At 47.3% G+C, this 103,268-nt stretch overlaps 5 protein-coding genes and 2 long non-coding RNA genes across 13 annotated transcripts; 2 read left to right on the top strand and 5 right to left on the bottom strand.

Moving 5' to 3' along the window:
* Positions 1 to 6,743: 6,743 nt before the first annotated feature.
* Positions 6,744 to 7,985, bottom strand: LOC309522352. Its single transcript, XR_014215063.1, has 2 exons — positions 7,873 to 7,985; positions 6,744 to 7,376 (listed from the first exon to the last, which is right to left on the bottom strand). It is a non-coding gene; the product is annotated as an uncharacterized lncRNA (long non-coding RNA).
* Positions 7,986 to 8,183: 198 nt separating this feature from the next.
* Positions 8,184 to 13,063, bottom strand: LOC309522325 (leydig cell tumor 10 kDa protein homolog). The gene is made up of 3 exons (XM_082205590.1): positions 12,856 to 13,063; positions 10,421 to 10,476; positions 8,184 to 9,013 (listed from the first exon to the last, which is right to left on the bottom strand). The coding sequence occupies exons 1-3, from the start codon at positions 12,950 to 12,952 to the stop codon at positions 8,873 to 8,875; spliced, it is 294 nt and encodes a 97-aa protein (XP_082061716.1). The 5' UTR covers positions 12,953 to 13,063; the 3' UTR covers positions 8,184 to 8,872.
* Positions 13,064 to 15,414: 2,351 nt separating this feature from the next.
* On the bottom strand, positions 15,415 to 25,381 carry YJU2B (YJU2 splicing factor homolog B). Of its 5 annotated transcripts, none has more exons than XM_082205609.1 (10): positions 25,234 to 25,381; positions 23,665 to 23,701; positions 21,968 to 22,021; positions 21,045 to 21,127; positions 20,749 to 20,804; positions 19,835 to 19,895; positions 18,774 to 18,916; positions 18,510 to 18,682; positions 17,571 to 17,709; positions 15,415 to 16,091 (listed from the first exon to the last, which is right to left on the bottom strand). In XM_082205609.1, the coding sequence occupies exons 2-10, from the start codon at positions 23,665 to 23,667 to the stop codon at positions 15,682 to 15,684; spliced, it is 1,122 nt and encodes a 373-aa protein (XP_082061735.1). In that variant the 5' UTR covers positions 23,668 to 23,701; positions 25,234 to 25,381; the 3' UTR covers positions 15,415 to 15,681. The 5 variants fall into 5 exon arrangements, with proteins under 5 accessions (XP_082061735.1, XP_082061737.1, XP_082061733.1 ...); XM_082205611.1 differs by lacking the exon at positions 25,234 to 25,381 and adding an exon at positions 25,046 to 25,064; XM_082205607.1 differs by lacking the exon at positions 25,234 to 25,381 and adding an exon at positions 24,895 to 25,009.
* A 3,086-nt stretch (positions 25,382 to 28,467) lies between these two features.
* Positions 28,468 to 53,235, bottom strand: LOC309522380 (surfeit locus protein 4-like). Of its 2 annotated transcripts, none has more exons than XM_082205612.1 (6): positions 52,936 to 53,235; positions 42,866 to 43,052; positions 41,977 to 42,053; positions 39,530 to 39,573; positions 30,837 to 31,023; positions 28,468 to 30,292 (listed from the first exon to the last, which is right to left on the bottom strand). In XM_082205612.1, exons 1-6 carry the CDS (start codon positions 52,984 to 52,986, stop codon positions 30,026 to 30,028), a joined length of 813 nt encoding a protein of 270 aa, XP_082061738.1. In that variant the 5' UTR covers positions 52,987 to 53,235; the 3' UTR covers positions 28,468 to 30,025. The 2 variants fall into 2 exon arrangements, with proteins under 2 accessions (XP_082061738.1, XP_082061739.1); XM_082205613.1 differs by lacking the exon at positions 52,936 to 53,235 and adding an exon at positions 44,601 to 45,002.
* On the bottom strand, positions 50,228 to 52,093 carry LOC309522381. Its single transcript, XR_014215082.1, has 2 exons — positions 51,694 to 52,093; positions 50,228 to 51,648 (listed from the first exon to the last, which is right to left on the bottom strand). It is a non-coding gene; the product is annotated as an uncharacterized lncRNA (long non-coding RNA).
* A 13,284-nt stretch (positions 53,236 to 66,519) lies between the features above and the next one.
* On the top strand, positions 66,520 to 73,090 carry LOC309522389 (uncharacterized protein). The gene is made up of 2 exons (XM_082205622.1): positions 66,520 to 66,744; positions 71,850 to 73,090. The coding sequence occupies exon 2, from the start codon at positions 71,861 to 71,863 to the stop codon at positions 72,944 to 72,946; it is 1,086 nt and encodes a 361-aa protein (XP_082061748.1). The 5' UTR covers positions 66,520 to 66,744; positions 71,850 to 71,860; the 3' UTR covers positions 72,947 to 73,090.
* Positions 73,091 to 88,286: 15,196 nt separating this feature from the next.
* On the top strand, positions 88,287 to 100,926 carry LOC309522269 (uncharacterized protein). 2 transcript variants are annotated; one of them, XM_082205493.1, is made up of 2 exons: positions 88,287 to 88,518; positions 98,507 to 100,926. In XM_082205493.1, the coding sequence occupies exon 2, from the start codon at positions 99,001 to 99,003 to the stop codon at positions 100,357 to 100,359; it is 1,359 nt and encodes a 452-aa protein (XP_082061619.1). In that variant the 5' UTR covers positions 88,287 to 88,518; positions 98,507 to 99,000; the 3' UTR covers positions 100,360 to 100,926. The 2 variants fall into 2 exon arrangements, with proteins under 2 accessions (XP_082061619.1, XP_082061620.1); XM_082205494.1 differs by lacking the exon at positions 88,287 to 88,518 and adding an exon at positions 92,362 to 92,491.
* Positions 100,927 to 103,268: the final 2,342 nt, after the last annotated feature.

Raw genomic sequence — 103,268 nt, 5'->3', positions numbered from 1 at the left:
CAACATTAATGGTCCTGTCACCTGCTCATCTCATTGGGATTCCATCTTCTGCCAGCGATGCCATTCCGCCATCTACAAGGGACAAACAGACCGGTCTGTGCAAAAGAATAATGGACACAAATCTGACATCAAAGGGGGCAATATTTAACAACCAGCGGGAGAACAATTCAACCTCCTACAATACTCTTTTACAGACCTTTGTCCTTCTTGGACAAAAGGACTTCAAAGGGAATCCTCAGTGTGAAACTGATGAGTTGCAACTTAACAAGAAGTTAGCTTCTATCACCTGTGGTCTGAATCAACATAACGGGTTTTTAACCTCACTACAGGTGTCAATTAGCTTACAAATGCCAGGATGCTTGCTATCTTCAACACTGCTTTGTGAATGGTTGCTGTAATTATCAGTGTTCCCCCCCCAATTTGTTTTTGCATTTCATTTCCCCCTGAATTCATTTTTTGTGTGTGTGTGTGTGTGTGTGTATTTCTCTACATCCATATACTTGCCAACACTTCATGCATATGATAAAATAGACTTTAGTCCATAAAGGTTGATGCCATAATAAATTTGTTTAACCTTCAAATTGCCACAAGACTCCTTCATGTTTTGGAGCTTTAAATGCATGTACTTTAAATGCATGGTATGTTCTAGCATCCTGTCTCCCAGTAGCCTACTAGATGTCTTTGGGAATGCTACAAGCAGGACATGAGAGCACTAATATTCAGAGGCACAATGTGTCCCTGATATTGGTGTACTATATAACCCTCATTTAATTCTAACAGACTCACAGAGAACAGGATATTATCACCTATGATTCAGCTACCATAGTCCTGTCAGTGAAGGGAGAAGCTTCTATTGATGCTTCTGTGCTGCTACATAAACAAAGTTCTCTAGGCAAGAGTACACTGAAATACAAAATAAACAATAAAAATGCAATTGCAATAAAAAAAATTATTGCAGTATAGATCACGCGATAAAATTAACTGCAGGCAGGTCTTAAAACTTTATAAAGCCATTCCTCCTAACAGAAGCCATCTCAAGATCAGGACATGGCATGCATGCCTGGTGGTGTGAGGGAAATGCAGCTTTCAATGACCGTGTGACTCATTCAAGTTCTGAGAACATGGTTATAAGTCTGGAAAATATACAATAAATACTTAGCACTTTATGTCAAAGGTGAAATTTGAACCAGAGACCACCTTGTTCACAGCACACATAGAAAAGCCTAAGAGATCATAATGCAACCATGCAGAGATCCCAACTTTGCAAAGGCAATAATAGTTAGGACTGCCCAGAATTTATACCAATACCAGTCCCCTCAAGTCAGGGACCTTGCAACACAACCTTCACAAGATTCCTGATGTATGTTTCTCCTCCATTCTCCTACCCTCCTTTGAGGGGATAGGGCAGGACTTCCCAGACTTGAGTCCCCAGCTGTTGTTGGGCTACAACTCCCAGCATCCCTAGCTAGCAGGACCAGTGGTCAGGGATGATGGGGATTGTAGCCTAAAAACAGCTGGAGACCCAAGTTTAGGAATCCCTGGTCTAGGGGCTCCAGGTTGTTCCTGTCCTGCAAATTGAAAACAGATTATTGATATCAGGAAGAATGTAATAAATTTAATGATTATTTAGTTAAATTTGTTAAGTTAAATTTACTGGAAATAGCTTGCAGATACTTAATGGGTTTAGGATTTTATTTATGTTAAGTGATTAAGTAATATGTTTAATTCTATATGGTGAAGATTTAAGGATGTTCATGTTTAAGTTAAATTTCATAAAAATTGGGATTTGGAAAACCATTAAAAGGACATGCAACGAAATTCAACTAAGGGGAAGCGAGGAAGTCACTTAACAAAGTTAATAACTGTAATTTTCAATAAGGCTATGATTTATGTTTGTTTTGTTTGTTTGTCTTGTGTGTTTGTTTGGTTTTTATAATATTGTGAAAACCAATAAAATTTTTGGGGAACAAGTAAAAAAAAGAAAAGAAAAGAAAACAGATTATTGCACTAGAGGTTTCTCATCCAAAACCTCTTCCCCTAAACTCTTGAACTTTATATGCATTTATTTACACAGCTTGAATGTATACAAACACCAGCAATGATGAAGCAACATGGCGCTGCACACTGAATTTGATAACTTCATAATTTATAGTGCAGACTGAGAAGTTAAGTCCAACTGGGAGTTTGACCTGTCTGGTATGTTAGGATTGCAGCCTAAGGCAACTAGTCTCCTGCTCATTAATAATCAGAACGTTCTCCTTAGTGAAATGAGAGGGAAACTGCGCAAGAGCTCCTGTCCTTTTCTGCAGGGCTTGCCCAGGAAAACTTCCTGATGGATTGTGCCCCGTGGGTCAGACAGGTACGCCTTCCGCCCTCTACCAGCCTTCACAGTACCCTTGGCTTGCATCTGGTGTAATCAAGCCTGTTCTACAGAAACCAAGCATGATGAAGACCAAAGCATTTCAGCACATGGGCAGTGGGAAAGCTGGCTTCCAGGAACATTCCTGCTAGTCATAAGATGGATTGCAGCATGGAAACCCAATAGGGCTCATTCCTCCAAAGACAACCCAATGAAGTAATCAGGGTTGGCTCTGTGTCATCAGGCCGGGCTGATACTATTCTGCCTCGTTTGAAATAGACTGCAACTCTGGCAAGAATGCCCTGAAGGTTTCTTTCCTCACAGAAGCAAAATGGTTTGGGGTGAGCAACTTCATAGAGATCTGACATGCACCACACTAGGAACCAAGCCGCATATGAGGGCATGGAAGTCTGTGCTGTCATCATTCCAGTTACTGGAAAGGAAATAACATCCCAACAAAAAGGGAATGGTTAAGTAAACTATGTGAGTATCTGGAGTTAGCAAAATTGATGGATAGAATAAGGCATAAATCTACAGAAACAATGGGAATGCTTAAATGAATATGAATGCTTAAATTAATATTTACACAAACAGGGATCAAACACAAAAGTTTGGCTGTGCTTAGACAAACCTTGAGAATACAAAGATTAGATGGACTACGAAAGAATTTAAGGAAAGAAGTGACTGAAGAACAGGTGTAAAGGTGAATCAGATAGCCAAGAGACGTGTGGTGAATGCGGTGGAAGTCTTTTATAATATTTTAACTAGGATTTAAATATTGTAATGTTTGAAGTATGAATTTGGAATAATTGATTATGAAAAGTATTTTTACTCTTCATTATTTTTCTTGTTTCTTTCTTTTATCTTTTGTCTTTCTTCTTTTCTAGTCTGCATTCTGGAAAATTGTGTAGACAAAATGTTTTTATGTATGGTTATGTATTGTTTCTATTTCTTTTTTTCTATTCATTTTTTGTAACATTTAATAAAACTTAAAAAAAATTTAAAAAGGAAATGTGGGGTACCAATGTAAGAAAAAGTACACACAAATATACATTATTTAATAATAAATGTAAAAAAACAACAATGTGGATAATAAATGAGTTGCGTGCTTCAAATATAATAACAGGGGGATAATCTGATCAAAGTTATACACTTTCAGTTGCAGATAACATTTGATTTCAGTGATAGAGGTGAGCACTTAAATATCTTCCACAAAAACAAATGGGATTTGGAAGTCCTTAGATTGGGCTGGGTCGTACCCTAAGGTTAGAGACACAAGGTTTTGTAGGACTTCATATTTTCAGTATATTTTAGTTATGACTGAGTGAGCAGAATGTTCAACTAAAATGTTAACTGAACAAACAGAGGGGCCAAATCTTTATCAGGGAGAGTAAAGCTCACTGGAAGGACAGATCGTGAAGCTGAGGCTCCAATACTTTGGCCACCTCATGAGAAGAGAAGACTCCCTGGAAAAGACCCTGATGTTGGGAAAGATGGAGGGCACAAGGAGAAGGGGACAACAGAGGACAAGATGGTTGGACAGTGTTCTCGAAGCTACCAGCATGAGTTTGACCAAACTGCGGGAGGCAGTGGAAGACAGGAGTGCCTGGCGTGCTCTGGTCCATGGGGTCACAAAGAGTTGGACACGACTAAACAACTAAACAACAACAAAGCTCAGTCAGTTGGGTTATGAGCAAAAGATACACTTGATTATCTTTTCGAATCTGCTTTGGTTCCAATATGCTGCATTGATTACATGGAAGATGGAGCAAAGATTGTGTTGATGAACACTTTTATTGTGTAAATAATGTTGTCTTGTCTTGTCTTTTCCTCTTTTGGTTTTTTTTACTCCGTATCTTTGTTATTTCTTTATTTTTCATTCCTTTATAAATTTTCTATTCTCTACATAATTTCCTTTTTCTTCATATGTAAAGAGATAGCATACAACAGGCTTCCTCAAACTCGGCCCTCCAGATGTTTTCGGCCTACAACTCCCATGATCCCTAGCTAGCAGGACCAGTGGTCAGGGATGATGGGAATTGTAGTCTCAAAACATCTGGAGGGCCGAGGCTGAGGAAGCCTGGTATACAATGTGTGTATAGATATGTAAATTTTTAATCAATAAAGAATAATATATTTTAATTTTATTTTATTTTTAAAAAGGAAGATGGAGCAAGCTTGTTTTTGGCTGCTCCAGAGAGTACGACCCGAACCAATGGATTCAAATTATAAGAAAGGAGATTCAGGGAAAACATTCTGACATTAGGAAGAACTTTCTGACAGTAGGAGTTGTTTGACAGTGGAATGGATTCCTTCAGGAGGTGGTGGACTCTCCTTCATTGGAGGTTTTTAAACAGAGGTTGGACGGACATCTGTCAGGGATTCTTTAGCTGTGATTTCTGCATTGCCAGAGCTTGGACCAGATGACCGCTGGGTCCCTTCCAGTTCTGCAATTCTATGATCTTTGTAAACTACTATTCTGACTGCAACAGTGACCTCTCCTGGTCACCATAGAGGAAAACCTCCCAATTGTCAGTCACAGCTAAAGGGGAGTAATTTCCAAACTGTGTGCCACATGATCACACAGGAACGCAAGAAGAGAGAAAACAGACTCAAAGCCCCTGTGAGCCAAAGTAGCCATTCACAGATGAGGCTGCCCACTGTGACACTGGATGACACAGTGCTCTGACCTTGGCTCCTTCCACTGAGCCCATGCTCAAGATGGGCAATTCTGCCCGGTCTCTGCATACACACCACTAGAGAAATTTCTTAATTACCTGCGTTCAGAGAAGGTTCCCTGTTCTGCCTCTGTCCAATCAGGGATAGGAGGGAATATCCCAAACAGTGACTCATGAAGAAGCACATCAGGTGAGGTTTATGAGAAACAATTAATTCTTACTCCTCCTGAACTCCTGCACTTGTGTGACGCATTATAGCTGTGGGAGTGTAAATGCTTTGCCTGCAGGTTCCATGCTCAGTTCCTCTCTCTCTCTCTCTCATTAAATTTTCTGTTTTACATTTTAGAATGTTCATTTAAATAATCTTAAAATATCAATGACTTCCCTTCTTCACTTTCCATGGATCATTTTGTATAACATAAATCCCTGCATATTTTACATAAACTAAACCATTCAATTTATGTTTATGCTCAATTTAAACTAAACCATTCAGTAGGGACGCGGGTGGCGCTGTGGGTTAAACCACAGAGCCTAGGACTTGCCAATCAGAAGGTCGGTGGTTCGAATCCCCGCAACGGGGTGAGCTCCCGTTGCTCAGTCCCTACTCCTGCCAACCTAGCAGTTCGAAAGCACGTCAAAGTGCAAGTAGATAAATAGGTACCGCTCCGGCGGGAAGGTAAACAGCATTTCCGTGCGCTGCTCTGGTTCACCAGAAGTGGCTTAATCATGCTGGCCACATGACCTGGAAGCTGTCTGCAGACAAACGCCGGCTCCCTCAGCCAATAAAGCGAGATGAGCACCGCAACCCCAAAGTCAGCATGTGGACTATGTCTCTATAAAAGCTGGCTTTTGTTGCGTGGCATTTCCTCCCTCGTTCAGTAATCCCCTCCTCTGTCTTGTTAATGTTCTTTTAGTCATTACATGTGGTGATTGTGCCTTAATTGAACAGGAGTACAGATAATCCAAAAGGGGCAGGTGGCGCTGTGGTCTAAACCACTGAGCCTAGGGCTTGCCGATCAGAAGGTCGGCGGTTCAAATCCCCGCAACGGGGTGAGCTCTCGTTGTTTGGTCCCAGCTCCTGCCCACCTAGCAGGTCAGGGGAACCTTTACCTTTACCGATAATCCACTGGATGGGGTGTTAGGTGCACTTCCTGACAATCTCAACATGACTGCCAATATATTTAGAGTGCATAATCCTGCCCCTCAACAGGATTCTCTGGGCAGCTAACAATGGAACACATAATAAAAAATAAATATCTTTCAAAGTAAGCAAGCAATACCTGCAGGAATCTCAGAAGCCCAAAGAATATGCTATGTCAAATTTCTACTGGCTGGGAGTGGGGTTTAAGTTAGGGCTGCCATACGTCCAGATTTTCCTGGACGTTACTGGGATTTGAAAGGCAGAATTGACATCTGGGGGGATTTTCTGAAATGTGGCGTCTTTTCCTGGATCTTAGGCAAGTCAGGTTTGTTTCTGTTTTTGTAAATGCTCAACAACTTTCGGGTTTGCCTAAGAAAAGCTCAACAATTTTGAGTCCTTCTAAAAAACGCTCAACAACTTTCAGGGTGTCCTGGTTTTTACTTTTTGAAATATGGCAACCCTAGTTTAAGTGCCCTGCACAGTTCCTTGTCTATCCTAAAAGACCCGCACAACCAGAATAAATTATGCAAAAACTGCAAAATAAAGTATTCAAAATAAGAGAAAATTTGCTTAGTAGGCATAATTTATACATGTTGCAGAATCCAGCTTCTCTTGTTATACACTTCAGAATTCCCAATTGTTTTCTGATTAGATCTTTTAAATATGCATTTTACATTTTAGCACATTTAATAAAGCAAGTTGCCATAAGGAGTCCACACATTTTGCCTGGTCTAGGTGGCAAATCTTAAAATTTGTGGTTGCAAGTAGCCTGCCCCTCACCCAAAGAACAGTGCCTGCTCCCAGATTGTGGGCTGCATCTCCAAAAGGCTCCCCGGAGACCTTGGGCCAGTCACTGCCTTGCAGCCTAACCTACCACACAGGGCTGCTGTGGCAATGAAACGAGGAGGGGAAGCACCATGTACACCTTCGTGAGCTCATTGGAGGAAAAGGAGGGATATATAAATGCAATAAATAAGGATAAAATGGTTGTGTTTAGCCAGATCGTGCTCTCTGTGTTCACTAACTTCTCGCCTCCACTCCAGGACATTTCCAAGTACAGTGGTACCTCGGGTTAAGAACTTAATTCGTTCTGGAGGTCCATTCTTAACATGAAACTGTTCTTAACCTGAGGCACCACTTTAGCTAATGGGGCCTCCTGCTGCCGCTGCGCCGCCGGAGCACGATTTCTCTTCTCATCCTGAAGCAAAGTTCTTAACCCGAGGTACTTGTCAGGGAACTGCCATCGGAGCTAGAGGTGGAGGGAAGGCTCCAGAGGGTTGGCGGAGAGGGTCCCAGTAGGGAGAGAGGCAGCCCGTCCGCTGGGGAAGGAAATCAACGTAACACCAGTAGAGAAGGGGGGGCAGATGGGGGAATCGGAGAGGAGGCTCCAAGACTCCTCGCCGGAGACCAGCGGAGAGAGTACGGGTCCTCCGCTGCCCACACCCTCCCTGCGCAGAAGGCTTCCGCGCAGGGAGTCTAGGCGGAGACTAGGCGTCAAGGAACTTTTGTGCTGGAAGAAGTTTAAGAAACGCCCACTGACGGATTCTGCCAGCGACTGAGACAGTCACGATGCTGGAGGCTGTTCAGTCAGAAAGGGTTTAACCAGGTAACCTCGCCAGGAGTGGCGGCAACTTACGCACGAGCAACCCCTAAACCCATTACAGTACTATTTCTGGGTTAGCGGAGTCTGTAACCTGAAGCATATGTAACCCGAGGTACCACTGTAAATCTTTTAGACCTGTTCAACTGACAAAACTGCAAGATGAAATGCTCTGAGTTAAGAATGCACTTTTTAGATAATATATTTATTAAATGTGGTGGAGATACTATAGTGATAAACAAACATTTGCAGCAGTTACAGGAACAGGGATTTCAACTTTTAAAATTACAAAAGCAATAAACAAAGATTATTTCAGAAGCTTTGCAAAAGGGAGAAGGTTGAAATAGGCAGCAAAATAGAACTAGTGTGTTATATGGACCCTCAGAAGGCAGCAGAAAGGGGACAGATGACAGAAGGGATCCTTTTTACTCAAACCACAAAACACACGTGAGTAAATCACACTTGTTTCCAGGAACAGCTAAAAACCTCAAAACTCAGTTGGGAATTTCTGCTTCTTCATGCAGACATTGAAGCCCTATAGAAAATAGTGGGTTGAGATTCATCCTAGCCTGCTGGTTCCTGCCCAACATTCACACACTGGACTCCCATGTTTGCAAAGACACCCACATGTGTAAATACCAATGTGATATAGGTGTCACACATGCCATGTCTGTAGACCCACATGAACACATGAAGTCCGTGTCTGATTCTGATAACTTGATGCTGCTGAAACACCAATGGGCAACAGCTCCAGTCGCTCCTACAAACTCTACCCAGTCCAGGCTAGCTTTGAAAGAATGGCTTCCACTGAAGATGTTAACGAGAAGACAAGTCCAAATGTAAAACAGGGAAAATGCTGGGACTTGAACCAATATTACATACAACAGAGCTGAAAAACAAAGCCCATCTCTTCACCTAGGCACAGAACAGCCCACCCGGTTTCTCGTGTGAAGGGAAGTTTTCGCCACCAACTGAAATGTTGCTACGTTATTAATCTGTAGGCCCTTCCAACACTACAAGGCGGGTGTCATGGGTACAGTCATCCAGCCGTATGTGGCTGCTCTCCGCCACCCACTCAGGTACACAGGTCATAGCTAAGACTTGCTGGAGTGGCCTGGCTCTTTTGTGGTGTCCGCTTTGGGGGCCTTCAGCACACTCAGTTTCTTGGGTAGTTTAGCGCTGGCCTTCATCACCACTTCGTGCTCAATCTTCTTACGGATGCCCACCTCCAGGTTCTGCAGAGAAAGAAGTTTATATGACAACTAAGCAGCTATGCACCTGAAATGTCCCAATGTTATGGTGTGCCACTGAAGTTTGCTTATGGGGAGTGGTATAAGGTATTTCTGGTTTTTTAGCGGGTGGTGCTGTGGTCTAAACCACTGAGCCTCTTGTGCTTGCTGATCGGAAGGTCAGCAGTTCGAATCCCTGCAATGGTGTGAGCTCCCGTTGCTCGGTCCCAGCTCCTGCCAACCTAGCAGTTCAAAAGCACATCAAAGTGCAAGTAGATAAATAGGTACCACTCCGGAGGGAAGGTAAACGGTGTTTCCGTGCGCTGCTCTGGTTTCGCCAGAAGCGGCTTAGTCATGCTGGCCACATGACCCAGAAAAACTGTCTGCGGACAAACGTCGACTCCCTTGGCAAGTAAAGCAAGATGAGCGCCGTAACCCCAAAGCTGTTTGCGACTGGACTTACGGTAGCTGTCAGGGGTCCTTTACCTTTACATACTACCCTTGATCAGATATGACCCCAGGCTGGTTTACAATAAAAGCAAACAATACAATCCACATGAAACAATGATCAAAAACATCCTAATGAAAAGAACAGTAGGGGAGTTCGAACATATGTAGAAGGCCTAGGAGAATAAAAAAAAACAAAGTTTTTGGCTGGAGTCTAAAACATAAAGCTCTCCCCATGGTCACCACCAACCTCACTAATGACAGAAAGTATTGGTAGATGAGGGTCAATGTGGGCCTTAAAAGTCAGTGCTTGTGCCTTCAATTAGGCTCAGAAACAAATAATAATAATAATAATAATAATAATAATAATAATAATAATAATAATAATTTATACCCCACCCATCTGGCTGAGTTTTCCCATCCACTCTGGGCCGCTCCCAATCGAGTATTAAAAACAATACAGCATTAAATATTAAAAACTTCCCTAAACAGATGCCTTCAGATGTCTTTTAAAAATAGGATAGTTGCTTATTTCCTTGACATCTGATGGGAAGGCGTTTCACAGGGCGGGCGCCACTACTGAGAAGGCCCTCTATCTGAGAACCAGAGAAGTTTGTTAAATTCAGATGAGCCATCTAAGCTAAAAGCACAGCAGCTGAATCTGTACTAGCTATAGTTTCAAAACTGTCTCCAAGCACAACACCAAATGCAATGCACTGCAGGAGTCTAACCGAGAAGCTACTTGAGCATAGCGCATGGTGGCCAGGCTACCGCTGTCCAGAAGCAGCTACACATCATGTCTTAGGCTAAGCTGGTGGAAAAGTGCTCCGTGCCACTGAAGACAATTGATGATTGGCGCGTGGGTTGAAAACATGCGCCCACATAGCACAAGCCTCAAAAGGTGGTCTCTGCCGTTGCTGCTTCCAGAGTGTCAGTTTGGCAAGGAGGAGAGTGGGAGCATCTCACCTTTTTCAGTTTCTGCTGCTGGATGACCCGAGCTTTCTTGGGAGCAATTATGCGACCTAGGAGAGGAACCCAACACAAAGGAAATAAATTATCTTTCGCTTCCACGCTGCTACATCTAGGCAGAAGCTGTGCAGGATATACAGATATGCAGAAAAGAATTTCCCTACCAAATATCATTGTTTCTTACTAGATGGGCAACCTTCTCTTGGGCTAGATTTGTATGTAACCCACTGTCACTACTCAAAACATTTAAAGTACATAATTTGTAAAATAAAATATAATAATAATAATAAAGCAGAAGCTGTTTCAGGAGAGTTACAAAGATCATGCATAGCTGCTGCACTGGACAGTGCGTTTGTTGCTCTACTCTGGAGACTCACCTGGAAATTGCCACAGGCACAGAATGCTGCAGCCAGAGAGTCTGGCCATTCACACATTATAGTACACCTATATGGAGAGAAGGGGACGCAGGTGGCGCTGTGGGTTAAACCACAGAGCCTAGGACTTGCCGATCAAAAGGTCGGCGGTTTGAATCCCCGTGACAGGGTGAGCTCCCATTGCTCGGTTCCAACATTGGCAGGAGTTGGAAGAATATGCAGTTTTAAATGTTTAATATGTGACCCCATTGCAGAGGGGAGTTGTGAGATCCGGAGGAATCTCCGTATATGGATTTATGTTTGGATTTTTATAACTTTGTATGCTGGTGGTGATGTGGGACAGAGCCTAGGGCTTACCAATCAGAAGGCCGGCGGTTCAAATCCCCGCGACGGGGTGAGCTCCTGTTGCTCGGTTCCTGCTCCTGCCAACCTAGCAGGTCAAAAGCACGTCAAAGTGCAAGTAGATAAATAGGTACCGCTCCGGTGGGAAGGTAAATGGTGGTTCCGTGCGCTGCTCTGGTTCGCCAGAAGCGGCTTAGTCATGCTGGCCACATGACCCGGAAGCTGTACGCCGGCTCCCTCGGCCAATAAAGCCAGATGAGCACTGCAACCCCAGAGTTGGTCACGACTTGACCTAATGGACAGGGGTCCCCTTTACCCTTTATATTGAGAGAACTTCACTGACCACCAAGTAGCCACTGAGTTGAGCTCAAGGTTTTATTCTTAACATATAGAGCCCTGAACATTTGGGACCAAGGTGCCTAAACGATTCTTTTTCCCCTGCATAGGTCTTGGTTTAAATATTCAGCAGAGGCCTTGTCAACAGAGCGATGGCATGCCGAGTGTCACCTGATGGCAGGGTCTTCTCAGTGGTGGAGAATGCTCTCCTCGCTGTCATTTGTAGGGTGTTTCCAACATTTGTTAAAAACAACACCTCTTTATTGAGGCTTTCCCTGTCAAATGTATTTCTTACATCTGCAGCAGTTGCTTTTTAAATAATATGATTTTAATGTATCTTGCTATGTTGCAAACTGTGTTGGAATTTTTTAAAAAATAGCAAACAGTTTAGAAATGTATTGAAATAAATACAGTGGTACCTCGGGTTAAGTACTTGATTCGTTCCGGAGGTCCGTTCTTAACCTGAAACTGTTCTTAACCTGAAGCACCACTTTAGCTAATGGGGCCTCCTGCTGCCGCCGCACTGCCGGAGCACAATTTCTGTTCTCATCCTGAAGCAAAGTTCTTAACCTGAGTTAGCGGAGTTCTGTATTTCTGGGTTAGCGGAGTCTGTAACCTGAAGCGTATATAATCTGAAGTGTATGTAACCCGAGGTACCACTGTAAATCCCCACTCAGCCTTATTTGCCCATCCAATTTATTTCATTTATACCCCACCTTTCCTCCGGAGAGCTCCAGGCGCTCTACATGATCCCCTCTTTCTTTGCACACATCCTTTCTGCCTCACAATCTGTGCCGTGGAGAGGCAGCGCAAGGTCAGCGGCTGAGTTCTTATGGCTGTGAGAATTCGAACCTGGGTCTCCTTAGTCAAAGTCCAGCGCCCTTAATAGCTATGACTGCGAACCCACCATCCAGTCAAGTCAATATGGCTCTCTCTTCCCCCCCCCCACATCGCAAAGAATCCAAGGGAACTGTAGTTCGCTAAAGTTTCTTTCCATTGTAGCCCTGAGAGGCAAAGCACAGTACTCAGGATTCTTTGCGGGAAGCGACCTGCTTTTTACGCATGGCGCGCGCGTAAAATGGGAACATGGAGGGCGCTCTGGCACCGGCTTCGTGGATCACGAATAAAGAAAATAAGGGGAGGAAAAGAAACCTCCTAATTTGGTCTTAAGTCGCTTGGATTGCCTTGGGCAAGAGAAAGCGACTAAATTTTTAAAATAACTAATAATAATTATTCCTCATCGCGCGCTTGGAGAGGAGGGGTTCTTTTTTCGCGCACCCGGAATTCTTCCGAGCGCGCACCAAAGTCTCCGGAACCGGAGGCAAAGTTGCGAGCAAAGCCGACGCCCGGGCGGCCTCTGTGTCCGTCCCTCGGCCCTACCTCCTTTGCGAGGCCCCCGGGCCGCCGCCGCCACCTTCGCTTTCTTCCCCGCAGAGGCCGCCTTGCGCGCCTGGAACTTGCGCTTCCCCTGAGCCATCGCTCTCGGCCGCCTTGCCTTGGCTGCCCGGCTCACTTCCGCGCGCCCTGGCGGACGGAGGGAGGGAGGACTCGAACCCGGAACTGCAGGCGCAGCTGCCGGGATGCGAAAGGGCACGAGCGGCGCGCGACCCGGAAAAGGCCTGCAGGGCGCGCGCCTCCTCGTGCGCAGGCAGCGAGGGGAAGGCGGCTGACGCAGGCTGCTCTTTTCATGAAAATAGGCCAGCTTTTTGGCAGGATCCTGGCTCAAGCCACAAACGATTTATTATTATTATTATTATTATTATTATTATTATTATTATTATTATTATTATTATTATTATTATTTCATAAAGTGAAAATCCGGAGCTTTTTTTTCTTCTTGTCACAAGCCTGGCAAACCTTGATATCCTATGCTTGATCTGATCACATTGATAGCCTTTACTTGGACTTTGTTTTTAACCCATGTGCAGCTGCACTCATTCTACGTCCCTGTTTCATAGTTTTGTTGTTATAATTGTTCTGTTTTATATACATTATAAAATGGAATAACAAAATTCGTTACCAAAAAAACATGCACGAGTTACTTTACCAACTTTAAAGAGACTGGAATTAAGCCACTAGAGGTTGGGGGAGGTTCTAATGTTGTTTTAATTGGTTTAATTCAATTTTGAGAAATGCTATGCTTAATAAATTGATTTGGTCTTTTCTTCTGTTGTGCTGTACCCCAAAGTTGAAGATAGGGTAGGGGGGGGGGAATCCACTTGATTCCATCCTGTTAACTATTCCCTATCTTTAATAAATACCTTTAATGTGGTTTTTGACTCTGCCTCAAATAGCAGTCACTTTGTATTAATGGTAGATTTTGATCCAGAACACCATGGCTCTTCAATTTTAAACAAAGCAAAAGGTACATGTTTCTGACCTCCAAGATTAGGAATTTAAATCAGAAGAGTTTTGTGCTGACATCAGGCCATGCCTCTGCTCACATTCCTATGTGTGGAAGCACATATTTTAACCTTGGGTATATTCACATTGCTACTTCCTGTTTTATGTATGAAACAACAGCCACCCTAGCCCAGAGATGGAAAGAAGACAAGAGAGGAATGGCAAACCAAGCTGAGGGACTACGCTGAAATGACAAAACTGACTGGAAAACTCAGAAACCAAGAGGACAAAAACTTCATAAAAGAATGGGGGGGGGGGAATTGTAAGTTATTTAGGAGACCACTGAAAGCAGATGGAAACAGTGGCAGGATTCTAATTTCACTTGTAGTTTAATAATTACCATGGATAATATGGATTGATATAATAGTTACAATTTGGAAGAATATGCAGTTTTAAAAGTTGTGAGACTCGGAGGAATCTCTATATGGATTTATATTTGGATTTTTATAACTTTGTACTTGTGAAATCAATTAAAAATTATTTCACATTGCTACTTCCTCCGCGTCCAGTGCACTCCCATTACTTATTTTTGAAGCCGCATTCACACGACGCTAGTAGCCACAATCCACATTGATTAGGTTTCTTGACAAATACAGATGTTTGAGGTGTTTTTCTCTCAAACCAGCTTCAATTAGAAAGCTGGGTTGTGGAGTTAACAGATACCTGTAAACACGGAAGTGCAGATGACAGCATAACGAACAGGAGTTCCAGGAGGGATGCAAGGATGGGGAAACAGAAAAGGCGATGGTGCATGTTGCAAAGACATTCCCACCCCTCTCTTATGTGAATAACTCCACACAAATGCGGCTTGAAAAGAAGCAGGGGGAAATCGCCTTGCTGCATTTCAAGCCAATAATGTGAACATAACCTTTGTGGGCAGATTGGGGTTCATACAAGTGTGGACAAGGGGTTTGGATTTTGACCCATTTCACCAGGTGCCCATCTCTGGCACAGCTATGGGAGCCCATGCTCTTCCCAACAGCAAATATCTATCCCAGTTTCAAAATACGGGTCTAAGGGAGGACTCCCTGATCTTTTGGGGCCTGGGGCATATTTGGAAAATCAGGCACCCCAAAATACCCATTTGACAGAAAAGCTGACAATGTTCAACACCCCCCCCCCAATAGCAGAAAGGCAACCCCTCTGAAGAGCAAAAGAAAAGAAACCCATCATTCAAACAAAAATGGGAGGTGTCTGGGAGTGCCACAAAGCCTACAGGTGCCACGTGTGGAATCCCAGTTTTAGAAATAGATGATTTCAAAAGGCTTTAATGCTTTACGTGTATACATACAAAGATGCCTGCTTTCAGCTTCTTTCCTTTTCACTGCAAACCCAGGTTGGTGGGTTCAGCTATGGATAGCTGAGTCAGTAGAGCACGAGATTCTTAATCTCAGGGTCATGCGTTCAAACCCCAAGTTGGGCAAAAGATTCCTGCACTGCAGGGGGGTTGGACTAGATGACCCTCGCGGTCCCTTCCAATTCTATGACTATGTGTGTGCAGCTGTCAAGACTTTGGTCAGGACAAAAGAGGCAGGGTTATAGGGAGAGCTGTGTTTATTTTGTGGTATGTGGGACAAAACAAGGAAGGGGTCATGCTTAAATAACCAGGGGCACAGGTGCAAATAGCTCAAGGAAAGGCAACAAAATGGAACGCCCATGGGTGGGTGGGCGGACACACACACCCCTATTCAGACATTCAACTGATAGGCATAACAACTGCACAGTCTTTTGTTGGTTTGGGAGGGGGGTGACAATTTGTACATCAGATCCAGTCATGTTCTATCCAGAGCCACAAAGCTCTGTTCACAGTTCAGCTTCAGGATCAGATGCAGAGTCAGAATAATCTGCAACAAGAGAGGTAGCAAAATGGGATAGAGGGCTTCCTTCAGCCTTTTGGGAACCCGCTTCAGCCCCCGTGAGAGAGTCAAGGGACACTTTCTTCACTGCACTGTCCTGGTCCTGCGTGTTAACGCATGATGTGGGATCTGACGCCTCACTCTCCTCTTCGGCCGAAGCTCGTTCCCTATCCCTGGATTTCCGACGCACAACACCCAGGTCGTTCATCACTACGAGTGGCTTTCCAGCTGGGGATTTTCCTGAGAGTGCCAGCTTTTTCAGGGTGTCATTGGCTTTGGGGCTTGAGACCTGGGCAGATGAGAACCATGGGCGGTCAACGATCTCACTGCGTTTTTGCTTCTGTTTGTCTTCATAAGCTGGATGGAGAGAGAACAGGTTATCATTAGCATTTTTGTTTTTATTTCAAATTATATTTTATTAATTTATTAATATATTATTATTAATATATTAATATAATATATTAATATTATTAAAATTTACAGAAGAACATGTTAAAAATGGGTGTGGAATTAGTACAAAGTAAGGCACCTCATTGCAAAAAAGCAAGCAAAAAACAAGATACATATAACCAACTGAATTGCATGCTGCATAACAACGATGTCATGGATGCTTTAGCTGCGATTCCTGCATTTCAGGGGGTTGGACTAGATGACCCTTGGTGTTCCTTGCAACTCTACAACTCTATGATTCTATGAATAATTTGCCCTCTGAGTAAGCCAGCCTCTCCTTTGAGAAACCTGTTGACTGGGGAAAGAACAAACTGGCAAAGTCCCATTTATGTACAATAGAAAAGGGAACCAGCAGTCAAAATTGTCTCTCTGGGACAATTTGCATCAACCTCTCAGATAAAGCCACATTGCACACTGTCAAACCAACATTTCAACATCAAATCACCTGCCGTTTTCCACTGAAAAGCAATTTCCATGCAAGCTGCTGCCAACAGGAATATTATAAGGGGACTATTACATAAGTGGAAATGGTACTGTGTGCACTGCAACAGGAATATCGGAAGCTCTGTTACACCAAATCAGATTACTGGTCCATCTAGCTGACGACAAGTCTTTCCCACCAACTGCAACTTGATCCTGTTTTTTAACTAAGAGATGCTGGGGGCGGGGAAACGAACCTTGGACCTCTTGCACATTGAGCATGTGCTCTACCACTGAGCTATAGATCGCTGGCACCTCAGCATCCTCTCCAATGCTACAGGGGATTTTGAAGCATAAAATAATCTGGTGCAGCTATAATGTCTTGAGACCGGTCTGTCTGACAGCCCAGTGCCTGCACCGTTATGAGTATCTTTGTATTGTGGCCCAAGTTCAGCGGTTCTCCAACCAGGATCTAGGAGTCACCAGAAAGCAGGGGAAGGATTGGTTTCTGACAACTACAGCAGTTGTGGGGAGATGGCAGGTGAGACAAAGTCTGCACATGTGAAAAACAAACGTAAATTATACAATGCACATGACATCACTGTCTCTTGTTTTAGTACATAACGAATACTGTAGCCTAGCAACCTAGCTTGATTGTGAGGGTTTGCCAGTCGTTTCTTTTGAAACCTTAGTCAAAGAATCCATCAGGAAAGGAGTCGGATGCTTTGTGCGGCAAGACCTGGCACTCTAAGGGCTTTGTGGGGGAAGGGGTGTGCAAGGATATGAGTGGGGCAGCAATGTGAGCCTTCTCCTTGAATCCCGATTTCAACAGAAGGTCATCTGTTTTGTGCTGCCAACAATGGTGTTGGGCCTTTGCACAGCACACTTCAGGCTGCAGAAGCCCTATCCTTCCTCCTTGTATCTTCCAGCCCTCCAAAAAACCCTAGCAGCTAAGGCTTCACGTACAGCCAAGGCTCTGGTACTTGAGCAGCGCCGCCAGATGGCGGTCTTCGTCAGACTCTCTCACAAGCGGGATGCTCAGGCATGCTTTTGACTGCAGGGCGAGATCTTTCTTCTCCTCCTCTTGCAGGACTTTCTTTTCTTCCTATGCGTAGGAAAGGGAGAAACAGAGACAAAAATAGAGAAATCCACATCAGAAAGGAGGTTGGGGAGGGGAAAAATTAAAACACAGGCCAAGGACTAGCAAGACAGGAATAAACATTTTTAAATCCACTGCATCCAGTTGTCTTGGAGGAGCTTAGTTAATAAATAAAATAAAAATAGGGATACAAACTTGAATCCAGCCATATAAATATCCTCCTGCCTGGTTGTCAGTAATCAATAAAAAAATAACTCCAGGATACCAGACAAGGAAGCTTTATGGAAGTTCATTCTACAATACAAATTGCATTTCTCCATTAAATAATTCTTGTTCTGTCTATGCTTATTGGATTTGGTATCACTTACATTAAAAATAATTTTAAAAAGAAACCCGAATGTCCATAAAGATAGCACACTAAAATGCAAATGACTAAGATAAGCATGCAAGTATGCAAGCTATTAAATTTTTTTACAGATTAATTCTATACATGTCTACTCAGAAGTAAGTCCCACCCAGTTCAATGGAGCTTACTCCTGAGTAAGTGGGTGTTGCATCACAGGTTGAATCCATTCATCTTTTCGTGGGACTTTTTATTATGAAACAACATGCACTTTTATTTAAATTAAATAAATTGATTAGTTGAAAGGCACGTGGTTAAACTTCTAAGAGTGGCTGACAGTCTTAGGTAAATATATTACTAGGAACACAGTTGAAATCTCACCCTGCCTTCATTCGTTCAGGGCCACGGAGAAATTTGTTCTAGGGCCACGAAGAGGAACCCTCCCACCTCAACATCTGCTTACCCTGAATTTCCGGCGAAGGCGGCTGTTGAGTGCAAAGTCATCTTTCCAGGCGCTCTGAGCCTCTTGGATGTTCTGCAGGGTGGGGAGGGCTCGCTGTAGCTTGCTCTGATCCTTTGAGCCATGCTCCAACCGGTACATGGCATCGGTCTCCAGCTTCTGCTTCTCCTCATGGGCTGAGAGGCAGATACAAACATTAGGCCTGGCGAGGCCAGCTGAATCTTTAAACACCCCAACAGCAGGATGGGCATAGCTCCCTAGGCTCACCTGTGGCCACTATCTGCTCATTCGCTTCCACATCCCAGCGCTCTTCCTTGCGCCGGGCACCACTGACGATGACATAATCACAGTTGGCTGGGTCCGTCTGCATCTCAATGTGGTTGGGGCAAAGGTGACATTTCATACGGAACCTACAAGGCAAGTTCAGCCAGATGGGATGGTAAGGGGGATACCAGATGTTGTGGCCATGAATGGAAGACGTTCAGAAAAAAAGGCCTCTTATTGTCACACAGAACCCTGTACTGACCTTCCACCTTTTCTCCTACAATCTTTGTGTCCCTGTAGGGGGACATGTTCTGTATGGTGGTTGGTCCCTGCAACACATGAGGCAACTCCGCTTTCTGGTTCTGAAGGTTTTAGAGGATGAAAAGCATGCCTCTTTCCAAATCCCAATGGCTGCTGAGCAGAGCTAAGCTGCTGATTCTATTGTGTCTGATTATGATTATTAAATTTATTTTTATTGTCTGTGGGTTTTTGGGAAGCCATGGTACAATTAAGGAAGTCTCTTGCTGTGGTTGTGTTTATTTTTTTCATGGCTACAGGCAGGAAGCAGAAGACGACTGAGCAGGGCACCCAGCTAAACGGATCGTGCCACAGAGCTTCTGGTCTCGCCCCATGGCTAGCAGACTTGGACCAATCAGAATGGGTGCAGAGGAGGGGAACAAGGACGAACAGCATTATGGGAAAGAAGTCCACATGAAGAAAGGTTGATGCAGTGGTAGTGGACTCTGCCTCACTTGGATGTTTTCTAACAAGACAACCACTCTAGATTTCATCCACCAACAGGGGGTTGGACCTACAGGAAAGGCCCCTCCACTCTACGATTCACAAGCAAGCATGTGGACTTACACAGACAGTTCGCACAGCATGCTGTTTTTCTTGATCTTCCACTGGAAGTGGAGGTGGGAAACGTGGGTACAGATTACCTAAACACCAGCCAGTTGCCTCTTCCCTTTGCCAGACCTGAACTTGCACTTGATGCACACACTGCCCAACTCGTCCTGGCTAAGAGCACAAGTAAAGACACCAAGAGCCCTCACAGCACCCACCTGTAGATGGGGGTTGTGTAGTAGTTGCCAACCTTCTTCTTCTCAGCATTGTAGCGAACACCTGCAGTCAGCAGAGGGAAGAGTAGAATTTGTACATTCCTGCCTCCGATTTCCTGATCACTCAACCCCACCCTGGAATCTTATCATTACCAACAATGACTGATTTATTCATTTTAAACATTTATGCCACACCCTTTGAAAAACCTTTAACTTAATTACCAAAATAGCAGGACAATGAAAGTGTCCCAGATGTTTTGACTTCCATAATCCCTAACCCCCGTTTTATTTACTAGACTAGGAGCTGAGAGCTTGTGGCACTCCAAATGTCCAACTCTCATCATAATTGACCATCGGCCATGCTGGCTGAGGCTGATGGCAGTCTAGTCATAGTCTAACGACACATAGGTCACAGGTTCTCCATCCCTGATCTATGTGTAAGCTGTAGAGGCATATAATCAGAATGCAGCTTCTGTTCCAGCTTCCAGGACTTTTAACTCCTTCTTTTATCTATTAGACCCATCACTCCCATCTTCTCAGTGGTGAGAACAGACCTCAAGAGATATAAAATCCCATTTCTCTTATTCTAACTAGCAACAGTTGACCTTATGACTCCTACTGGCCTCCTGGTATACAACCCTTCCTTCTCAGGTTTCTTCCTGACCTACCCTGAAGCACCAGTCCCCAATAGGTGAGAAGTACTCAGTCACATCTAGCAGCAAAAAAGCAAGACAAAACAGGAGGCTTTCAGAAATACCAAATGGAGATCCAACAAACAAGGTTCCTCTTTGCTGTACATAGCTCCTGCCGCAAAATTCCACTACCTTCAAACAAGCCCCTCTCACCACATTCAAGCTCCTATTAGCTGTCTATGTATCTAAGGGATGGCCTCAACACCAGCCACCTTCCACACTTACCCATGCCAATGTGGTTCTGGCAGCCGTCACACCAGATATTATAAGGCATCTCAAACCTAGGAAAGAACAGCCAAGGGACATTCACTATAGGCAGCAGAGGCATCCGACTGCTTCATATAGAAGGAAAGCAAGCCCTGTTTGATGTCCACATGCAACTTGGCTAGCATAGAGCTGGTCCTCCCCTAATGTGCAGGCCCCAGACCGTTTCCTATGCCCCCCTACAAAGAGCACCACGTAATAAGGACTCAACTCCAAGGTGCCCTGGCATGCTAAGGACTGCATCTAAGTGTCCTTACCTGATGATGAGGATACCCTGGGAGAGTTTACGGGCTCTTTCCCGTAGCGGATGGCTGTTGCGGTATTTATTAAGGGAGCCATGCTGCAAAAAATGAGAAGAGAAGATGCTCAACTTGTTATATACAAAGTCCAGTGTCAGTCATGACTCTACGGCCTTTGTCCGATGACAATTTATGTACCCCTATGACACCGTCCATTCTAGGAAAAACCAGGATTTTTTAGACTGACCTGCACTTAGGCAGGAATAACCAGATGCACAAATATAAGATGTGAAAAGGATATAGGGGTCTTAGCAGACCACAAGCTTAACATGAGTCAACAGTGTAATGCAGCAGCAAAAAAATAAAAAATGGGCCTGTTCTAGGATTAATTATCACTTTCGTATGGTCTTTTATCACATTTTATTTTTATCCTTTGTTCTTATTCAAGTTTTCCATTTGTCAACAGAAAAATAATTCTGCAGAAATCTAAGTGCTTTTTTAGAAATACATTCTTCATTTTACACTGAACGTATTACTACCATCTGAATGCTTATTTATGAAGCAGGCAAGTGCAGTAAATTACATTGGGTTGTATCATACCTAGAGTAGACCTGGTGTGGGGAACAGGATCACCAGTGAGGCCAGATCTCCCAAACATGTGAGATCCTTAACCACTCTCACATGCGGGCAAGACCACTCAATGGAGGCATGTCCACTCAGTGAAGACAGCACCCAGAAAATCTGGCTTGCAGACTTGTGCCTGTTTCAGCTCAGTAAAAACCTTCCAGGCAATTCAAAAACTGATTCCTTGCTATAACCACTAGGTACACAAACCCCCTCCCCATGAAACTTATCTTGCAATACAGAAAACAAAAATGCACACAGTCAGCACACAACCTGAAACCCTGAACTTCCCTTGGAACCCTCAATTGCTCTCTTACCTTGGCTGGATCAAAATCAGGTGGGTAATACTTATTGACTCCTTTTCTTTCCCCCTATAAGTAACCAAAGACAGCATTAGAATCCTGTTGCTCAACAACACCTCAAGCAATTAAATGTGTATGAAAACTCTGCAAATACAAGGAGGTTTTTTTGGCAGCGGCAGGAGCCAGGGATGCAGATGTTTTGAAGTGGACCCTGTATACTGTACTAGTTTTGCCTGCTTGCTTCCTCCTAGCCCAGAGCACAGGTCCCCTTCTGCTCAGCTCAAAGGGTCACTTATGGGAAGGTGGACATCAGGTAAGAGTCACAGCATGGCCAAAGTTCCAATAAGCAAAGCAGTTGGCTCATTTCTTCCCAACATTGCAGAAGAACACAAAGAGAACCCTCTCCTTTGTCGGACTCAAAGTCTCTTTGGACCAGCACCCTGCTGACCAACCAGATGACTATGGGGATGCATGGGGTTCTGCAAGTCATGAATAAAGTTAACAGATTTACCACATTGTCTTCCTGCCCCCCAGCAACTGGAATACAGAGTTGTCCCATCTACTAACATGGAGGTTCCATTTAGCTATCATAATAGCTAAGCCACGCTTTCAGCAAACCCCCACCGCCCCCGCCCCATTTCAGTGGCCTTATCCAAGCAGTCACGTTGTTCAAGCAACAGCTGTTGGTTCAGGCCAATTCTCACTTGATGACAGTCCACACATAGGCACCTTGGGAATGTCAGGAGCCATCTAAGCCAGGCCAACACCAACTGTTCCATCAGCATGCCTGCAGGAGGTGTGTTTGTGTGTGTAGGCATACACAGGGGTGCCATTGTGTCCAAATACTCAAACTAACAGCAGCTCCATAGAAACACAGCCTTATGCAGTCCCAAGGTGCTAGCAGGGAAGTTGCAGCCAAATGTGAACCAGCCCCCATTGGTAATTATTGCATTTAAACTTCTGTTTTGTTGACCAAAAGACCAGTGTATGGAGAGCAACCACAGGACATAAGCTTCAAGTTACCCTTGCAGGTTAAGGACCAGTTCACATTTAACAGCAGCACCTGTGGGGTCGGGGAGAAGCAAGCAAGGCAACAGCATCATGTCAGAATGGGACGGCGGCAAGAAGAAAGGAACCCTTGAAACAGCCCAAGAAGCAAGTAAAGGAAATGGATGAGGGAGACAAAGCGTTCAAGCAAAAACAAAAGTAGGAGCAAAAGAAAGTCGTTGAGTTGAAGGCAAAAGCAGCTGGCAAGGGACCACTTACTGGAGGTGGGATTAAGAAATCTGGTAAGAAGTAGCAGATTGATGAGACTACAGGGCAAGAAATCATTCACTCTCATTGGATGCTTGGCAGGAGGATGGATTTCCAGGCTGATGTTGTGGGAAACATTAATGTGAGCATCTTTGTATATTTTGTTCAAACAAAATAATTGGCCTTTTTTTGGGTTAAAAACCAACCAAACAAACAAACACAGCAGCATCCATCCCAGGAGCACACATGGCCACACATAAGTTTGTAGTCAGGTCAGCCTCCTCCAGAAGCGTGTTTTTGTGAGCTGGTGTCTCTATGGGAGGCTAGATACATGCTGCTGAAAAACACACAACTCCAGCATCTCATGAAAGTGCTGTGCTTACCCTGTTGAAGTTCAAGCACTGTGTTTGTGGGGAAACAACCTTGTGGATGTGCTACAAAGCACCCCATGTACTCACCATGATGAAAGAAGTCTAGCTGAACAGCTGGAATGGCCTAAGAGAAGAGCAGGAGAAAGTTATTCCTAGGATATTCCCAGAGAGGAGAAGCACAAGCAGCATCACTCTTTGGAGTGCCCAAAGCAGCAGCCACCTACTCTCAAGCTCCAGAACCTGCTTTTGATGCTAGAACTTCAGCCATATAATGTGCAGAAATAACAGAAAGTCACAGCCTCTGAAAGCAGGGCTAGAGAAACCTGGCTTCTGTCAAAGGGCACATTTCCTCCTGGCTACTATTGGGGGCACATGCCAGCATGGAGTGGGGCCAGATCCCAAAGTGGGCAGGGTACCCTCTTTGTTCTCTCTAACACCCCATTTCCTCCATGCCCAGTAGTAACAGTGTGCCTCTGAGTGTGTGCAAAGTGCCTTTCTCTGTTAAGCACTTCTAGGCCACATTCTTCTTGCCAAGGCTGATTGCTTTTTCAGAAATAAACCACTGGCTATAAAGTAGGCTATATGTGGGCACACACCACCAAAGAGTCCTGCCATGGTATTACAACACGCCTCTCTCTCTTTTTCTTAAGAAAGTGCTTATAAATATTTCTTAACCATGGACTGCTGCCGCCTGGGCCTGGCAAAGTGCTGAAACACTGAAATACATCTTGAGCTGGCATATTATGCTGCTTCGAGGGTGGCCGGGATTCCCCTTTCTCCTTTTTCTAAACCATCAAGCTGTATATAAAACGTTAGGAAATAAACCCACGCAGTGACATGCCAGAGATACAGGTCTTGAGGCGACCACAAAAGGGTGCCCCCTTCCCTGCCAGGGAAGAAGGGGCAAGGGAAGATCTCTATTGGGGGAAACAATTGGAAATAAAGATCTCCATCGGGGATCTGCCGCCCCTGGGGATCCTGCCGCCTGAGGCCGTCGCCTCACCTTGCCTCAGGGGTGGGCCGGCTCTGCCAGGACCTCCCTTAAAGGGCCTGCCAACTGGTGAGGGGGGTCCCCCACTTACACCCACACGCACGTTTCTGTGCCAAGTATGCTTTTAATCTGGTCTTATGTACAAGCCGCCTCGAGTCCCAGTCAGAAAAAAGGCGGGGAATAATAATAATAATAATAATAATAATAATAATAATAATAATAATAATAATAATAATGGTATCTTCCGCCCCGTGCCCGGCCCTTCTCCGGCGCTTCCTGAGGCTCTAGGGCGCCGGGGGCAGCGGGCGGCCGAAGCCCCCACCGACCTCGCCGCCGCTCCGGCTTCCTTCTCCCGCCGCCTGCTCCGCCTCCTCCGGGCTGCCTCATCAGCGCGCGCCCGGCGCCGGATCCTGCCCTCTTTCCCGGGGAGGAGCCTGCCTGCCTGCCTGGCCGGCTGCCTTTCCCCTCCCCAAGTACCGGAGCCTGAGGGCGAGAGGCCGGCCTGGGGACGAGAGGGGGCTCTCCTTCCGAGCGGGCCGCCCGCTGCCCGCTCTCCTGCGCTAGCCTCGGCCTCCTCCTCCGCCGCCGAAGCCCCCCGGCGAGCCGCCCGCCTTGGAACTGTCCGCGTTGGGAAATGCAAAATCCGTTTTCCCTCCAGTTCTTACTTGGGAATGGATTCCAGGAAGCTCTTCTCTCTCCGGCCGCCGGGAGAGATTTGAGGCGAGCCGAGGGGCTTGTTCGAGGTGCTGCCAGCTTCTCCGGCTGCCAGCACTGAGACAAAAGACACTCCTCTTCGTGCTGCAGATTTCGCTGCAAATGCACCTTTTCTTCCGCCTTTTCCTGGTTTTTTTTTTTGGGGGGGGGGTTGTTGCTTGCTACATTTCTCTGCAAAACAGACGTTCTGCAAATGCAGACCACTAGGTTTCATAGGTAGTGCTCACAAACAGCATTTTGTGCTTATAGTATCTGAAGGAGTGCAGAAGCCAAGAAACTTTCTCGTGGGATTATCTGTGTTTCTATAGACCAGCCTGGAAACTAGTGCCTTTGCTTGAATCCAAGGATATTGGTTCTCTCGTCTCCAAAATAAAAATGATGCTGTTTTTAAATCAGAGTTCCTCAAGTGCCAGAATTGGTCCTCCTGACACCAGCTTATGGCTCAGCTCCAGACATGCTCAGAATTATCAGAGTGGCTTGGCAGCCGATCCTTCTTCCCAGGGAATTCCGGAAATTGTAGCTCTAGGTTTCCTAACAACTCCCCACCCTGAACAAACTACAGTTCACAGGTTGCTTTGGGAGAAGCCATGCCTGTTCAAAGTGGTGTGTGTTACTGCTTTACATATTTTGGGCAGGAGGGACCTCACTTTAATTTGTACTATTAATTCAAAACATTTTTATCCCAAATATCCCTCTGCAGCAAAAAAAAAAGCTGGAGTGACTTTTAAATAAAATTTGATCTTTCAAGGCTATCTCCTGGTATGGTTTGCACTTTGCCCTATACTGTTTGGCTCTAGGAAACACAAAATGAAGATATTAGCTCATGGCCTTCTCTAGGGGATGTGTTGCAAGAGTACATCAAACCAGTCTGACTGCTCCAGTGACAATGATGTGCAAGACTGCTGGTGGCAGTGGTGTGTGAACATGTTATGATAAACTTGACAGGAGAGATTAGCAGTACTGGGAAAGCTTTCTGATTGTTAGAGGACCCTGAGTTGCTCAACTCTCTTCTCTCAGGAACAATCTGCTTTCGTAACTCGAGACGCAACAGGTCTTGAGTTGCAGCTCAACAGATTTAAGTCACAAATGTAGGCGTGAGCTAACCGAGGGAGCTTGTTTGAATAAGCTGAATCTGCATTCCAAGTAGAACTGTAGATGTGGCATTGGAACAAATGGGGTGTTCCCTTCCCAAATGCAAAGTGCAAGTGTAGGGCTCCCAGTTCAGTTTGGAACTTCAGCTGGGGAAGGGAAATAAAGGGATTAAATCTCCCATAACCCCCATATCAGGGTCCTCATCTGGATTGGGTCCTCCCATCCACTGCTGCAACTGCAGTTTCCCTGCTGGCTTTGGTCTGTGGAGAACAAAAAGTGCCTTCCTGCACAGTCCATGTGGGAACTAAGGAACAAGGTGGAGCCAAGGAGAATTGATCCTGCAGTCCGGATGGGAATCCTCTGAGGACTGCACCCAGCCTATGGATTGCTGTTCAGTCTTCCCCACTCTCCACACACACACACACACACCATAGATCAGGCTTCCTCAACCTCGGCCCTCCAGATGTTTTTGGCCTACAACTCCCATGATGACTAGCTAGCAGCTCCAGTGGTCAGGGATGATGGGAATTGTAGTCCCAAAACATATAGAGGGCTGAGGTTGAGGAAGCCCGCCAAAGGACCATCTTCTCTCACATGTTCCTGTCCATGCAACACAAGTCTACATCCAAGGTCCCACTCTGGGTGGCTGTAGGAATGGCATTTTCCTTCTGTTACGGTCTGCCCTTTACAGGGGAGCCCCCAACAGGCCCATCACTGTGTGTATTCTAACACCTCAGCTTCTCAGGCCTTTGAGGATGGCTGGTATTTTTTTTACTGCGCTGCCAGGCAGGTCCCTTTTATATTGTGTAAATTCCTGCTGAATTATTGCTATAGGATGCAAGCAAAAGCAGACCTTCATATCATCCCAAAGGCTTGTGGTCCCAAAGCATATAAGGCTTTAAAGGCTAAAACTACCACCTTAACAGCCTGGGAACAGCTACCTTTGTTCAACAAGGTAAATACAAGCACATCCTCACCTGATCACTACAAGAAACAAGCAAAGGTTTTAAAAACTAAAATAAATACACCCTTTCTTCTCCACTTTGAATTGTAGTAAGGTTTCAGGCAAGTTAATAAAAGTCCAGGTTACATCCGTTTCAGCCGTCCCCAACCTGCTAACAACTTGATGAGTGCTGCTCTCCTTTATTGTAGCAGCAGTAACTGAAGATCAGTAGTAGCTGCCTATTTAAACCTTTGCCCCTGAAGAGCATGATTTGCGTTGGCAGATCTTCAGGGCTGGTTTCAGATTTTGCAAGCAGCAAAGAGTATGTGGGAAAGCTTGTGTCATAAGTCCAAGAAAAGAAAACTATTGGCCCTGGGAGCAGGCCAGCCCACTCAAGAGGAACGAGAGGAAAGGCTGAAGATCCAAGCATGTTGGGTCTAAAAGAGGTGGTACAGGAAGGGTCAGGCATCCAAAGGGGTGTTCAGTGTTGACTGAGAGGCAAGTTCAAGTGACAGCCCACCAGGCTTCCTTGCATCTTAAGAAATGCTCTCTCTAGTGCTTTCTGGTTGAACTTAGTACCTCAGTCTCTCAGCAAACACTCCCATTATGCAGGAATTGCTGCCTATTCCACTGAGACAAAAAAATATAAAGAGTTCATCTGAGGTACTGTCATTACCGTACTTCAGAGGAAGTTGTCAGAACAGCTACTTTTACAGCAGTCCAAAGGAAATAAAGAGGAAATGCCCTTCAAAGCCAATGCAAAGTCCCACAGCTCTCTAATTAAGGAAATGATGGGACTGCAGAGGCAGGAGCAGACAAAAAGGTAAGTCTGGGATCTTCTAGTAGATCTCAAGGTGGTTTGCAGTAGACCAGCAGTATTATTAACAAGTTAACAACAAAATGATTTCATCTGAGACAGTTAACATAGTTGGTTTTCCTCAAGGCTTATTGGTGCTTTTTAAACTATTTATGTGTATGATTTATATACTGAACATTAAAAAACTACGTTTTTCTTTATGTCACTGGGTAAAGCAATATGCATATTAATAATGCTACTGCATACAGCAATAATTAGGAGAAAATATAAATCCTGGCAATGGTTAGCAGGGAACACCTACTGCAGGATATGAACAAAATGTTGAAAAGAGACTTGACTAATCAGTTTATTTCAATATTAAAATGCACCAACAGATATCGAGTGCAATAGTTCCTTCTTCCGCAAGCAAATCTGCTGCAGGAAGTAAGAAAAACTTCAGTCACATGAAGATCGAACACTTATAATATAAAGGCTTTTGCATTTTCCTCCCTCTTCAAAACAGGAAAATGCATTAGCAAAGCTCTAACTTCTTTCCTTGCAATTATGTGTCTATGCATTTTGCATTTGAGGCTGAATACCTGTAAGGCAGCTTTTCATTCAGTGTGTACTGACAGTTGCATTCTTCTGCTGTGATTATCAAGTTCTTTTTGCCTTTCACACTTGCAGGACCTTTTTTAAAATACAAACTTTGTCCCAAAAGAAATCTAGGAAATGGGAAGTGAACCTTGAGTGGAGTTACTGAGACTTAAATACATGTCTCTTTTCTCATGAGAAATAACTTTTATTGAGTGTGTATAGCTCTGGACTTGCCCACTACCAGAATGCAGCCCTTGAGGGCTTTCGACTGGGTTAATGCCTCAGCCCCAAACAGGTTCCTCACCTTGGTTTAAATCCATTGCTTCTCCTATTCCTCCCCTAAGTTGGACACTTTGTCTTGAAGAACATCCTGAAAGGCACTCTTGGTCCTCAGAGCAGGTGTAGGGAACCTATGGCCCTTCCGACGCTGCTGAACTATACCTCCCAGCAGCCTCAAGCTAACATGACAAGTAGCCATGGATACTGGGAGGTGTAGTTCAGCAACATGTGGAGGAGCCAAATGTTCCCCACACCTACCTTAGAGCAGCCTTTCCCTTCCAGATTCTTCCAACATTCAGGCTCATGTCTAGGTGTTGGGAAGTTCTGCCACTGTGTTACTTCCAGGGCAATTCAGGCTTCCTCTGTTCCAGTAAGTCCCAGCTCTAAGGGAAGGATGCTTGGTAGATAGAGAGAGGCAAAAACAGCACCATGTGTACACCCTGAGTCCTACTAAGAGGTGTCCAGGCAGGGTGTGTGTGTAGAGGTTAGAGGAGAAAAGAGGCGGAAATACTTTATGATCACAAACACTTGTGGACCTTAGAAACCCAGCATAGGCTTTGATTTCTAGACATTAGGCAGAGCAAATCTGGCGATGGGACTGCCTCATTAGCACAGCACAGGAGCGAAAATACAAGCTGGCCCTGCCTCCTCCTGAGGGAATGGGCAATGCCAAAGGATCTAGAATGCCCCTGCATACTCTACCAGAAAACCACTTTTTAATCCTGGCCTCTCACAAGGCAATACGTCACAGTGCCCCAGAAAACCATGGGGTCTCAAAGGGTAAGTATAAAAGTTCAGTAAATCAATATACATACATACATATATATAATTTGACTTTAATTTACATGTCTCAAACAGGATAGAAGGCAAAGGCTTTTCTACCCTGATAAGGCAACCGTGAACTATGATAAACCACAAGAGAATCAATCAAGGGAGAAGAAAATTCTACACAGGTTTGTAAAAGCTGTACTTTGTCCCCTTCCCTCCCTCCCCTCCCTCTCCCGCCCACACACTGAGCTCTGTTTAGAGTCCATCTTTACCACTTTTTCTTGTGTTCATCCATGGAAACCCCCCCAGGTCCCAACGCCACAACAAGCAGCAGGCCACCTATGACAGACATGGTCTGGAAAAAGTCATATTTGAGAAAATCGTGGAGAGGCCTGTAAGTGGGGACGCTCCAGAAGGCATTCTGGATCAGGTTGATGATGAAAAGCCAGATGACTAGGGTAAGAGCAGCAAGCTTGGTCTTGAAGCCAATGGCTACCAAAATGATAAGCGCCATGCCAAAGATGTCCTGGAAAATCTAGGGAGGAAGACAAATACCACGCTTCAGTTTAATGCATTCTTTGCTTCAATGGCTGGTGTCCCCAACTTGTTATCAACAACAGAGATGAGGCATGCACCCAAGTAAAACAAATGTTGTGACCTCCTCAATACATTATGAAAATGTGTACGTATTTTCTTATTTGACTTAATTTGTTCTAGCTCTGTGATTGCTAAGAACAGGCAAGGTGTTATGTAAGGTGATGCAACAGCACTCTCTGAACATTTGCTGGCTTATTCAGCCCAGTGGTGTTTGAAAAAGACCCCAGAGTAGAAGAGAAGTCTAGTCTAGCAGATTCTCCATCCCCAGGTAAGTGACAAGGCTGCAGCAAAAGCCAAACTGAGTAGTTTCCTTTATTAGTCAGGATAATGTCTTAAATTTCAAGGGCTTGGTCTATTTACTATCCAGTGGTGAGGTAGCACACAATTGCCCAACTGAGTTTGTGCTTATTTCCATAGAATACCAGCCAATTTTGCAGACAGAGAAAACCCAACCAAGTCTTGTAATAGTGGATGCCACTCACAGTGAAGGCGCCAAGTTCGAAGTGCAGGAGTGTCATGAACATGAGAACCAGGAGCAAGCGCCCACCAAGCTGCATGTACTGCCGTGGTGAGATATCGTCCATGGTAGGGACTCCAGCAAACATGGACTTCCCCTCAGAACGAGATTCTGCAAGTAGCAGGAGCAGCCCACCTCCGAGAGCCAAATTCCTAAGAGGGAGAAAAAACATAAGGGGCTCAGACAATTTGGAACTGGGATCTGCAATGGAGGAATCAAACAGCATATTCTGTAACACAGTAGCACTCATCACCTGGACCTTCTCATGATTCTGCTGCTTCCCTAACCCCACAATTTTTGCCTTCCTAACTGCTGGGATGCACCTGGTGCTCTTTTTCCACACCTCTAAATGACATCTATAGCAACTCTGGCCTGCTTGACTTAATTACTACCACTTAAAACCCCCTTCTGAGAGTCAGCAAACCTAGTTTACCTTACTTGATACAGGTATTTTTCTGTAACCTAGATTACAATATCTTTCTAGTAGATGGCTGCCAATTCACTCAGTGTTCTAAGATAACCCTGGCCAGATAACCCAAGGAGGTGAGGATTGGATATTCTTCCTGCAACCACTTCTGTGATTTAGCATAGACAATGAGAAAGTTCTCCATACTGGGCTCCTCCTCCAGTTTAATTTTTAAAGCCTTGCCTCTTAACTTTTGCCAGGACGTGGCTCCTGCCTTGCCTTCGGCTTTTATGGTTGGAAAGAGGCTGCTGGGTTCTTTATGGGGAGAGGGATCCTGCTTCTTCTGTGTTTTATTTGTTTGGGGTTACACGTTTTGCCTTTGGGGGGAGCATTCTGAGCTTTACTAAGTTTTCTTTTTTGAGATGGTGTCAGGGGTTCAGGAGCAGAGGCGAGGGCAAGGGAGGAAACAGAGAGCGAGGGGGAGGAGGCAGAAGAAAAGATGAGTGATGACGACGACCCGAGATCTCCGAGTCTTTCCAGTGAATCAGAAGATTCACAAAAAGGAGCACCAGTGGCCAGGGCAAGGGGGGAGACTAGGGGGACACCCCAAGAAGATAGAGCCAGAGGGGACTCAGAGGGGAGCAGTTGGAAATCGGGACCAGCGTCACCGCCAGAGAGCAGGGAAGAGGAAGGGCGCCAGGGATCAAGCGCTGGCAGCTCACAACAGGAGGGAGGGCACGAGTCAGGAGTGGCCACACCTCCATCGGGGAGCGAAGAGACGGTTAGACGGAAGGTGGAAGGTTGGGCGCGCGCGCCAAGTTCAAATGCACAGGAAGGTGGCGCAGTAGGCAGCCCGGAAAGGGAGCCAGGTCCTAAAGCCCGGCGCAAGGAGACAGGAGGGTCCGGGGGGTCAGCGTCAGAAGAATCCCGGAAGGAAGAGACCCCGGGGGGCAGAGGGACCCAGAGGAGAACTGTCAGGCGGAAAAGGTGGAGCAGGGCTAGGATATTAAGTTGGTGCACAAGGGGCGGAGACTCAGACGGAGCTGCGCCGATCTAAGCATAAGACGTAGAGTTGCACGCAGCAGCTTGAGAATGGAGACTGTAACTCAATAAAGACTTTTATTTAATGATCGCTGGCTGGCGTGATCCTCTGTGAGCTAGGATCTGGAAGCAACCCTGACAGTAAGCTCCGTCTCTTCAAATTGTGGGCATCCACGGCCTCGCGGAGAGGAGAGAAAGCGGGTGCCTACTAGCGAGCTCACGAACGGCAGACAATATGACGGCCGAACAGCAAATAGCGGAACTGAGAGAAGCAGTGTCACGACTGAATGCCGAGGCGCTGGCATCCAGGAAGAGAGAGGAGGACGCAGCTGCCGCCTACAGGGATCTCCAGGTCAGGTTGGATGTGCTTACGAAGCAAGGGCAACAGACACCCAAACCAAAGGGGATTGGGTTGGGGAGACGCACAGGCGGTCTGGTCTCTCACTTCGATGGGAATTTGCAACAGTACCCCAACTTTAGAGCAGACGTAATGTGTGCACTGCAACTGCTGCACAAAGACTTTAGAGATGAACAAGAGAAGGTGGGGTTCATTATGTCCCATTTGCATGGAGACGCTAAAGCATGGCTGCGCAATTTGTGGAGAGATAAGGATCCTGCGCTCCAAAATGCGGACGCCTTTATTAAAGCGATGGATGGGTGTTTTTTATCAAGCATTGACGTGGATCTTGCCCGGAAGGAGGTGCATGGACTAAGGCAAGGGAGGGCCAGCGTAAGGCAGTACCATGCCCGCTTTTTCGCTTTGGTCAGTGCCCTGGAATGGGACAGAGATTCGGCCCCTGTCAGAGACCTGTTTTGGGAGGGCTTGCACAGCTCGATTAAAGATGAGATTGCGAGGGGGGAGAGACCCCGGACCACGCAGGAGGTCGTTCAGAGGGCGCTGGCGGTGGGGGTGCGGCTGGAAGAACGCCCATGGAGCAGGGACGAAGGGCGTGGAGGGCGCGAACCACCCAGGGGCTCCTCCTTCCTTCCCAGAGAAGCAGCGCGTGCGCAATCCACGCCTCCGCCCGGAGGAGGGGCAGAACCTATGGAGGTGGGAGGTGCAAGGGCTCAGTCAGCAACCAGAGCCCTAACACCGGCAACAGTGAAAGCGAAGCCTCCTAGAGGGAACAGGAAGTGTTACATCTGTGAGGAGCCAGGGCATATGGCGAAAGAGTGTCCCCGGAGGCTCCACAAGCACACTGCAGCCTCAGCAATGGTAACTGGAGCAACGCAGCAAGGAGAACCACAGCAGGGAAACGACGCAGTCTGGCTGGAGGAAGAGGCACTGGGGCCCAGCCAGACGTCTCAGTGAAGCAGTCCCCAGAGATTTTACAGCCCATGGACCCCCTCCCGCCCAAGCCAGTGGTAAGGCTCACCGCATCTCTCCAGCTGCCCAATGGAATCACCATGGACGTGCCAATCACCATCGACTCCGGAAGCAATGCGGACTTTATAGGGCAGGAATTTGTCGACCGGCACGCTATACAGTTGCTGCCTGCCACGCTGCCCCTGCAGGTTGTCACGGTGGATGGCAGAGAGCTGCTGGGGGGGCAAGTGGTGAGGCAGACGCCGCCAATGGTGATGCGACTTGGGAATCACAGGGAAGTCATCAGCTTCAACGTCACTCAACTATCGGACACGCCCATTGTATTGGGTATGAGTTGGCTGGACAAGCACAGCCCGACGCTGGCTTGGTACCAGAGGCAGCTGACCTTCGGCTCTTCCTTTTGCGCTGAACACTGCATCGTGCCCCGGCAGGAAGGGGAGGAAGAGGAGTCACAGCTGCAGCTCGCTCGGCACGCTGCAAGCGGTTCCCCACAAGTACGCAGAATTTTTGGAGGTTTTCTGCGAGAAGGAGGCAGACAGGCTACCCCCCCACAGACCATATGACTGCAAAATTGACCTGCTGCCGGGGGCGGCGCTGCCCAAAGGGAAGCTGTATTCCATGTCTGAGGACGAACTGCAGGAACTCAAAGAGTTCATAGATCATAATTTGGAGCGCGGTTTCATCCGAGAGTCCAGGGCAGCGGGGGGCAGTCCGGTATTCTTTGTTAAGAAGCGAGACACGCCCCAAAAAAGACTCGTAGTGGACTACCGCATTTTGAACAGTGTGACCAAGCCATCGGACTTCCCCATGCCCCGAATCGACGACCTCCTCGCAAAAGTACGCAAGGGCAGCGTGTTCACTAAGTTGGACCTGCGAGGGGCGTACAACCTCATTCGCATGCGGGAAGGAGATGAGTGGAAGACAGCCATGTTCACGCCCCTGGGCACCTACGAATATAGAGTTATGCCTTTTGGATTGCAAAATGGCTCCCACGTTTTTCAAGCTTTCATGCATCACGTGTTGGCGGGGCTCCTCTACAAGACGTGCGTCTGTTTCTTGGATGACATCCTGATCTTTTCGGAATCGCAGCAGGAGCATGACAGACACGTCAGGGAAGTGCTGAGCAGGCTGCAGCAACATAGGCTTTACGCCAAGCTGGAGAAGTGCCAATTCGACGTAACGGAGGTGGATTTCCTGGGCTACAAGTTGTCTGACAAGGGGCTCGCCATGGACAGCGCCAAGGTTCGAGCGGTGTTGGATTGGAAAAGCCCACGCAACCGGAAGGAGGTCCAACGGTTTGTCGGCTTCGCGAACTTCTATCGCAAGTTTATCAAAGGCTTTGCTATGCAGACAGCGGCCATCACGGACACGCTCAGCTCCAAGAAAAAGAAGTTCATCTGGACAGCGCAGGCGGAGCAGTCCTTTCAGGCACTCAAGCATCTCTTCGCGTCGGAAGAACAGCTGCTTCATGTCAACCCCAGCAGGCCGATGAGGGTTGAAACAGACGCCTCAGACAGGGCCATCGGAGCCGTCCTGCTGCAGAAGGACCCGCAGGGGGTTTGGAGGCCGGGAGCGTTTTACTCCAGGAAACTCAGCAAGTCCGAACAGAACTACACCATCTGGGACAGGGAGTTGCTGGCTATTCATGCAGCATTCAAAGCATGGAGGCACTTCCTGATCGGAGCCAAGCACACGGTGCAGGTCTGCATAGACCACAAGAATCTGGAGCACTGGCGCACGGCACAGTTCCTGAACCAGAGGCAAATACGTTGGGCTGAGTTCTTTGCGAACTTCGACTTCCGAATAGAGTATGTCCTGGGGGACACCAACGTCATGGCGGATGCGCTCTCCCGGAAGCCACAGTATCTGGAGGAGGCAACGCCAGCGACCGCCATGCACATCTTCGCACCGACAGTGTGGGCGTGCGCTGCGGCGACAGTTGACCTGGAGGCGGTGCGACGAGCGTTGCAGGATGACTCTTTCGCGCAAGCTAAGATGGCAGACGTGCACAGGGGCACGGCAGCGACCGACGAGTTCCAACTGCGAGATGGATTGCTCCTCCATAAAGGGGCCATCTATGTGCCGGGAGACGAACTTCGTGCCAAGGTACTGCAGCAGCTGCACGACGCGCCCACTGCCGGGCACTTTGGCAAGGAGAAGACAGTGGAATTAGTCGCCAGAGACTTCTGGTGGCCCGGAATGAGAGGGGAAGTCGCGGACTACGTGGCGAGGTGTGACACCTGCCAGAGGGCCAAACCAGTACACAAACCGCCGGCCGGACTGCTGGAACCGCTGCAAACTCCGTGCGAACCATGGGAGAGAGTGGCCCTAGACTTTGTCACGGATCTGCCCAGTTCGAGGGGCAAGACGGCTGTGCTGGTGGTGGTGGACTTGTTCTCCAAGATGGCACATTTCATTCCGTGTGCCAAGGTGGCCACGGCGGAACAAACCGCCAAACTGTTCATAGATCACGTGTTCAAGGTTCACGGTCTGCCGCGGTCTATTCTGTCCGACCGAGGGCGGCAGTTCATCTCGAACTTCTGGCAGAAGCTGATGGGCTTCCTCAACGTCAAGATCAACCTGGCGTCGGCTAGACACCCGCAGACCAACGGGCAAGCGGAGCGGGTCAATGCCATCATGCAGCAGTACCTGAGATGCTATGCAAATCAACAGCCGGCGACGTGGGTGGATTACCTGCCTCTCGCCGAGTTCGCCTACAACAACACGAAGCACGTGTCCACGGGGGTCACGCCGTTCTTCGCCAACAACGGGAGGCACCCCAGAACCTTCCCGGGACTGGAAAGACGGGGGGAGGGGGAGCCGCAGACAGCAGATGCGTTCGCGTCGGAGTTGCAGGAGATCCACGATCAGCTGCGGCGGCACCTGGAGCTGGCTAAACACGCATACAAGGTACAGGCGGACAAACACAGAAGGGTTGGCGAAGAGATCCAGGTGGGAGACTGGGTCTGGTTAGCAGCCCAAGCAGTGCCGGCCAGGTCGTTGGCGAAGAAGAAACTAGGGCATAAACAACTGGGGCCCTACCAAGTCGACGAGCAGGTCAACCCGGTGGCTTTCAGGCTGGCGCTTCCGGAAGGTTCCAGGATGCATCCGGTGTTCCACAGATCGGTGCTCACTCCCTACAAGGCACCGCACAGGTTTCAAGAACCAGGAACGGTGCCGAGTCCGCTCCGAGAGGAAACCGGGCAAAGGGGAGTGGCACAGGAGGTGCGCATCAACGAAGTCACTGAGATTTTGGACTCCAGATGGGGGGAAGAGGGGGTAGAATACCTTCTCGCTAAGGAGGGCACCCCGGCCAGTGCCAACAGCTGGGTGCCGGGCTACGCTTTAGACGAACCTCTGCTCAAGGAAGAGTTTCATGCCCTCTTCCCACATAGGCCAATGCCAGCGGACTTTTTCGACGACTGGCTTTTCACCCCCACGCTTTCAGCCAGCACGTTCCGGGGGTTCGACTCGGATGAGGAACCGACACGAGACGCCCGTTCCCCGGAGGGGTCACCCTCGGGATCTGCTTCAGAACCCTCGTATTGGTGGGATGATCGACCAGAGGAGCAGTGGCGCAGAAAGTGGCTGGAGGGTCCAGGACGAGCAACGTCTCCAGAAGGAAGCGAGGGAGAGACGGACATGGACGTTTTCGGGGATGACCCGGGTTTCGAGCACGGCGGCACAGAGATGGAAGCAGAGGTGACCGTCGTCGACGAGAGCAGGGAGGAAGAACCGGAAGAATTCAGATGGAGGCCCGCCACGGGAAGCGAACTGTACCCGACATTCGTCCCCTTGACACGGCAGCACCCAGCTCCCGCACCGGAAGGAGGGGAGGGGGGAAGAGGGGGCTTCGAGGGGGGGATGGATGTCAGGGGTTCAGGAGCAGAGGCGAGGGCAAGGGAGGAAACAGAGAGCGAGGGGGAGGAGGCAGAAGAAAAGATGAGTGATGACGACGACCCGAGATCTCCGAGTCTTTCCAGTGAATCAGAAGATTCACAAAAAGGAGCACCAGTGGCCAGGGCAAGGGGGGAGACTAGGGGGACACCCCAGGAAGATAGAGCCAGAGGGGACTCAGAGGGGAGCAGTTGGAAATCGGGACCAGCGTCACCGCCAGAGAGCAGGGAAGAGGAAGGGCGCCAGGGATCAAGCGCTGGCAGCTCACAACAGGAGGGAGGGCACGAGTCAGGAGTGGCCACACCTCCATCGGGGAGCGAAGAGACGGTTAGACGGAAGGTGGAAGGTTGGGCGCGCGCGCCAAGTTCAAATGCACAGGAAGGTGGCGCAGTAGGCAGCCCGGAAAGGGAGCCAGGTCCTAAAGCCCGGCGCAAGGAGACAGGAGGGTCCGGGGGGTCAGCGTCAGAAGAATCCCGGAAGGAAGAGACCCCGGGGGGCAGAGGGACCCAGAGGAGAACTGTCAGGCGGAAAAGGTGGAGCAGGACTAGGATATTAAGTTGGTGCACAAGGGGCGGAGACTCAGACGGAGCTGCGCCGATCTAAGCATAAGACGTAGAGTTGCACGCAGCAGCTTGAGAATGGAGACTGTAACTCAATAAAGACTTTTATTTAATGATCGCTGGCTGGCGTGATCCTCTGTGAGCTAGGATCTGGAAGCAACCCTGACAGATGGGTATTTTTGGTGCCTGTAAGTTTTATATTTCTAGATGTGCCACCTGGCTTATAACATTGAGAAGCCCCACTCTAGGACTTGTAAAATACTGAATAGTCCACAGCCCAAAGGGCTGAGTCATCCTTTCCCCAAGGCTGGCAGTTTTCCTCTATCGTAAGACTCTAATTTTCCCCAAGAGATTAGAGAGCCTGTTGTTTTGTCTCCCGACATGTGCTTGGAGACAGTAAGCAAAGACTCAGTGTCTGCCCCCCTAGGTCATGAATATAATTGGAAATGGACCTTTGATTCCAAGAACCCCTGAAAATAGGGCAAGTGTGAACCCTATCCTCATAGGGGTACAGAAATGTTTATAAAGATATTTTATTTTAGATTTTGGATTCTCAGAACCCCGTTTCCTAAGAAGAAGTGTATTTACTATCTATTGAACTAATCTGCGTCGAGTTGAAGCTTTTGTGAGCCTAAGCAGTTATGTTTTGTTTTTATAAATTACTGTTTTGGCTTTATCAGAGAAGCTGGGGCACCTCCAAATGCCTAGAAAATGAGAATTGTGTGTATTAATTATTATAAATAAGTTACCATTTGGACTAGTGGAAGCAACTATCTGAGAGTGCGAAACAGAGGTTTATAAAAAAAAAACCCTGCTTGGCTTTTGGCACAATCAAGACAGCATCTTTATGCAATAAGGAACAAGGACCTCCCTTTGGATTATTTTTTTTATGAAGAGAAACCTCTTCCAGCCTGCCAAGCATTTAAGGAGGGGCAGCTAGAGGAGGCCACTTGCAGACCCTGTAAGCTTTTTGTCTTTATACAAGAATTAGTATGGTCACTTTTTCAATCTACAGGGACTGGTGACAACACTGTGGGAGTTCTGAGTGAAAGGAGCTTGAGTCAGCGCACAGTTGTATGCTCATGAAAGAGATTGCCTATAATGCGGGTGGTCACCATGACATTATCAAGTTGCACTATGTTGCTGAGCATAGCATCACTGGCCGGTAATCTTAGAGGTGGGATTATGTGCAATACTGCTTCCTTTCTCCCTTTATAAGCAACTTGTTTCCACCATCAAACTAGCAACCAGCCTCTTCTTAGGCACACGAGTCAACCCTCTCTAACTTGTATAAGCATACATGAAGGTATGTGGGTGTGAGAGAATGAGAGAAACATTTCCCATACAAAAGGTGAAGAACATCAAAATACCCCATCATGAATCCTCTGTGGAGTTACAACACAACATGCCTTCTGGTTTTAACTCACCTCATCAAGAACTTGAGGTCCCATAAAATACTGTAGGCAATTGTCTGAAAAACAAGAAAGCAGTAGGTAGTGATGAGGACACCATCATTAGTTTAGCTCAAGGGCTCTACATAATCTCCAGATTTCCTGGGATAGGAATGATTTCCTTGGCAGCAGCCATGAACAGTTGTTGAGAGTTCCTAGAAAACAGCTTTGGGGGTAGGAGCTGCCTTTCATTGGGAGCTGGTGTGTGAGACTAATGTACACTTAGTTTTCAGGAAGATTCTCAAGAGTGTGTGAATAGGCATTAAAATGAGGAATGCAATTTAATGTAAGCAAGTGAAAAATGATGCACACTGGGGCAAACAAAATAATTCTAAATTTCACATATTGGGGAAATCCAATGTTGGAAGATTTGGGAGAGACAAAAGAAGTTGTTTCTTCACACAGTGCAGTTAAACTAAACCCCCCCACCCCACCCAAGGTAGTGATGGCCATCAATTTGGAGTGCTTTAAAAGAGGATTTTTTGGGGATGCGGGTGGTGCTGTGGGTAAAACCTCAGTGCCTAGAACTTGCTGATCGTATGGTCGGCGGTTCAAATCCCTGCGGCGGGGTGAGCTCCCGTCTTTCGGTCCCAGCTCCTGCCCACCTAGCAGTTCGAAAGCACTCTTAAGTGCAAGTAGATAAATAGGTACCGCTTTATAGTGGGAAGGTAAATGGCGTTTCCGTGTGCTGCGCTGGTGCAGGCTCGCCAGAGCAGCGATGTCACGCTGGCCACGTGGCCCGGAAGTGTCTCCGGACAGCGCTGGCCCCTGGCCTCTTAAGTGAGATGGGCGCACAACCCTAGAGTCGGACACGACTGGCCCGTACGGGCAGGAGTACCTTTAAAAGAGGATTTTACAAATTCATGGAGTATAAGGCTATCACTGGTGACTAGCCACAATGTCCATGTTCTGCCTCCACTGTCAGTCCGTGTGCCTCTGAATACTGGATCCTGGGAATCACAGGTGGGCAGAGTGCTGCTATGCTCAGGTTCTGCTTCTGCACTGTGAGAACAAGATGATGGACCAGATGGACCCTTCCCTGATCCAGCAGGGCTCTTCTTACATTCTTAGTGTAGTACAATAAATTATCACTAATGTACAATGAGAGTGGTAGCTGAGTGTTTGTCTGCTGAAACAACGAAGAGTCTTCAGACGCCTTAAAGACGGGGATTTATTGGCGCAGAAGCTTTTGTGGCCTATTGCTCATTTTATCAGAAGTATGAAGAGTCCTGCACCAGATGTGTACACACACAGGTACAGAGATAAGAGGTTTGCAAACACTGAGGCCAGGGAATAACTGAATGCAAGAAATAGCAGAAGACATTTCCCTGTTCCAGGCATAGCTCAAATGTGTACAAGCTAAGAAGAGAGTAGTCCATTCACAATGACAATTAATACTATCTTTCTAGTCTATGGTTGCTGTTGTGACTAGATCAGTCTCTTCTTATCTTGTAAACTAGGGGAGACTAACCTGTGACTCTCCAAATGTTGCTGGACAACAACCCCTATCACCCAGACTACGGGAAAAGTTGGCTGTGGCTAATGGGAGTTTGAAGTCCATCAACATTCGAAGTGCTGCAGGTCAGCTACCCCTATTCTATGCAACTGAACTTTGCAAAGAAATACTGGACAATTACTGCTGTCCTTTTGTTTATATTTATTTTTTTCTTTTTGCATATTATATCAAGTAGGATAACACTTTAGGCATCTAATGAAGTAGACTATACTCCAGGAAAGTATGTATCACAATCAATCTCCTAGACTTGGCACACCTACTTTGCTGAAAACAACCAGAAAGTAGAATAATACTTTTGAACAACTTGCTCACGAACTCAAGACTTGCCAAATGCTGCACTGGACTCATGGAATTCTGTATTTTGCCTTAAAGATGAAAAAAATGTTTTGCAAAGAGAAGCCATCGAGGAAGAATATTGGGTCAAAAATGTTTGATAATTTAAGACTAAAAATATAGTTAATAAGCATCGTTTTTATAGTTAATGAACATTGTTTTATTGAAGCTTATTGGCAATAAGCATTGAATTGTTACCATCCGAAGTCTTTTACAATTGATATTCGGCAATAAATACAGAACTTCATATACCGGTAATTTCAGTATACCTTAAACCTTAACATTTTATTCCTATATGGCTCCATCACTACTTCTGTTTTGGAGGGTAGATACAACTTTTCTGTTTAATCAAACCTCCTGCTTTTAGACTGCTGTGAATTTTACTGCTTTCTATTTTGTTTATATTTTATAGTGTTTGTTGTTTGTTGATCTGAACTTTAGGAAGGAATAGAAGCATGTAAATAACTGTAAAGAAATGAAAACATGATCCTCCTACCCTAAAGCAGCTTGACTGGATCCAAGCATATCTTTTCACTCTGGGATCTAGATCTTGTTCCTTACACTTTCAACTCACCTGCATGAAAACGATTCCAAACAGGCCAAAGCATGCGTAAGGGACAAACTTTCTGGCGAGAACAAGCACACACCCAGCTAAAAGAACAAGAGAGAAGGTGCTTCAGGGACAACAGAAGAATTGCAACAAGGAAACAAAATACAGAAAGTGTTTTCCACATGCCCATTTCCTACACTTGTCCTGAAGCAACTTTAAATGAAGAATATGCTTCCCTCTTTGGTCCGTCTGGTGCCAATGTCAAGTCTCATTCTGGTTCCAGGTTAAGACCTGGTAATTTTCTCAGGCGTTTATAAACTGTTAATTTTCCAAGTTACTATTATAGGGGTTGGCTGCTCTGTGTTTCAAGATTACAGTTATTTACTGTTCACGTAAGTAAGGAAGCCATGAACCACCTTATTCTGCATGAGCATGCCCAAATATTAAGATCTTCTTTGGAGGACAATTCCTGAATTCCTGTCTTCTGAAGTGAGGCAGATGGAGAATGCTACTCTGCTGTGGTGCCTGGGTTGGAATACTTTCCACAAGGAAGCGTCTCTGGCACTGGGTGGATCTTTATATTTGCTCAGCCTTTTTAGTTTAAACTGTTAGGTTTTATTTTTTTTATTCTGGAGCTGTAAACATTTGAGGTTACTATACTATCTTAGTGTGTCTAGTTTCAAAGATCAGGGCTTTGACAAATTTTATGAAAACTAATGCTGTTTGATGTAAACATGAAACCTAGTCCCTAGTCTGCGTTCTAAATTTGGCCCTCAAGACAAATCACTCCCTGAAAGTTCTAGAAAGAATGCTAACATGTACTTGTGTCCCACCTTTGGCAGCAAGACCTATGGAGGATACCAGATCTGTGCCAGTCATTCTCCACCCAGTCGCCAAAGGAAGAAGCCCTTACCTAGCTGCCCACACATGTTGATTAATACAAAAAGTGTGGCTAAGAGTGCACCACTTCCCCACGACATGTTGATGTAGTCTCGTTGCTCATTCCACTGGAACCACATCCTGATGCCATCCTCCAAGAAGGTGCTAATCAGGCAGAGGTGAGCCAGATGAGGTAGGTAGTGCTTTGTCACACGCAAGAACTGGAGTGAAAGAAATGCAACATGAGAGACAGGACAGTGCCCCTAAATGGCTGCAGAAATGAAGGTCAGCCTTGCCTCCACTTAATACCAACTTTGTCCAAATGATCTCTGGGTTCTTCTGCTCCACAAGGTGGCAAATATATACTACATATGTTCAACATCTGGAAGGCCAATTTATACATGCAAAAACAAGCTACTGATGTTATAACTTGGTGTACTGGTCAAGTGTAGGTCACTCCAAACACTTTCGATTTCAGACCTGCTCCTGAAACATGTAGAGAAGTGAAACTAATCTCTTACAGAGTCTGAGTCTGGTACTACTTATTATTTCCCCTCATATCAGGAGACAAAACAACAATATAGATTCTGCTGCTCACGGTAAATCCAAATGCTAAATCTATCTGTTTGAAGATGTAGTGGCTCCCGACTTATTTATTTTCTCTGCTCCCCACCTCACCTCTCACACACAAAATTCCTCTCAAGCAGCAGTCTGTAAACTTTTTCTTTTGCAAAGATAACTTAAAATGGCTAGTGGCCTTGATGGACTACTTAATAAACTTTCCCCCCTTCATCACCAGCAACAGCAAAACCAGTTTCTGTTGATGTTGGCATCCATCTGTCTTAATTGACAAAGGAGTGTCTCATATATAATGAAAATCATGGGACCTAGACCAGGGCCTTGTTAACCTGTTCAGCCTCGAATCAAAATGGCCTTTGGCTATGTTATTGGGGGGCAGGGGAGGAAATCTAATGCAGGGCAAATACAGATATCCCCAACTGTTCTGCATTATTCCACAGACTGCCTGCATCAGGAGAGCCATCTATAGGGGGCTGTGGGGCCGGCCAGCCCCCAATATTTTCAAGGTGACAGCCCACCATCCCCCATTCCACAGCAATCCTTAAAAGGACGCACCAGGACAAAATGCTTGGCCATGCCACGTCCTTCTGGGGGTTGCCAGGGAAGCGTCAGGGCGAAACTTCGCCCCACATGCCCCTTTCACAAAGGTAAGGTGGCTGGTTGAGGATGGGGGGTGGCAGGCCGAGTCAGCATGACCGGGTTGGGGGCATTGTGCGTGTGATATTATGCACGTGTGATGGGCTCCCCAGTATTGGGCGCAACTCAGCCCGAATGTACCTTTCAGGGAAGTTTGAAACTTCTTCTCTAGAGAACCTTTATGTTCCTTTCTAGACTATGATTGGGATAATTAATTATCAGACCACTTAATGTTCACTTTCCACACTATTTCCCCAGCTCAATGCTTTCTGGCTGAATAGAAGAAGTGTGCTTGTCTAATCTGTGCTAAAAAAACCCAGGCCCATATTATTCTCATAAACATGGCCTATCTTGTCTGTCCCCTTGTAGAAAAGCCAATAGATTATTGTTTCCCAATCCAGCCAATGAACCACATACTGTTTTCCCAGTGTTAGAAATTCTCCTCCAAGAAAGCCAAAGAAAACTCATGCGCACAAAACAGAAATATTTTTGGAGATCCCTAACATGGAATAAAACTCTACAATCAATTAATTATACATGTAAATTCCAAGCACCTTCATTCTGCTTTGGCTACTTCTTGGGTGCTGTTGCTCGCTCTGTGATTCCTCTCTGCATTAAGATCTCACTATCTTTACAGGCCTAGAAAGCAAACAATGTATTCCCATGTCATGGGAGGCTCATTTGACCATAATAAAACTAGGTGGTAAATTTGAAACTAATATTTATCTCTTCCTAACTTCCCACATAGGGTTGTTGTGAGGGTAAATAATAAATGTAAACTGAGAAGCACCATGGAGATTGTGAACAACGACTACAGCAACAAGCTGGTAGCATAACTGTTGTCTGCAGGGTACCATGACCCTCATAATTTCCTCCAAAGAGTAGCAGAACCCTGCAGAAAAGATTTTGAGGTGCCCCAAGAGGAGAGGAGAGGGAAGATTTGCTGTGTGAACTGAACTTTGCATCCACAACACTGATTACACCCGGTGTCATTCAAAATTGTGAGCCCTAAAGGGATATAATAATAATAATAATGATCTGTCGAGTTGCAGCTCGGCATCCAAAGAAAAATCAGTCTCACACCAAGATAGGTTCCGAAATATGGCTGCTCATAGGGCTAATGCAGCACAGCTTTTATTGTGTGAAATCAGAAAGATACAAAATACAAGCCAAGCAATTTGTTTCTAGCCAGCAGATAAGGACCTTCATGCGAGCATCAGGCCATGCTACGTTAACCAATCATATAGGACAGCACGAGCTGTTCACGCGCTGTTCATGCTCCAAGGATGCTTCTAGCTATGAAATCACCCTGCAACAATAAGAACTTTGCTCATGCTTTCATGTACAAGCAATCATTTTCCCACATGTCCCCTTTTCTTGTTTATATTATTAGAGGAAAAGAGGGACCATCATTCCAAATCGTACACTTCATTGCCTAAGCGTCTACACTTTGCAACATAAACTCCTCTTGTAACCCCTGTGGTGGGCCGTGGTCGGTACCACCATGCAGTGCATTGGGAAATCAAAGAGGGTATGCATTGAATGCAACAACACACCATAATGAAGCCAGCAATACATGCAATTACAATCAATAATATTTTTCTTAACCATAATCCATTAGGTAACCATCAGGGCTGCTACCCAGTCCCAGCTCACATAGGACCACGCTACCAGCGTTCACGTTATACAGGTTCCATTTTCAAACTGCAATGTGCAGCCCTACGTCTCTGAGTTTCCGCCTCTAGCACACCAGCTTAATACCCTAGCCTTGCTCCATCTCCTGCGCCTTTCCTTAACGTCTCTGGGTCCTTCTGCCTGGGGTTTCCCCCTGCTCTCCCCCCTTGCTCTGACCGCTGGCGCTCCCTTCTGGGAATCCCCGGACTCACTGGACAGGCTCGGGGATCTCGGGTCGTCATCCCCACTCATCCCTCCTTCGTATTCCTCCCCCTCGCTCTCTGTTTCCTCCCTTCTCTGCGTCTCTGCTCCTGAACCCCTGACAGCAACCAAGAAAATAAGCAATCCCATGGATCAAAACCTTCAGGTGGATTCAAAGGATTATGGGCTATCATTTGTTCCATATGATCAATAGTAGCAGAGATATTGGTCGATTGATCAGTTATATACATGCAACAATGAGAATGAATTAAGGCACAAATTCCACCTTTAGAAGCAAGGATCACATCTAAAGCATAATGATGTTGAAGAACTACATTTCTTATTTCTGATATTTCTTTGTTAATAGCTTTTTTAAAATCATTTTTCTCAGCAGCTAAAAGGCACTAGCCAAGCATATTTTTTTCGCTTCAAGCATATTCCACTTGCTGTAACCAAAAAGATTGCAACAAGGTCGAGAACAGAGCCCATTGTCGCAGGCCTTGCTAAAGAACCATATTGCAACTTTCTGTCCGGGAACCATGCCAAAGCACAAAAATGAAACAAACTGGAACACACTGAAATTCCCTCACCCCCTCCCTTGCCAAGAGTCCACAATAGTTCCAAGACAGCCCTCTGTACATGCTCAGGGGAACACATCATAGGGCAGGACTCCTGAGGGAGGAGAAAAAAAAAATATCTGGGGGGGTAAAATCCAAGTGATGTCAATAAGGATGAGAATGGTAAATTAGTCCAATGGCTGTTTCTGAGCAACCTGCGTGATATTTCGTAGCTCGATTATTGGCATGTAAAAACCACAATCCAGAAGAAGTCACACAACCATTTCTGCAGATACAGGAGCCCATTTGCTGTAAATAGGTCTGATGTATTGCTCCTTGTACTGCTGAGTCAAAAGTCCAAGCCCAATGAAGCGTGATGACACAGATGGGATGGTTGCTATTAGGAGGCAGCAAAACTGTAATGATGTTTGGTGGTTGAAGTGGCTTCCCAGGGAAAAGGGGGGCCAATGCAGTAGGGGTGAAGATGGCCTTTCAGCGTGCCAGAAAACACTGGAACAGCTGTGGAAGATCCTCTTCCATTGCAGAGGTGATTGTGATCTCGTCCGCTGGATCCTTATGTCCTTTAAGGGCAGAAAATAGTGGAGACAAAGTGGAGGTGGGCAGGTCCAAATAACTCTTTATCCGATTCAGCTGTCCAAGAATTTGTTGTAAATCCACCAGTTTAAGATGACCAGGAAACTGTAGTTGAGGCGTAACTGGAATGGCTGCAGATGCTGTCAGCTTGTGTCCCAGGTACGTAATGCGTAAAGTCCGCTGGATTTTTTCCTTAGCCACTGTCAATCCAACAGGTTGTAGCCTTTGCAGGATTTTGGGACACGGCGGAGGACAAGGCCGTGGCTAGCAGGCTGTGGCTAGCAGTGCCCACTGACTGGCAGGCTTTAAGCATATCAGCAATGGCTATATTTGATGTTGCCATTAGAAGGCGCAGCTCTTGCTTACAGTGCTCATTTGAATTATCAAACACAAGCTGGCGTACAATCGGTTCTTGTGCTGCCAGGTCCTGAACTTGCCGCTTGAAGGTATTATACAAGCGATCAACAAATTGTCCATAGAGCTTTGCAGGGCCTTGTCTAACGCTCCCCCATCGGCCACCGCGCTCAGTTTTGTCATCAGGGACAGAAGCTAAAGCCTCCTGAAATGAGGCTGTGGTGGCTGCCCAATACATAGGATCAAGGGCCAACTGTTGGGCAATAGGAAGAAAATTTCCTCCTCCCGTCAGCCCATCGAGAACATCGGTTTGGGTCAGCATGACGGGGGCTGGGGGTGCAGGAGCAATCACAGGAAAGAGATTTGGAGTATCAGAATCAAAAGGCAGCAACGGAGCGGTGGCACAGAGAGATCTTTGAAGAGGAATTGTAGGAGCGGTGCCAAATGCCTTGGGCGGAGGAGGTGGGAGAGCTGGGGGTGCTGCAGAATTTGGAGAATGCAGGGGAGTGACAGGAGGAGCCGAAGGGAAAATGTCCGGCGGTTTAGGAGGTAGGTTTGAGGCAGGCAAAGCAGGAGCGGGGAGGGCGGGCGAAGAAGTTGTGGCAGCAGCCAGAAGAATGTTTGAAGGAGTTAAGCACGACATAGCTTTGTAGACGTTACTCCAGGCATGCAAAACCTTGACATCAATCTGAGGATGATTTTGAAAGAAGTGTCCAATTTTTTTCCAATCGTCTAACTCCCAATTTCCGTCCTGGGGGAACCAGGGGCAGTGAGTGTCCAGGGCTTTTATAAGGGACTTAAGGTCAGCTTTCCGAACAGCAAGGTTGTTACTGGCCAAAAGGAATTTAAGGTCTTTAAAAATTTTTTTCTGTGGTGCAGAGAGAGACTTTCCCATGATTGCAAGAGTTGCAAAAAGAGCAGGGAGCACTTACCGGAGGGATCCTTAGAAGGATGAGGGAGGCGCCTTTTTGCCCTGTCCGGGCGGAAGTAAGTGCTGATAGGTCCGTAACGTAGTCCAGAATCACATTCACACGGGAGCTCTCACCAGGGATCCACTACGTGGATGAACGACGCGTCTGCAGCCCTTGCCAGGCGAGGTGAGGCTGAACGTTGTTTAACAGCATGAAATCCAAAAGAAATCACACGGGAGCACTCACCAGGGATCCACTACGTGGATGAACGACGTATTGGTGAGTGCTGAATAATGAAAAACAACGTGAAGTCCGAAGGCAGTCACACGGGGCACCAATTGTCGAGTTGCAGCTCGGCATCCAAAGAAAAATCAGTCTCACACCAAGATAGGTTCCGAAATATGGCTGCTCATAGGGCTAATGCAGCACAGCTTTTATTGTGTGAAATCAGAAAGATACAAAATACAAGCCAAGCAATTTGTTTCTAGCCAGCAGATAAGGACCTTCATGCGAGCATCAGGCCATGCTACGTTAACCAATCATATAGGACAGCACGAGCTGTTCACGCGCTGTTCATGCTCCAAGGATGCTTCTAGCTATGAAATCACCCTGCAACAATAAGAACTTTGCTCATGCTTTCATGTACAAGCAATCATTTTCCCACAATGATCCATGCAACTTTACAGTGGAAGCAATAGTGGATGCAGAAAAAGTGTATCCAAGCCCAATTCCTACTTTTTTCTTTCAGTGGTAAAGCAGCAGCTCCCTTCACTGTCCACAAATGATCCTTGCATGGTAGAGGGCCGAGATCAGAGAACATGCTTCACATGATTTTGTTCTACAAATCCAATCTACTACCACCCTTGGATCTTTTGTGTGAGGAAAAGAACTGCCTCTTCAACAGTTGATGAGCCCCTATTTTTCACTCAAGTCCTTAATAAAAACGGTGCATGGTAGGCACCACTTTAGAAGAGGCATCTCTCACATAAGAAGGAATGCTTTTCCTAAGATGGAACCAGACAGGACACAAATAGACTAATTTATCAACTAAGTAACCTTCCCTTCCCATTCTCGAACTTTTGTTTGTTCAAATGCAGATGTGCAGATTTAACTGATTTAATAAAACACCATATGATTGGCGAATACTTCTTTTAATTAAAAATTATGGTTAATTGATGAAGTTTTCTTTTCATTACCAGTTCTAAGTGATATAAAATTCACAGTCTTAAGAGCAACTTCTGGTGTTGCTTTATGTGGAGAACAAGAAGTGCAAGTCACTTCATATTCCTCAGGCAACTTGTAACTTCAAGAAGTTGCCCTCAATGAGGCCCACCCATTCTGCCTTGGTACACGTCACAACATTTATGCTTACCATTCCAATTACATGCAACTGAGTTTACAAACTTGAGTTCAAAAACTCAGTGTTTGTAAACCTCCAGTTTACAAATTATGTTGACGTTTACAAGTAGATAAAACTCATGATCAGAATGGGCCGCAAGGCTGCAATCCTATGAATTTGTCCAGGAATATGCTATACTGAACATGGGAACAACTTTCAATTACAAATACACAGGACACTGATAAACCTGTTTTTCACCAATATAATGTTGTCTGCATTATATACCTAAATGTATCATGCAAAAATTAAATCCACTTATCCAAAATGCCCTGACTGCCAGAAAGATAATCAAGGCACAAAGATAACCAAGGCAACTAAAATAAAAAACGTTTTGTTCATTTCGGCTGACTAATGGACCTGCATTGCATACCATGTGACTGGTTGAAATTGCCAAAAAGGTTAAGAAAAAAACAGGTATTATGTTATAACCTGTAGATGTACAAGGAAGCTCTTTAATAATATATTTTTAAAATGCACTTGATGGCAAAGAGTTGATAAATCCCATTTAATGCAAGAGTGCACACACATAATCACACCTTTTCTTTCCAGATTAACCTGGAAGAATTGTCTTCACTTTGCATAGCTCAATGGACACAATCATTGACACAAATCAGAAACCCATTCTAAGCCTACATATGCATTGTTTTACTCTCCAGTACTTATTTTAATTGCAGCTGTGGACAAAGTACAATGGCCAACTTTATGTAGGTATATTATGCACAATTATTTGATGTATGAAAATAACCACAACACTTAAGTGTTGTTCCTGGTGGCCAAATCAGTGCGGAAATCACTTCCACCTAGTTGGATTCCACACCAGTAATGTCAATATAGTTAAATGTGGAACTTGTGGCTTTTCCTATGTTGTTGGACCACAAGCTTAACATGAGTCAATGTTGTGATACATCAAAAGTAGTATAGTGTCCAGAACAAGGGAAGTAATAGCACTGCTCTATTCTGCCTTGGTTAGACCACAGCTGAAGTACTGTTTCCAGTATCTAAATTTCTCCATGTGTGTTTTGCTACTGGTGCAGTTCCAATTGAAACCACAATGAGATTTCTGGGCACCATTTTGGCAAGTGACATCTCCATCAAGCCAGCTGATTCACACACAGTCCTCCATCATCACATCAAATAAACTAAGTGCAAGACTGAATACTGATATATTTGACTGTGTTGCAGACTTTCCACAGGCCACCTAAATGGAACTCATGAACTACAGTTTAAAAACCTTACTCCATTGTTAATACTATTTCCATTTCAACTGTGTCTCCTTGCATACTGGGCAAATGAATAAGAGCAAACTACATATAGTTGAGATGATAGAATTAAAGAATTGTAGCATTGGAAGGGATCTGAGAGACATCTTGTCCAACCCCCCTGGGCAAACATACATTCCACTGTGGTGGCCGTAACCTAGGTTTAAGGTGCCATTTGGCTCTTAGCTTTTATTAAGTTTCTAACACTGACTGTGCCCAGTTCTGGGCACAATTTAAGGTTGACAAGCTGGAACGTGTGCAGAGAAGGGCAACCAATATGATATGGAATCCAAGTCTGATTAGGAATGTTTAAGGGAATTGGTAAAGAGGAGATTCAGAGGAGGTAAAACAGCCATCTTCAAATACCTAAATGGCTAGGATAGAGCAAACTTGTTTTCTCATGTTCCAGAAGCTAGGACCTGGACCAATCACTTCAAGTTACAAGAAAGTAGATTCTGACTAAACATCAGGAAGAACTTTGTGACAGTAAGACCTGTTTCAACACTGGAATGGACTCCCTAGGGAGGTGGTGGACTCTCCTTCCTAGGAGGTTTTTAAGCAGAGGTTGGGTAGCCATCTGTCTGGTTAGATTTAGCTGAGATTCCTGCATTGCAGGGAGTTGGACTAAATGACCTTTGGGGTCCCTTCCAGCTCTACAATTCTGTGATTCTACGAACTCCTACCCTTTGGAACTGCACCCTTTTCACTGTGATTCTACGAACTCCTACCACCCCTCACCACGCTGGCTGTGACCAAAAGTGGTTGGAATTCAACAACATCTGGGAGGATTAGATTCCACATCCTTGATAAATAAAAACCATGTCACACAGGGCTGGTGCAGCATGAAGCCAACTTTGCACCAGCTCTTGGTACTTCCAGGAGGCTGGGGGAACGATTGTCCACCATGGCCCTTCCCAGCATCGGCCTTTTGCTGCTGCCAGCCTCCTCTGGAGTAAGGATATGGGGGCCAGTTGTATGTCACCTAGCCTGAAGAGAGGACCCTTTTCACTGTAAACTGCATTTTAAGCCAGGCTCCTTGAGGACAAGAAGACCAGTACCAGAAACTTCGCTTTCGCGGTCTCGTTTCACTTTGTCTTTAAGCCTCACTTGTGGTTATCTTCTGTTGTCATTTCTGAATAACTGGCATGCTCTTTATTTGGCAAGTTTTTGGAATGTTTGCGCAGCTCTTTGTGGGGGAAAAGTGGCATATAAGTAAACTCAACCAACCAATCCAATCCTTTTAGTTTTCCCACCCAGAGTCAATTCGCCCATCCGCTCCCTCATGCCTTAGGCTCCAGATCATGCCCGGCGGGATACCTTTTGGCACGTCTGAGGCAAGACCGGCAACACGAGCTTCTCACACACACCCCAGATGCAGGCCCAGATCACCTCACTCGTGCGTGGGCCATGCTAGGGCAGCAAGCTAACTAAGGGGCTGCAGGGCAGGCCCCTAGGCAGGCTTTCCAGCCGCTTTCCACCCCTCGGAATTTGCCGTCTGAGGCAGCTGCTTCGCGCTGCCTCACGGCAGGGCAGGACCAGCGAGGAGAAGCGAAAGCGGCCGTGCCTGAGGAGAAAAGTTCCTCCCGAAAAAGGAGGCAAGCGGCTCACAGGGCTGCCGGCCTCCTTCTCTCAGGAGGACGCCCCTCCCTCGGGCTGAAGCGCCGCCGCTCTGCCCTGGCCTCCGAAGGACCCGGCCTCTGCCCTCCGCGCCCCTCGCCAGCAGAGCGGGCCTTCCACAGAGGACGCTTCTCCCCCTCACCGCCGCCATCTCCCCGCCCGCGAAAGGCAGCGAACGGGAAGGGAATAAAGAAGCGAGGGAAATGGTACCTTCCTCCAGCTCGCCCTCCCCTCCTCTCAGGCAAAGATGGTACAGCCCCCAGCACGCGGCTCATTCGGCCGGCCGCGGAATTCCATCCCAGGAAGGGAGGGGAGGAACTCACCTGATCGGCCAGGTCTTCGGCCGCCCCCATTACATCGCCGCTGGGCGCCATGGTCCGCTGAAGCGAGGCTCGGCCACGCGCGCGCGCCTTCTCTTTCTCCCTGCCTCCCTCCCCCTCCCCCCCCCGCACCTTCCTGAGGGGCTCCACGAGTAAGTGGGCGGAGCCTGAGCTCAACCAACCGCAGGCCGAGCCAGCTCCTTTCCCAACCCCTCCTCCAGATCGCCGTGCGGTTTAAGGCCGCGATTGCTACGGTGGCCGACGAGGCGCTGGTGGCAATCAGAGCTCCGGCATTTACAGCAGCCGACTTTTCCCGCCCTCGCCTCCAGGGTCAAAGGTCGGGGTAACGTCCCTCTGCGTCCACTTGACGCGACTGTCAATCCCAGCTCTCGGCTCTCAGTGGAGGCTCAAGCTGTCTGTCACTCCTACTTTCCCGCCCCCCGGCTCAATGGGTCAGCTCGGCTTCCGCCGTGACAGCGTCTCACCCGCCGCCGGCTGCTTGTTGCCGTGGCAACTTCACTTATGCGCCGACTGGCGAGTCAGGCTAATGCTTGAGTGCCACGTATATACAAGGCCCGCTTTCCCTTCAGATGAAGTAATAAAATAGCTGCCTTTAAAGCACATGCGAAGCGTATTTTGCCTCTCAAAAAACGCACTGTCTCTCCTCAGAAAGTTGCAACTCCCAGCATTTTCATGAAATCAAAATCGAAAACTGACGTGGAAATGCGAGGAACTGAATTTAAGACTGGGAAACAAAAACTAAAATAAATCGAAACGGGCTCGTATCCTTTGACCTGGCAAAATACAGGACAGGAGGGCGGCAGGCAGGCAGGCGGAGGCGATGGCAGGGGGGTTGGGGGACGACCCCCCCCCCACTGGTGCTGAAATAACTTCAAAGCAACCCATTACAGTCTACTGCAGCCGAACCGGATGGCCCCTCTGGGATTTGCCACACCATGCATTTATAGATCTGTCTGTGCTTTGCTACCCAGAGCTGAAATACATGACCCTTCGCACACAGGCAGTATTGTACAGCAATACATGCAGGCCAGGGCAAAAAAATAGGGGGACATCTTCTGATGAGGGGGCAAGCTTTGTTAAATTTCTGAAAGAAAAAAATATTAGGGGGCATAGGTACTATGGGGGGGCACCCAGCCTCCACCACATGCCCCATGAAGGGGCCGGGCACCCACAAATTTTCATGCTGCAACCATGCACATGGCAGGGACGTGCACGTCTGATGTCAGCATGCCCACTGGCACAAGAATTTGACATCAGCAGGGGCCAGGATAGAAGGCTGTGACATCCCACATGCCATGCTTTTTCAGGAAGATGACAGACCCTCTAAGCAGCCCTATTTTCCAGGGACGCAGTGGCGTAGCGTGGGAGGTGCCAGGGGTGCCGGCCGCACCGGGCGCAACATCTGGGGGGGGCGCGCTCGCTGCCTCCGGAGTCGCCGAAGAGCCTCGGGCGCAGGCTGTAGCGGAGCCGCATGTCTCGCGGAACCGATGAGCTGTGCGCGCGTCCGGGCTGAAGGCGCCCGGCAGGCAGCGGCTCTCAGCGCTCGCTGCGGAGGACGCGCCAGGCAGCCCCTCCTCACAGCCCCGCCTCCGCCGGTGCTGCTGCAGCTGCTGGGCCGTTGCATTTTCCTCGCGTCTCTGCCCCCCCCTCCTCCGGGCAAGCGGCGTTGTTTGGGGGGCAGCGGGGGCGCAAATTACTTGCCCCGGGTTAGGGGGCGCAAATTACTTGCGTTGCCCCGGGTGCTGACAACTCACGCTACGCCGCTGCAGGGACGTCCCTGAATTAGAGAAGCTGTCCCAGTTTCTGAGATGATCCCGGAATCTCCCACTTTTCCTTAAGATGTCCCTATTTTCATTGGCGAAATGTTGGAGGGTATGGAATTATCCGCCCCCCGAGCCGCCTGAAGGGAAACCTGTATAGGGAAGTTTTTAAAAATGTTTAATGTTTTATTATGTTTTTATACAGTATATGTTGGAAGCTGCCCAGAGTGGCTGGGCAACCCAGTAAGATGTGTGGGGTATATATAAATAGCAAAATATTCTTATGTAATGGGATGTCCCTATTTTCATCGGAGGAGTGTTGGAGGATATGTGATGAGGAACTCTTTGGTGGACAGCATTTACCCACCTCAAAAAAATGTCAAAGATTGTAGACAGGAGGCTCTGAGATTACATAGAATCATAGAATTGTAGAACCTCGAGGGTCATCTTGTGTCCAACTCCCTGCAATGCAGGGATCTCAACGAAAGCTTCCATGACAGATGGGTGCAAGCTCCCTTTGTTCCTTGGGCGCAGCTCATCAGGCCCTCAGTATTTGAATTCATTTAAAGTACTGTAGCTTGGTGTTCCCTTACCACCTTTTTTCCTGTCTTGAGCTGCATCTCCCTGCTTGGGGGAAATAGGCTAATATTAGAGACAATTTAAGTGGAAGCATTTCACATAAATACAGACTCGGGTAATTGCCATAGCTGTCAACATTTCCCTATTTTTAAGGGAAATTCCCTTATTCTGAATAGGATTCCTCGCAAGAAAAGGGAAAAGTTGACAGCTATGGTCATTGCTATTCACGTCTATGGAAGAAAGAAAAAGCAGCATTGTGTGCATGCCCTCTAGAGGTTGAGACAGTACAGCACTGGAATGATTACCGGTACACAACTTTACAAAGGAAGGAAGGAAGGGGGGAGGAGAGGGGAAGGAAGGGAATAGAAGAGAGGAAAACCACCCTGAAAAGGCCCATTAAAAAAGAAATGAACAACTGGTGGGGGGCAGGCAAGGAGCATTGGTGGGCTGGGTGCCCCAGGGGCTGTCTGCTCATATGCTATTCTGAGGCCTCCAGATTTACATGAAATTTAACAGCTATATAAGGACCATCTTTGGGGTGGCCAAACCAGTAAGGGAATCTCCCAATTTCCTCTACACTACTATACCTGCCACTGCTCCAGCCGCCTAATTAAAGTAGGGAAGAGGTGAAGGGGATGCTGTAGGTTAGATGGGGAGGCCTCAGGTTAGTCCTGCATTCTGCCTCTATCACACTAAAGGTGACAGAAATACACTTGTATTAGATAAGATGCTGAATATGATGGGGGAGGAAACTGGGTAGAAAGAAGGCAAGGATCTGCAGAGGAGGGACATAATATATTACTGTATGGTGTCATTCCCCAGGTCTCACTGGGGTATACAGTGGTGAGGGGCATGATGACAGCTGCAGAACATGAGCTGACCCCGTGACAACAGAGATAGTACCTGAGTAAAATAATCTATCCCAAGGCCTAAACAAGACATGGTAAAGGAAATGCATAAGTGGGATTTTCCACATTTTTTAAAAGAGTCAATAGCAAGGGAGATATTTAGATTGGGATTGCACACCTAAGGAAGAGGGGTTTGACCCTTTTCCCTGTGCCAATTTTCTATGTATCCATCCAAAGCTACTATATATTCCTTGAAAGGAGGAGGAGGTACAATACAGTACACCGAGGTCATAATGATACACAGTATGCTATGCTAGATTCCAAAAGGTGGTGCTAGGGGATTTCTATTCAGCCCATGATTGTGGCTTTTCCTTGTGCTGTTTGACATCTATAGGAAACCACTGTCTGAGATTGTAAGGGGATGTGGGCTGAGATGTGGTTAATACAATGTTGGCACCTGGCTCTGCTCCTTTTCATCTGACTCAAACAGATTGGCCTTGGGGCTCAATCAGTGCCTGGGAGCTGTGAAGAGATTTATGTGGTTAAATTATAACTATAAAATGTAGTTTTATAATTAAAAATTGCAGCATTGATGATGTGCAGATCTTGTAGATTTGAGGTGTTTCTACATGCCCCTTAAGAACAGGTCTTAAGGGTACCACATTCCTAAAAGGAAACACAAACTGTGGAGGAGCACAAGGAACCCCTGGAATTTTGCACTGCTCAGAGATTGGGGTGGCATGTGACAGTGCAGTGGTGGAGCGTATGCTAATGCTGCCTGGGGCAGGCATGTGGGACGTGCCCCCGACAGAGGCAGGGCACAGAGTGAGCCCGCTGTGGCTTGCCTCACAGCATAGGGGACACACTTGCGTGCTTTGGCCCAGGCAAGGAGAGGGGCAGGGAAGCTGCTGCCAGCTCTCCTCTCTCTGTACCCGGCTCAGGTTTGACCCAAGGGTGGAGCTGCGGCTGGTGGCATTGGGTCATCACACAAGGAAGCTGTCTGTGCAGCTCCCTCACACACTAAAGCAAGGCTCCAGTGAGGAAGCCTGTTATGGGGTACCAGTTTGTGCCCCCTCAAAATATGTGCCCAGGGTGCCAGAGAGTCAAGATGACTAGATGGAAAATAGTCATACCATGGGCAAAATTTCCTTATTTGTATAACTTATTTCCCTATTTGTATAACTTAGTACCGTAATTCCAAAATATAGACGCGCTTTTACTCCTGCAAGATTGAATACTGCCTTTGGCTGTACTCGAGGGATGATTCCAAAAAAATTCCACTCGAAAAATGGTTATGTGCCTGTAGAGATGGTAGTACTGAATCAGTGGCTCATGTCCTTCTGGCTTGCACTCTATATAAAGATTTGAGGAGTGAGCTTATTACCCCTCTATTATTGTCCATTCCGGGTCGCCCAACCACTGTTACAGCAAGATGTGCAGGTGACAGCAAAGGTTGCAAAGTTTTTAACCCGGGCAATTAGAGTAAGATCTGTTATTTGACTATTGATCCAAATCCCCAAAATGTATTTTATATAATTGACTTTACCTTTATCCTCTGTATACTGCATTCTGCTTGTTTTATTGCTGTTATGGCTGGTGGCTGATGTAAATAAAGATTCATTCATTCTATATGTCCCCAGGGCCACAGCGCCCCCCCCCCCACTACACCACTGCAATGGTATGTTTCTTCATCCTTGGAGCAGTCTTATGTGCCACCTGAAACCTGCGTAGCATCTAATAAGGCAACTGTCTGTTGCCTCTCACATTCAGTCTTCAGACCATGCCCAAAGGCTCCCTGTCTTCAACATGAGACAGCTTTCCCCCTCTACACTGAGCCTAGTGAAGAGTTCTGGAGAACCCGAAGGATGGCTCCCTAGTTTGTGACATTTTAATTTGCCTAATAAAGATACTGCCCAACTACAGATTTTGGAATTTCAGTTATACAAGGCATGGAACCCTGTGTCTATATAAATGTGCCAAAATTATCTCTTTTGTGCTGCATAAACCACTAAATCCTTCCCAAACTTGCAACTAGAACCTGGGATCCAGAGTCCCCCTCTTTTCCCAGCTGTGTTGGCCATGAGCAACTGATTCCAGCAGAGGGAAGAGGGGGCAGGCCGTGAGCAGTGGCAACAAGCGCTATAAATAACCATCTGGGAACATTGAGTGCTGTGCTGACGCATGTTACACAACTAATACGCAGCGACCCCGGCCCAGCACACACACACACACACACACACACACACACACACCTTGCACTTTAATTCCCTCTCACTTTGTGCTTTTATGCCTCCTTGCTCTCCTTCCTTATCTGTGTGCTGCTTCCTTTCAACTTCTCTTTCCAAAACTGATCTATGACATATGATGCCTGAGGCAGAAGACAGAACCAGCAGTCGCCTTGCACATGCAAGGAAGCTATTGTGCTGAAATGATCTTCATTTCAATGGGCCTTGTGCTGGGAGCATTTCCTGGTTTATATGTGTGAAAAAAGGGGGGTCAGACTGGTCTGGCTCCTTGCTCAGTATGAGGCCCCAAAGCTGCCAAATTTGTCTCTTCTACTACCTGTCTACCTCCCCCCCCCATCCAAAACATTATGCACTGACTCCTTGCTGCAATTCAAAACAGGGCTCCTCTTCCTGCCTTCCAGATTAGTGGCAGGTTCAGTTTAAGGATTTACAGAAAGGGTTATTCCCATCTCACACATATTTCCTTAGCTGTGGAGTAGTCACCAAAGATAAAGCTGTGAATCCATAGGGGGTTTCCTAGAATGAGCTAAGGCTACCACATTCACACAGAGCCGGAGGAAATGAAGGGTCAAATCAGAGGACAATAGGAGGTGTGAGTTCTGTGCTCCAGAGAAACCAAGGCCCTTGGAGCAGCCACAGAACCATCTTCCCACTGCCCCACCTGATGCTTTGCCCAAACAAAGGTACTACACATGCACTAGCTCCGTCCTATCTGGTTGCTCTCCACCTTATTGTCCTTGCTGGGTTTGTTGATCCTGCCTGGCTGGCGTAAGAGGGATCTGGGCTGAGCACCAAGATAGCCTGGCTTGATGCCAGCCCCTTACATAACAGCAGTGAGTGGCTTGTGTAATCTGAAATGTGTAGTGTGTGTATGGATAAAGAACATTGGGTGCTGGGAAAGAGGGAGGCTATGTCAAGTGCACCTGCAACCTGCTTCATAGTACTTCCCACCTGGCAAAACCTTGCTTTGTCTCACCGTACATAGGGTTCATATAATTGTGATAAGATAAGACAGCAGAATCAACATCTTCAGTGCAATTCTGAAACGGAGCTTCACAGGAACACTACCAAAACAAATACAAACTTGGGCATGTTAGGATAGAAATATATACAGTAGTGGTCTTGGAGAAGGGTGGAGATGCATTTGCTCTACACACACACACAATTTCAGTCCACGTACTCTCAAATTCATTCTTTGTCAAAGCATTTGTCACTCTGGATTACAAAAGGAAGGATATTATCTTCTTTTTGAGGCACCACCACCAAATTGATGGCACAGCAAGGTACCATCAGGTTGTGCCCAGGAAGAGGAAATGAATCCCTAGCCAGAATTAAGATCGCCGGAAGAAATATCAACAACCTCAGATATGCAGATGACACAACATTGATGGCAGAAAGTGAGGAGGAATTAAACAACCTTTTAATGAGGGAGAAAAGGAGAGCGCAAAATATGGTTTGAAGCTCAACATCAAAAAAACAAAGATCATGGCCACTGGTCCCATTACCTCCTGGCAAATAGAAGGGGAAGAAATGGAGGCAGTGAAAGATTTTACTTTCTTGGGCTCCATGATCACTGCAGATGGTGACAGCAGCCACGAAATTAAAAGACGCCTGCTTCTTGGGAGAAAAGCAATGACAAACCTAGACAGCATCTTAAAAAGCAGAGACATCACCTTGCTAACAAAGGTCCGTATAGTTAAAGCTATGGTTTTCCCAGTAGTGATGTATGGAAGTGAGAGCTGGACCATAAAGCAGGCTGATCGCCAAAGAATGGATGCTTTTGAATTATGGTGCTAGAGGAGACTCTTGAGAGTCCCATGGACTGCAAGAAGATCAAACCTATCCATTCTGAAGGAAATCAGCCCTGAGTGCTCACTGGAAGGACAGATCCTGAAGCTGAGGCTCCAATACTTTGGCCACCTCATGAGAAGACTCCCTGGAAAAGACCCTGATGTTGGGAAAGATGGAGGGCACAAGGAGAAGGGGACGACAGAGGACGAGATGGTTGGACAGTGTTCTCGAAGCTACCAGCATGAGTTTGACCAAACTGCGGGAGGCAGTGGAAGACAGGAGTGCCTGGCGTGCTCTGGTCCAGGGGGTCACGAAGAGTCAGACACAACTAAACGACTAAACAACAAAATGTGTGATTACTGTACTGAATTTGCAATAACAGCATGCCCTTACTTAAGGCAAGCTTTTGTGGGCCAGAGTTTTTGAACAAGGACACAGTGGGCGCTTAGAAGTGCCTCACTTTGGCTGCATCATGCCCCAGGCTAGAGGGGAAAAGATTTAAACAAAACGAAGGTTTATTGCTGTTTATTGCACTACCAGTGTGGTGTAGTGGTTAAGAGCGGTAGTCTCGTAATCTGGTGAACCGGGTTCGCGTCTCCGCTCCTCCACATGCAGCTGCTGGGTGACCTTGGGCCAGTCACACTTCTCTGAAGTCTCTCAGCCTTACTCACCTCACAGAGTGTTTGTTGTGGGGGAGGAAGGGAAAGGAGAATGTTAGCCGCTTTGAGACTCCTTAAAGGGAGTGAAAGGCGGGATATCAAATCCAAACTCTTCTTCTTCTTCTTCTTCTTCTTCTTCTGGAGAAAGTGAATCAGCCATATAAGATGCCCTGACGTGCCCCCAAGGCCACCTGAGGTGAGCAGCAGTAACTTCAGCGCTGCCCTAGACCTGCCCCATCTTGTTTTGCCTCCCTCACTGCACTTTGCTCGCACATGTGCTTGTCTGTTACAACCATTTCCTAGAAGGTCAGAGTAAATTATTACCTCACAGGAACGCTGCCAGCTGACCAAGGGGAGGAGGCGAAGCAACAGTACAGGAAAAGGAGAAGGCCGAGGTAACGCTACCAGAGAGCAAGTCAAAGTTGGGAGAGAATCAAAAGCAGGCTTGCCAACCGGTAGAGCAGTCCCAAGCCCAGAGCCCGAAATAGTTATAGGCTTCAAAACTTCTGCAGAAAAGAACACATTTAACACAAAACAACAACAACAACATAGCTCTTGCTTGCGTTGCTGGGTTTTCACTGGGTTTGAAGGAAGATCGGAAGGCAAAAAGTCTTTCTCTAATTGGTCTTTCTCCAAAATAAGTGGGACTAAGACTGCAGCCTTAAACTAAATATGGCCCTGTCAATGGTCGCTGAGCATGCTATGCTGAACTGAAGGTGGAATCTGAGCAAACATCCTGATTTACTTCCAGGAGGCAGCTCAATTTTCTGGGGCCTTCTCATTAATCACCATTCCTGTTTGCCTCCTACTTTACATTTGGGCTAATTTTAGAGAGGGTGTTTTGTATTTGTTCGTGTAAGTTGATGGAGTTCCTGCAGCTTTCAGCCGCCTCCACTGAGTTTCCAGAGATCAATTTTCTGACAGTGCAACTCAGAAGTATACGCCCTGTTGAGTTCAGTGAGACTCACTCCTAGGTAAGCTGGTACAGGATGGCATATTGAGTGCAGGACAGTTGCATCTTCACTCTAGGAGTCTGTGAATCAAGGCAGTGGCGGACCATGAGGTCTCAAATTTCAGCAGCAATTCTCGCGCTCCGTTCTAAATAATAGTTGCAGTGCCCCCAAGGCTCTGTGCCCAGTGTGACCAAACCAGTGTGACCAAACCGGTCACACTTCCCCAAATCCTCTGCTCAAGAGAAGGTCACTCCTCTAATCTCATGCAGGCGGAGGGAGCCCAAAGAGAAAGGGGGTAGGATGGCAAAAGGGAATGGATGGAGCGATAGGAAGAGTGCCTGATTCCCTCAGTAAGCAATCAGTTCAGTCTGCTGGCAAAAGCAATCTTTCCCTTCCTCCATGTGGGGAGGAAAAGCGACAGAGAAAAGTCCCAGTCCCATGGGGGCTCTGGCCCCACCAAATGCATGATACCTTAGCATCCATGAGAATGCATTGACAAGAGAGACGTCTCTGTCCCTGCCTGCCCCTTGAAGAATGACAAGCCTTTTAAAAATGATTTTCAATTTTATACATTTCAATCATTTTAACGTTTCAAAACTTGACTTCCTTCCCCCTCTTTCTGTGGTTCCTTAGATATGTTTTTAATATTTTCTACATATCCAAATTAACTTAATTTGCTCATTTGTTCATCTGCTTTGAATATATTCTCTTATAAAACTGCAGGTTATTACAATAATCCTGCAAATGTTCTTATCTGTTTACAGTTTCTTTGTAAATATTCAATAAACCACTTCCATTCTTTTATAAAAAGTTTATCTTTATTTCTTATTTTCCTTGTAAGTTTTGCCAGACTAGAGTTACAGACTAGAGTTACAGTGGTACCTTGGTTCTCAAACTTAATACGTTCTGGAAGTCTGTTCCAAAACCAAAGTGTTCCAAAACCATGGTGCACTTTCCTATATAAAGTAATGACAGAGGGCCTTCTTGGTAGTGGCACCCGCCCTGTGGAACACCCTCCCATCAGATGTGAAGGAAATAAGCAGCTATCTTATCTTTAAAAGACATCTGAAGGCAGCCCTGTTTAGGGAAGTTTTTAATATTTAATGCTGTATTGTTTTTAACACTCGATTGGGAGCCACCCAGAGTTTATTATTATTATTATAATGCAAAATAGATTAATCCATTCCAGACTTTTAAAAACAACCCCTAAAACAGCAATTTAACATGAATTTTACTCTCTAACGAGGCCATTGATCCATAAAATGAAAGCAATAAACAATGTATTCTGCGGTCACACAATCAATGAAACAGTAGCTGAACTGGGTTCCACACATTCACAAAAACAAAAAGAGAGCTTCAGAAACAAAACAAAAATAAATAAATAGCAAAAACTGACAGACCTCAGTGTAACACTCAAAACAGAAGTGTGGCACTAAAATTGGGAGCGTAACACTCAAAACGGAGCACGTTTGGCTTCCAAAAAATGGTTCACAAACCAGAACACTTACTTCCAGGTTTGCAGTGTTTGGCTTCCAGGTTGTTTAAGTACCAAGGCGTTTAAAAACCAAGGTACCACTGTATAGGGAGAAAGTCTCAGCTGTTGTGAAATAAGAGCCCTGTTAAATGAAACCAGGTTTCATTGCCAAGCCCTGCCACAGATTAAGATCTGTTTGTCCCTTCCTTTATGGATTCAGAGGTGTTGGGGTTTTTTGTGGGTTTTTTTGGCAATAGAGGTTTTTCAACACAGGTTGGATAGCCACCTGTCAAGGATTCTTTAACTATCGTAGGGGGTTGGACTAGATGACCCTTCCATCCCTACAATTCTGTTTCTATTATTCTTTCCACCCACTCCTTTTAATACAAAGATAATACATTGGCAAAAAACACAAGCGTTATTGGTAGATATTTGTTACTGTGCTGATCAGAGAGAGAAAATAAGAAAACAGATATGATGATACAGGTGGTTAGAGCATGGTGCTGATAACTTTAACTGGGCCAAGTTTTGTTACACAAACCTCTTCATAAAACAATTATGGAAAGCAAGTGAGTCATAGCTATATGCAGACCAATATTATCTTCTAGTGACTTAAGGTAAGAAGACTCTTGATCCTTGGCCTTAACGTAGCAGCTTTAAAAGATACACTTGGAAATTAAAACGTATAATCTTTGATTACATGAGTCAATGAGCCGACTAGAGTTCATGGCCTCCGGGGCAATTACAACAATCTATAACCATTGCTGGTTCAGGAGCAGGTGATGTGTGTAATCTTATACACTCTTATTTGACAGTATGCTCTACAAAATTAATTTAAACTTGCTTTCTGGTAAGTGTGCATAGATTTGGGAGACATAGTTGGCCTCCGAGCATATGATGACCTCCCCTTATTTGCTGTGGTGGCGCTGTGGGTTAAACCACAGAGCCTAGGACTTGCCGATCAGAAGGTCAGCGGTTCGAATCCCCGCGACAGGGTGAGCTCCCGTTAATCTGTCCCTGCTCCTGCCAACCTAGCAGTTCAAAAGCACATCAAAGTGCAAGTAGATAAATAGGTACCACTCCGGCGGGAAGGTAAACAGCGTTTCCATGCGCTGCTCTGGTTTGCCAGAAGCGGCTTAGTCATGCTGGCCACATGACCCGGAAGCTGTACGCCGGCTTCCTCGGCCAATAAAGCGAGATGAGCGCCGCAACCCCAGAGTCGGCAACAACTGGACCTAATGGTCAGGGGTCCCTTTACCTTTACAGGCCATCCCGAGCCGTGCACAGGATTCCAGGGGTCTTGGCCCTCAACCAGGATCTGTGCTCCTTTGGAGAATTGAAAACCCTGCAGGGACTGTTGTAGCTTTAAGAAATATTATTTATTCACATATTTATACTTGTATTTAGATGGAGGGAGTCCAGATCTTACAGCATGGCCAAGAAGGGCTTGTTCCCCGTGGTAGTGCAGCACTGCAGTCTGAGGCATCTCTCCATCTGCCTTCAGCCAGCCAAGATCTTTCTGCCCTTTTCTTAGCTATTCGAAGCCTCCTACCAAAGGCCCCCAACTCTTCCTGTGACATCACACCCAGTTACCCTGGCAACCTTCCAAATCCCCAGTCTTTGCTCACACCTCAGGGCAAGGGGGAAGGACAACTCTCTTGCCTTGCCAATAGCCCTGCATTGTTTCTTCATGATGCAAGCTCAGCCACCTTTGGCATAGGCTAGCCTAGAAATTCGTCTGCAGTTTGTATCTTTCCCAGTTAATCAAAATCCTACCATTTATTAATTTCTAGGATTTAGAGGGGATCCTCCCCCCAAACCTATAACAGGACCAAGGATGCTATAATCTCAGCATCAAATCCAAGTTTAGATATGGAAATGCTAGATAGCTCTGGACAAATCATTCTCTCTCTCTCCCAACTGCAGTTTTTTCATATATAAAATGGAAATAACGGTGATGTGCCTTGAAGAGTTATGCATATGGATTGTGACTTTCTTTGCTGTGAAATAGGCAATAATTCTTGGAGACCATCAAGTGTTTTTCTTTCAACAAATGTCCCTCATCTGAAAGGCTCCAGGCAGGTAACAATATACTAGGAATGTGTAACTTAACAGTTAGAATAATATATATATAACAACATGGGCCTTAAACGATCATCTGTTTGGCCACCCCAGGCCAGTAATTTCAGAGAGTCTTCAGTGGAAGAATATTCCACTGTTGAGGGGTTTTGTTTTTGCTGCAGCTGGTTCCTGTCTTCTCTTCTGCTTTGATGGGAGCAATTCTTTATACACACTCTTGCCTCTCTTGTGCCTTATTTATCACAATCTTTCCAAGAGTTTTGTACAGAGCCTAAATGTACTAGTAAGGGCCAAACTGGACATGACAGCAGTACTTCAATCCTGTTTTAAAGCACTGCCCAGATGATGGCTGGCCATCCTTTGCTATTCTGACGGCTTGCCCAGGATGACTGGCTGTGATTTTAGCAATGGGCTTTAGTGATAGGTGAGTTTACCTTGATAGCTGAGGATCTCTCTCTAGTTTTCAGAATGAAATACCTAGCAGAGTTTGCAAAAGCAACACCCTCTGTCCGGGGAGATGGCAGGGAAATAGTTTTCACCCAGTTTGCCATGTATCAGACAAAACACCAGAGCTGTGGATTGCCTGAATCTGAATCATCCTTATAGTGCCAAGTTGCTCTCCTGGATAACTTGTCGCTGCACTATCTTGTTGAAGGGGTCTGTTAGCCTCTGCTTGGGATGATCTGCTTGTATATTTGAAAAGAAGGCCAATTCTGACGGGTACCGCACGTCACTCATCCAAAGGGAGTCAAACCATTTTAGTGCCTTCTCGCTGGATGTGTGCGCGACACACCTCTCGCTCCGATTAGGAGACCGCGCAAGAACGGGACGAAGCGATACGTCCTACAATGCAAGACAGGCAGCGGCACGAGGGGGCCAACTTTGGCCGGCAGCCCACCTGCAAGACTGGCCGCCGCGCTCCTGCCCAGGCAAGGGGCGCAAAGCCCCAAGGGCGCGCCAGGCCGGAGCGCCAGGCAGGCCGAGCAGCGCGCAAGACGCGCACCCTCGCAGGCCCGGCTGCCTGGCGCCAGCTCGGCTCTTCGGGGCCCTTCTGGTTCTCCGAGAGCGCAGAGCAGCGATGCCTCGGCGGGCCTGACGGCGGCCCCGTCCCGCTTCCCTTGGCGGCCGGGGTGAAGCCAGGCGAGGCGGCGTCCTCGGCTGACCCGGGTTCGGGCGAGGGCGGCTCTGGCGCGCCGAGGGGAGGCGCCTCGCCAGGACCGGAGCTGCTGCCGCGGCCGCCGCTGCTCCAGACGCCGGCGCGGGACGCTCCCTCCAGCGCACCAGCAGAAGCCAGCAGGCCCGGCGAGGTCCGGCGCAAGGCGAAGGCCCCAGGGGGACGTGGTTCCTGCACCGCGCCCCGCTTGCGCGCACCTCTCCGCCCGACCCTCCCGGCTGCGTCGAGGTGAGGCTGGGGGGGGGCTGCGGGGGAGGCTTGGCAGGCTCAATACATTGAGACAAAGGGGATGGCCGGGCGGGGGGGGGGCGTCCTGGGCTTGTGCGAGAGACGCCCCCCACCCCGGCTGCACCAATTCATTATCCCAGCTCTTTTTCACTCGCGTTCACGCGAAGGTGGCTTCTTGCGGGGCGTCTCTCCGCGCAGGGCCTCAGCCGCTCTCATTGGTGGTTTTAGGTGCCAGCATGGAGAGCCTCTGAGCGCGTGCAGAGTGTACTTCGCGCCCGCCTCCCTGAACGATCAGCTACTCCCACCTGTAATCTGCGAGGAAGAAAGGGTTTCCCAGGTCAGGAGAGGCGAGGGCTTGCACGCAGACTTGAGATCAGCCATCACACATGCTCTGTATTTCATGCACACATTTTTTTCCCCTTTAAAAAATGGAATTTTTTATCTATGCAGGGTACACAATGAATATTTCTGAAACTGTACGTAAGATCGTTGTAATAATGTTGGGCTTTGGAGGGTCCACCCTCAATGTAAACATTCATAGTGTGTGCTTCTTGCGGCTGCACAAGCAATATTGTATTTGGGTACATTATTATTATTATTATTATTATTATTATTATTAATTATTTGCCTGTCCGACTGGGCTGTCCCAGACACTCTGGGCAGCTCCCAACAGAATATTAAAAACACAGTAAAACACCAAACATTAAAAACTTCCCTTCAGATGGGCTCTAAATAGCAGGCCATGCAAGCTGTAGTGCAACAGGTGTTGCCAATGGGCAGCTGCCGCCAGGACAGGTCTGTGGGGCAGGACTGAACAGAGTGAACAGGGGAGGGGCCTCCCTCACCACATTTTGAAGTAAGTGAAGCAATGTACATTTCCATCTAAAGGGTATGCGCATGCAAGACAATTACAGTCCTGAGTCTAAACTTGCCTACTTGCCCCACTGGGTGCTCCCCAACCTCCCACATGACATGGCAAGGGATTCTGGGGCACATCTTGAATTATGTGGGGCAGCAAAATCTCCACGGTTGGCCTTCACAGTGTTGTGTTTGGATACCTTTGGAGTGCTGCGCCTACATACATGGGTGAGATTGTCAGCACAATCCTAACCATGTCTGCTCAGAAATAAGTCCTGCTGAGTTCATTGGGGCTTACTCCCAGGTAGGCGAGGTTAGAATTGTCACCCATGGATGTGCAAGGCTTTGAGGAAGGCTGGCAGTAAGTATAGTTGCTCTGCTTCTTCCACGTAACGGACCTAATATAGGGGGATGTAAGAAATATCTTTCTGTTTGCTCCTCAGTTACGGTATATTCCTGACCTTGCACAGAACTCAGTGTAGTTCAAAAGCTTGCATACTTCCTGTATCTCCAAAAGATATGAAGTTTCAGAGCCACCTGTTACAGAAACCGGCAATTTGTAAAGATAAAGAGAGCCGTGCGAATTCTTGCATTAATTATTTAATTAAACTGACACATGACTTTAAACAGCGCTATTCCCCCAATAACTATGGCACAGCTAGCTTGGCTTCTTTCTTTCCCTTTCATCTGACTCAAAACTGCTTCTTTTCTTTAACGTGCTTAGACAAAATTCTGGTTTCAGCCTCACCTCGACAAGGAAGTGTTGACACCTCCCAGCGATTTGGCTTGGCGGTGGTGAGCGGCTGTCATTCAAAGCAACCTTTTACCTGTCAAAACAAAGACCTAGAAAGAGAGGCGTATCTTACATAACCCAAAAGTGTGCTTTTTGCGCTCCTCATATAGTAGTTGTGTAGTAGATGTGGGTGGGTGTTTTTTGTTGTTGGAGTTTTCCTGGTTGGTTGTTTTTTTTCTTGGAACAAACTGCGCGTTCTTCCCAGCCTTCCTCCTTTGGCAGGACGGCACATGCAGTCCTGACCGTGGACTGGAATGTTCCCAGCAACTCGGGTAAATGGGAGTTTTGTGGGAGGGAGGGAACTATTATGGCGGAGTGACCTAGTTAACAGCATTGCCTAGAAGAGGGGCAGAAGGAAGAAGGGATTTGAGGTCACTGGCTCACTCCTTCAGCCCAGGAAGAGACATACAATGAAATCCTACGCATGTCTGCTTAGAAGTAAGCCCCATTTGAGCTCAGTGGGACTTAATCCTGAAGCTCCACGCTGAGGAGGGGCTGGAGATGGATTACTTCTTGATTGTTTTGGAATATGATCTCCACCTAAAACAATTGAAATCTGTAGTGGGGGTTGTTTCCTGTTCCGCCACATTTTTTCCTGGTGTATTTTTATATACAGGATGTTCTTTTCTTTTTTAATATTTTTTTTTTGGCTTTTACACATATTTTCCAGCATAACATCCTTTCAAATTTTTTGGCTAGCATAGCCTAAGACTTCCTTCAACCTCTGATGGTTTTCTAAAGTCTTTCTAATTATGCATTTTGTTACTATAATTATTGCTATAAACTCAAATTTCCAATACATCTATTCCTAATTCTTTTCACAATAATTTATAAATCACTCCTTACAAAACTTCTTTTAGCCCTACAAGCGATGTCAATTGGTTACAATTGCTTTCCAAATATATCGAAAATTTCTTCCATTCCTTTAGGAAAGTCTGCTCCTGCTGGTTCCGAATTTTCCCTGTTAGTCTCGCCATCTCAGCATCAGTTTCTCTAGCTACTCTTCTTTAGTTGGTATTTCTTCTTGTTTCCATCTTTGGGCTAATAGTATCCTTGCTGCATTTATCGCATATAAAAACAATTTTTTTTAAAATCATTCTTATGAATTTCTGTACCCACCATACCCAATAGAAGGGCTTCTGGTTTTTTAACAAATGTATATTTCAACATTTTTTAAATCTCATTATAAATCATTCCCCAGAAGTCCTTTCTTATATTCCAACCACATATGGTAAAAGGCACCCTTATATACAGTATGTTCAGTGTGGTGTAGTGCCTAGCATTTGGGGCACAGAAGGAGATCTGGGTTCAAAATGGTCATGAAATTCACTGGGACACATTGGTTCAGATGCACAAGCACACACAAGCACATTATCCATGCCCAAGGGCATTTTTTCTAGGGTTACTCAAGGGTACCCAGTACTTGCACCTTTCACCCCCAAAATGTGAAAAGTGTAGCACTTGCTGTAACAACCTCATGGCGAGTACGGCACCCTTTTTCCTTTTTAAAAAAGCATGTAACCCAGTGTTTCCCAGCCTTGAGTCTCCAGCTGTTTACAATTCCCATCATCCCTGCCCACTGGTCCTGCTAGCTAGGGATTATGGGAGTTGTAGTCCAGAAAGAGCTAGAGCCCCAGGGTTGGAGAACACTGATGTAACCTATCCTTCTAATACCACTACAGTGGTACCTCGGGTTACATACGCTTCAGGTTACAGACTCCGTTAACGGAGGGGCTGGGGAGCTTCTGCCAGTCAATGTAGACAGTACTGTGCCAGATGGAGCCATGGTCTGACTCTGTATAAGGCAGCTTCCTGTCTTCCATGTATCATCCATCTGGAAAATGGTATTTCCCTCCTGTGGGTCTCAGACGCTGGATTGTCCTTGCTTACAAACAGCCTTGATCTAAAACAACTACAGGCCACGTAACAAAAAACAGGGACAAGACCCAGCAATAAACCCAAATGCCGATTCTATCCCCCTATCCACTCTGGCAACACCATTTAAAAAAAGTATTTGGGAAGGACTGCAGCTGGGTGGGAGAGCTCATGCTTTGCATGCCACCCCCAGCATCTGCAGGTAGAACTGGGGGCAAAGGCTCCTGCTCCAAGAGTTGCATGGAACAATTGTCCAATTTGTCTGATGCTCCTGAGGATGTGGCCTTGACTCTACACAAGCTCCCCACCCCCACCCCAATCAATCTGTTAAATCCCATCCAGACTGCCTTTTGTCCCACATTTCTAGGCACAGGTCCAGGCTTTAAAACTCCGTGTCCAAGTGGTGGGGTTTTTGTTTTTGTTTTTTCCTGGCACTTCCCCCAGGAAAACCCACATGTTACTGCAAAATCAGAGCAAAGGGCAATTGGGTTTTCCGCAGACCTGTGCCGGAAAAGCGTGGCACAAAAGGAAGTCTGGATGAGCCCCAAAGTCGCCACTGACTTGCTTCAGATTTGGGATGCAAGCTCGACTTCCGCCTCTGTCCTTTAAAAGTTTACCCTTTTTTAGCAGTAATGCTCAGTGTTACATTACATTGGCACCCTCTGACCAGTCACATGTGCTCCCTTGTGGTTCTTCTAACAACTACATAAGGTAGACATGGGTTTTTATCTCCAGAATGCAGATGGATGAGCTCTTGGCAGGCGCAAGGTTCAAACTGGGGACGTCTTGATTTTGTAGCTGTCTCTTAGTACAGTGGTGCCCCGCAAGACGAATGCCTTGCAAGACGGAAAACTCGCTAGACGAAAGAGTTTTCCGTTTTGGAGGTGCTTCGCAAAACAAATTTCCTATGGGTTTGCTTCGCAAGACGACAATGTCTTGCGAGTTCCTGCTGGGTTTTTTTCCTTCCCCCCCCCTTTTTCTAAGCCGCTAAGCCACTTATCAGCTGATCCGATCAGCAGATAAGCGGCTAAAAGCCGCTAATAGCGCTAATCCGCTAATCCGTCAATGGGCTTGCTTCGCAAGACAAAAAAAACGCTAGACGAAGAGAATCACAGAACGGATTCTTTTTGTCTTGCGAGGCACCACTGTATTGCCAAGTATTTCTCCAAAACAGAATATATTAGTGTGTTTGAACTCCTGCATATCAAGTCTCTTTTGGATCTCAGCGACGCATCTCTGAAAACAAATCATAAATAGCAGTCTGCCTTATTACATGACTGTTGTAAGGATAAATGTGGGTTGCGTAGCTAAAAACAGCTTTAGGAATGACTAATAATATTGACATTTCCAGCCTCTTTGGCACCGCCTTACATATGTGTGGGTTTGTTCGAACACTAAGCAACCTCTTGGCAATGTTAACTCTTGCTGTGATTCTGGGCAACCTACAGAGGTCATGGCTGGACCTTTGAAAAGGTTCCTTCTGCCCCAAGGTCCTCTTTATTCCCCAGGTGCACACATTGAGAGAAAACAGCCCTAGCATGCTCTCAACCACTTGCTCTCCTTTCTTCCCACCCCACAGACTTTGAGGGAATGGACCTGCCCCTGGAGGACCCGGCAGCCCAGCCTCAACGGGAGCTTCCGCAGCCGCTTCCACCAGCCCACGTGTGTGAGCTGCGCACTGCGGTGTCGTGCTTTGCCGAAGAGACCGTCTCGCTGCTCTCGGTCAACGGCCTGCTAAGCCACTCCCTGCTCAGAACAGGAGGCAACGCTGGGCCTCAGCAAAGGGAGCCAGGGGGCTCCTCCAGCACGGCCCGTCGCAAGCGGGAATTCACCCCGGACGACAAGAAGGATGACGGCTACTGGGACAAGAGGAAGAAGAACAACGAGGCGGCCAAGCGCTCTCGGGAGAAGCGGCGGGTCAGCGACCTAGCGCTGGAGGGCCGGGTGCTGGCGCTGCTGGAGGAGAACGCCCGCCTCAAGGCGGAGCTCCTGGCCCTCAAGTTCCGCTTCGGCCTGATCCGGGACCCGGCTGAGCCTCACCAGCCCGTGATTGCTCTTGCCACCGAGATCCACCAGCCAACAGCCCCACCCCAGCACTACCCTGTGGCTCCTGACACACCCCACTACGCTTGCCCTTTCCGCCCAGAGCCAGCCACCAGCTCTGAGGATTCTGGTTTCTCCACACCAGGCAGTTCCAGCATGGGCAGCCCTGTCTTTTTTGAGGAGCGCGACAGGGCAGAGGAAGGGGGTGCCTACGACGGGCACTGCCTGGTGCCTGATGCCCCAAGCGAGGGAGCTGACGTGGGTCGGGTTGGCCGCTACGAGCCCGGGGAGAGCGTCAAAGGCCTCCCCCACAAGCTGCGCTTCAAAATGGCTGGGGGGGCCGAGGAGACGGGTGGGGAGCAACCTGGACCTTACACGCCATCTCCACCGGTAGGAACCTGGAGGGCCCCAGCCGCACGGGAGGAGCAGGGGAATGTCACTGGCTCTGTGGGCACAATGGCCTTTGAGAATTGCTGTGAGACGGAGGCTCCCGGCCCCCAGCCGCCTGCCCCGCCGGGGCCTGAGTACCAGGCGGAAAACACCACCTTGCGAAGCCAGCTAGCATCACTTTCAGCTGAAGTGGCTCAGCTGAAAAAGCTCTTTGCTGAACAGATCCTGATCAAGATGAACTGAACTGGGGGTGGGCGGGTGCAAGACTGAAGGGTGGCATCATAGGGGTTAATCTCCCCCTCCCCCCAATCTCCAGAACTATAAAAAAAATGGGTATTCTGTGTTTGTATAGGATTTGGCCCTGCGTGGTCAGTTTTCATCTGTTTAAATTACCGTATTTTTTGCACCATAACACTCACTTTTTTCCTCCTAGAAAGTAAGGGGAAATGTCTGTGCGTGTTATGGAGCGAATGCCTACGGGTGGCGGGGGGGATCTGCTACAGTCGTGAGCAGAGGATCCATGGTTCCCCTTCCTTCCCTCCTCCGTGGTTACAAAGCATGGATCCACATGGATCCTCAGGATTTTTGCATTGGGCTACTCCAAACTCACTGTCAGATCACATGTCTGTGGCCACAGCATGAACCACAAAAATCATATATCCACTATTTCGTTTAGAATATTTTTTTCTTGTTTTCCTCCTCTAAAAACTACGTGCGTGTTATGGTCTGGTGCGTGTTATAGAGCGAAAAATACGGTAATTCAAGCCACAGCAACAGCTCTCCTTTAGAATATGTGTTCCTCATCACCGTGGCCCTGTCTTAGTAACTTTCAAGTTTTCTTACGTTCAGGGAACTTTTATCTTCTATCTGCATGACCTTCTCTTGTCCCCGTCCCTTGTGCATTTCGGGACATTCTGGGAGGTGTTTTTAGGTGACGAACACTCAGCTCTTGTGCAGCAAATGCCCACTCTGTGTTGAGGAAGCTCAAGGGGTGGGCCATGGCAATCTGTCCTTCCAAGAATTTCATCAGCCATTGCCTGTCTTTTCATTTGAGGGACCTCAGTAAGCTTACAGGGTTCTGGAGAACAGAGCTTGGGAGACACTGTACTGTTCAAACATGAGAGCGACCACCCCAATGCATCTGAACTAGTCCTGACTCCCTGGAGAACAGCTAGTTGTTTCCTCAACCACAATGGAGGTCCCATCTGGACCATACACTTCAAAAGAATCCTGGGAACCGGAAGAGGGATGGATTTTTAAACCACTTGGGGAACTGTAGATCTGCTTTAAGTGATTAGTGCATCCCTGTTTGGGGGTAGTGGTTGGGAAACTGAAGTAGACCAGGTGAGTGCCCAGGTGTCTGTGGGAGTTGATGTCCCTTTCAGAAACTGCCAGGCCAAGAACCTGACCTGGTGAATGAATGAGAGGAAATGGACTGAAGGTCTGGGTTGAAGGAGAGGCAGCCAATGGGACGACGATTCCATTCCTCGTACCTTTCCTGCCTCTTTCATTGCTCTGCCTAGTGCTGCCTGGAAGCCAAACCCTCTGACTGTGGACACTTTGCAATGGAGGACAGGCACTTTGCACATGCTTAAAACAACTCTCCTTTTGATTCTTTGATCATGCTTCAGTGTGGAACCTCGCCACTGAGAACGTTCAGATTTTGGTTGATTTTGACCGTCTACTTTTTAAACTAATCATTTTGGTGATTTTAATAAATCTGTGTATTGCCATGATCTAATAATGAGCTCGTTTTTTGAGGAAAAAATGCAACTTTTAATAATAAGCAAAAGTTACCACACAGCTGTAGAAGGGAAGACTGTTTTGCTTTTTCATTCCTTGCCGCAGCAAACGCCAGAATCAAGAGAGGCTCCTGAAATAAACACAGCAGGAAATAAACATAAGAACTCGTGGCCTTCCTGAGGCCTATTGGCACCTGTCAAGTAACTTAAATATTTCCCTCAGTATTCTGAAAAAGTAATATTCAGAAATGTGGGGGGGAGGGGTGCGTGGGGGTGCGTGCTCAGACACAGAGCTTTAAATCACGGATGGTGCCTGGAAAGAACAGCAGAAAGGTGAATGGGGATAAGTACTTCCATTTTTTGTTCTTAAATTCCACAGAAGTAGCAGGGAATGCCTAGCACATGAAAATTGCAGCCCAGCTTGCTCCCTGTCCTGTTTCCTGCTTTGCCCTCCAGTGTTTGTGTAGGAAGTACTGAAAAATGGGATCCCCCAGCTGCAGAGTAAATTTCCTCTGATCACGCTGCTACATACACAGGCCAAGTTTGCATTAGAGGAGTGCCAACTGGATTTTCTGCTTTTGGGGTCAAACTGGATGTGACTTCAAGCACATTTTAAAATCATTGCTTGCAGCTGGCCCAGCCCCAGGTTAACCCTTTCCCTCCCGTGCCATTCCCCCCAGTAATAATTTGCTATACACACAGTCTCTTTTGCCCTAAATTAATAAACCAAGATAAGCAAAAATAGCTTTTGGGGGGGTGTCAGTGGAAAGATGATGGGGGGGCATGCCCACTCCCTTCAACCAATCCATGTAAAAGATATGGCATAGGCAAGATCCTGGGCAAGAAGAATGGGCAGGTGCATTAAAGGCCACCAGCAGCCTCCACAGGTGATATTGGCCCAAGACTGCGCAAGCTTCTTCTACTTCATCTTCATCTTCATCATCATCAATTTCATTTCTATACCATTTTAAAGGGGGAAAAAATCTCAAAGCGGTTTACAACCTAAATTAAAACATCTAATAGAATAATGCAGAATAAAACATTACAGGGGTGGGAATGAAAATTATACATACAAAGCAACACAATTAACAGGAAATTCAAATATTATCCTAAAGATTTCAACATAAAACATTTGCAAAGGAGGTCAACTGCAGAATACAGTGGTACCTCAGGTTACAGACACTTCAGGTTACAGACTCCGCTAACCCAGAAATAGTACCTCGGGTTAAGAACTTTGCTTCAGGATGAGAACAGAAATTGTGGCAGCAGCAGGAGGCCCCATTAGCTAAAGTGGTACCTCAGGTTAAGAACAGTTTCAGGTTAAGAACGGACCTCCAGACCAAATTAAGTTCTTAACACAAGGTACCACTGTACACATTTAGCGGTGCAAAGTTACCATACTTTTCCGTGAATAACAACCCCCCACCCCGTGTATAACACACCCACTATTTTGGGGGACTCCAGTTTAAGAAAATGGGCCAGAGTTGTGGAGCTTTTTTGGGGGGAGGGTGGCCCAAAGTTGTTGAGGGGAGGGAATGCAGTAAGTCACTAACCCGGCGGTTACAATCACTTGCACCGCTTGCTGAACTCTATTAAAGTTGATTACTTTAGTCAGAGAAAAGCAAAAATCAATATAACGGGTGACACCTGTTCACTTCTCCACCAATTCCTTTTTTAAATACAGTGGTGCCTCGCAAGACGAAAAGAATCCGTTCTGTGATTCTCTTCATCTAGCGGTTTTTTTGTCTTGCGAAGCAAGCCCATTGACGGATTAGCGGATTAGCGCTATTAGCGGCTTATCTGCTTATCGGATCAGCTGATAAGCGGCTTAGCGGCTTAGAAAAAGGGGGGGAAGGAAAAAAAACTCGCAGGAACTCGCAAGACATTTTCGTCTTGCGAAGCAAGCCCATAGGAGATTCGTTTTGCGAAGCACCTCCAAAACGGAAAACTCTTTCGTCTAGCGAGTTTTCCGTCTTGCGAGGCATTCATCTTGCGGGGCACCACTGTACACATTAATGTTATGGTATATTGATATACTGTTGCCTCCCAAAGTAGGAAACCACATATTCAGACATAGAATTGGCTCCAGTTCTAAAACAGGGGTTAGGAACAGGATCTGACCAGCACACCTCCCAACACTCATCAGATGAAAATAGGGACATTTCTCACTCCCGCACAACTTACCACCCTCGACCCGGTATTTTTTGTTCCCACTCTGCACTCCTGCAGAGCATTTCCTATCGGAAGGAAGGCGAAAGCCCCCGCGGCTACACCTCCTCCACCATCCTGAGAAAATCCCTTAATCCCGATTTGATGTGATTTTTGCTAGAGTTGCAAAAAGAAAAACACACCAAGAATTTGTTTGTTTTAATCAAGACTCCTTGTGCTCCGCTCCCCCTTTCTTCTTGCCCAGGGCGACTCTGTCCTTTGTCTACGTAGTTGTACCTCGGCTCCCGAATGCCTTGAGAGTCAAACGTAAGGTTACCAGATTTTATTTTATTTTTCAAATTTTTTTTATTGGTTTTCACTACATTATAAACAAAGAAACACATAAACAAACATAAATCATAGCCTTATTAAAAATTACACTTATTAACGTTATTAAGTGACTTCCTCGCTTCCCCTTGGTTGAATTTCATTGCATGTCCTTTTAACGGTTTTCCAAATCGTAGTTCTTAAAATAATTTAACTTAGACATTAACATCCTTAGATCTTCACATTATGAAATTAAACATATTAAGATTTTTTTTCCAATGAATCCGGGGACACTTTTCAACTTCAGTAGGAATGATAGGATTTTGTCAGGGGACCGATTTGTAAATCTGGGGACTGTCCCTGGGAAATGGGGATGTCTGGTAACCTTAGTCAAACGTTCTGGTCCCCAAACGATCAAAAACCGGAAGTGAGTGTTCCAGCTTTTGAACGTTCTTTTGGAAGCTGAACGTCTGACAGGGTTTCAGCGGCTTCTGATTGGCTGCAGGAGCTTTGGTTTCTGAACGTTTTGGAAGTTGAACGGAAGATACGACTGTACCTCAGAGAAAGCACGTCACTTGGGCTCAGTGGCTGCCTCCTCACCTGCTCTCCAGCAGCCTCTATGAAATATACTCAGAGTCGCAAAGTGATTTCATGCTCTTTATTCAGCTCATAGTGGTGAGGAGGAATGAATGAAAGTCCCCTCACAGTATCTGCTTTATATACATTATTTACACAATGGGCTGCACATGATTGGCTAATTCCGGAATTCTACTGTAAGCCAATCAGGTTGTGGATTCACTTCTATCTGGAGCAGGATTTGGTGGTTCCTGCCAACCAATCATACTGCTGCATTGTTCTATGACCAATCAGACTGCTGCATTCTGAATCCTATTGTTCTAGGACCAATCAGACTGCTGCAGTTTGGATCCTATTCAACTCAGTACATAACACTCTACAAGCTGCCCAAGAGATGACACTGGCAGTGGCAGACATGGGGTGCTCCCTCGCAGTCGCCACTGCCACCACTGCCATCACTTGGGGCAAGCGCTGGCTCATCTTCCACCCTGAGCTCAGAGTGGGTGGCCTTGGCAGGGGAAATAGGGACATTCTGGGATCAAATCAGAAGCCGAGACATTTTTCATAATTCCGGGACTGTCCCTGGAAAATCGGGATACTTGAAGGGTCTGGACCAGTGAGCCAGAGTCCAAATCCTGCACCCTCACTGGCCCCACTGACAGGAGGGCAGAACCTCCCACCTGCCAATCATCTGGTGTCCGGTGACACAAAAACCCTACCTTATAAGTGAGGTTCAAGCCATGTCCACAGAGGGGAACCCCCCCTCTTGAATTATGAGTTGTTTGCTTGACTCTCTTTCCCGCCCCCTGAATCCATAGTTGACCTGATCCAGTGAGGCAAAATGGATGCCATCGACATAGTCCATGAATACAGTTCTTACAGTGGCCCAAGTCTGTGTGCTTCTAACCCCAGCCAGAAAATTTATGATATCATGGATTATCTGTTCAGGAGGAGTAGCAGAGATCCAGGTTTGGAAACACATTGCTTGCTTGCTTGCTCCCCACATACCCCCAATTTCTAGTTGCTGAGACCAGCAAGCAAGCTGGAACTGTGTTTATGGATCATGTTTAAAGATCTGCCTTGTGGTAGCCTGTTGCTGTGAAGAGATCCTTGGGATCATCCCTCTGCAGTTCTCTTCTTTGCGCAGATCTGGGAGGTTGTACGCAGGCTAAATATTCACCTGAAATCCCACAGGTCACATATTCAAGGCCCACCACTTGTAGGCTTCAGACCTGATGCCAGAGAAGTGAAATTATTTGGCAACATTAGTGCCGAAGGTGTCGGAGAAGAGGAACGCCCAACCCATCAACAAAGAATTGGGGAGGAAACCCCACTGGCAACACCTGGATATTCTTTCTGTGCAAGCATACACTTTATTTATAACTGGCTGCCATTCTGAAAAATAGAAAAGTCAGGTACAACAGCGGACAAGACCTGCAACTTTCCTTCAGGATGGATTGCAGTGCAGGCAAATCCTTTAGGCATCAGAAGCTGGAACATCTTGGACCCAGTGGCGTAGCGTGGGGGGTGCAGGGGGGGCTGGCCGCACCGGGCGCAACATCTGGGGGGGGCGCTCGCACTCGCAGCTCTCTGCCCCCTGCTAAAATCCACGGGTTAGGGGGCGCAAATTACTTGCCTTGCCCCGGGTGCTGACAACCCACGCTACGCCACTGCTTGGACCCACACAGACGCCTTCTAAGGAGGACCACCTGATCCTCGCCCATTTGCCAAGCATGAGACAAAATGAAAGGTGTGCAGAGAAAAGTGGTATCTACTGCAACAGAAGCTGCTAAGAGACCACTTTAGGGATTCTGGGTGGAGAAACCGGCCTGAGACTCCCTTTACCAAACTAGTTGCTGACTAGTTTACAGAAAGGGTGCTGCCATGAGAATTTCCAGCAGAGGGCACAGGAGTCAGCAAACATTGACTGCTTCACAGATCTTTTCTTTATAATGTTGGGGAATGTGGCAGTTCCTGGTTCTGTAAAGATCAGAAGCCTGCAGCCCAATATTTCCCTGTTTGTTTCAAACCCGTATGTGAACCTCAAGCCCCACTTTTTGAATGAAGCCCTTTTGACACACAACCCACTCATTCCCATGCCCTTCTGTAACGCACCCTGTAATGAAGCACTTTGCAAATAAAACAACTGCATATAGCTTTGCTGCTTTAAATGCCCCCCCCCCCGCTTCCCCTGTGGAAAATTTAGATTGTAAGTTCCTCAGGGCAAGGAACTGCCCTCCTGTACTCCGCAATATACCATGCACACTGATGGCACTGTACAAACAAATTTCCATCTCAGTTTGGCTTGTCCTTGTCCTGTCTTCCTTTCCTCCCCTTCACCAAAAAAAGAAATCTCATTCTATGGTGTACATCCCCTACCCTCCAACATTTCTCTGCTGAAAATAGGGACGTCCCATTCCATAGTGAACATTTTACTATTTATACACATCTTACCGGGTTGCCCCAGCCACTCTGGGCAGCTTCCAACATATATAAAAATATAATAAAACATTAAATATTTTTTAAAAAACTTCTGTATACAAGATTGCCTTCAGATGGCTCAGTGGTGGGATAACTCCATACCTTCCAACATTTCTCCAATGAAAATAGGGACATCCTAAGGAAAAGTGGGACATTCTGGGATCAAATCAGAAACGGATTAGAATTCTCTAAATCAGGGACGTCCCTGGAAAAAAGGGACACTTGGAAAGTCTGACATCCCTTTCTGTGCCTAAGATCTGCTTCGATTTCAACCCTTTCTCAACAAACCCTCTTCCTCCAGCTCCCTGCTTCCATCAGGGGGGGGGGGGGAATATAATTGCTGAAATAATTTGTTATGTGAAAATAATCAATAAAATTTCAAAAAAAGACATAAGTGCTGTTTGACAGTGTAACGGTCTCCCTTGGAAGGTGGTGGACTCTCCTTCCGTGGAGGTTTTCAAGCAGAGGTTGGATGGCCATCTGTTAGGGATGCTTCAGTTGAGATTCCCGCATTGCAGGGGGTTGGACTAAATGACCCTTGTGGTCCCAACTCTAAGATTCTATGATTTGTGGTTTGCTAGCCTGCTGTATGTAATAGCTGAAGAGTGATGGCGGATAGGGAGACTTCATTACAAGAAACCCCACAAACCCCTATTTATTTCCCCAAATTACTAGTGGCAAGGGAGGCCTTTGCAGGCGTCAAGTGGCATGTGCAAGGGCTCTGTGCTGCCCATGAACGCTTGGTTTGGGATCCCAAATCTGAGATGTTCCTGGACTCTTCCTTGAATTTTCAGCTTCCATTTAAAGAGAAAGGAAGTGCTGGAAGTGTGAGGAGGCAGAGGGTACATTGATACATTCATGGTGGGGTTTGCGAAAGTTAAAAAATTCACGAGGAAATAAAAAAGATGCTCAGAATTAATTTAGAGGGAAAACCAGAGGCATCTTTACTGAGTATAATAGGTAAAGATAGGAAATTGTTATTCTTATACGTGACAGCCGCAGCAAGGCTACTCCTTGCACAAAACTGGAAAGGGAAATATATACCCACAAAGGTTGACTGGATAAATAAACTAACTGAATTTATAGAATTGGCAAGATTAACTGCAGTAATAAGGTACCAATCAAACCAGAAAATAAAAATACAATGGAAATGGTTTGAGGATTACATGTCCAAGTACTGCTCAAAAACTAACATGTTGATATGTTTGGATTAATGTTTGTAAAGCTTGTTAAAAAAATAAATAAATAGAAAGTTAAAAGGGTTAAGAAATATAAATTTAGATAAAAATTGTAATGTGAAATATTATAATATATAGGAGGGTGAGGGACGGTGGAGGGAAGTCACAAGGATGTTTTAATGTCTGTAATTTAGGGTGGTAGGGTAATATGAATTTTGTTTCATGTCTATGTGTTTGTTTGTTTGTTTGTTAATAAAATTTTCTAATAAAAAAGAAAGAAAATAAATTCTTCAGCCTATTTACTAACAAAATTATACAGATGAAATGAGCAAGCAGTGTTCTGCTCAGCTGATCAGTCAGAAGTTAAGCCTGCCTAGGCCCTCAGAGCTCTTTCCTGCCACTGAATACAAAGGCATTAGTCTGATTGACAAGCAAGGAAGGGACTTCCTGCTTCATTTTCCTCCAGGGCCTGATCCATTATTTAGGCAGGCTGTGACTGCAGATTGGAAGGTGCCAAAAAGAAGGCAGTGGTCAAATATTTCATTCATGATTGCATTTTCGGAGGCACCGTGTGGATTTTCTAGCTCAGGCACCCAAACCTATTGGCCTGCCATTTACTTGTGCTGACCAATGAAGAAGAGAGTAGGATCTCTTCATTTCCCTTCTATTTCTTTGAAAATTATAGCAGCCATTTTGCTCTAATTGGCTAGGGCGGCATTTGTTTTCCTGCTTGTTGGGATGGGACTAATCTCCCTGGCAGGGCTCGTTGCATTTATTTTTCCAGCTGCAAAAGTGCCTGGTGGACATTTTATGATTAAGCACAATTTCATGGGTGCTTTATTTACAATGAACCTTTATTTACAGTGTTTAATACATTTAAAGCTGCCACCCTACACAAGCCTAGTAAAGGTAAAGGTAAAGGGACCCCTGACCATTAGGTCCAGTCGTAACCAACTCTGGGGTTGCATCGCTCATCTCGCTTTAGTGGCCGAGGGAGCCGGCATACAGCTTCCGGGTCGTGGCCAGCATGACTAAGCCGCTTCTGGCGAACCAGAGCAGCGCACGGAAACGCCATTTACCTTCCTGCCAGAGCGGTACCTATTTATCTACTTGCACTGCGTGCTTTCGAACTGCTAGGTGGGCAGGAGCAGGGACCGAGCAATGGGAGCTCACTCCGTTGCGGGGATTCGAACCACCGACCTTCTGATCGGCAAGTCCTAGGCTCTGTGGTTTAACCCACAGCACCACCCGCGTCCCTCCCGGAAGACCGTTTGACTTCCTAAACGTTCAAAAACCGAAGCATGCATTTCTGGAAGCATTTACTTATGGAAAACTCAATATGGAAGCCACGTGGCACGCCTGACTTCCGAAAAGCGTTCGAAAACTGAAGCAGTTACTTCTGGGTTTTCAGCTTTTGAAAACCAAAGCGGCTACCTCCGGGTTTTTGGCATTCAAAAACCAAAATGTTTGACTAACGAGATATTTGAAAACCGAGGTACCACTGTAGACATTAGCATACTAATATTTAGTTTTGCTGGTTTGCTGGTATACATCGCTTCCATTCCAGCTCTTTCTTTATATTTATATTAAAATTATGTTTAAATTTATTTATAAATAATTTGTTGTTGTTGTTGTTTAGTCGTTTAGTTGTGTACGACTCTTTCGCAGATCATATTCTCAGCCTGGCACCGTTCATCACACACACAAACACCGTAAGCCCTACAGCCAAAACCTGGATGAGGTTGTGCGAGAGAGAGAGAAATGGGATTTGTTTTCCTGTGAGAGGGGAAAGAGAAAGCTCTTCTCAAGGTTTGCGAAATAACAGGCAGCTGTGCATGGACATGTTTGGGGTCGGCATTGGAGTAAATGGAATACATCCCCTAGTTGTTGTCGTTTAGTTGTTTAGTCGTGTCCGCCTCTTTGTGACCCCCTGGACCAGAGCACGCCAGGCACTTCTGTCCTCCACTGCCTCCTGCAGATTGATCAAACTCATGCTGGTAGCTTCAAGAACACCATCCAACCATCTCATCCTCTGTCGTCCCTTTCTCCTTGTGCCCTCCATCTTTCCCAACATCAGGGTCTTTTCCAGGGAGTCTTCTCTTCTCATGAGGTGGCCAAAGTATTGGAGCCTCAGCTTCACGATCTGTCCTTCCAGTGAGCACTTAGGGCTGATTTCCTTAAGAATGGATAGGTTTGATCTTCTTGCAGTCCATGGGACTCTCAAGAGTCTCCTCCAGCACCATAATGCAAAAGCATCAATTCTTCGGCGATTAGCCTTCTTTATGGTCCAGCTCTCACTTCCATACATCACTACTGAGAAAACCATGGCTTTAACTATACGGACCTTTGTCGGCAAGGTGATGTCTCTACTTTTTAAGATGCTGTCTAGGTTTGTCATTGCTTTTCTCCCAAGAAGCAGGAGTCTTTTAATTTCGTGACTGCTGTCACCATCTGCAGTGATCATGGAGCCCAAGAAAGTAAATAATATTATTATTATAAATAATAATAATTATTATTACTAAATTTAAAATAAAATAAAAAAGTTACGTAATGGAAGGACATGGATGTGCTGGGAATTATACTTGCTAGCGCTCACCCAATCCCCCACCCAGCAAAAAAAAGAACTACATGAGCACTCCTTTGATTCAAAGGCACAATAAAATAGCGCTCTGCTAATAATAATAGTTTTTAAAGACTTTTCATAAGTCACCAAATGTCAGTGTGCCTTGTGTTAATGATGCTGCAAGCACTATATGATACATGCCATTTAAAATGTGGTGGGTTATTTGGGAGGAGGGTATTGTTTTTATTTTGATCATGTATTTTGTGGTTTTATATTTTGATTTTATTCTGTGAACCGCCCTGAGACCTCTGGATATAGGGCAGTACAGTGGTACCTCGGGTTACATACGCTTCAGGTTACATACACCTCAGGTTACAGACTCCACTAACCCAAAGTATATTACCTCGGGTTAAGAACTTTGCTTCAGGATGAGAACAGAAATCGTGTGGCGGCAGCAGGAGGCCCCATTAGCTAAAGTGGTGCTTCAGGTTAAGAACAGTTTCAGGTTAAGAACGGATCTCTAGAACGAATTAAGTACTTAACTCGAGGTACCACTGTATATAAATTCAACTAATCATCATCATTACCATCCTCCTCCTTCTCACACAACCATATTCCACACAGCACTCTCTCTCATAGATCCACTAGTTGGGCAGTAGGGTGACCAAAATATTGTAGTTATTATCTTGGGTAAAGATGGCAGATTGGCAACAAAAAAGGGCCCCTCCCAACTAGGGCTGTTCTGTGGGTGTATTCTGCAACTACTCACTGATGCAATGCCTTCTGCCTGCGCAACTGGGCTTCTTCCTCTCCCCCTGCAAGCCCCCGGCAATTGGCTGGGGGGCGGGCGGTGTAAGAGGAGAAGAGGAGGGATTGTTCCATCTGGTAAGCTGACATGCTTGTCCTGATGGAACAGTCTGAAAAGCACAACGTTGAATTCCACTTGGCGTTTCTGCACCAGGTAGAAATAGCTTCTTTTTCTTCTTCTTTCTTCACTTGTAGCCGAGTAAGATTGTCTTCCATAAACAAGGTTTTAACAATGAATCCGTAAGTGACTGTGGAGGCCAATTCAGGACCCACATGTCCTTCCACAGTGGGGACATTGGTTCCCGGGTGGGAGTTGATCATGGTGTGGATTTGGCAAGCGTGCCTTCCTCTTAGCACATTTCTCCCTTGCGTCCTGAGTTCGAGTGTCTTCAAACCCAGCCCCCTTTGTATCAGCGTCAGGGACAGGTTTTGCTCCAACCACAGATTTGACCTGAAGTATACCTGAAGGAGCGTCTCCACCCCCATTGTTCAGTCTGATGTCCAGCTCCGAGGGCCTTTTGGGGGTTCATTCACTGCAAAAAGTGAGGTTACAATGAACCAGGCAGAGGGCCTTCTTGGTGGTGGCACCCGCCCTGTGGAACACCCTCCCATCAGATGTCAAGGAAATAAACAACTATCTGACTTTTAGAAGACATTTGAAGGCAACCCTGTTTAGGGAAGTTTTTTAATGTTTGATGTTTTATTGTGTTTTTAACGTTCTGTTGGGAGCCTCCCAGAGTGGCTGGGGAAACCCAGCCAGATGGGCAGGGTATAAATAATAAATCATTATTATTATTAAGTACCACTCTTTATTTTTCTTCTTATGTGAGTAAATGGCATCCATTCACTTATGCAGGTGAAGGTGAAGGAGTGTTCCTGGGAACATTAGGAAGGGGCTAAATCTGCCCCTGTCCCCCCAACAGCCATTCAGAATCTGTGTTGTCCCACTTGAAGATGTTTCTCTTAATCATATAAAGTGTGGTGGACACTGGCTTTTAAGATGAGCTATGAAAGCGTCACCACAACAAATGCACTTATAACTCTTCCCACTTTCTATCTCTGGTTTTTGCGATTAAATATGTCCAAGGTTAGGGACCAGTCTGAAATGGTGGTCCTATGCAATAAGGAATACTACCTCCAACAGTAATTCAGGATTGGTTATTCACATCAAAACAGGAGAAATGCCAGTTTATAGAAGGAAAGGGGAAGGTGCAATGGTCAGTGAATGAAAGGAGAGGTGCTGGGACTTACCTCTTCTTCCCTGGGTGAAGAAGTAATAACATTTAGTGAATTAATGGAGAGATACCAGGGTTCTTGTATTACTATGCTAGTCACTTTCCCTACAAGTTTTCCAACTATTTCACAGACATTATCTCTGAAATCTTTAACAACAACCATGGGAAGTATGACTGGTTAGCCACGGCAGTGATTCCATGTTAAGAGTATCAACCCAGTTCAGTGTTTGACAAAGAATGAAGAGGCGCAGATTCAAAACCAGTGTGTCTTAGTGGTCAGAGTGCTGGATTAGGACTGGCCTAGTCACAATCTCTCAGCCTAACCTCAAGTGTGCACATGCCCTTGGATCTAGAGCGAAGGTTGGCTAAATATTGTTATCTAATAAAGCGCACGCTCAAGGAACTCCCATCTCTACGAAACTGTAGACATACAGAGTTTCATGGTCAATTCATATACATGTGTGTGTGTTATTTGTGCATGTGTGTGTACACATTTTCAGTGAGAACGTTTCCAAAACTGTGGAGATCTCTTGTCCCCTGAGCAGGTAGAAGGCACCCAGGGGAAGAATGAGGACTCCTCCAGAGACACAGCCAACCTGTAGTTTATTCCCAGCAGCTGAGGTGTAGCACAGCAGACATCAAACCTATGCTAACAATGGCAGGTGACGTAAGGGAGGAGCTCTTGCAGATGTAAATAAGAAATAGAGCTGTCATCAGAATACTGCTGACAATGTATTCAGAACCTCCGGATAACCGCACTCAGTGGTTTCATGTAAATGTTAAACAATGTGGGGGAAAGGAATGAGCCCTGCCGAACCCCCCACTGAAGGTTCCATGAGACTGAAAAGCATTCCCCAAGCAACACCCCCTGGGAACAACCATCCAAGTAGGACGGGAACCACCACAAAGCGGTGCCACCCACCTCTAGTTCAGGATTGCTCCAGAAGGATACCATGGTTGATGGTATTGAAAGCCGCTGAGAGGTCGAGAAGAATTAATCAGGGACACGTTTCCCATGTCTCTTTCTTGCCAGAGGTCATCATAAAGGGCGATCAGAGCAGTTTCTGTGTCAAAACCAGGCCTAAACCCCAACTGAAATGGATCCAGAAAATCAGTTTCTCCCAAAAGCATGTGGATCTGGTCTGCAACCACTCGCTCCAGAACCTTGCCCAGGAAAGGGTGATTAGCAATTGGCCGGTAGTTAAGTTAGGTTTTCTGAATCCGTGGATGGTTTCTTAAGGAGTGGTTTTACCACTGCCTCCTTCAACAGGCAGGGACCACCCCCTCTCATAAAGAGGCATTGATCAGCTCCCTGGCCCAACCAGCGGCTCCCTCCCTGCTGGTTTTTACCAGCCAAGAAGGGCAAGGGTCCAGGGTGCAAGCAATCTCCCTGACTGATCTGAGCACCTTGCCCAAATCCTCAAGCCTTACCAACTGAAACTCAGCCAACGGAACAGGACTAGACTGTGCTCTGCACACCCCATGAGATTCATCATCAGTACAGTCATACCTCGGGTTACAGACGCTTCAGGTTGCGTTTTTTCGGGTTATGGACTGGCTACTTCCGGGTTTCGGCGGTCACGCAGGCACAGAAGCACTGAACTGCAACCCGCGCGTGTACAGACATGGTGCTGCGGGTTGCAAACGTGCCTCCCGCATGGATCACATTCGCAACCCGAGCGTCCACGGTAGAGTCAAGGTCTTGGTGGATGCAAGCAATTTTATCCTCAAAATATTTTGCAAACAAGTCACAGCGAACTACTGTCGGTTCTACCACCTGCTTTGGGTCAGCCTCTAAAAGGCCCCTACAACCCGGAAAAGCTCTGCTGGACAACATAATGAGGATGCAATGGAGACAGCAAAGTATGCCTTCTTTGCTGCCTTCACTGCCACTGGGTAGGCTTGCTAATAAGCCCTTACCAGTGTTTGGTTGCATTCATTCGGATCTTTCCTCTATTTGTGAGGAAAGCCAGGACGGCATAGGAGCTGGAGCACTGAACTCAGGGGACTCGGGTTCAAATCCCACGTGGTGTCCGATCTTAGGCCTAATCTACTCCTCGAGAGTTGTTGTCAGGATGAAACAGAAGAAGAGGATCGTGTATACCTCCTTGTGCTGCTGAAAGATGGTAGAAAAAATAGAATGAATAAAGAAGGCGGCCCAAGGGCATACGCAGAGTGCACCTCTCTCTGCACCGAAGAATTACAGAGCTCTTCGCACACAAATAGGGATTCGTCCCCCCCCCAAAAAAAAACAACCCCAGAGCCAGGGCGGTTTTGCATGGGAAAATCCTCGGAGCAAGGCGGCCCTTTCGCTCGCTCGCACGCGCGCCGATGGGGTTGCGCCCGCCTTCGGCCACCCGGCGGGGCGGCGAGGGGAGGCCGCGCATCTTCCGCGAGGGCCGCCCGCGGGCGGGCTCCGTCCGGCCCTTCCGCCCCCCGCCGCGGCGCCTCCCGCGTGGCTCTGCTCGTCGGGCTCCGGCCCAGCCTCCCTCGCTCGCTCGCTCGCTGGCTGCCCCCGCCCCGCTTCTTCCCTTCCTCCCTGCCTTCCCTTCCCCCGTTTTGTTTTGTGCGGCGACTCCGGGAGCGTGACGGAGGAGGCGCTCAGAGCAGCGCTTATGCAACCGGCTGACCTACTAACACACATTCGCCGGGCGAAGGAAGGAGGGCGGCGGCGGCGGCGCTGGGCGAGGAGGCAGGCGCTTGGCGGGGCGAGAGGAGCGCGACGGATCCCTGGACGCGGCCGCTTCTTCCCAAAGAGGTACCGGGGCTCGGGGCGCGTCTGGGATTGCGGGATCCGGGGCGCGGAGCTCCCGCCCCTCCCCCGGCCAGGGCGGCGGCGGCTCCTAGGTCTCTGCTCGCCGGGCAGAGAGAGAGAGAGAGTCGCGGCGGGTGCATGTGCGTGCGCGCTTTGTTTGTGGGAACGGTGTCTTGCGTGCAGCGAGCATGTGCAGCTTTGTTTTGGGGGCTGCGTTTTTGTGCGTATGCGCCCAGCAGCCCGCCCGCTCCCTGCTCAAAGCAAAGCAAAGCAAAAGCTCGCGGAGACGCACAATGCAGCCGGAGAAGTTCTCCTGCACAGCCACTCGCGTTCTTGGTGTGAAGTGGAGCCGCGCGCGGCGGCGGGGGGCGGCGCGGGGAAGATCCGCTTGCGCGCAACTCCCCCGGCTGGTCTGCGCGCACACGCGCGCCCCGGCTCGCGCGCGGAACAACACTAGCAAGCCTGCGAGTGGGCCTCCACTCCTGCCCAACCTGACCTACTTTTTTTTTTGGGGGGGAAGGGCGTGAGGGTTTTGTGTGTCTGTGCGAGGCAGCCAAAAACCCTTTGACATGAAAGAAATGAGACTGGGGAAAGCTTGCTTTCGGGAGAAGATCGGTTTATCACCAGAGCCGGGAAGACGTCGTAGTGTGTTTTTGCTTGTTGCTGCTGTTCCAGTAAAATAATTTGGGCATTCTGATGCACACGGGTTAAACTTGCACGGGTTTGTTTGCAGCTGAGCTTCCCGCCTCAGAATATAGCGGAGTGCCTCTGAGCATGTGCAGGGTCGCTGTGCCACACTGTTGAGGAAGCACAGAGCAATGCATGGCACCCGCGTGAAAGTGGGAGGGAAGAAGCTGGTTAAGGCGTGTCTAGCTGAAGAGAGTCACTTCCAAACAAGCTGGCGCGCTCTCTTTCTCTCTCCAAATGAAGTCCTCTACCTGACCACAGGAATGTGGGTAAGGAAGTGTGTAATCTGGCGACTGGTTAAGGCAGCACAGTCAATTTCTCTCCCGAACCCCCCCCCCCTCCAGTATTTAAACTTGCCACTTGCACAACTCTGTACCCACACAAATAAAACCTTGCACCCTCTGTTCTGCAGGGGTTGGGCAGAAAGAAGGTTGGTTGACCCACCCCCTGGCCAAATGATGGGACAGCAGCTTGTCCTTGCTTGCCAAGAATAAGGAACTAGGTGATCTAGAAGTGTGCTCCTTATCTCCCAACACAGATCACTTATGGCTTAACTGCAAGGTGATATTGAGCATTCTCTCTTGCTTTCTGAACTTAAAAATACAAAGGTGGACTCCAGGGATTTTAGTTAAAGAGAGAAAACCACACAGGGCTCTTCTTTGTCGTCTATGTACAGTATACTCTGCTAAAATTAAATTTCTGCATCAAGGTAAATCTAGATTCTGCACTGGGGGAATTCTATATCCTAGACAGTGGCGTAGCGTGGGTTGTCAGCACCTGGGGCAAGGCAAGTAATTTGCGCCCCCTAACCCGTGGATTTGCCCTAACCCCAGATGTTGCGCCTGGTGCGGCCGGCCCCCCCTGCACCCCCCACGCTACGCCACTGATCCTAGAGGATTGTTGAAAGTATGTAACTCAAGTAAACCTCTAACATCCTGGAGGGACACTGAATTTCCATCCCTGCTGTACATCTTGCCTAGCTTAGACTCTTATTTAGGACTAAATAGTCTTCAAAAGGCAGCATATCAGCTTTTGAGTTACACAACATGTTGCTTAGTCTAGATGGTGATTTTCCTTCCTTTCAAAAAGAGGGAAGAATATGTTTCTGTTCATCTTCTCCACAAGTATTATTTCCTTTTAAAACACTTTCTTAACTATCCAGTCACAGGAAGAGTTGTGTGTAACTCAAAAGCTCACACGTTGCATTAGAAACACTGATTGTGTAATGGACAGTATTTCTCTGATTGTGATCTTTTCTCTGCCAGGCTGAGAGGGTCAGCTGATCTTAAAGTACAGCAAATTACTATTAAGAATGCACTCGCAATCCTCTTCCCACACAAAGATAAACACACCGCCTGCAGATGTGTGTTCATGTGCATTCACAAATACAATTGGATAAATATATTTAAGGGTTTGAGATGGGAGTTTGTGGATAGGCATCTGTGACAAAATCAGCCTATTTACCCCATCCTAATTAATAGCTACCACCTAGATCCATGCTAACCTTCACTGCTGTCGCTTATCACCCCCTCCTTTCTTTTAAAGCATGCACTGAAAGTTTATAAAAAGGCCATAGCCATCCTCATTTCATAGAAACACAGAATTGTAGAGTTGGGAGGGACCCAGTGGATCATCTAATTCAGTTCCCAGCAATGCAATAATTTTGAGCATGGCAATATTTGTGGTGTCCCTCCTCCGAAGCGCTCAGGACACCCCCACCACAACCACATTGTAAGGTAAGCCGAGTGTGCATCTGGCCTGAGATCATTCTGTGAGTAGGATTTGACCAAGGTCTTGGCAACCTGCGCCTGCCACTATCCTGCTGAGGGCTCTCTAATCCAGGTCAAGTGAAACCTTGATCACATCACCTGGGTGGAGTTGGCTGGCTAGTCAGAGTTGGTAAGAAGCGCTCAGGGCTGCTGAGGGGAACCTTCAGTTCTCTGGGTGGAGTCACAGTGCAAACAGCATCAGTTGTGTATGTTCCATTTGCAGGATATACAGTGGTACCTCGGGTTACATGCGCTTCAGGTTACAGACTCCGCTAACCCAGAAATAGTACCTCGGGTTAAGAACTTTGCTTCAGGATGAGAACAGAAATCGTGCTCTGGCAACGCGGCGGCAGCGGGAGGCACCATTAGCAAAACTGGTTAAGAATAGTTTCAGGTTAAGAACAGACCTCTGGAACGAATTAAGTACAGTGGTGCCTCGCAAGACGAAAAGAATCCGTTCTGTGATTCTCTTCGTCCAGGGGTTTTTTCGTCTTGCGAAGCAAGCCCATTGAAGGATTAGCGGATTAGCGCTATTAGCGGCTTTTAGCGGCTTATCTGCTGATCGGATCAGCTGATAAGCGGCTTAGCGGCTTAGAAAAGGGGGGGGGGGACCAGCAGGAACTCGCAAGACATTGTCGTCTTGCGAAGCAAGCCCATAGGAGATTCGTTTTGCGAAGCACCTCCAAAACGGAAAACTCTTTCGTCTAGCGGGTTTTCCGTCTTGCGAGGCATTCGTCTTGCGAGGCACCACTGTACTTAACCTGAGGTACCACTGTACTTGCTTCCTTTCTTGTGCTTTGAGGGATTGACAAAGGAATTGGAGAGGTGTTTGGGCTGTCAAACCGCTAGATTTACCCATCTCCCTGCAACACACTGAGCACTGAACAGACTTCTTCAGTCTCTTGTTTCCCGTCTCTGACCACTAGTCAGCACTCCCCTCCCAGAACTCAGACTCGGAGCAAAGCATTCCTGCTCCCATCCTCCTTTACCACACCCTGTGCTGCCCCCCCCCCCGTGCCCTAAACATCAAGGCATCGGTTGGTTTCCAGAGCCAAACGCAATTACAGGCATCCTGAGTCATTTCAACAGCTATGCAAAACTTGTAACCCCAGTCGTGGCCAAGAGCTTAGGCTCCTGGGAGGAGATCAGTATGTTCCTTAGCAATGGAAACTCTGGACAAAGTCTAAGCAAGAGAGAGAGAGAGTACGTACGTGCTGTTGTGTAGCACGGAATGGCTTGCTTGCTGCCACATGCAAAGCCTCGCCCCAGAGTTGAGCAATCTTTGCTTTAGAAAGCCTTTCTGCACCCATGAGGAGGCTCAGCAGGCCAAACAGAGCAGCAAGGGGGAGGCGTCCGGAGGGAGGGGGGGTGGCAAAGTCAGTTGTGAAATCGGAGAGGTTGGTGGCCAGTCAGTCAGCCGCAGAGCAGAGCTGGGCTCCTGAGGTTGCCCGTAGGAAGAGTTGCTGTTTCACCGGCCCCTGCTTCTGTACGTCTAGCAGCAGCTTGAGCTCTAGACACCAGTAAGTGATAAATCACCACCTGGTGTGGACAGAGCTTTGCCTGCTAATGTTTACAGAGCAAAACTCATTTTAAAAAGCTCAGAAGCTTGTCCAGGCTGCCTTTATTTGCCCCCTGCTTATTGGGCAACCCACACCATCTCCTGCACAGGCTGGAGCTGGTGGCAGTTGTGGCCCATCACTTCAGGAGGGCCCCAGTTGGGCAAGGCCTGGTTGCTGCCAGGAGCGGCTTGTGCACCTGCTGTTGAGCAAGCCACCTCTTGTGACGGTCTCTTCCCCCTTGGGGTTCCGCTGTAGGGAACCTCAAAGCGTGTCTTGACCTACTTAGCCCTAACCACTACCTTTATTTGTTAATCATATTTGCATTGCACCTCTCAGAGGCCCAAAGTGATGTGTGTGTGTGTGTGTGTGTCCTGTTTTAACTCACCATGATCTGATGAAGGCCACTCAACGCCTGGAGGGCAGTTTGAATCCATGCTCCCCAGGCCATGCTCAGTACTTGATCCGTTCGGTGTCTGGGGTGGAAGTTAATCTTGGCCTAGGAGTGCCACTAGGGTTGCCATACTTCTGCAATTTCCTGGACATAGCCAGTATTCAGCATCTGGGGGGCGAAAATCGCTGAAATGTCCATGAAAATCTGGACACATGGCAGCCCATGTCTTTTTGTTGTTGTTGAGATCAACAACTTTGGCCAAAAAAAAAATCTCAGCAACTTTTGTGCAAAGACTTTCACTTTTTAAAAATCTTTAGCCTGTTTTTCCACCTGCTTTATTTCTATGTATCAGGCTAGCTAAGACCCCAGAGCTCTCCCTTCACTGGCCAAAAGTGAAACCTGTAGCTTGATCTTTTCCTGACCCCCCCTTGTTGATGTTAAATAGTGAGGTTTTCTGCTTTACAACATCGTCATCTCCCCCACCCCACTGCACCGTCCCCGCAGCCCCATATTGTGTGATTGCCGCCTTTGTCTCTGTGCGTTTAACACACTGCCAGATGGGCAAAACATCAACAGGTACATTTCCCCCCATCACTGTATTTTAAGGTATGCCTGCTAAATTTCTGCCTGCCGTGCTGCTTACATAATGCCTCGGTGGGGTGTGTGTGTGGAGTGGCAATCCTAGCGTGTGTGTTTAGAGATTTGATTATGCAGAATATTGCCTAGTGATGAGGAAGGGAAAGGGGAGGAGGAAGAAGAATTACAGTGGCTCATCTCCAACCCGGAGAGGAACAGAACATTCCTGCTTGGAAAGCAGACACTGTCATGTAATGTTACATCATTAAGCGGTTGTGGGAAGCCCTGCAGGGAGGGAGCAGAGAGGAGGGGATCTCATTTTGGAAGCTGCTAGTCACAGGGCTAAGCAAAGGGAGGAACCTGCAGAGCAAACCATATCAGTCACCTAAGGAAGAAGACTTGGGAAGGGTTATCTGCCACGGGCAGTCCAAAGTTACTCGGGAAATCTATGACTGAAGACAAGAATGGGGAATGTTGCTCCTGCCCCGGCTTGTCCTGTTTTATGGAGATGATGTAGGAAAACCGAAGCTGCTGAATTTGTGTTGTGTTGTGCTGCTCTTAAAGGCAGGGCAGTGAGGAAGTTGGTGGCTGACACAGCAGCTGTCAGAGCAGCTTCCCATTCCCTCTGCTTGCAATTCCCCCTCTTCGTATCTTCTAACTGAGGATAAGCTTCCCTGTGGAAGATGAAGGGCAGATAATTGCTTCTGAACCAGCCTTCTCAGGAAGGCATAAAGTGGTGGCAAAAGGCCATTAAGTAATTAATTCTAGGCCTTAATTGGCATGAACAACGAGTAAATCACCGGGCCCGGATGGCATCCATCTGAGAGTTTCCCAGGAACCCAAATATGAAATTGCTGCTCTTCCACCAAAAATAGGTAGCTTGTCCGTAATATCAGCCTCCACATTTTAGGATTGGAAAGAGACCAATGCAATAGCATTTAAAAAAAAAAAAGGGATGGGGGTTCTGGCAAACTGCAGGCTGGCTAGTTTAACATGTGTCCCAGGAAACTTGTGAAAAACTAGGACGCATCCAGGAAAGACAGTGAGACAGTCATACCGTATATTCTGAAAGGCCTCAGCTCCTGTGGATCACTAAGATTTGGCATCCCCTTCCCTTAAATTTGGCAACGTAGCATTCTGTAAATCTTATCCACACTTTCACTGAAATTGAATCCTGTAACACTGAATTTGGGAGGCTGCGTTCTAAGTGGTGTGCAAACTTGCTTAGTTGTGTGTCTGCATTGATTACCGCTCCTGCTCTTCACGTTGTGCTTTTTGTCGTCTAGTAGAGGAGAAACAAGAGCCCTTTACTTCTCCTGTTTTGATCCAGAATATTTTTCATTGCAAGCACCCCCTTTCCCTCTGAGCTGGACCATCTCAGTTCCTTAAGGCTCAACCTCTTATCTGAAGGTTGCAACCTTTATTAAGCTGGAAGCCATCTCTCTCTAGCCTCAGATACGTGTGACATGACTTTGGCTATTTGTGAGTGGCAAAGCACTGCCCATGCTCAGATGCACTTTCGAGTTAATTTGCTTGTTTGTTTCTGATCTTCTACTTTTTATCCGTGTCAAATGAATCTGCATTTAAGTTTTATTTGGTTTTACTCCAGAAGTATTCCAGCACATCTCGCCATAAGTCAAGGGCTCTGGCTGTGTATCCATCCTGGGATATGACCTCCTTTGCAGGCTGTAAGCCTCGCTGCCCCAGGGAGGTGACGCAGACTGGGAAGTAGGTCATGCCTCTGTTCATGCCCCAGCTCGCTGCATCCTGGTTGCACACACCCAGCCCATCCTGCTGGCAGCTCCACGTGCCACCAAGACATGAGGCTGGAGCCCATAGGCGGGTCAGGGTGTGGGGTTGGGGCTGTTTAGCTGGAAAATTATTTTCTTGACTTGACCCAGAATGAGAAATAAATGCATGGGTCAAGGAAAGAGTTGAAGGAGAAGATGTGGCCCAGGAACAACTAGGGTGAAGAAAGGAGTGCAGGAAGCTCAACAGATTTCAGCACAAAACAGAAATGTAGAGTTGGAATGGGACCCAAGGGTCATCCAGTCGAACCCCCTGCAGGAATCCTTTTGCACAACGTGAGGTTCGAACCCATAACCCTGAGATTAAGAGTCCCATACTCTACCAGCTGCACATTAGCATTCGCATCCTTTCAGCTGGATAGTGTTTGTTGGTTTGTTTAAAGCATTTTTGCCCAGTTCTTTCAGCTGAAAAGGCCCCTAGAGTGACTTAACTACAATCAGTAGCAAGACAGCCCCTGGCCTCAGGTTTATATTCCAAAAGACACGACACACAAGGAAAAAGGGATGGGGAGGGAGGAGGGGGAAAGCAAGCTCAGGCACCCAGGTACAGTTATTGCGCCAACCAGCTGGGATGGAAACAGGCAAACTAACATCTGAAAACCCTGGCTCCAAACTCCCATCATTTAAGTGAACATGTCCTGATTTATATAGTTGCATAGGAAGCTGCTTTATACAAAGTCAGACCGTTGTCTGCACTGTCTTGCAATGGCCTTCCTGTGTTCCAGGCAGGGGTTTAATAATAATAATAATAATAATAATAATAATAATAATAATAATAATAATAATATATACCACCCTATACCTGGAGGTCTCAGGGCGGTTCACCAAATAAAATCAAAATATAAAACCACAAAATATAATCAAAATACAAACAACAACCTAATAACCCCTCCAAAAAAACCCCACCACATTTTAATTGGCAGGTATATAGTGCCTGCAGTACCATTAGCAACAAGGCACACTGACACTCATTTTGTCTGCAGTTGGGGTGGTAAGATTTGGTGACGAGCTGCATAGCAGAGTTTCATATCTGATCGTCAAGGGATCTTGCGGCTTTGGATTGTGTCATATTTTCCATTTTTATTTTTGAAGGGAGGGGGAGAATAATAGAGATCTGCTTTTTTTAAAAAAATACTCTTTTTAGCACAAATTGCTTTTATGAAATATGAAACACACCCACTTAATGTTTCTCTCCCCCCCCCCCCCCGGTTTGGCCAGTGAATTCTAGTTCCTTCCAGTCTGTTCATATGAAACAAATAAAGCTTTTTCCTTAAAAGAAAAAGAAGAATGTTTACACAGCGCCCTGCCTTAGCGATGGTGCTCCCATTGCTTCCTCTATAAAAAATTATTCGTGTCAGAAAAAAAAGTTGTGCTTCATTAAAGAAGCCCACAGCAGCAGCCAAATGAGCAAACCACGTCTGGGGTGTGTGCCCTGGTGGGATATTCTCCCCAGCCCCAGCTGTGGGCAAATGGCACAGCAACATGCCAGTCACATTGAAGGCTGCCCTGGACAATGCCCTAGTTGTTTGCAGCCTCCTCCTGCTGCAGCTCCACGTAATATCTCCCCCTGCCTCCCTGCCCCTATTGTTTCTTTGTGCAGAAACAGTTTCTAGGCCAGTAGGTTGTTGGCGCTGTGCCTGTGCTCTCTTTCTGGAGCTGTTGTGCAATCCATAATCATCAGACCTGTTTTGACTGCTTGGCTTGATAAATATTCAGTGTTTACTGACCTATATTCCTGCCGCTTGTGCCTGATGCGCGTAGATCACATGCGAAGGGAAAGAAGGGAAGGGGGGGAGCGCCACCGCCATGGGGGAGCGTGCCACTACGTACACATGGCCCTGGCTTTCTCAGGGGAGGGGAGCTGGAGCATTCCTCTGTATGTGTCATGGTGTCCAGGAGGAGTGGCAGCATCGCTTTTCCTTATACAACCTCCTTTGCCTGGTGGCCTGATTCCTCGGTAGTCAGAACGGGCCAGGCGACTGCTTGCCTCGGATCCATAGGTTTCGCAGATCATCTTCTCAGCCTGGCACCGTTCATCACACACACAAACACCGTAAGCCCTACAGCCAGAGCCTGGATGAGGCTGTGCGAGAGAGAGAGAAATGGGATTAGTTTTCCTGTGAGAGGGGAAAGAGAAAGCTCTTCTCAAGGTTTGCAAAATAACAGGCAGCTGTGCATGGACATGTTTGGGGTCGGCATTGGAGTAAATGGAATACATCCCCTAGTTGTTGTCGTTTAGTTGTTTAGTCGTGTCCGCCTCTTTGTGACCCCCTGGACCAGAGCATGCCAGGCACTCCTGTCTTCCACTGCCTCCCACAATTTGGTCAAACTCATGTTGGTAGCTTCGAGAACACTGTCCAACCATCTCGTCCTCTGTCGTCCCCTTCTGCTTGTGCCCTCCATCTTTCCCAGCATCAGGGTCTTTTCCAGGGAGTCTTCTCTTCTCATGAGGTGGCCAAAGTCTTGGAGCCTCAGCTTGAGGATCTGTCCTTCCAGTGAGCACTCAGGGCTGATTTCCTTCAGAATGGAGAGGTTTGATCTTCTTGCAGTCCATGGGACTCTCAAGAGTCTCCTCCAGCACCATAATTCAAAAGCATCAATTCTTCGGCAATCAGCCTTCTTTATGGTCCAGCTCTCACTTCCATACATCACTACTGGGGAAACCATGGCTTTAACTATACCCTAAATCCAGGTTGCAACCATTTCCTTGCTTTAAGCCCCCCCCACACACTTTGTGCTGCAAATAGTGTGCATTCAGCTCCCCTTCCTTAGCTTGGCGTGTGCCTTTTATATGTGCCATGCGCCCCTTCTATGTCCAGAAGTCGTTACAATGTGTGGTGCTGCCGGGGGCCCATGTAGTAGAAGACTGGTTTGGGTCGCATGCTTCAAGTAGGTGGGGATATGGTACACAGTGTGCGTTGATCAGCAAGCAGAACTTGTGTATGTATGTGCATGAAATCCTTTTTGGGAGGGGGTGTTTGGGGGCTCCCCGAAGGGAGTGACCCCACGCATGTGTGACCCCACCCACTGTGTGCAAGCACTCCTATTTCTGGAGGGAACTGGAATGTGGGGTGTGGCCCTTGTCTGCCAGGGGCTGTGGCACTGCTGCCTCAACCTGCTGGATTATGTAAATGGAGCCTGAGGTGTGTGACAGCACTGGGCAGAGATGTAACACCCTCCTTTTGTGTCCTTCCTCCTTAGGCGTTTCACTCCCTTCTGGGCCTGACGCAGCGGTTGCCACTGATTCCTTCATTTCCCACTGTGCCTGCCAGCCGGTAACATCTCTGCTCTTGCCGTTGGCCGGTGTCTGGATTCAAAGCCCCGCAGGTCTTCCAGTGAATCATCTTCCGGATAGCAAAGAGTGACCAGAAAGTCTTCGATTGCCTGGGCCTCCAGCTGAAAGAATTCCTGCTCCTCTGGGTGTCCTGGAAGATGCTCTCCTTGTGCTGGACAGTTCCCTTTGCACCGGTGGGAACTCGGAGCCCGTTTGACTGTTGCAGCTGGAGGACAGCTCAAGGCTATATTGTAAGTAGTGCCTCTGGCAGTACAGTTTGACAACAGCGTTGGGCGTAGGGTTCGGCAAGAAGTGCCCTTTCCAGCTTCAGCAATTGGAGGGTAAACGTCCAAAGGGCAGGCAGGCAACGAGCACTTGAACGTTTGTGCCGAGGGATTGCCAGACCTCCGCCGGCGACGCCATGGAGAGTCTCAACTCGCCCACGCTGTGTTCGGCAGGGAGCTTCCCCGGATTCCACCAGGATGGCATGATGCAGCGAGCCCGGGCGCTGAAGGGCAAGCCGAGTGCCAACTGCCGACGGAAGCGGGAATTTATCTCTGACGAGAAGAAGGACGCCAGCTACTGGGAAAAGCGCCGGAAGAACAACGAGGCCGCCAAGCGCTCGCGGGAGAAGCGGCGTTTCAACGACCTGGTCTTGGAGAACAGGGTGATGGCGCTGAACGAGGAGAACGTGCGGCTCAAGACAGAGCTCCTGCAGCTCAAGCTGCGCTTCGGCCTCATCAGCACGGCGGCCTTCATGGAGAAGAGCCAGCAGCTGAGCGCCGCCAGCGCCAACGCCATGGCCCACTTCTACGAGAGCAGCGACGGCAGCATGTACTCTGGCAGCTCTTTGTCCCGGGCGCATCACTCGGAGGACTCCTCCGAGACGGAGCAGTCGAGTCGGGACAGCGGCAGTGTGTCCGCGGCCAAGTATTCGTCCCGGGGCTCCCTCTCGGACATGTCGGACGGCTCGTCTCGGGACAGCCCCATGCCGCAAACGCTGGGGGAGGCCCAGGCGGTCAGCCGAGCCTACGGCGAGGCTCCCCCGCAGCACCACCCGGAGCCCAAGACCCCGGTTCCTCGTGGGGTCATCCTCTTCAGCGCCAATGGCTTTACCGCAGTGGCAGCCCCCCAGCCTTTGCTTCCGGAGCGGGAGGAGCGGGCAGGAGGACGCGGTGCTGGCAAGGCCCCCAAAAGCCCGTGCATGGAGCAGGAAGGCCACAGCCAGCGGGAGGAGCTGCCCCCCCACCCAGGGTACTGCACAAAGCCCCCCAGCTACAGCACGCCCAGCGGTTATTTGGAGGGGGATCTGCCCCAAGTGGAGCACATGAGGAAGGCTCAGGAGCCCCAATCCCCCTTTGAGGGCTACAGCAGCGAGGAGAGCGGGGAAGAGCGCAGCTGGGGCGGCTCACCTGTTCCCTATCCGGGGCCACTGGATGTCCACCCCGATGTCCGGACAGCAGCTCTCCCTCACAAGCTCCGCCTCAAGTGCAGGGCCCACAGTAGCGGCGTTCAAGAGCTGTTCCCTGGTCCTAGCACTGTCCCGGCCGGCTGCTGTCAGGAAGCTCCTGCGGCACTGGACTGGGCCGGCGACCGGCCTGAGGAAATGTCGGCCTTGGTGCGGCAAGCGCTGCTCCTCAACGAGCAGCCGGCCACAGGGGGCGCCCTGGAGAGACTTTTGTGCCGCGGCTCCGGCGTCCACTCGGACAACTCTGTGCCCAAGGACCTTGTCAGCAGGTGGGAGGAAGGTTGCCATGACGATGGGCCTCGGGCCACTTGAAGGAGGCTCGGGTGTGGGTAAAAAATGGTGGGCTTTTGTTTTTTTAACTGATGTGGGGTTTTGTATACGAGAGAAATTCTGCACGGCAGGATCAGCCTTGGATTTGGGGAGCGGAAGCGGGCCTTCGTCCACTCAGACCCCAGGGCCACAGGATCGAGCAGAGGGGCAATCATGAGACACGAAGGGATCGTGACCCGGCTGGACTTGAAAGGGGTTTCATGGGAAGGCAGGCTGTGGAGCTACTGAGACCTGGAAGTTGGTGGTCTCCATGCTTGGTTGGGCCAGGGATTCAGCACGTGGAGGGAGCCTGTCTCTGAGCTCTGCTGGCTGTCCAGTCAGTCCCTGCAAGGATATTGTTACTTGAGCTGATTTTGGGGCATCGAGATCCACGGAGAAGTTGGCATCTAATCCACCCTTCGCTGGTGCCGAGGCTCCTGGGTAGCTTCAGTTGGCACAGCTGGTGGTTTGCCCGGGACTGCATCATCTTCTGAGTCAGGAACTGCTTGGTTGGACAGAAATATTTGTGATTTTAAATACTAAAATAAATGTGCAGAAAATTTCAAGAAATGCTGAGGAATTGCTGAGTATTACTTGGGAGTGGAAACAGATTAGCATAAAAGGGATGTACGACAGTGGTACCTTATCTTTCAACCAGTGCAGCCAAATGTTGTACAGGAAAGGACTCAGTGTTTTGTTTCTTTACATATATTTGTATGGTATGTCACCATCCAACATCCACTAGGTGCCTAAATCCATAGCAATTGCCCCCCACCCTCCATTGAAGTAGTCAATTTGAACTGTCCATCCTAAAAGATGCATATAAGAACAGCATAAGGTTGATAACTTATTCTTCATAAGCCTGACAGAGTAAGAAAGTCTTAACCTCGTTTCTCAAAATCCAGCAGGGAGTATGAATAGGCCAAAGCTTTTCCCTAGATTGCTGCTCCCACAAAGGGCCCTTCTCCTCAGCCCTTTCCAAAGATTCTGCTGCCCAAAGAAGTTCATAAGGGAATTGCTGTGACCCCAATCCATGTGGAATTGTGAAAGTCAGCATTTAACATAGAAACAGGTAGTCAGGGCAGTTATTTCAGCCCACATGTTAGGAATCTTGTAGGTACATCTAAGTTCAAAGCCTCATTTGGGAGGGCTTTGCACTGTGTGACTTCAATCATTTTGCCGCCTCTTGGAGGAAACAAAACTACACCTGGCTTTCTCCCTGCCAGTGAGTGTAGGACGGAGATGCTGAAAGCCAGGCCCCATGAATGTTGCTCTCGTCAGCCCCCACCAACACGGCCAGTGTGGTCAGGCATGGGGGGAGCTGCTAGAGGACCACATATTCCCTGCCCCTGCCCTCAAGGATGTTTAGGATTACAGGTGTGGGTTATTTGAGAGGTTGAGGTGTGTCGAGGGTTGGGTCTGGCCTCTGCTTCAGGCTGTGTAAACCTGGCCAGGTGCCTGTCAGTTTCATAGTGTTTGTTCCGTTTTCCTACAAGTGGTACAATAGGAGGAGAACACATTTACCTTTTTTTTTTTTTGTAATGATGAGAAACTAAAGTGTCTGCAGCTGGATACAAAACCCTGCGTGTGGAGCATAGGAAGAGTCTGGTGGGCTCAGACATGGGACCGTCACAAGTCAGCCTCCCCTCTCCCACAATAGCCAATGAAATGCTTTTGGGAAGGTCACACATTGTGCATTAGAGCAGCAGCCTTACCTCACTGGGTGCCCTCGAGCAACTGGTCGGAGGTGCACTGCCCCTGAACATGGAAGCTCCACTTAGCTATTATGGTTAATCAAATCAATTATTGCTGTCCCTGCAATATGAGTGTAAGATGTAAACTAGCTGTAGGGACAGCAAAATTTGTCAGGCTGCCTGTAGGATTCAAGAGACTTGACTCCTGCGATGCTAATATGGCCGTTCTAAAAATTTGAGGGTTGGCCTCCACTGAAGATTTGTTTATAATTTCCACCTTAGCGCAGGCATTCCTATTAGCAGACTAGGAGCAGGTAGGGTCTGAGTAACAGTAGCAGTTGTGTTCCCCCCACTATGTTGAGCCTGCTACTTTATGCAGACACCCCCGTCCGCTGGCTTTTTGCATCTCTTTGAAGCCTGTCCCCGCGCTTCCTCATTCTGCCACATCTCTGGGTCAGGGTAGGATTATCCACGATTAGCAAGGGCAAGAAGAAAGTGCCGTTAAAAGTAGGTCATCGGCTACGCACACACACCCTGCCTGCCCGCCCCTTCTGCTTGCACACACACTGCTTGAGGGTGGCTGGCAGCCAGTGTTGTGTACCATGAAAGCAGCCCATCAGAATGCCTGGCCTGTGTTGCCATGGCAGCGGCAGCCTGGGATAAAAAGATAGAGCAGAGAACAGCCTGGGATAAAAAAGATAGAGAACAGAATAGGATAGCCAGGATGGGGGTTGGGGGCAGCCCATGTAGTGTTCCGTATGGACAGCTTTGGAGGCGAGCAAGCTCCCGAATTTGTGGCACCAAATTACAAGGACATTGCCATATTTTTGAGGCAAACAGGCAGTGGAGAGACAAAGGCTCAATACTTACAGAGAGGTATTGAGCAGGTGGCCGTTTTCCACTCTTGGGGATGAAGCAGGGTGGAAAAGTTACACGCCTCTAGTTTGTGTGTGTCAGGACGCTCAGACAGAGGAGGAGAGCTAGCAAAAAGGAAAAGGAAATATCAGAGCATCACCTCCAACCCCCACCTATGGGCAAAGGTGGCACAACTCGGAGCTGGAATTTGCGAGTCAAAACAAAGTGACTCCCTAACCCGTTTGTGAATTGGGACTCTGGAATGTCTTAACGGTAACACTGTACATGACACCCGGGTGTTACTTAACTGTGGTGTCAGTCGGCAGCCTCCACCTTCTGCCACAGGCTGCCTTTGAAACATAA

This window comes from Podarcis vaucheri (assembly GCF_965113315.1).
Source record: "Podarcis vaucheri genome assembly, chromosome: 17".
NCBI lineage: Eukaryota > Metazoa > Chordata > Lepidosauria > Squamata > Lacertidae > Podarcis > Podarcis vaucheri.
The sequence above is the reverse complement of the archived record's forward strand: the minus strand, read 5'-3'. Positions and strand labels throughout refer to the sequence as shown.

Excerpts from the sequence above, each read along its gene's own strand:
- LOC309522389 (XM_082205622.1), top strand. The coding sequence starts at position 71,861 with ATGGACCTGCCCCTGGAGGACCCGGCAGCCCAGCCTCAACGGGAGCTT.
- LOC309522269 (XM_082205493.1), top strand. The coding sequence starts at position 99,001 with ATGGAGAGTCTCAACTCGCCCACGCTGTGTTCGGCAGGGAGCTTCCCC.
- LOC309522380 (XM_082205612.1), bottom strand. The coding sequence starts at position 52,986 with ATGGCGCCCAGCGGCGATGTAATGGGGGCGGCCGAAGACCTGGCCGAT. Across the intron at positions 42,054-42,865 it reads CAACATGTGTGGGCAGCTAG|CTGGGTGTGTGCTTGTTCTC; the intron begins GTAAGGGCTTCT and ends TTGTTCTTTTAG. Across the intron at positions 30,293-30,836 it reads TCGAACTTGGCGCCTTCACT|ATTTTCCAGGACATCTTTGG; the intron begins GTGAGTGGCATC and ends CTTCCTCCCTAG.
- YJU2B (XM_082205609.1), bottom strand. Across the intron at positions 21,128-21,967 it reads CTGATTTTGATCCAGCCAAG|CATGGCTCCCTTAATAAATA; the intron begins GTAAGAGAGCAA and ends CATTTTTTGCAG. Across the intron at positions 19,896-20,748 it reads CCAGAACCACATTGGCATGG|GTGTTCGCTACAATGCTGAG; the intron begins GTAAGTGTGGAA and ends TGCTGACTGCAG.
- LOC309522325 (XM_082205590.1), bottom strand. The coding sequence starts at position 12,952 with ATGGCTCAGGGGAAGCGCAAGTTCCAGGCGCGCAAGGCGGCCTCTGCG. Across the intron at positions 10,477-12,855 it reads CCGGGGGCCTCGCAAAGGAG|GTCGCATAATTGCTCCCAAG; the intron begins GTAGGGCCGAGG and ends TTCCTCTCCTAG. Across the intron at positions 9,014-10,420 it reads AGCAGCAGAAACTGAAAAAG|AACCTGGAGGTGGGCATCCG; the intron begins GTGAGATGCTCC and ends CTTTCTCTGCAG.